Below are 144,179 nucleotides of genomic sequence, written 5' to 3' on the forward strand. Positions count from 1 at the left end.
GACTTGAATGTATTGTTCTGGAGGCTACAGATGAACTTACTACTAGTATATAATTACCTATTTATTAGAAAGCATAATTGTACGTGTGTGGGGGGGGTGGAGAGAGAGAGAGAGAGAGAGAGAGAGAGAATTTACAAGTTTTAAAGATGTATAGAAAAACATCCGCTTCCTCTTTGCTGCCAAACATTAATTTGCTAGCATTGTTTATTTTTTGTCTTCCTGAGATGCCCTAGAGGAAAGCAGAGTTTTCAGTAGTTACCCTGAAGTTTATGAATAAACACAGGAAACAAAGAATTTGCTCCCTGGTTCATGGCCTTGGAGATGTGTACAAGTTCTTTCAAGCTAGCACTAATTATTTAGTTTAAAGGCTGATAATTTATTTGCCAAAGAGCCAGAAAATAGCCAGAGATTAAAGAGCAGCTGTGGATGAATTAATTTTATCCCTGTCACATGAATGAGAGCTGGAAATTTACCAGGAACAAAGCAAGTAGAAGAGTTGAAAATCTTAAGCGTGTCCATTACCCTTAAGCTGATTATTTCTGTCTGTTTCCCACAGCAGCGAATACTAATAGCATAAAATACTGAGTATTCGCTTCCTGCTCACCGACAGTCACTGCTCGGAGCACTTTGGAGGAATCTTCTCATTTCATCCTCACAACAACCTGTGACAGTGACCATCCCTCATTACAGAAGAGGGCACTGGCACAACTCACAGAGTGTGGTCAAAAAGCCACTCTACGAAAAGCCTAGGTCTTAAAGTAAGGCAAGACACCAGAGTGCCTACTGCCAATGTCTGCTATTTTAAACGTTTTTTTTATTATTTAAAACTATGCAGACAGCAGAGATTTTGTCTCCTGCCTGCTAAAGGTCAAAGTATTGAGTAGAATCTTGCCTATCAAGCACCAACCCTATGTATAGCTTCCCTCTTCCTACCTTCAAATTGCTTGATGTGTTGATGCATCTTTCTCCAGAAGAAAAAGAGGTGAGAACATGCTTCTGAGAGTGGTGTCTTGACTTGCCTGTCCATCCAGCACTGGACTCTAGGCATTGCGGACAAAGCCTACATGAAAGATGCTGTGCTGGTTTGAGTGAGAATGAACCCCAGAGGCGATTACACTTAAATGTTTGCTTAGTTAGTGGAACTGTTTGGGAAGGATTAGGAGGTGTGGCCTTCTTGGAATAGATGTGGCCTTGATGGAGGAGGAATGTCACTAGGAGTGGGTTTTGTGATCTCATAAGCCCTCACCAGGATCTCTCTATTCTTCTCTTCCTCTCTTCCTCTCTTCCTCTCTTCCTCTCTTTCTCTCTCTCTCTCTCTCTCTCTCTCTCTCTCTCTCTCTCTCTCTCTCTCTCGGCTTATAGATCAGGATGTAAAGCTCTCAGCAACTGCTCTAGCATCATGTCTATTTTCCTTCTTCCCACTGTGATAATTGTGGATTTACCCTCTGAAACTGTAAGCAAGTCCCCAATTAAATGCTTTCTTTTATAAGTTGCCTTGGTTATGGTATTTCATCACAGCAATAGAATACTAGCTAAAACAGATTCTTTCCAATATCACATCCAAGAAAGTCCAGACTATGGATTGTATAAAAAAAATTTTTTAATGGTAACAAAAAGATCAATTATAAGGAAAAGAAAATTAATTGAATCATGGTGTTCAACCATGTGCACTAGGTAATAAAATTATTTTTAGAGACCCAAGAAAGTGATAGCTATGAAAGTGAGGAGAGTGGTTGCTTTTGACTAGGGAAGGACACATGGAGGGACTTCCAGAAGGATCTGCCAGCACTCTGTTTCTTGGTCTTCAATCACAGTGTCAGCCATTGACTTTGCGTGCTGTTTTGGATCTGCTTTACTTTACCCTAAATGCATTGAAAATTTTTGAATAACATTTTGGTTTTGAAATAATTTATATTACTTATAAATGCAGGAGCAATCACCATAATAAATGACCAAAATAGACAGAGGTGGTTCTTCTGGGCTACTGCATTTCTAAGAACAATGAATGCCTGTGTTTCACCACAAATTTTTTGGTGCTGTTTGAGATTTTTAAACTACACAGGTATAAGATATATATTTACAATTCAATTTTAACATAGAATAATCTAGAGATAGTAAAGATTTACTTGCAGAACTATCAAAATGATTTCTTGATGATCACAGACCACCTAACCTCGTGTTCAGCTTGCAGTAGATTCTTAATAAATGGTTGTAGTTCTATTTATTCTTCCACACAAAGCTGTAAGATGGGTTATCAATCCACAGATTCCCCAGCACTGCAAAGCATATGCCACACACTCAACAAATACACATTTATTAAACAAGTAAGTGAATAGTCTTTTTTCATCAAATCCAAAATATCTTCAACATAAATGAGTTTCCCAACATATCCTTTACCACTGTGAGCCATCTAGGACGTGTGACATCACATTAAGGCACTTGCTATCACTATTAGGAGATATTCAGGCTGGGGCTAATGTGATTCAAAAAATTGTAACCACTCTATCCCAAAATAATTGAAAATGAAGAAAGAAACTAAAGTTTAAAATCATAAAATAAATACATATACTAAAAACCACTAAGGCTATTGGTTTATCTCCACTCTTACTTATAGGCTAGACTTAATTATTTGTTTGCAAAAACTGAACATAAAATAAGAAATACAGAAACTTTTGTAGCATGTGATGGCACATGACTTTTATTCCAGCACTTGGGAGGCAGAGGCAGGCAGATCTCTGTGAGTTCAAGTCCAGCCTGGACTAGATAGCAAGTACCAGGCCAGCTAATGCTACAGACTCAATTAACTAGTCATCAATGATGTCATGCTGATAGCAAGCCCTCCTGATTGGATGCCGTGAGAAGAGTACCTTGCCTACGAGGAATTTCCAAAATTCACAACCCCGGTCTCATCAGGAAACGAAACAAAACTAAAAATAGACAAGCCCAAACTGAAGGACATTCCATAAAATCCCCAAATAATACTCAAAACTGTCAAAAGCGAGACAAAGGGAAGAAATGCAAAGCTGTCTCAGACTAGACAAGACGAGGAAGACATGACCGCTACGTGTAGTGATGTTTGCTGGATTGCATCAGCAGCAGAACGGGCTCATGAGTGGGAAATAAAGGATGCAGCTTAGTTAATAGTAAAAATACGGCAACATCGTTTCTCCGTGTTAACAAATGGACGTACTGACGCTATGGAGGATGTTGAAAGCTGAAACTGGGTGAAGAGCACAGGGACCTCTGTAATATCTTGCCAAGTTTCCTGCACTTCTTCTATTCTAAAATTCTCCTTTCTTCATGCCTTCCAACTGTGTGAGAACAGGTACACAGAACGTAGGAGCCACCCAGGACACTAGACACTCGCCTGCCAGCACACTGACTGTGGGCATCCTTGGATTCCAAAGCTGTGCCTTTGTGAACAGCTTCACCCTGAGACACCCCTGTACAGATCCATCTCCTGGAGCCTCAGGAACAGGGGTTCTTCTGTGAAGCATGTGTTCGATCCAGAGTAGGATTTTACAGCACATGTTACCAATAGAAGCTTATCATTTTACCAAGTACTCTAAGTGGAATTATTTAATCCATTTCTCCAGCTTTATAAATATTAGCACACTTGCTTTCTATGCCTAAGAGACCAAAAATGTTTCAAATAACAACAAAATACCTTAAAGTTTTTGAAAAGCTACATTTTTTTTAGAACCTCTTATTGCCAAAAACAGAAACAAAAACAAAAACCTGAAAACACAGGACAAGCACCTGCTGGAGTCATGTGGCAGTTAGTGTATTGTCTTAGTTAGGTTTCTACTGATGTTATAAAACACCACGACCAAAAGGAAGTAAGGAAGGAAAGGGTCTGTTTCACCTTACAGCTTAGAAGTCCGTCACTGAGGAAAGCCAGAGCAGGAACCTGGAGGCGGGAGCCGCAGCAGAAACCGCAGAGGAACAGTGTTCACTAACTCACTCCTCATGGCTTGCTCAGCCTGCTCTGATCCAACCTGGAAGAAGCAGCTGCCCAGGAGTGCCGCCTCCAGTGCCATCCCGCCTCAATCATTGGTCAAGACAACACCCCCCAGACTTGCCTACAGGACGATCTGACGGAGGAATTTTCTCAGCTGCCTTTCCCTCTTCTCAGATAACTCTAACTTTGTCAAGTTGTCATAAAACTAGGCTGTGGCTGGGCGGTGGTGGCACACGCCTTTAATCCCAGCACTCGGAAGGCAGAGTCAGGTAGATCTTTATGAGTTCGAGGCCAGCCTGGTCTACAGAGCAAGATTCAGGAAAGGCACAAAGCTACACAGAGACACCCTGTCTCAGAAAAAAAAAAAAAAGAAAGAAAGAAAAATATTTAAAACAAAAAACAAAACTAGGTTGTACATATGTCAAGTACTCACACTCTGCCTGTAATCATTTTGTTATTGTAGCTATGACGAATACCTGAGAGACACTATTTGGAAGGAGGAAATACATTTAGTTCCCAGCTTCAGAGGTTTCAACCCATGGTCATTTGCTTTCCAATATTTCTGGAGCAAGTGAAGCAGAACATTATGGTGGGAAGGGTTTGGTACAGCCAAGGAGCTTACTTCATGTGACCCTGAGGCAGAGAAAGAGAGTAGGTCTATGTTAATGGACTTCCATCCTCCTGCTTCTGATCCATGAAGGCCCAGCATATTGGATGGTGCTGCCCACAGTCAGAGTGGCTTCCCAAGTCTACTTAATGGATGTGTCCCTCAAGGACACACCAGAGGTGTGCTTTAGTAACCTAGGTGTTTCTTGACCCAATTCAATTGGCAATCCAGAGTAACCATCGCACTGCTTCTTGTCCAAAAGTCAAGAAGTTATGAGAAGCAGGAGCTAAAAGTTAAAAATGAAAGTCACCTACAGGCACTTCCCTACTCTCTCCATAGCTAAACTCTTGAGATGAACGGGCTAACTAATGGGAAGCAGAGCAGACTGGAGACACCTTTAGGGAAGATACTTGAGTTGGTTGAAGAACTGGACAAAGCCAGCAACAGCTAGAACATCGTGAAAGGGAAAAGGAGGCAGGACAGAAGCAGGGCCAATGTGTAAAAACCTCATTGAGGCTGGGTGGTAGTGGCGCACTCCTTTAAACCCAGCACTCGGGAGGCAGAGCCAGGCAGATCTCTGTGAGTTCGAGGCCAGCCTGGGCTACAGAGTGAGTTCCAGGAAAAGCACAAAGCTACACAGAGAAACCCTGTCTCGAAAAACAAAAAACAAAACAAAACAAAACAAAAACCTCATTGACCAAGGCACAGAACATTAACCCAGTGAGATGTCCCTGGAGCAGAAGATGCTTGGAGGAAGTACCATACCTGCCTCCCATTGTTCAAAGGACCCTCTGCCTTCTGACAGATGCTGGCAGAGAGTTCTGTCAATCAGCTGCTCCTGGGGAATCCTCCAGCAAACACCAGTGAAACAGCCATCTGTTACTGGTCTGCATGCTTCAAAAGTCCTGACCCAAAAGGCAAAGCAAGCCTGGGGTTAAAGAAATCGGAAGACACACAGCCAGATGTCCAGGGTCATGACGTAGAATGAGAGAAATTATCGTACATGCTATGTTTCTTAACAACTGATGAAATATGAATGTGGACTATTTGTTGGAGAATAGTTTTGAATCAATGTCCGATTTCTTGAACTTGATCGTAGTGTTGTGGGGTGACATAAGAAAACGCCCTCTGAGGAAATCACAAATTGAAGTGTTCAAGAGTTAGGGGCCATGCTGTCACCAGCATACTCTCCAGTGGGTCAACAGTTACAATACATTACACATATAAATATAAGGAGATATGACAAGGTTAGTAAAATCAGAAAATCTACACACAGGGTAAATATGCATATTGCTCTATTCTTGTGACTTTTGATATGGTTTATGATCTTTCAAAGTGAAATATGAAAGAAATCCCTTAAGCTGTTATTCTAGGGGTGTACTGAATGGAGCAAAAAACAAAAAGTCAGACCCAGAAAGAGCAAAAGACAGCTTGGGCTCAAAAGTTGGTAGCAGATATGGAGGGATGCTTCTGCTGTCGACAGATGTCTTGAAGATGATGAGTAGGCCTTGGGAATGAAAGAAAGACCATGTTTTATTCATACATGTCAACAAAATTGTACTAGTTTACTGCAATTGACCTGTTAACATACCACTGATTTCCAAGGTATCATAATAATTATTGAGATCTCCATCAACGTAAGTTATATGTCACATCATTGTTATGATTATTACTAACTCCATGGTAACTTGTTTCCATTATTATAATAAATTATCAAGAATGAGCATGCCAGAACTCCAACCAAATGCATCTGTGGTCCAGGAGATGTTGAGAGAGGCTGTGAGGTTGTGTTGTTGTTGGTTGTGGTGGTTGTAGTGGTGGTGCTGGTGAAGGTGGTAGTGGTATTAGCACTGTTTTTGGTATGAGTAGTACTGGTTATGTTGATATTGTTGTTAGTAATGATGATTTTTGGTAGTGGAGGTATTGGTGGTGATTTTTGGTGGTAGTATTAGCGTTGGTGCTGTTGCCTTTGGTGTTGGTGGTATTAACAGTGTTGGTGATATTGATATTGTTGGTGTTGGTGGTGTTGTAGATTGTGTTGGCATTGGTAGTGATTGTAGAGATGGTCATGGTATGTTTGCTGATGGTGATGGTGGTATTAGTGGAAAGCTCCCACTATTCTGAAGTACAGTCAGGTTAGTTACCTATTGCCTTGGGCATAGTCTGAACTCTAGACTCCTATAATCTCTCAGTGTTTCAGAGCAAATCTACCTTTAGGTTGCCATAGCACAAGGATTGTCCAACGAACAAAAGATTATGCAATAGACCTTGAGCCTAAAGTGAGATGAGAGGCCATCTCACATTGGGGGCTTGAAATGGTAGTCTACTGAGTCTTCTCTCCAAGACCTGTCCTTCAACTTTTAAAATTTATGCCTTTTATCTCAAAAACAGGCACACAAAAAAGTGAAAGTAAATTTTGTTTCATGTACAGTGTCTGTGGTGTGACTTTGGCAACGATCACAAAACAACTACAAATTGAAAAGAATATTTCATCAGGAAGACAAGTTTCACAACTGAACCCATTGGAAATCCTAGAGCCTGTTGAAAGGGCAACAGTGGAAAAATACACTATCGGCTTCCAAGCCTCTCCCAGCCTTAGGAAACCTGAGAAGAAAGAATTCCACACACCAGATGGGGACAGACGTTAAGCAAGTGATGCTGTCTTCTAGCAAACTTGAAAATGTGTCTCAGTTTACCATACTTGGATGACTGGTTATGTATATCAACAAACACGAACCTTGCACAAGACTCTCTTGGCATACTTAAATAAAACCAAATGGTGCTGGGGTTCCGCGGGTTAGCTCTTGGTCCGAAAGACTTAGTGAGGCCCTCCCGTTTCCCCAGTTACATTTTCTGGGCTAATTTAGCACTCACACATGGATACAATGTTCCCTTCCATGTCTGCTAGTGTAAATCCTTCATGCTTGGTGGGGAAAGTTGCACGTTTTAAAAAAATCCTGTTCATTCAAAGATATGTACAAAGATACTCACTGCAATGTTGCTTATAATAGCAAAAACAAACAAACAAACAAACAAACAAAAAGTCGCAAATAACCTTTAAATAAATGATGGCACATCCATATTTTGGGAATATATGCAGTGGTTTTTATTTTAATGAGATAGAAAGAGCTTCAAAACTACCAAGCTGGGGAGAAAAGCAAGTACCCTACATAATTTAATGGTGTTAGTTTTTAAAAGTCAGTAAGTTCTGACTTGTGTGGCGTGTACCCGGATACATGTGCTCAAGGAAGAAAGTTTGGAAGGGCCTTCTGCAACCTTTCATTTGGGGGAGAAATATAAGGGGATTGAGTAAAGGGAACTTTTTCTATTGAACTGGGTAGTCTGAATTTTTTAACTATAGTCATGATTGGTATTCATTTTTGTAATTTTACCAAAAAATAAACGTATTCAAGTCAATGGTAATAAAATGGCAAAAAATTTTAAGATATTGTATTTCTTAATTGTCAACTATTTATTTATTTATTTTGGTGTTTTCAAGACAGGGTTTCTCTGTGTAGTCCTGGCTATCCTGGAACTTGCTCTGCAGACCAGGCTGGCCTCTAACTCAGAGATCCACCCACCTCTGAAGCACTGGGATTGAAGGTGTGTGCCACCACCACCAGACTCCACTGTATTTTTAAAATACAGTGTCTTGTCTATGAGTAGTGGTGCTGCTTGGGAAGCTGAGGCAGGAGGATCCCTTGAACTCAAGAGATCAGCATAGTGAGATGCTGTCTCAAGAAAATAATAGACCAGCAACTCTAGCACTTAAGAGATTGAGACAGGAGGATTGTGAATTTGAGATCAAACTGCACAACATAGTGAATTCCAGGCCAGCCTGGGCTACATACAGAACAAGTGTTGACTAAAGTTCTTAGTTAAACATTGCACAAGGTAGATAGATCAGCTGCTTAGGAATTCACCGACTGTAGAGGGTTAAAATGACAGACCCAGAGGCTTGGGATCTTGAGCTGTCATAGGCCCTAAATAGGTGCTTACTGCCTGACTCTGCTTGACCAAACAACCTTGTGACTGCTAGGTAAATCATTTTGGAATGTCCAGACAGACCCACGCTTCCAGCAGCCCAAGCTAAGAATGCATGAGGTAGTATCTGAGGCCCACAGGTGAGAGTTCCCCACCTTATAGCCTGCTTACCCACAGTTACACACACACACACACACACACACACACACACACACACACACACACACACACGTCTTGATTTATGATTTTCTTTGTTTTATTACAATAAAAACTTGGTGAAACTGTTGCTGCTTGGAACATGGAATTTAAGGTAACTTAAATCCTTAAATCTGTGTTCTCAGGCCAGGGTCACTCACACTCCGGTCCAGAAAAAACTAACTCTTATCCTGTTTGAAGGAGAGCTGTGTTTTTCACATTGGCCCAAGATCATGTGTCTCAAAAAAAAAAAAGCAAAGCGTTTGGAAACAAAATGATTAATAATTTGCCTCACTGAGACTAGGGGACCCAAAGGCAGTTCCACAGAAGAGCTCAGGAGATCCCAGAGCAGCTCCAGGAACGTCTCTTGGTTCCTGGGTTTATGATACAGTGAGAGAGCCTAACCTTAGCTTCAGGGATGTTTCACCACAGAGGCATCCTGACCTTTGGAAGTTCCGAGACAGCAGTAACGCCATCCATCGGTTCCCTCTCTTCAAACAGCCGATCTAATCGGGGCACATCTGCCAAGATCCAACTCCAGTCTCGTGGCTTCCCTCCCATCTGCTCCTTCCCTACCCGGTCTCTCCAGGCCGTTAGGAGCACTGGTGAGCCAAGTCATGTTAGATCCTGTGACAGCTAATCATGACTGTCAACGTCACTGCATTGAGAGGCACCTCAGTAAGCCACATCTTCGTGGCTGTGAAGGTCCCAGAGACAATTACATCAGGAGGGTTCCAACTCCATCAATGATTTAAAATAGTTTTATTTTTATTTATTTTTAAATTCTATGTATGTGAATGCTTGCCTGTCTGTCTGTCTGTCTGTGTATGTATACCACGTGTGTACTTGGTGCCCACAGAGGCCAGAAGAAGGCATCAGATTTCTAGAACTGGACTTACAGATGGTTGTGAGTCACCATGTGGATGCTGGGAACTGAATCCAGGTCCTCTGCAAGAACAGCAAGCGCTCTTAACCACGGGGGCATTTCCCCAGCCCCTTAATCAATGGTTTAAACCACTGACGACAGGTAAATTTTGAATGAATTACTGGTAGGTGGTGGGACTGTGGAAGGCGGTGCTTCCTTCCAGGAAGTGGGTTGCTGGGGGAGGTCTTTGAAGGGTACATTTTGTCCCAGTCCCCTCCCTGTCAGGCCTTTCTTTTTCATGACTGCTTTATTTCATCACATCCTCTTTGCCGTGATGTTCTGCCTCCACAGAGGCCCCAAAACAACAGAGGCAGCTAGCATGAACTAAGACTTATAAAACCACAGCCAGAATAAATCCTTTATCAAGTGTTTATCACAATGTCCAACAGTCTGAGTAAGGAAATTGCTTAGCTTACCACCCAGCACAAAATAATTGCTTGATGAACATGTGATAGAAATCATACATGTTTGTAGAAGAGTACTAGTCAATGTATCAGCCAGATTAATTTATCAGTTCATCTGCCAACATTCAACCGAGGCACACTCTGGGTCATGGGGCACTAAATGAGGAAGTCTTGATGGAAGACAAGACAGAATACACACACACACACACACACACACACACACACACACACACACACACACGGCACAAATATGCAAATAAAAGCAAATAGAATTATAGAATTCCCGGCCAAGGCTCCTAATCCGGGGGGATGCCCGTAGTCCTTTTTTTTTTTTGGTTTTTCGAGACAGGGTTTCTCTTGTGTAGCTTTGCACCTTTCCTGGAACTCACTTGGTAGCCCAGGCTGGCCTCAAACTCACAGAGATCCGCCTGTCTCTGCCTCCCCAGTGCTGGGATTAAAGGCGTGTGCCACCACTGCCCGGCGCCCATAGTCCTCTTATGTGACAAATTTACTTGGGTCAGGCTCAGCCCTCACTTGTGATGTGTCCAGCAAGAGGGGACAGATGAGGATGAGATGTGAATGCAGGGACCCAGGGTCAACGTGCCGCTTCTTCGATCTCTTTCTGTCCTCGGTGACACTGAGTTAAAGTGAGTTCAACGCCACCTCTCTGGGGGGGAAATGAGGCGTGTGAGGGGAGAGCAAAAGCTGAAAGATGTCTCGGGTAAGAACAAAAGGTAAGCCTTGCCTTTTGGAATGTCAGATTGACGGCTTTCAAACCGTGTTTCATCAAACCCTGCTCTAGGAGTTCCACAAATCTCTTCATTAGAATTTCATTTTTACAGTGTATCTGGGCTCAATAACCTACCAACACCCTCAAATGCGCTATAAATGAAGTTTGAACTTTATGGAGACTTGAGGTTACTTGCGAGGTTAATTCCCTTCCAGAAAGAGCCCTAAAACTAAGGCTTTCCCACTGTTCTTGTTTCTTTGAGCAGATGTTGCAAAGCAAATGTTAAAAACAGAACAATAACCAAAATCATATTGAAAATAATACATCTGTGTACATTTGAATTATCATAATCCCATGTGAAACAAAACAAAATCCAGATATTAACTGGTTACAGTGTTCCTATCACCAATTATCCCTGACTTCAAATATTCATTGGAAAGCTATGTTGTTCTCATTAATTAACTCTGTAAAAATCATTTTTGAGGAGCATATCACAATTAACTCATGTAAAGTAGCACACATGTGCACACATGCATGCACACACATACACAGTTCTACATCATTTGGAAGATATGGGAGGTGAAACCCTACATACACAGCTCTAATTCTGTGTCCCCCTTCACTGCTAAGACCACATCCTCCCGCTTCATGCCCAGACCCTTCAGACCCACGTGCTTCCCTGAGGTGTTGTTTGCAGAATCCGGAAGAGAAGCTGGTGTGGAACTAAAAATGGAGCCTCCTAGGACAGAGGAATGGGCGGCTTAGCCAAACGCTTGCTGCCTGAGCTTGAGGCCCTGAGTTCAGATCCCAGAGCCTGTGTGGAAAGCCTAGTGTAGCAGAGTGCAACTGTAACAAAATTTGGTTACAATGTATCTATAAGCAAAGCACAGGGCGGGAGGCAGAGACCGGGGATCCCTGGTGTTTTCTGTCCATCCAGTCTAGCCAAACCCATGAGCTCCAAGCTCAGAGACCCTGTCTCAAAGTGTTGGGAGACTAGCATGAAGGTTCTTGGGCCCACAGATCTCCAGAGGAACCAGGAATGTTACACATATGGGATTGTCTTTCCAAGGGGAAAGATGAAAAACCTGTTCTATCCAGAAAGCTGAGAATGGCTAGTAATTAACACCCTGGTGATGTGTTATTGGTTGGGCCAGGCTATAGCTCTTATAACCAAGAATGGAGGTGGCTAGTAATCTAAAGGATCCTGATAGCCAGAGGCTCCCCCAAGCTCCCACAACCAGGACCAGAGGTGACTAACAGTCCAAATAACCTATACACTATCTGTATGACCAAGACCAGGCCAGACCCTTAGGCCCTTAAGCTAGTACATTTCTTGGAGGAAATGACCTGTACCCTGGATTCAGTTTCAATGTAATTATGCTTCTTTGTGCAGTGAGGATTGTATTATACCAGGAAACTTATTTCCCCAAAATTGTACTAGGCTTAAGTGCATTGGGAATAAACTGCCTGTTTTTAGATTCCCCGAAGTCTGATCCAGGCTGTCGAAGTCAATCTGCACCAGGTTTTCATTCTTATGTCTTTGTGTGGTGCACTTCCCTGTAGGACATCTGCAGGGACTCCACTCAAAAAAGGAAGACACCAAGCATTAACCTCTGGCCTCCGCTATGTGTGCACACAGACGCTTGCACACAAGTGCACATATACAAGCACAAGAGAGCTCACACCATTTCCTCCTGTGTAGATCACCAGTATAGGGGTGCTGCCTTGGTGGGGCATCTCCACCTGGCCCTCCTTGTTACTCTACGTGATACCAACTTGGAAAACCTTGAAAGCAAGTCTGGCTAAGATAAAGTCTGGCCCATTTTCAGGAACTCCCTCCTATTCTGGTGTTGGGGAATATTATTTTAAGGTGTATTACTTTTGTTTATGTTGCATTTGTTTAACTCTGTGAAGCTGTGTTACTGTGCCTGTCTAAAACACCTGATGGTCTAATAAAGAGCTGAATGGCCAATGGCAAGGCAGGAGAAAGGATAGGCAGGGCTGGCAGGCAGAGAGAATTAATAGAAGGAGAAATCTGGGAGGAGTAAGAAGAAGGAGTAGCCAGAGAAGGAGGAGGACATCAGGACCCAGTCACCCAGCTACACAGCAAGCCATGGAGTAAGAAATAATGAAAGGTATACAAAAATAGAGAAAGGTAAAAGCCCAAAGGCAGAAGCTAGATGGGATAATTTAAGTAAAGCTGGCTAGCAACAAGCCAAACTAATGCCAGACATTTATAATAAGAGTAAGCCTCTGTGTGTGGTTTCTTTGGGAGCTGAGTGGTGGGCCCCCCAAAAGAACAACAACAACAACATTCTGGAATTTTTTTAACATCATGCAGGGATCTATGAAATCTGTAGATGACATGCCATGAGGCAAAGCACCACAGGGAAAGGTTGGACGCCATCCTTTTTTTTAAATTGAAATAAAAATTTTATACACTATATTCTGATCACAGTTTCCCCAGACCTTCCTCACCTTCCCACCCACCTACACATCCCCCTCCTCTGGTAAACAAACAAGCAAAAGAAAGAAAAACCCACAAACAAACCAGAATAAATAAAAGGTAAACGAAACACAGATACACACAGATATGCATGAACACATACACACACACACACACACACACACACACACACACACAACCCATAAAACCACAAAATTGAAAACCATAATATGCATGATCCAGGATTAAAAAAAAGGTGAGGTTAAAAAGGAGAGAGAGAGAGAGAGAGAGAGAGAGAGAGAGAGAGAGAGAGAGAGAGAGAGAAGCACCCAAACAAAGCAATGTAAGACAGAAAAAAAATCTCCAAAAATACCACTGAGTTCATTTTGTTTGCTCATCATCTACTGCTGCCAGGAGGCATGGGGCCTGCCCTTAAGTGTGGTTTCTATCCCTAGACTCCATTAGAGAAAACTTCTTCTTTCTTTGTAAGCAGGTCCTGTGCATGCTGCCACGGTCTCTGAGTTCATATGTGCATCAGTCCTGTTTTGTCTGGAAGGCACTGTGTCCCCTGATGGCTCTTACAATCTTTCATCCTCCTCTTCCACAGGGTTCCCTGAGCTCTGAGGGGACAGGTTTTGTGGGGATATATTGTAGACCGTAATAAACTTGCCCGAGGATCAGAGGACAGAGCCAGCCACTAGATTAGACGTAGAGGCCAGACAGGGGTGGCACACACCCTTAATCCTATCACTTGGGAGGCAGAGATCTGTCTGGATCTCTGTGAGTTCAAGATCACATGGAAACAGAGCCAGGCAGTGGTGGCACACACCTTTAATCCCAGTACTGAGAAGCACACAAGCCTTTAATCACAGGAAGTGAGGACAGGGCAGAGAAAGGTATATAAGATAAGGCGTGAGGAAACAGGAACTAAAGCAGTTCAACTGAGACCCTTTTGGGTGAAGACTCGGAGGATTTCAGTCAGAGGATTCGTGGAGTTGGTGAGGTAATGGGTGGTGGCTGTGGCTTGCTCTGTTTCTCTGATCTTTCAGCTCTTACCCCAATATCCGGTACCAGGTTTTGTTTTTTTTTTTATTAAAAAACCATCTAAGATTTGAACAACAGGGTTTGATAGAGACATCTCATTTTAGACAGAGTGTTCAAAGGTCTCACTCTGCACATAGTCCAGGTGTGTGACCCCATCCTTTTGAAAACAAAGAAAATCAGAAAAGTAAGGGGGTAATTGGAAAGGTGAAAAGCCTAGACAGGGGCATGATTTATGTATAAGTTTCCACTTTTGCACAAAGGTATGTAAAACTATACTCGTAACTATTTTCATTTTAATTTTCCAGATAGAGGTAGCCCACCCACCGCAGAGCTCCACCCACCACAGAGCTCCACCCACCGCAAAGCTCCACCCACCGCAGCTGGGATTCAGAGGGGTGAGAGATAAGTGGTTAATCCTCCAGAGCTGGCTGTCATCTGGAGCACATTCACACCTCTTGCATTCACACTTGATATCCAGGTGACTTTACAGTCCTCCCTGACCATCTTCTCAGCCTGCAGGAAGGTTGGCCAGAGTTGGCTGCCTCCCCACCCCCCCCTACCCCCCCCCCCCCACACCCCTCCCCGGTGGTGCCGCCTCCTCGCAGGAGGGAAGATATTTTAAAGAAGAGACACTTGGGGGGTAAAAATGGACCAAGGCACTAAAATTCCACCCGGAAAACCCCTGCTGGGGAAAGGGAAGGGTTGAAGCCCCAGCTGCAAGAGGAACTTGCCTCCCGAGAAGAGATTTCACACAGCTCTGACCACTTGGCTGAGACAACAGCGGGCGGAACCACACCTGGGCCACAGCCGCTTGTCCATGCTTGCCTCCTGCCCTGTCTTCAAACCTACACATCAAGTCACCATGCTGGAGGAGAGACTTGGGGGTCACTGGGCCCCTTTATCTGTTCTTCTTCCCAATATGGCCACATTGCCTAGGTCTCTTTTCTTTCTCTCCTTTTCACTACTCACTCTTTAACTAGCATGATGGGGACTGGTACTTGAGCCCAGCTGGTTGAGCCTTCCAGGGCCTGGGCTCTGACCCTAGCGAGAACTTCAGTAACTGTGGGCTCAGCCTCATTCTGTATTCTATTCTACCTTTATGCATTTTTAATTCCCCATAATAAGAAAGTTTTCTTATACATAAAATATATCTGCCCTCCCTGAAGTCCGTTTTTAAAATAAATTCCACGAGGCAGCTCCTTCTAAATCTTAATGTGACAGAAGTCACTAACTAGTCATGCCTGGGAGGAATAGCGTGTTCTTCCTCCCCAGCCTTTCAGCTCGGCTTTGCAAGTCTTTGGTGGGTATACTCACACTTTCGCTATTCGCTTCTTCACGGCTCCTGTTCCCAGAATGTCACTGCAGACTTTGGGTCAGATGTCTCACTCCCCCAGCGTGTCTGCCCGCAGAGAAGAGACACGTCATGAGGCTCACAGAGTCAGGGCTCTAGTATATGGCCTAGAACTGGCAGACACGGTGACAAATAAATGTCCCTGGCAAAAACAATGTAGGGGTGTTCCAAAGTGCAAACCAGTTTGCCAGAAATTCCACAACAGTGAACGGGTTCTTCTGCACTACTCTATGGAAGGTCTTAGATACTTTGTGTGTGTGTGTGTGTGTGTGTGTCTGTCTGTCTGTGTGCATGCTCATGTGTAAATCTGCATATGTGCATGTACGCTGTGTATGCATACGTGTGTGTACGTTTTTGTCTGTGTGCATGCTTATGTGTGAATCTGTATGTGCATTATGCTGTGTATGCATACGTGTGTGTGTGTGTGTGTGTGTGTGTGTGTGTGTGTGTGTGTGCAGGTCAAAAGACAACTTGAAGCAGTAAGGTCTTTCCTTCTAGCTTGTGGGTCCCGGAGATCTGACTCCAGCTGACAGTCTCAGAGGCAAGCACTTCTACCCACTAAGCAATCTCATCGGCGCATCCTATAATTTTTGTTAGCAGAGTTCCCTGGGTTGGAAAGCATTGTATCAAAAGGCTGAAGAGTAGAAATCAGTTCTTGGCCCTGGGCAGGACACCAAGGATGGCAGTTGTGCTGTGTGTGTCCCCTTTACGGGCTTACTTTGAGCGGTCTCCCAACACTTCTTAAAACAAGAGAGAGGCCCCTAGGTCTTCCATCCATTTCTTATTTCCCCCCTTGCCTTCCTTCCTCCAACCGGAGGTTGTTTCTTTGTAACATTAACAAGTTAAATGAGAGTGTAATCATGGCCTCTCACTCTTCCATCTCAGCTCACTGAACTGAAGACCCCATCCATATCATGCATGTGTTTCACGCAACAGCCTCCTGAGACCCAAGTTTTGAGAGACAAGCAGGACACGGACTCCACAAGCCCACTGTCTCCTTCCCAGGAGTCTCCTGCTCCATGGTCTTGTTCTGCACAAAGATGAGAGCTGCCTGATTTCAGCCTTGGCTTGCTGTCACAGAAGCAGTCATTGATGTTTCCGTTTGGGGTTTTGTTTAGCAGAAAACCCAGAGGCAGTACCTATGAGACCACTCTTCTGAGAAAGCTCAGGGGTGTTTTAGGCCATTCTCACTAGAGGGCACCAGACCCTACACTTGTGTCCTGGGTCACCTCGACAGCTTGGGCTTGTACTCAGTCCAAGTCCAACTTTAGGGTTATGGAAATCTTTTGAGTGTACACAATAAGATCAGAGAGACTGGGATTCCTGAAATAGCCTTGCACGGGGAAGGCTCTCGAGTTCCCACTTCAGGGTTCAGATCCTCCAGTGGGGATTCTGGTGCCCCAGCAAATTCAAAGGTTCTGGAGACAGACACATCTGAGCCAAAGGGACCCCAGGAGGGTGTGGAGGCTCATGCCAATGCGCTTTCCAGAGACTTCTATGCATCATAACTCTGCTGTATTGATCTTCCTGCTATAGGGCAGGGAAGACTAACGTCATTATTTACTCAAAGTTGGAAGACCCGGGTCCGGACCAATACAACCAAGTCCTCAGACAAGAATCGCAGTATTTATGGTGTGTTCTGCAGTCGTTTTTCCTTCCTGCTCTTAGACCAGCAAGGTACCGGAAACAGCTTACCTCTCCTTCCAGCACATTCCTGGAACATCACCCTCCAGCCAGACTACACACACAATTATGGCGTTGTGATAAGTCCAGCGCTCACTGCCGCAGAGGCCATGTGTCAGGCAGAACCCTGGGCATCTACTAGGGGGGCTTTAGAGCTTTAGAGCCCGGGGCTTTGGCTGGGACCGTGGAGGAGGGCAACAATGGCTTTTCAGGATTGGGCACTGTCAGGAAGTAGGAATGATTCTTTGTGTATCTTGCTACTCTTATCTGGGTCAGATGCAGGAGGAGGTACAGTGGGAATCGGTAAAACAGCAGTGTCGTCCCCCCCCTCCTCCCCTTCACTCAGACTCGGGGAGCAATGGGCATTTTACCATTTACACCGTGACCTTGTTCTTGCCTGGGCTTAGAGAAAATTACGAAGTTGACACGTTTCTTGTCTGGCTTCATCATGGTCACAGCATGACCTTGTCTAAGGATGCTGTTCTGTGAATTGCTTATGGCAAGCAAGAAGACCCCATGGCCTAGCTCTGAGCTGCAGGCCAGCCCCTGAGAGCATCCGACATGCAGCTTTCTCAGGCTAGCTCTCGGCTGCCGTTAGGGATTTCCCCTCTCACCTCATTTTGGCGTTGTCTTTATGCCTAGGGGCTCTTGGAGGAAAAGAGAAAGCATCGTGGGTCTCCATGTTAGAGTTCATCTCCAGATGGAGAACTGATGCTTACCTACTCTGAAGTGTGTGTGTGTGTGTGTGTGTGTGTGTGTGTGTGTGTGTGTGTACGTGTGTCTACATGCCAATGGGCTTTGGGGCTTGACTTCTTTGAGCACCTAGCTATTAATAGTTTCATCACTTTACAGCTATGTTTTGTGCCCCTTAAGTGTCTGCGTCCTGAGTCCCATCTGACTCTCCAGGACAGGGATGGGATGAAGCTCAGGAGTACAGTAACTGCCTATGATCCGTAAGGCCCGAGTTCAATCCAAGTCCCTTAAAGGTAGGGCCATCAAATCCAAATTGTGGCAGGGTACCCCAAGGCTAGAAGCTAAGCAATGAGTCTTAACCTTGTTCCCCAACTCTTTGCCCAAACCCATGCCTTTATTCACCTGCAGTCTACACAGGCCCTCACCCAGACAGGCTCTTCAGGATGTTCCTACTTCATAAGCCATTATAGGCTCCTCAGATGACGTGCTACCTAAAGTCCCAGCTGCTAGTAAACATCCTGAGGGACAATCTGTCCTTTCCACGGGCTCCCCACAACTTCTGCTGAAGTCTTCTCTGTCCGACCTGGCACAGACATCCGATCCAGGTGACAATCAATACTGTTGTTGTCGTCCCCTGGGAATTAAGGGTGGTGGGCGGGGAAATATGTAGAAGCTATTTGTTTTTTAAGAAGTTTTCAAACAAAAAGTCTTTAAAGAATTCCTTACCTGAGGGAATGAGGACGGAAGGCAAGTTTCTCTTTACACGGGTTTCCTAACTCATTTTAAAAAGTACCCAGGGCTGAGAGATCAGGAGATGTGGAGTTAGATCCCAGAACCACATAGACACCAGGTGTGGTAGCACACACAGACTTGTGATCCCAGTACTGGGGAGGCAGAGACAGGCAGATCTGGGCAGATCTCACAGGCCAGTCAGCCTAGCATAACTCCCAGTGAGAGACCCTATCTCAAAAGGCAAGGTGGACAGCTCCTGAGGCGCAATGCCCGAGGATGACCTCTGACATATGTGTATATACACACACACACACACACACAGAGAGAGAGAGAGAGAGAGAGAGAGAGAGAGAGAGAGAGAGAGAGAGAGAGAGAGAGAGAGAGAGAGAGAGAGAGGATGTGCAGAAGTGCAAAATTCTCCACCTGGAGATGAATAAACTCTGATATGCATAGGCCTAGCTTTCGGCAGGTTTCAAGCCCGTCCTCCGGTTCTTTGGGTGGTGATTTTCACAGCACATGAATTCTCTCTGGCAAGGTCCTCTAAGATAGTCTCTAGAATGTGGATGCTGTCTAGTTGATTCACAGGGGGAAGACTCGGTTGAATATATAGGAATGGTGGTTTCAATCATGGAGTCATTTTGCTTCCAACTGAGTCAGATCCAAATCTCCATTTTCATCTCCAAATCCCCACTGTCACAAGGGGGTGAGACAAAATAGGACCAGAGCCCGTGTCACCGGCCTGCCTTGCTGCTTTACATACAGCACACGTGCTCACTCTTGAGAGATGGAAAGCAGAGGATGGACCTGTGTTATAACATGATGTCCCAAGGTTAACACATTACAACCACGTGGGAAATGAACACACGATCAGGCATCCTTTTTCTCTACATTTCTGACCCTGGACTTTCATCACCAAAACAAAGTTAATCTTCATTTGTCTTTAAGTCTCTCATGTGTAGTTCAAAGCAATTTTCTTCAGATGGGCACCGAAAAATACCAACACTGGTTAGAAAGCCAATATAAAGCTACTGCTCACATAGCTTCCAGACTCTCATGGCCTGATTCATTCTAAGTCTGGGTGGAGTCTAAAGCCTTGGTCATAATGTAAACAAGCTGTGAAGACAAGACAGATACTGGTGTTCACAAAAGCTACCATCCGGACTTTCAAAAGAATGACTTTTCCAAAAAGATTTCATTTTAATCATGTGTATGTGCACACATGTGGGTGAGGATGCCCATGGAGGCCGAAAGCACCAAATGGCCCTGAAGCTGGAGTTACGGACACATGTGAGCTGCCCGCCATGGCTGGGAACTGAACTCGGGTCCTCCGAGACAGCAGTACATGCTCCTCTCAGCCACTAAGCCTTCTCTCCAACCACCAGAAAGTTGATTCTTTTATCATAAGATTAAAAGGCAAAATAGTCCAATCCACTAGTGAAACATAATAGGTTTGCCCTTTGTTAAAAATGGTGTCAGCAAGAGAGCAGAAGAGAAAGCTAAGACTAAGAGCAGAGAGGAGAAAGCGGACCCCCAGGAGGGGAACAGGGCTGCTCGGGACCACCCCTGCATGGGGACCCCTGAGCCAAATGCCACTGCCGCCCCCATGTGTGGTATTTCTATAAAGCTTCATTTTTTTTTTCCCACAGACTTTTTCTGAGGCAAGAAATGGGGGGCAGGGGGAGGGCGGCATTTGGCTCATCTTTATCTCCCCAAGTGTTAAATAATGAATAAGAATCCCTCCACCTGGGGTATCATTAGGAAAAGTAAGCAGTCTGCTTGGAGTACTGTCCCTGAAATCAAAATTTACCCTCAAGAAAAGGGACTCCACAAGTGTCCTTCACACTCATCTAAGGAAGACGCCATGGGAATGGGATTCTCCGTTAAAGGTGCCAGCTGTTGGTTTGCTTAAGGTTTGTTTTATGTGCGTGAGTGTTTTGCCTGGATGTGTGCATTCGTGCCATGTGCATGTCACCCAGAGAAGGCAGTGGACTCCCCTGGAATAGAAGCTATGGAGGTTGTAAGACACCATGTGGGTGCTGGGAACCAAACCCGGGTCCTCTGCAAGAGCAGTCAGTGCTCCTAACAGAGCCATCTCTCCAGCCCTGTTAAAGCTGTTTTAAGCATCAATGAAAACAGAAGAATATTGAATGAAGAGGGTGGCTTCTCATTCTCTAGAAATAGTTATCTGAGTGGCTTGTAGCAACAGGTCTACGTTTAAACCCATTTGACGGAGGACAAAAACAAAGCCTAGGGGGAAAAAATCTTATTCCCAAGAAGGTCCTCTATTCCTCTGGTTATCCTGGAAGTCAACAGCCTGCTTGGCCCAGTCACGTTCAAGCTCATGAACCCAAATGAAGATGCAGGAACAGGGAGACTTACAGTTAGTTATCCACGGTCCTGGCCCACAGGGTCCCATACTGACACCGAGTCATGGACTCAGAGTCACAATTTCCAGTCTACACACAGACCCCCTGAAGTCACTAGCTGGGAAGAAAAGCCCAGATTCTGGCAACTGTGGGCTTTCCTCTTGACTACAGGGTAGGGCCTGAACTCATGTATGTGAGTAGGAAGTAGGCTGCATCCGGCTTAGAGTTTTGAGGGCAGGGTCCCCACAAATCAGGCTTGAAAGGCCAGACCTAGGAACACATTCCTACTCCTGGAAACCAGTGCTGATGGCAGCCCAGAGTTGGGAGCCACATCCTTATTTTAGGAATAGCAGGTCATAACTAAGAAGATGCCACACAAGGGGAAGTGGACTGCAAAGTCTAGCCAGCTGGTGCACACACTCTTGCCACTGATTTTCTCAGCGTGCAGTTTCCTCAACAGCAGTCTGTGGCTCCTGCTGCACAAAATGAAGTAGATTATGTCCAGGACATGGGTCTTACCAGACTCCACGGAGCTACTGCCTTTCCATAGGCTGACAAGCAGACTCTCCTTCACATTTTCAAAATTCAGTCCCGAATGATGCCCTGCACAGCGGCCTCACGCACTGGCTCGTGTGTGATGCCGAGGACTTGAAGGTCACATGTGTGACAGTACTCCGTTATGGTTCTCTATGGAGATAATTCCTGTTTTATTCATTTTTCTTGCAAACACTTCTAGAGGCAGAGTGTTAAAGCGAATAAAATCTCAGGACACTGACAGCGTTGCTTAAAGTGCTTGAGTTGGTTACATTAAAAAAACAAACAAAGATACAGATTATTTTAAATAGAAACTACAAGCTTTTTTTTTTTTAAGCAACAAAATCAAGTGAATGTCACACACATACAGTAACTATTTTGGTTACAGAAATAGGAGGCAAAAATAAGTTAATGTAATACTAGAAAACAGAAATTTAATTAGGCAGAAAAATAGGCAATAATTTTCTCTGGCCCATGCCATTTGCATGGGCTAATCACAATGGTGCTGGCCAATCCCTTGACCAGGTAACAGCAAACCAGGAGAGAACATTTAGTGCACGATATTTTAATACACATGAATATACAAAATTGATCAAAATGAAATGTTTAAAAGATAAAATCCATCCATAATAAAGCTACACTCCAGTATCTAAAATAAGCCTTAAGCGCCAGTTAGAACACACTTTCGAGTTAGACGTGCCCATGAGATTAAGGGTACCCATGAAAACAAACACACAGGGACCATTTCTGTCATGTTCCATTTTATGTTAAGTCCAAAATATAACCAGGACATTAAACCACATGGGAATGGCTTCCTATTCAGACTGACACCCTGATTGTATTATTTCTGGCTTTCTTCCAGCCAGTCTACCTGATGATGGCTTGGAATGGAAAAACACATCAATGTAACGGCTCTATACATGTCACCATTTCACTATATTTTGCCTTGAAACAAAAGATTTTAGCATACTGTACCATAATCTAGATGTTAAACTAGCAAGTAACCAATAAAACAAACATTTCATTTTTTAAAAAAAGTTTTAAAGTCTCTTCAAAGACACTATAATTTCTTTTTAAATACCCAGCAATTCGAGAATGCAGCAGGCTTCCTCACTCCTGCTGGAGAAAACACGCAAAGCCCCATCTGGGGGGCTGTTGCTGGGTCTTTGTGCTATCGCTGCCGTGACCTTGGAGGTGACCTTGGAGTGGTCTCACGTGTCCCACCGTCACTGTTGTTTCTGCTAGAACCAGGGACGGCAAGTGAGAACATGATTTCTCTAGGACAAGAAAAATGATGGGGGTGGAAGAGAGCTGCCTCAGGTTGTTTCCTTGACTGAAAAAGAGGTGAGTAGTTACCAGATGGTCCTATGTTTTAAAAACAGATGGCGTGTGGATGGAGATTTGTATTTGGTCTTCTGCGATCTTTTTCCCCTGCACCATAACCAGCTGAAGGTCAGTACAGTAGTCTCCATGCTTATCTCTTTCCGTTCCAAAAACTTCTTCATGAATACTGAATTTTAACTCGCTTTCTCTGTTAAAAGCAATGACTTTGTCCACACTACTGAGGAAAACTTTACACGCTCACCAAAGGAAAAAAAGAAAAGAAAAGAAAAGTGTGCTGAACTTTATAATAGCACTTTGGGCTTCCAATTGAAATAATTTTTTGTCTAATAAATTAGCTTCAAGAGTTGTTTCAAAGATAATTTTAATAATTTTTGTTCTATGATCAGTTCCAAATAGATTAGAAACCAGTAACCATTTTCTTAACCTTTGTAACCCACAGTCAAATATATGGGCCGTATGTGGTACAAACATTTCCTTCCATCAATCACTTTCATTTAGAAAGGGCCTCTCTTTAAAGAATAAAGGTTCACCTCCAAGGTAAGTGATTAATAAATATGCTTCATGGAGGGGGAAAAAAGACACAATATTTATAAATACGCATTTGCCTCTAACCAAAACAAGGTCCATTTTGCCACTTGCATAAGACAATAACATGAAATGACCCTGTTCCGTCTTCTCCAGTGAAGAGTGAGACATCCTCCTTCAAGCATGAACAAATGAAGTGTTGGCATGCTTAAGTTCTGAGCCACAAACAGTTCAAGATATTTCAAAAAATAAAAGGTCCAGTTTTCACCTAGATAAAGTGCTATCCTCTTCATTGTTGCAAAATGGCCACTGACGCTCTTCAATTACAGTTGTAGTTCACATTATGCCAAGAGTTTGCATGTTCATTCGCTGATGTACTGGGTCACAACATAACACGTTCACAGTATACTATAGTGTATGGAAGTCAACTGACGTCCCAAAGGAACCCAAGATCTGTGACTCATAGTATTTGTAGGAAAACTAAGATTAACTCAACAGTAAAACACCAAATCAACCCTTTTAAGAAAAGGTACCAATATTCAAATTCTCTAATAAATACACACATAACAAAAGGGAAAATAGTGAGATGAGGTTCTCCCAGGACACTGTCTTGTCAAGCATTCTAGAAATCTGAGCCAGAGAAATAGCAGCTGTCTTGTTCATCCTTTCGCCCACCCCTTAACACTTCCGGTGACCCATCTCACACTCCACTAACTCCAGCATTCCCTTCAGGGAGAGTTTTGTTTTAGCCCTGGAACTCACCAGTGTCCCCGTAAACAGACTGAATAGGATTTTGATTTTTAAATGAAGCTGTACAATCTGCTGATGGTCGTCAAGGCAAACAGAGTAGTTGATTCATCTTCCTGGTCTAGGAAGGATGTTGGTGTCCACTGGCTAGAGAGAGAGATGTGCCAGAGGCAGCCAACTGGTATCTCAGCCCTGATGCCACTGACTGCAAAACACCAGCAGGATTGGAAAGCCAGCTTGAAAAGCTTAGCAGTGCCAGATACGAGAAGAAGACAGCTACAGGACCCAACAGAAGAAAACGGTCACTGAAAAGGAACAGCCTCGCATCGTTTTCCTGAAACTCGGCTTTTGGTAGGAAGATAAGGAACTTTTCACTATCCACAAAAACATGTTCCTCCTGGCTTTGCCTGCCCTGAGCTCCCTAGTCTTAGCCCCTGGGATTCTACCAGCTAGGTAAGCACAGTTGGGTGCAAACACTGGCCATCATCAACAGCCTGGCTTCACCCGGTTCCAATGCGGAGGATGATTTCACCATGGACGTCGCTCACTTTTAGACATTTTCACTTGCACAGACTTAAAGCTATGGCTGCAGCCTTACTGGGAGAAGATCTATCTCCTGCCATCAGAAGAGGCAGGCACGCTAACAATGGGTAGCAACGCTTCCAGGGACATGTCAAAGGAATGCATGGAAAAGAGACCCCGGAAACCATTCAGGAAGCTTAACAAACACTCAAAATGGGCTGTGACATTTACAGGAAATGTCACTCTGACTTAGCCAGACATGACAAGCCGCATAACATTCACCCCAATCTTCAAATTAGCAACAGTTATTCATCTAAATCTGACTAGAATCTGACTGCAGTTAACTCCACCTCAGACCAGGACAAACCAGGAGTAGTGCTGCTTATAAAAACACAAAGGAAGGAAGTTGAACACTGCCAGACCAGTGGGCATCAGTGATAATGTCAGTGGGTTGTGGGGGGGAAAGGTCTGCAGAGAAACAAGGCTGTAGTGCTTTGAGTATTTCCCCGCTGGAATTAGTCCCACGCTCCGCTAAGTTATTCTCTTGATTGATAGAATAAAATATATCCAGATTCTGAATTTTTTGATATATCTGATGTCAGGCCATAGAATTCTTCAATAGCTTGAGCATCTATTTTCTGCAATGAAGGGGAAAAAAATAATGTAATTATTTCCTATGACTCCTGGAAACACAGAATCTAAAGCGAGTTGGTGTAAAAATGTAATTAGGAACCTTGAGGGCAAAGGGTTCATTCTACAGATGTGGCAGATGCAAACTCCTGCGGGAGAAAACCCAACCCTTTCATTTAACCATAACTGTACATAGATGTCCTTGGAAAAACTTAGGAAGTCTGTCTTCCAGACAGTAACCTGAGGGGTCTGTGAATAACCTCAGCTCTTCCAGTTCATCAGAGCTCCTTTCCTTTAGGGCCCAGTCCACCAACACAGCTACCCTGGAGGGCTAAAACAGATTCCACCTTTGAGGGTAGAGTTTATAATATTCCTTTACAAAAAAAAAAAACAATACATGAAGTGCATGGATGTAATCTAAATATGTCTTTACTACTGGAAGGCAGGTCTATTTTAGGTAGCATTAACAACAGTTGCCCACCCCAAATCCCTTCTCCACCCTAGGCCCATGGGAGAGCAACCTACATACCTACCTCTACAATGTCGTCATCGAACAACAGCCAGAAGCCATGACTTTTCACAATGGTGATGTAATGTCCACGGTTAGGACCACTGGAAAAGAACGAAGGAGCGAAAGTCACCAGGTAAACAAGTCCTTCTTTATAACCCTCCAGCTATCAATGCAAAAATCTAATGTCACCAAGTATAGTCAGCCCACTGGCAATTGGAGGCTGAGGCAGGAAGTCAAATCCAGGCTGGGCACCACAGAGATAGGCTGTTTCCAAGTTAAAAGAATGCGGGCTAGTTTTTGTCTAAGTGCACAATTTTGGCAGAGTACCTGGGTGCATGGGGAAGGGGTTGCGGTACAGAGGCCCAATGGGGAAAGCATACATTCAGATTCAGTTAACACTGGGAATTACTGTACACCTGCTACCTGTCAGAAAAACAGTGAGCAAGACAAAGTACCTCCCCCTTCTCTTGGGACTTGGTGTCACAGGTTGAGTGTGAATCCCAAAGTCTATGAGTTATTCATTTAATTCTCGGTCCTCCGCCCCCATGAGAGTGCACTTGTTATAGGGATCAGGCCCTTCCCCCTTTCTTGCACACTTTTCCCACATGCTGTCTTCCTCCATGCCCTGATGTAATAAGAAAGCCCAATCTAGATGTAGTTTGGGGACTTGAATTTACCCTCCTAAAAAAACAAAACAAAACAAAACAAACAAACAAAAAAACCGATGAGCCAAATGACCCATGTTATATAAAACTTACTCGGATGAGTACTTTGTTAGAATAGTACAAAAGAGAGAGGTGTCTGGGGAGGGGGTCTCACTGGCTATAAACAAACCAACACATCAGCACATGGGAGAGTCAAAGCAGGGTGCTGGGAAAGTCGTGTTGATAAACAGCGACAAAGGGAGAGCTCTTGAATGTGTGACGCCTGAAGGAAACGGGTCGGGGAGAGAAGTCATGTGACTGTATGAGGGATGTTTCAGCTGAGTAGAAAGCAAATATACACCAATCGATTCAGAAGTCGGAACAGCTGGGGCCAAGAAACCCCAGGGGAGGACAAAGGGGACAGAGGGTCAAAGGGACAGACCTTCCCTGCACCCCAGCACAGTAGCTAAGATCTCTGTCTTTTTCCTGAGCACACCTGGAAGATGCCAGGGAATTCTCAGCAGAGGTATGTTCTAAGCTAAGTTTCAGAATATGTTACGATGCATTATTCCATGCTCTGGGATGCACACCTCTATATACTATGCACTATGAAAAGCGATGGGGGGGGGAGAGAATAACTACATAGTTGCATTTAGATTTATATAAAATGGAGACGTCAATCCTAAATCTAGAATTGTTTCTTAATATACATGCTATTAAAATTGAAAAGCTGAATTCTTTTCCCCTCATCACTTACCATGTGTGTGGGTAGTTCATGCATGAATGTGGGTGCTCACATGTGCATGCATATGTGTGTGTAAGCCAGAGGTTGATATGGCGTCATCATCAGTTGGGTATTTTGGATAGCTCTCTTGCTTAGGGAATTCCCTGTTTCTAGCTCCCAAACCGTGGGTTGATGGGCAGGCTGTCACACTCACCCAGCTTTTTACCTTGTTTCCAGACATCTGGAAACTCTGGTCCTCAGGCTGGTGAGGTAAGCACCTTATGCATAAGCCACTTCCTCCCCACCCCCATCTACTTTCTTTATACACAGATGCTGCACACGCTCAGTCCCCATCTCTCCCACCCAACTATTTCTCTCTCCTGAGCTCCAGCCTGCCGAGTTCCTGTCTCCACCACCTGTCCACCTGTGCGTGGCCCCTGCATCACTCCTAACTCTGGATGAAAAGGGCCTCTTCTACATTAGTAACCATGGCCCATTCCACCCACTCAACCTCCACAGACAGCCCTGCCCTGGCCAGCATCCTGAAACCAGCATCCTTCATCCCCTTCTCTTCCCACTTCCTGCTTCCAACTCAGAGCACCGACCAGCATCCTACGTTACCAAGCAGAGGCTAATTTTGGTGTTGGGGAATATTATTTCAAGGTGTGTTACTTTTGTTTATGTTGCGTTTGTTTAACTCTGTGAAGCTGTGTTACTGTGCCTGTCTAAAACACCTGATGGTCTAATAAAGAACTGAACAGTCAATAGAAAGGCAGGAGAAAGAATAGGCGGAGCTGGCAGGCAGAGAGAATTAATAGAAGGAGAAATCTGGGAGAAGAGGTAGAAAGAAGTAGTCAGAGGAGGATTCCAGGGGCCAGCCACCCAGCTACACAGCAAGCCACAGAGTACGAGTAAGATTTACAGAAGTAAGAGAAAAGGAACAGACATAGAGGCAAAAGGTAGATGGGATAGTTTAGGTTAAGAAAATCTGGCAAGAAGAAAGCCAAGCTAAAGCCGGGCATTCATAATTAGGAATAAGCCTCCATGTATGATTATTTGGGAGCTGGGTGGCAGGCCCCCGAAAGAGTAAACAAGTAAAAACCAAAAACACAGGCCACTGTGTGGACTTGCCCATTTTCCATCTTTCCCACCAGACTCTAAACCCGGCAAGGGCAACAAGACCCATGCTGTGTGTTGTATTCACTCATCTGATTGGTTCATATGTTCAGATCCTGACACAGAACCCAGGAAATAAGAGTTCAAACCCCAAGAAGCCATCCACTCCCTACACACGTCAGCCCCATCCTATATAAAGGAATGGACTACCTCTACAGGGAAATGAAAACAGCCGTTCGTAACATGTGAGAATTGGTACTCACTGTCCCTTGTGGCCAGGGCTGCTGAGACCTTGTATCCCCATTAAAGAAACTGATGATCCCAGAGTCTGGCCTCCCCAGGGATCTGCTAAATGGGTTGATGCCTGTCCTCAATGGTCTTCCTGAGGATAGAATCGGTCCCCGACAGAAAGCCAAACTCTAAGTGTTCAGGTACCCTGCTCATCAGTACCTCTACTTCCTCCTTGCCCGACCTCCCTGGAACTCCTCACTTGTCCACTCCCTCATCCCCTCCCCCATGATTCCCACCCATCCCCAGGCCCTGCCTGCCCACGCTCTCTACTCCACCCCACTGTGGGGTCCCCGGTGTTCATGGCTGGGTGGTGATCATGGGAGTCCTATGTTCTTTAGACAAATAACCATTAGAACTGTTCAGTGGAGCACAAAGTTGAATCCCAACTATCCAATAAACAAAACCGACTGAGAAGAAAATATCTAGCAACCTGAAGTGGTATACTCAGGACAGAAATGGGGTGTGTCAGATGGGAAGTCACAGTCTGATGCGGTCCTCCCCCGGCTGGGTGAAAAAGTGAAGCAGCCAATTCCTGACATGGTGACAGTGTCGTCTTAGGAAAGGTGGGTTTGCAGTCTCCAAACCAGGCAGAGAGGAAGAGACATTTGCAATATGATGTCCCACAAGCTAAAAGTCATTCCCAAGGGGGACCCTGTGCCCGTCCCGAGAGAGGACGTGAACCCACTTATCCACCCTAGCCAGATGAAGAATGGATAGAAAACAGGTGAATTTTCAATGCACTTTCCCATGAATTATACCAAATATGATTTTTTTTTAAATGTGCCAAGAACATTCAGTGAAGCCCTTGGCTTCTTCATATTTAGGGCTTTCCTTTCTTTTTCTCATGTAAATCTTACTGTAGACTGTGGGGAAATGGAGCCAGGAAGGTGCTCAGCAGGTAAAGACATTTGCTGCCAAACCTGACGACCTGAGTTCAATTCCCCAGGATACACTTGGTAGAAGGAAAAACCAACTCCCACAGGCTGACCTCTGACCTCCACTCTCATGCTGAGGTGTGCGTGGATGCACCCGCACACTAAATATTGTGATCTTAAAAAAAAAGGGGGGTGGGCTGGAGAGATGGCTCAGAGGTTAAGAGCACTGGCTGTTCTTCCAGAGGTCTTGAGTTCAATTCCCAGCAACCACATGGTGGTTCACAACCATCTAGAATGAGATCTGGTGCCCTCTTCTGGCCTATAGTCATATGTGCAGGCAGAATACTGTATACATAATAAATAAATAAATAAATAAATAAATAAATAAATAAATAAATAAATAAATAAATCTTTTAAAAAAGTTGTGTTTTTTAAAAAAGAATTGGGGACATGCAGAAAGTTACATAAAAAATATTTTTAAGAACAGATTTTTTTGACTAGTCAAAATGCCACAAAATTATGACATCTGATCGATTGCTTCCAGGTTTGATTCAGACATAGTAAAATATTTTTCAGATCATGATTTTTATATATACACATGCATATATTATGTATGTATGGCTCTTTATATTTAATTTTTAATTATGTGTGTCTGTGTGCCTGGGGCTGAGGCCAGAAAAGTGTAAGACCTCCTGGAGCTGCAGTTACAGGGAGTTGTCAGCCATGGGACACTGGTGTTGAAATTAAACTCAGGTCTGGAAGAGCAATACACTCAGCCATCTTGCCAATGCCTATACATACCTTTTCCAAACATAAAATCTGGGGTTGTAGAGATGGCTCAGAAGTCAAGAGCACCCAAGTTTGGTTCCCAGCACCCACGTGAAGTGACTTACAAACATCTGTAGCTCCACCTCCAGAGGACCCATTTGGTCTTTGCAGGCACCTGCACTCACATGCATATACCCACATGCAGACACACACACCTATACATAATTAAAATAAAAATAAATCTTTAAAGTATATAAATAAAACCATAATCGCATAAGCATTTATTTTACTATGTTATTTTAGACTCACTGTCTGCATCATTTCCATCCAAAGGAGATGAAATTGCTTCCCTGAATGATAGAACATTTGGATTATCATTGTTCTCATGTTATTTCATGTGTATTTATAGGTATGATTATGAACAGGCATGTGCTACATACTGACATGTCTTTTTCTTAATGACATTGGACATGGGTCAGTAGTGCTGTATTATTATATCACCTAGTATTTGTTAAGTACCCTTGATGATGACCACATGATGAAGTCAGGCAACATTGTATTTCTAGGGTTCACCTCCACATTAAGCATTTCTGTATATTTGGAGGTGATCAGTAAGAATCTGAGTGGCACTTCCAGAAGTACTATTGTATGTAGTCCGGTAAGGGTATAGCTGGGTCTGTCTTGATGAAGAGATAAGCCCTCTGTTGATCACAGAAACTTGCCTCCCAGCCCACCTTTACCTTCCACAGTGAACAACGACAGCCACCAGGTCGTACATGCGGTCCAGGTTCACAGCATCGCTGGAGGTGTTGAAGAGCCGAAGCTCCAGAGGGAAGACCACCCGGTAAGACAGCTTGGTGTACCTGTGCAGCTGCTCCATGTACTTGAACCTCTTTAGGTGCAGGGCCAGAATCATGGGCAGCTTTTTTACCCTCATCCTAAGAAAGTGAGAAACGGAAAACCATTTGCGGCCAATGCCCATTAGAGGAAGAAAACACACCATTGCCTATACAAACAAGAACAGGAGGGGTCCAGCAAGTATCCAGACTTCTCACTAGCAGAAAGGTGTGCTCGTCTACGGAGACTAGTACATCCTGCATCCTTGGCTAACCCAAGTAGGAGAAAAGCACAACCATGTATCTCCATGTGGTCATCATGGCAGACATTCTCTCGCCGTGCCTCTCTGCCTACAGAATAGAAAGTATGTGGACAGTCCTACTCCCTAGTACGTGGACAGGAGGACTGAGAAATGAAGAAAAGGAAGCTGGGAAAAGGAGCAGGCAAAATGATCCAGACAGAACTTCAGGTGCTAAAGACCAGCAGAAGGAAGTTTCTGGTACATACCTGGGCATCAGACACCACGGGTGCCAGGCTCATGTCCACTCCTCACTCTATGATTTCATGCCACATGGGTCCCCTACTATGGTTCTCACTCTCAGTGTTTATAAAGTGCAAGCATTGCCTAAGGGCCATGTTCACAAACTAAACTCCCAGGTCCTGGCTACATTAGTAAATTGAGGGGTGGAGGGTATGGAGGTCAAGTTTGAACAAGGCTTCTTCCCATGTTGAAGCCTCCACATAGAACAGTGCGTTGAAGGTTTTGAGAAATACTGCCCTGGAGGAACTGTTCTGGTCCCAGCCTTACATAAACAGTTTTTCCCCCTACTACCTGACCATGAATTAACATTCCTGGGTAAACTGTCACACAGTCACAGCTTAGGTAGATAACATGGCTAGTGAGAAAAGCACCCAGTTCTTCTCCGGCAACCCACACCTCTACCCCCACTGATGAATGTGCTGAATTAGCCGTGACAAACGCCGCGGACCTGTGCACAGTTTAGTACGTATTGTTTGAAAGGAACCGAGTCTAAGAGGATATTTATTGAGGTATCTACTAAGGCAAAAAGCCCTCTTCACAAAAATAAAATAAAAACATCTCTAGAGACTGACATGATGGCACAGGCCTTATAGTCCCAATGCTTGGAGGGAGGTGGAGATAGGAAGCAGGCATGTTCTAGACCAGCCTGGGCCGCACAGCCAGACCCAGCCTGCCTCATAAAAACAAATCAGTAGAAAAACAATAATTATATGAAACCTGCATATTTCCCAGGAGCATATGTCATTTCAATACATGAAACCTCCAAGGTTGAACAGAAAATACCTTCACACCACACAGGTACCCAGGCTGCCTGAGGCAGAGTCAATGTCCACTAACGTAGAATACTGGCTGCCTGTTACAGGGGTTGGCCTTCTACTCTGAAGCCATGAGGAAAGATGTGCATGGGTAGTGTGGAGGGTGAGGGGCTAAGCACCATTGGGTATCTATGAGCCACCTTGAAATCTCTAAAACAAACAAGATAAAACTTATCCCAAGTAGGCGTTCACAGGAAGATTAAACTTTCAAGTTTCTTGGCTTCTGGGATAAGATAACGGGGACCAACTAATTAGTTCAGAATGTGCAAGAGCTGTAGCTGACCGGTACTGGTGAAAAAAAAAAAAGATTTTTGTTTTGGTTTTTTGTTTTTTTCGAGACAGTGTTTCTTTGTGTATCCCTGGCTTTCTGACTTTCTTAACACAGGTTCCTCCAATGGATGCGTCCTTGCCTCACACAACAGATTATTTTTAAATCTCTGGCTGTAAATAAGAGAGCCAAGGTCTAGCCCAAAGCAGCAACGCTGTGTATACTGTGTGTTATGCATGATGCAAAGTACCTTATATTGTTTATCTTTAACCCTAAGGGCGTAGTGAGTACATCGGAGGCCCTCTTGTTTGCCAGCATAGGATCTGGCACACAGTAACACTTGGTATTTGGTGAGGGTTGAAAGAACGTGCAAACAGACAAACGCCAACTTCCCCAGGACAGCACTCCTATCCAGGTTTCCCGGGTGAGGAAGGTTCCTGACTCCCAGGCTCTGTGAAACTGAGATCCCAGACCCACGGAGCCCTCCTGCCGGGAGCCACCCCCCTAACCCTCCCTACCCGACCCCCACTTAGCCCCTCCCCTTAACCCTCCCCACCCGCTCCCCTTAGCCTCTCCCCTTAACCCTCCCCACCCGCTCCCCTTAGCCCCTCCCCTTAACCCTCTCCACCCGACCCCCATTTAGCCCCTCCCCTTAACCCTCTCCACCCGACCCCCACTTAGCCCCTCACCTTCACCCTCCCCACCCGCCCCCCCTTAGCCCCTCACGCACCTCTTCTGAGCCTCCTGTTTGCTGCAGCACGTTTCACAATAATATTTTTGTTCACTACACAGTGTTTCTGTGTTGCTGAAGTCTCTGTGGAGAAAAATATTTTCACCTCTTAAAAAAAGCCCAGACATACTTAATACACCACATGTACACCCCTCCATTACCTGAAGGGTAATTTCCCAGTGAAAGTGGAGAAAACAGTAATCACAAAAAAGCCTTCTGAAGGCTGGGACCGGTCCGCCATTAGAACACGTCTATAGGACTATGGCTTCTCCATGAGCAGTCTGGAAACACAGCTTGCTCTAAGCCAGACGTGTTGGCACACACCTGTAATCCTAGCACTCAGGCGGCTAAGGCAGGAGGGTGGGGAGTTTAAAGCCAGCCTAAGCTACACTGTGAGTTCAAAAGCAGCCCCCATTCCCAAACAAAAACAAAACAAAGTTTTATTGAAGGACACCCAGACAGATACAAACTAGAGTTTCTAACAGACTCAGGAGGGGGGGAAGTCAGTATTTAATAATAATAACAATATCTGTAAGTTAGATAAATACCACCCATAGCAAAAGCCTACTCTTAGACCCTGGTGTCCCCAAAAAAGGCAATCATAAAATCCAAAGTGATATTTTTCTATGTTAACTTAAAAATGGCATCTCGGAGGTTCCATGTTTCAAAGATCAGAACGATACACAACTGTCCTAACTGTCAGCTAAGAGAACCCTAAGAAGGGTCCAGGGGTATATATAGCTCAGTGGTGGAGTTCTTGACTGGCACATGCCAAAGGCCCTGGGTTCTATCCGTAGAGCTGTACAAACTGCGTGGGGTGCACTCCTACAATCTTTACACTAGGGAGGTGGGAGCAGATGGGTCAGGGCTCCAGGTCACCCACCACCTAGTGAGTCTAAGGCCAGCCTGGGCTACATAAGACACACACACACACACACACACACACACACACACACACACACACACACACCACATACACATTCTTGCTCTCTCTCACACACAGACACACACACAGACACACATACACACACACACACACACATTCTTGCTCTCTCACACACACACTCTCTCTCACACACAGACACACACACACACCACATACACATTCTTGCTCTCTCTCACACACAGACACACATACACACATGCACACACATACACACACATTCTTGCTCTCTCTCTCTCTCTCACACACACACACACACACACATGCAGTGACAACCTTCCACCCAGCCCTGCTCTCCCACGCACCCCAGGATAAGCACTCCAGTCCACTGCCTTTTTAAAAGCAAGGCCGCTGTGGCTGCTGGCACAGTCATCAGAAGGTTCTGCCGGCTGCTTAGAGCTTCCACTTTCTCCATGTCACGGCCTCTCATTTTTTTTCTGTGGCCAGCTTCAAAAGGCTAAAAACAACATCTAGAATATACTGTCCTGCAGTTTTGAAAATGCCTGTTGACACTTCCTTCTTCACAGACACCCTCACCACCACCACCACCCCACCCGGGGAAGCAGCGGAATGATCAGGTTTTACTAAAGAGAAGATGGTGTTAATGATCTATCACTTATGAAGAGCGCATCAAAAGAAAGCCATTATCCATTTGCTAAATTCCCAGATAGGTGCTAGGTCCTGGGGATCTGAAGAATAACTATGCTCACACAGAGACAAGTGCAAATGAGCAAATAGATGTAGCTTAGTCACAACCACGAGAGGTGATTCGCCTGCCTAAGATCTCCTCTCCAAAAGTTTCCTCCTGCACTCAGGAGAAACAGTCCAGCTCCCACACCAAAGGCCCTGGGCACCAGACCCTACTAATCAGACCCTGCCTCCTCCTCTACTCTGCAGGCCCTGGGCACCAGACCCTACTAATCAGACCCTGCCTCCTCCTCTACTCTGCAGGCCCTGGGCACCAGACCCTACTAATCGGACCCTGCCTCCTCTACTCTGCAGGCCCTGGGCACCAGACCCTACTAATCGGACCCTGCCTCCTCCTCTACTCTGCCTCTTCCTGATCCAGCCATCTGGGCCTTGGGTAGCTCTCTACCCAAGGGACACAGGTAGGGGCTACTTCCTCAGCAATGAGGGTGCTTTCCAGAGGCCTCGTGGCTGGGAAGGCTAGCTATTCAGAACTCAGTGGATTTCTCTGACCACTTAAGGAACCCCAGCAGGCTCTGATGCCACTGTGGTTGGTTTCCTGTGTTTGCCTGTTTTGTTTTTAAAGGTGTGTGTGTGTGCACAGAGGCCAGAGAGGGCATTGGCTATCCTCCTTCATCACTTTCCTTATCTTCCTTTGAGGCAGGTTCTCTACCCAAACCTGAGGCTCATGTTTTCTCAGCTAGTCCTGAGATCCGACCATTATCCTGCCTCCAAACACCTCAGAACTGTGGTTACCGCCATGCACAAGATGCTGGACCCTGAACTCTGCGACTCTGTATCCACACAGTGAGTACTCTTAACAGGGCAGGGAGAGACCTTGTCTATTTTGCTCACTGGTAGATATCCAGCCTGACCCTGCTGAATGAATGAATGAATGAATGAATGAATGAATGAATGAATGAACAAACGAATGAAAAAAGACAGAAGAATGAAGCCCATGGGGAAAGCAGAGAGAAAAGAGAAAATAAACATGTACCGGAATAATCAAGGTATTTTTCTAAGAGGCAATGTCCTCATCAGGTTCTCACAGAAGGAAGTGTGTCAGGGAGACACAGATGTAAGGCACAGCATGGGGGTGTGCGGGAGGGTCACAGCTGCAGGGAGCAAGCAGCTCCTCCTCAGGTATTACTAAGAAGCCCGCGTGGCCCCTACAGCTCAGTGGCTCCTGAACACAGGAAAGACAGAGGCAGACAGCGTTTCTGAGAGCTGCTGCTGCTTTCAACAGCTCTACAGAGAAAGGCTTGGAAGAGGTCGGGCGATAAGGAGGCCCTTGACAGGCAATCATGTCGACCCTGCAGATTTCAAGTCCTTAGTGAGCAATCAGACTCAAACGCCGCTGAATGAAGACCTCACCGAGTAACTGCTGTGGAATTTTGTGTGCGATCGTTTCCTTGATCAGAACAATCAAGGGAAGCACAGCAAAGAGCAAGCAACCAAACACATCTACATCTTAAAAACTAAACATTCTTTGTAGGCGGAGACAGGATAAAAATACAGCCAGAAGCTCTCCCTGATTGAGCAACCCTGGTCTCAACATCCCAAACACATCTAGTCCCGTGCATTTAGATAATGGTTACTCAACTTGGATTGATTTAAAGGCCCAGTTTAAAAAGGCCACCATCCTCCCCAGGCTCAGCTGGTCAGAAGCACAATGCCACAATAAGAATCACGACTGCTGTCTTGACAGTGAACTTGGAAAAATGGACAGGGAAGGTAGGCCATGAGGGGCCGGCCCAGCAGTAATGGAAGCAGAGCAGCTCTGTGAGCTCAGACTGGTGGTTAGAACTTGGTGCTGTCCGCCTGTCAGTGCAGCGCCCGGGCACTTAGGCATGGAGGCTCAAGAGTTCAAGGCCAGCCTGGAATGCATAAGAGATTCTCTCTCTCACATCAAGATCAAAATAATAATAAAGCGAGCAAGAAAGGTTGGGGAAGTTTCCGAAGGCCACGTTAAAATAGGCGGGAGGCAACCGAGAGATCTCTCTAGAACTCAGGATAAAATTTCTGATGCACAGAGAAGGCTGGGGCAGGACAGAGTGCTCTGTGTTGCTTTAAAAAGGGTCGTAATAGCAATCAAACATTATTTTAAGATTCACCATGGGAACAAATCTAATAAGAAATGCATGCCTTTATAAAGAAACTTGAAAGCTGCATGGAGACATACCCAGCCTGAGTTAAGTGGAGAAAAACTGTTCTTGGGTGGGAAGGTGTTCCCACGTCGTAGAGAGCTAGTATGCCCAACTAATGTACAGACTTTTTATAGTTTCGATTAAAATGGTTTTTTTTAATAAAGTTTTTATTACGTTTCTTTTCCATTATGTATGTATATATGTATGTGGGCATGCACATGGGGAGGTCAGAGGACAACTTTGGGGAACTGGCTTTCTCCTTCCATCACCTGGGAGCTGGGGCTTGAACTCAGGTCTCGAGGCTTGGCAGCAAGCACCTTTACCCACTGAGCCATCTTGGCGGCCCTCAATTAAAATCTTAATCTAGTCAATAAAATAGAACCAACTCATCTATAAGAGAAAATTCTTTTTTTTAATTGAAAATTCATGTTATAATTCTAATCATAATGTTCCCTCCCCCGTCTCCTCCTAGACCAAACCAACACCACCTTCTTTCTCTCTTTAGAAAACGGGCAGCTAAGCGTTAGAAAATGTGACGTCTGGGGCTGTTAAACTGCCTGTTCCACAAGCGTGGGGACCTGGGTTTGTCCCCAGCACCTATGTTAAGAGCCAGCTGGTGAGACAGCACCCATCTGGGACAGCAGTGCCTGGGAGAGAGGTTAGAAGGAAGCTCTCCCTACAAGCCAGCAGAGCTGAATCAGTAAGTTCCGGGGTCAGAGAGAAATCTCACAAACAAAAGCCAACACCAAAGAAAAGAAATAGGAAGTCGTTGCACATTGAGTGCCTTGTCCTGCCCTCTGGCTCCTTCACAGAACCTCAGCTTTGTCTTTTAAGTACTTTGGGTTTCCACTTTTTGAAGATTTGTTTTGTTTTTAAATTGTCTGTATGTTGCTTATGGTGCTGGGTGGGTGTGTGAAGGGGAGTACAGGTGTGCCCACTGAGGCCAGGAGGCTTCAGATCCCCTAGAACTGGAGTAAAAGGTGGCTATGAGCTGCCCAATATAGGTGCTGTGAACTGAACTCAGGTCCTCTGTAAGGGCAGCTAGTGTTCTTGACCACTGAGCCATCTCTCCAAACCAAGTGCTCTATATTTTAAAGATTTATTTATTTAGTATGTAATATCTGTATGTATGTTGTGAGCTGCCATGTGGTTGCTGGGAATTGAACTCAGGACCTCTGGAAGAGCAGTCAGTGCTCTTAGCCTCTGAGCCATCTCTCCAGCCCCAAGGGCTCCATAATTTTAAAAGCAATCTCAATCAACACTCGGCTCCACCTTCCACTCCTACATCAGTCAAGTCCATCAGATCCCTCCAGGTAAAATCCAGGCACAAATGCATTCTACTAGACCAGAAATCCCACTGAGCTGCCGGAGTGGAGACCAGCAGTTCCAGTCCACCCAGATGTTAGCATGCAAAAGAAACACTTGGGGAATCTGGTCAAAATACAGATTCTGATTCTAAAGACTACATTTCTAGTGACATCCCAAGCAGTGTCAGTGGCGTTGGTGGTCCCCATGAGTTAGAACTGAGCTTGGTGTTTGGTGTACCAGAATCACCAGAAGCCCAGCATCACCAAGGTTCGGAACGTGCTCTATGCCTCTGGTTTTGCTAATATCTCAGGTGATTCTGCTACTTGCACCAAAGTGTGAGAACCACTAACTTGAATGTTAAAGAAACAAGAGAGAAGGAGGGGAATGGAGAGACAGACAGAGGGATGGAAGAAGGACAGACACTATGGAAATTAGTATAGAGGGTCCTCAAAGACAAATAAACAAACAAATAAAATATGACCCAGCTTACCACCACTGGATTCCCACTTGGAGGCCTTCTAAGTCAGCATACCTCAGACATAACACATGCATCCATGCCAACCAATACCTTATTCACAATGCACAGAACCAGCCCAACACCACAGAGACACTTGGACATCCGTGCTGATTGCTACCCGATTCACAAGAGGTAGAACCATCCTAGATGTCTATCGACAGATGAACAAATTTAAAGAAAAAATGTGGTACATATATACAATAGACTTCTATTCCGACATAAACAAGAATGAAATCATGATGTACAGGAAAATGGATGGAACTGGACATCACTATGTTAAGTGAAATAAGCCAGATTCAGAAAGGTAATTTTTCCATATATGGAATCTGTGTGTGTGTGTGTGTGTGTGTGTGTGTGTGTGTGTGTGTGTGTGTGTGAGAGAGAGAGAGAGAGAGAGAGAGAGAGAGAGAGACTGACTTGAAAGGAGCACTAACAGAAGGGGGGCAGGAGGGAGGTGACAGAAGAGATGAGATAGATGTGACGCAGAAGGGCCATGTGAAGAAAGAAGGGAACCAAGAAGAGAGAGCAGGAGAGGCAACAAGGGTCGTTGGGATGAATAAATAAGAATAAATTATGTCTGAAAATGCAACAATGAAACACATTACTTTGGAACCTAACCAAAAAAAAAAAAAATCAATTGAAAAAAGAAAGAAATCTGTGAGCGCCACATCCCAGGAAATTCCATAATGACCCTAATGACCAAACCTAAAACAAAGGTCATCTACATAAAAGAGCACATGACAAGCAGGAAGAGTAACAGTGTGTAAACTCAGGACATAAATTAGTTTCTCAAAGCAGGTAGGAACAGGATTCCTACAGATCAGCTTTCACTGGGAGAGAGCGCAGAGAGATTCAAAGGGCGCTCGGACACCTGGTCGACCTCCTGGCCCAGAGGATTTCAGGTGAGAGGAAGAGCGGAGAAAGTCCTTTTAAACCTGAGCTCTTAGAGGCGAAGTCTGGGTTCTGTGAAGAGCCGCAGGGAAAGGCAAGGGCACTCAAGGGGAAGAGCAAAACCACCAGAAAGGCTTTGGAATGACAGCCAGGACAAATGGAACGCAGGCTAAGCCTTTGCCTGAGGGCATCGCCGAGCTTTTCAAGGGGGGGTGGGGGGGGCGGTTCACCCTCTTTCTTTGAGTCCCCAGTCACAGGCTGCTCACCCTGCCTAGACGCTGAGGTCTGAAGTCTGAGCCTTTGGCTCAGATGACAGTGTGGATCTGTGGCTTCTCTCTGGATTTTTACTGATATTTATACCACGTCTCTGGGACAAAAGTTCAGTAAGGCTACTCTGGAGTCTGTCACCCAAAGCCCTTCTGGAAAGAGAGGGCTGGGCACGTCCTTCAGATCCCAAGATTTCAGCTTGAGTCCTGAACAGTCATTAAAATAAATGAAAGACGGGAACAGCACAGCATAAAACGGTAATGCAGGGGATATCAAAGAGCTAATTGACACACAGATAAAAGGAATACAATCCAAACTGAGTCCTGGAGGTCCATGCCTTTGTCCTTCCTTCTCCCAACTCAAAGACTTCAATTACTATTTAACATTTATTCATTTACCTATTTGAGTCCTGGTTATTATGGAACTCACTATGTATACCAGGCTGGCCTTGAATTTATGAAAGCTGGCCTGCCTCTACTTCCCAAGTGCTGGAATTAAAGGTGTGCAACACTACAACCTTCTTAATCCAAAGATTTACCTGACAACAACAACAACAACAACAAAACCAGCTAATGGGTCTCCTGGTGTTATCTACCCCTAGGTCTCCTGTACTTCTGACAGAAGGGGTGGAAGCTGGGGCACCGTCACCAGAGCCCTCGATGATGAAGGATGTAGGTGAGCCGGCCAAGATCTAATTTGGGGGTGTTATAAAGTGCTGGAGTACTTATCAGGAATGCTGGGCTGAAGCGTCCATTCAGTTAGGAATAGGAATGATTGAAAAGGCCAGTTTGGGAGCTATGATGGTTCATCACCCTTGTCAACTTGAATGGCATTAGGGGGACTTAGGAAACATGTTTCTAGGGGTAGCTGTGGGGGTGTTTCCAGAGAGGAGAACTGGGAACAAATGGTCCACACTGATGTAGACAGCATCATCGCATGCACTGGGGTCTAGGACTGAATAAAAACAGGAAGAAGCAGGGTGGGGGGGAGATGAGCTGAACGTGAGGATTCACCTGTTTCCTAACTGTGGACGCGGTGTGACCGGCTGCCCCGTGATCCTGCCACCACGCCCTCCCCACTGTGATTGACTGAACCCTCAAACTGCGAGCCAAAAATCAACTCTTCTCCCCTTCAGTTCCCATTTGCCAAACATCTTATCACAGTAATGAGAAAAGTAACTGACTTAAGAGATACTGCATGCTCCCCCATCCCAGCATGCTCCCCCATCCCAGCTTTGCCATTTCCAACAGCCTCAACCTTGCCTTGACTGGGGAAACTGGACCGACACTCATTCCTCCACGGAAACAGAAACCTGTGTTTCAGGTCTCCATCTCAGGTCAGATCTAACCACTCAGCACTTAATCTGCCGGGTTCCAATGCTACATCTACTATGGCTACCTGCCTTCAAACGGCCCAGGAACTCCCCCACAAGGTACACAAAGCAGCAGTACCTCTTCAAATCCAAATTTCTACCAAGCAAGGGAATGGGCAATGTCCTCCTCCCACCCCAAAGGATCAATGTTGGGACAACTTTCTCTTTTTCCAGCCAGGTACATCGGGCATCCACTCGCTATAGTCATCAAGCTCTGGGGGACTACCAAGATGGTCTGTTTTTACAGGAATGTTGAGAACCCAGCCTCTTCACAGAACCAAGCTGGAGGAAGGCCAGCCTACAGAGCAGAGTGCAAACTCTCCTTGCTTGCTCCTGGCTGAGAGTGAATAGGAGAGACGTGGGTCGTGGGCAGTGCTCAGGCCCCTGGGCAATACAAAAGCTATCTGCTCCCAAGTCAAACAACCTACCACACTCCAGATGAACCAAGAACCCCCTCCCAGCAAGCTCCTGTCTCCTGATTCTTACTTATGCAAACCAACAAAGCCTTGTTATAATACTATAAGACGTCCACACCCTGTGGCATCTCTACATTGTGGAAGCCTGCCCCTACCACTCAGTCTACATTAGCACCTTCACCCGCAGCCACTCTAGAGGGCAGTCTTCTTCCCTCAAATGCACTGAGGGTCATCTGTATAGTCCCACTTGACTGGAAGTGGACAGGTCTTTAGGCCTTAGAGCTTGGTCATTTCTGACATTCATTCCTGTAGCCTGTGCCTAGGAAAATTATAAACACCTATTTCCTTATTTAAAGGGAGTGGGGGTCTTTGTAACAATTCTAAGCACAGTTTCTTTCCTTTAAAAAGATTTATTTAATAAGCAATAAGAATAACAGTGTGTGTGAACTCAGAACATAAATTGAGTTTCTCAAAACAGGTAGAAACAGGATTCCTAAAGATCAACTTTCACATGGAGAAAGCACAGTGAGATTCAAAGGGTGCTCGGACACCTGGCTAACCTCCTGGCCAGGAGAGGATTTCAAGTGAGAAATGGATGTAGCTATGGAGGCCACAAGCACTGAATCCCCCTAAAGCTGGAATTACATGCAGTTGGGCATTGCCTGACATGGGGGCTGAGAACTGAATTCAGGTCCTCTGGGAGAACAGTGTGAACACAGAACTACTTAGCCGTCTCTCCAGCCTCTCTGAACACATTTTCAATGCACAAGTGAATACGTTCTATCTACAGCAATCCTAGGCACATTACTGCCTCTCAACACTAAGGAGAGATCTCTAAAGAACATTAAAACAATGCAGAATTTCATCCTAGTTCTCAAAACACACAAAATTAACCTGAGGTTACCTTAGAGAACAAGTAATGATTTGTATCTGTATCATTTATTAACTAATTATGTGAATATGTGTTAACTAATTATCTGTCAGACAAATGCACACATGCACATAGATCCATGCACACATACACAGAGAGCCAAAACATAGATCTGTATTAAAGATTCCAGTTTTAGTTTTAACTACAGTGACTAATTACTTCCACCTGATCCTCTCTCTGCTCCATAAGACCCTTCTCCAGACTCTATGTGTTTACTTTTAATCTCTTGGAGAAGAAATATCAAGTAATAAGAACATATTGGTTTAAAAGCAAGATTACATCTTGAAGAAATGTGAGATTTGATTTCCCATATGTGTTCACTGGCCAGGTCAAAAGCTCAAACCCCAGCCAGAATGTAAGCGGTTACCTCAAACAGTGAGTGATGGAGGTGTTCTGCTCCACATCAACAGAGAGGTCCAGAAAATCTTCATCTTTGCTACTCACCTGAAGCAAAAAACAAAAAGGGGAGGGGTTAGGTACACAGCGGACATGGCCCTTAAAACTTTGAGCATTTACGGGTGACCTGACATGTGCCAGCACTAAAGGTCACATGTGGTTCCGACTGCTCAGCAAACCAGTGACTTCAGAACATCCCAACCAATCCCAGATTCCCAATTCAACCTCATCCCTTTCCTAACTCTGATTCAAAACCTAGTAACTGAAACTCAACCAGGTTTCTCTTCCTCTCCAGCCATGTTCCTCATTGTTCTGACAAGCATCTATGGAGCCCATGCTGACAGAAGATGGAGACAGAAAAAGGACAAGCAATAAGAAGCCTCCATCCAGATGGTGGCCCTTCACCAAGTCCAGTCCATTGATGTCACTCCCTTCCTCCAGCGCCCTGTCAAGCCCTGTGGGACCAGGGAACTAGACTGTCATGCTAATTCCCATCAAGCTGTCCTTTGAAAGTGGTCACCGTGTGCAGAATCCTGTGCTGTCATCCCTGAGCTGGTCACACAGCCCATCATGACAAGGGCCACTCTCAGGCAAACCAGCTCACTGGTCCCGGTTGCTCCTTAGGACGTCACATGTCTGTCAAAGCTCACCAAGTGACTACTTAGACTCCACTCAACAACAACCCTGAGGTTTTACAGTTTTGCTGGTGGCGTGGGAGGAATGAGCTGACCCAGCCACAAACTTGAAATGTTCAGTCAACTATGGCAAAATGAAGATCACATTCGTGTAAAAGAGCAACTACTCCGTAACCACAGATTCTAGGAAAGGAAATGACCTAGAGAAGTACTCAAAGTCGCAGACATGCTCTCTGATACTATTATGGGTAAACATAAAAATGGGACTGCTCCTGCTGCCTATGAAGTGGATGAATTGAGGCCATTACTTAGACTCTCTATACCTCAGTTTCTTCGGTGGGCTAGGAAGGACACCATCTAAGACTATATTGTAAGATATAATATATGCAAGAGCTCTAACAAGTAACTGTTTAGGGCTGGTTTGTGGAACATTCTTATCCCAGGACTTGGCAGACAGAGGCAGGTGGATCTCTGTGATTCTGAATCTACATAGCAAGTTCCAGACTGGCCAGGGTTGCGTAGAATCCTAATCTCTAGCAACAACAAAAAGCTGGATGTAGTGGTGCATGCCTTTAATCCCACCATTTAGGGAGCAGAGACAGGCAGAGTTTGAGGCCAGGCTGGTCTACATAGAGAGTTCCAGGGCAGCCAAAGCATTCAGTAAATGGAGGAGAGGTAATATGTTTAATGGCTTAAAATGTTCACAGAGCTAGAAATGGTTTGCTACATGGTAGTTACATTAAATGAAAAAAGTAGGCTACACAATTCTGTTCACTAACTCTCAGTCTGTTTAAAAGGTATGGACAGCCTTTCTGGCTCCCTGTCACCTGCTTTAACTGTGAAGAGCATTTACCCCTGCTGTGGTGGAAGCCATCCGCGCGCGCGCGCGTGTGTGTGTGTGTGTGTGTGTGTGTGTGTGTGTGTGTGTGTGTGTGTGTGTGTGTATGAGAGAGAGAGATTTTGAGACAGTGATTCACTATGCAGTCAAGCCTGGCCTTGAACTGAATTCTTGATCCTCATGCCTCAGCCCCGTGAGTGCTGGGATTCTCGAGGATTGTAGACAGGTAGCCATGCACCAGAGCACCCAGCTGTTTGCCCTTTCTTGAATCCCAGTGCAGCCCTGTAACTCGGCTTGGCCAGGGGAGACTTTAGAAGGCACATTATAAGCAGAGGCTTGGACAAACATTGCTAAAACTGCTTTCCCTTTTTTAAAAATTCATTTTATTTCATGTGTATGAGTGTTTTGCCTACATGTTTTTCTGTTCATTCCATGTGTTTCTGGTGCCTGCACAGACTAACAGAAGGGGTCGGGTACCGGGAACTAGAGTCATAGACAGTTGTAACCCACCATGTGGGTTCTGGGAATCGAACCTGGGTCCTCTGAAAAAAAGTAGCCAATGCTCTTAACTGCTGACTTGTCTCTCCAGCACCATGAAACTGCTTTCTTATACTTCTGCCATCACCATAAGAATGCTAAATCCAGGAGCTGGGTGTTGGCGGCACACGCCTTTAATCCCAGTATTTGGAGGCAGAGGCAGGCAGATTTCTGTGAGTTCAAGGACAGCATAGTCAGGGTGAATTCTAGGACAGCCAGGGCTACATAGAGAAACTCTTTCTTTCTTCCTTTCTTTTTTTTATTTAGTTTTTCGAGACAGGGTTTCTCTGTGTAGCTTTGCGCCTTTCCTGGGACTCACTTGGTAGCCCAGGTTGGCCTTGAACTCACAGAGATCCGCCTGGCTCTGCTTCCCAAGTACTGGGATTAAAGGCGTGCGCCACCACCGCCCAGTGAAACTCTTGAAGGAAAAAAAAAAGCCCAGGCTGACCCTGCATTCAGGAAGAAAGCAGAAGACCCCAGGAACTGGGTCTCAACTCTGACACTCATCTGAAGCAAAGCCCCCAGCCAACTTATGACACAGGAATAAGCCAGCCTCAGCCAAGTCCAACCAAATGAGCTGACCCTAAGCCAACACGTACTACAGGAGTTACAGTAACACGTGACTGCTGCACTCCAGCCTCAGAGCTATGAGGGTACTAACGGCAAACAGAGGATTGATAGTACGACAAAACATTACGTATTTTCTACGTATTTTCTATTTTCCTTACTAAAGCTCGGGAAGGTTGGCTTTGATGGTAACTAAGATCCTAGTTTATTAACAAGCTTCCAAAAAGCTATAAATCCCTGCAGGTAATTATATACTCAGGTAACCATCCATGAGAAGAGGCCTCAAAAGGTGTTAGAGAATGAATATAGACAATACCTTCCTGAAGGAAGAGTTGTACAGAATGACAGATAGAAAGGGATCATGGGTCGCTATCTTTGCCTGGGTGTCTATTGGGCAAAATGCAGTCTTTCTGGTCTGAGGGTGAGGAGACTCGAATCTGAGAAATTATGTTCACCAGGAAGGAGCAAGTCTGAGATCGTTCTTCAGATTTGCCCACACCTGACTGACTACTGAGCTCCGCATGCACAGAGCACCCTCAATGCACTCAGCAGACCCAATATTCACACTGCCACCCAACAGGCAGAATTTCTGGTTTCAGTCCAAGATAAACAAAATACAAAAACTAAGGAAAACTAGTATTCATTGAAGAAGAATAACAGAATCCAGAATCTCTGCAACTTAACATCTCAGGGTCCTTGACAAGACCCAAGCTTACAGCACACAAAGAAATGGGAAAATGGAAGACATTCTAAGACAAGGAAAAACCGACTGAGACCAACCCTGGGATGACCCAATGTTAGGATTAGCAGCCCAGGATTTTAAAGAGAAACCCCTCTAAACTCAATCCAATACCATGGAAAGAAAGAGGAAAAGGAGAACAAGCAAACAAAGACACTTATATCCATCTTCAGCAAAATAAAAGAAAACACACTTGTGGCAGGGCATGGTGGCACAGGCCTTTAACTCAGCACTTGGAAGGCAGAGGCAGGAGGTCCTCTATGAATTCAAGGACAGCCTGGTCTACACATCTTTCTAGGTCAACCAGGGTTATATAGTGAGACCTTGTCTTGAAAACAAAAACAAAGTGAGTTCCAGGGCAGCCAGGACTACACAGAGAAATCCTGTCTCAAAAATAAAGAAAGAGAGAAAGAGAGGAAGAAAGAAAGATGCTTGTAATAAGTTAAAAAATGAGTCAGGTGGCGGTGTACACCTTTAACCCCAGGACTCAGGAGGCAGAGGCAGACAGATCTCTGTGGGTTTGAAGTCAGCCTGGACTACAGAAAGAGTTCCAAGATGGCCAGAACTACATAATAAAAGAGATCCTGTCTAAAATAAAAAAATAAAAAATAAAAAAACAAGGGGGGGGGTGAGGCAGACTAGAGGAAAAACAAAAACAATAAAATAGAAATCACAGAAATTTATAGAACTGAAAAATAAATGGGATGAATCTCCAGCAAACTGGAGATTGAGGGGAAGGGGTTACATGAACTTGACCTATCAATGGGAATTATACAGTCATAGATAAAGGAGAAGGATTAACAAATGTTCAGGGGCCTTTGGAACACGACTATACAGACAGCCAGAGCCCTGGAAGAGGGCAGAGAGAGAACTAAGTATAAAAAACTATCTGAGAAATAATGACTGAACAGTGCCTTGGTTTGATGAAATGTATACATATAAATAAATTCAAGAAACTCAACAATCACCAAGCGAGACCAGAAACAAAGAATGCCTGTCAAGAAATATCAAAGACCAATTGTCAGGATCCAAAGACAAAGAGCAAGTTATAAGTATACAGAAGGAAAAAAGAAGCATTACATCCAGGACAATGATTCAAGCAGTAGTTGAGGTATCACCCACGGAGGTCAGAAGACAGTGAAACACCATCTTTAACATGCCCAAAGAAACCTTATCAATGCAGAATCTTTACATGTCACAAATAAACCCTTCAAGAGCAGAGGCAAAAGGAAGAGAATTCTTTGTTGTTGTTGTTGTTGTTGTGTTGTTTTGTTTGTTTGTTGAGACAGGGTTTCTGTGTAGCCCTGGCTTTCCTCGTACTTGCTCTGTAGACCAGACCACAGACTCAGAGTTTGGCCAGCCTGAAACTAGTGGTGATGGTGGCAACAGTCATCATGATGGTATTGGTAGTGGTGGTGATGATGACGGTGGTGGTGGTGATGATGGTGGTGGTGGTGGTGATGATGATGGTAGTGATGGTGGTGGTAATGGTAGTGATGGTGATGATGATGGTAGTGATGGTGGTGGTAATGGTAGTGATGGTGATGATGGTGGTGGTGGTGGTGGTAGTGATGATGATGGTGCCGCTTATAGTTAAAGGCAGATTCGCAGTTTAAACATGCATATTCATAGACAGAAGAGCAGTGCTGTTGTTAAGTGCTCTTCTTAGTACCTGACATCATTTCCAGTGTGCAACAGGTACCCAATAAATATATACTACATGAATTACTCGACTGAAGAAATAGAAAGAGAGCTAAATCAGTGGCCTCTCAGAGGCAGAGATATGGATCTTTTCCTTTTGTTTCATATTTCCCTTTTTACATTAGCCCACAAATATTATATATTTAAATTGGTAAAGCACTCTCTTAACTGAAACAGCCCTTCCTTGGGAGAAGATAAAAGGATTATGGCCAAGTGGAATCACACCCAAATTCTGCAGGATGGGGTACAGAGAGGCAGGGAAAGACAATATCCTGTGGGACTGGATGCAAACCTTTTCTGTTTGAGAGCTGGGGGAGAAAGGTGGAATCTCATTAAGAAACTGAAGAAAGTTGCTGACCGTTCTCAGTTCTGCATGCAGAGAGCTCCCAGGATGAGAGTGATAATGTTCTGCTTAGTAAATCAGCCCTGGGGGAAGCAGGGGTGGGAGGATGGGGGGGGGGGTACCAAAGCCTGACACACCTTCCCATCTGGACTTTTTTCTCTGTCCCAGCCCCAGGAAGTCCCAGTCTAAGTGAGGCACGGTAAAAAATAAATAAATAAATACACTGTGGAGGTGTTTAAAATTTTGACAAGGAGGGGCTGTTCAGCTTTATTGGTCGGGTGTGGTTGGAGAGTTTTTTGGTTTTTTTTTTTTTTTCTTTTTCTTTTTGAGGGGAGGAAGGGTTCTCTTCTTCAAGCAAGCTGCCAGGAAAGCATATTCTTCCCCCACAAGGAACTGGTCTAAGGGAAAATACAGCTTGTCTCCAAGGAAACACATCACTAAGAAATTCCAACACTCTCAGCATGAACAGCTGACAGCCAGCCGCTCCTCCTTTCTTCCCTTAAGTCTGAGCCTGGTGTCCTCCCCCCCCCCCATCACACCGCCCCTCCCCCCCCCAAAAAAAACCCTCACCTTTAAAAAGAGGAGAAAGGGACCCTATTTGTTCAGTTTTAAATATTTGTAATTCAATAAATAGAAGCAATCAGCCTACTGGCCATACACATACATCATGAACGAGTGAGGTCATCTTTAAATGTGCTTCTAGCTCCCCTGATTCCGGGGTTAGTGGGAAAGGGGACAGCTCATTAGGTCTCTGCCACGATGATGACATTGCCCTGGCTGGTACCCAAGGTTGGACAGGGAAAGCAGCTCCTGCTCCCGTCTGAAGGCTTGACCTCCCTCCTGCCTCAGAAGCAATCTGTGGAGCTCTCGGAAGCTCTGCCGGAGTAATATGGACCTCTGCAAAGTAGGCAGGAAGAGCTGTAGACTTGATACCGTTAATAAAACAGTTCTTTGCACATGAGTTTGGCTCCAGCAGCAAATATAAACATGTCGTAATGCCACTGAGAAGCTCTGAAAAGCCATGGATGTGCAAGGCAAAAACTCAGCCCGACATAAAAAGAGGAAGAATTCAAATAAACAACAGCAAGATTAAGCTCCAACCGGCCTAATAAATCTTAGGAGGCAAACAAAGGGACAACCAAGGGAATGGTTAGTGGAAAAATCCTGAAATCTCAAATCCAGAAGTGCCTTTGTCAAGGTTATGTGGACAAGGGAGCCCTGATTCCCCCGTGAAATGGCCCCTCCACAGCAGAGGAGAGCGTTTGTCTCCATAAGTCCTTCATTTGACTTCTGCACTGTGATCCCAGGAAACGCTTTGCCAAGAGAGACCTGGCAGAAAACCAGCCATTGTTTTGGAACTTGAAGACCGACACAGAGGTTTCCCACAACTGGAGGGACAAAGGGCTGGGGTGGGGGCACAGGTCCCTCCAGGCTAATTTGATACTCGGGATCTAGGTTCGTTTAACCCACTGTGAGATTTCACAATGAGGGCTTTGGCAATTCTGATTTTAGTGAGTGCACAGCCTGCCCTAGGACAGTCCTCAAAGGGGGTTCCCAAAGGAAAGTTAGATCCTTAGGGCTCACGAGATGCTCTATGAAACCTAGTCCTGCACCTCGACAGCAGGAAAAGCCCACAGGCCATGCACTTTCTTAGAAAGTCCAAGGCTTTCTAACAAGTAGGGCTGTCTAAAAATGGAATGCATCCTTGGGAGATTGGCTTCCCTGCCTCTGGCCAGGGTCCAGTGGATGATGGTGACCAACTGGCTGGGACATCACAGAAGACACTCGGCACTGGTAAAACAAGGATTAGATGTTTCCTAAGAGTCTGTCCAGTTCCAGGATCTAAGAAAATAGAGGGGACGATCCAAGTAACCAGAGAAAGAAAAATAAATAAACCTATATATACTCTTGTCTCAAATGATTTATCAATGGGGGGGGATGTCTTTTTTAAAGTTGGTTCTATCTGGATTTTGAATGTTGTGCCACAACAAAATGATAAGCATTTGAAACAGTGGATACACTGATTATTCAGATTTGCTTTATACAATGTACACAGTTTCAAAGCATCATGTTGTAGTGCAATTTATATAGCATTATATATCACTTTAAAATAATAATAAATAAACATGTAGGTTTTTAATTTTGTTTCCACTTTTATTATTATTTTATGCTGTGCAGGTGTTTTGCAAGCATGTCTGGCTGTGCATCACGTTCATACTTGGTGCCCACCAGAAAGCTTGGTCCCAAGCCAGAAAGGGGCTTCAGATCCACTAGAACTGGAGTTAGAGACAGTTGTGAGTCACCATGTAGGTGTTTAGATTCAAACCCAGGTCCTTGGCAAGAGCAGTAAGTACACTTAATCTCTAAGCCATCCAGCCCTTGTTTATTTTTATTTTGAGTGTGCTGCCTACATGGATGTAAGTATACCGTGTGCATACAGTGCCAAACGAGGACAGAAGAGGGCGTTAGATTCCCCTAGAACTGGAGCTACAGATGATTGTGAGCAGCCATGTGGGTGCTGGAACCAAACCTGGGTCTTCTGCCAGAGCAGCTGGTGTTCTTAGCTGCTGAACATCTCTCTCGCCCCAGTAGGAATGTTCAAAATCGATTTTTAAAAGACTGTTTCTATCCTCCAGAAAGACACACTTGTAGACTATAAAATATAAACATTTAGAATACTATTATACAAATACTTCCATATAATTAAAGAATTGGGGTGGAATCTTTGTATACAGGTTCCTGTCTGGGCCTTTGGGAAATAAGGCTATGTAGTAACCTCTACAGCATGAGCAATATTTGTTCTGTTCGTAGATTTTTTTTTTTAAGCTATAAATATGATGGAGCCTATTATCAGAGTCATCCTGAAAATCCACACTGAAAACTGCCAGGGTCGGGTTACGCACAGTGTTAAATTACAACCTCAGAGGAGGAGCCAGGTTGCAGATGAGGTGCAGGCTTCCCAGAGACAACCACACAGCACAATGCCACACTGCTCTGCTTTCTGCCTCTTAAGCACATAGAATAGTCTGTGCTTCCTTCACAGGGTTTTGTGATCACAGTTATATAACCGATTATTCATCTCGGCCTTTGGATCTGGTTCTATGGCAGAAACACAGAGCAAGCACTGTATCCCGGATCTTAGCTTACAAAGCAGTGTGTGCCGGAAAGACATTCTCTGGCTATAAGAACACTTAGCCAGCCACTGGGCAGCAAAGGTGATGTTAGAGGAGGCGCTGAAGGACTCAGAGTGCTCTCACACATGCTGAGGAGGCGGCTCACTGGGTAACAGCACTTTCTCGCAAGCATGAAGACCCCTGTTCAGAACTCTAGCGGTCGTACAAGAAGCAGGCACAGGCAGCCATGCGTGCCTTCAATGCCATACTAAGTGATCACTTCAGCTTGCTAGCCACCAGCCTAGGGGAGAACCAACAAGCTCTTGGCTCAGTAAGAGACTCTGTCTCCAGGAACCAAGACACAATGCAATAGAGGAAGACATCTGATCCTCCTCTGGTCTCCATACATGCCCATACACACCTGGCTGCGCACACATGTGTACACACATGTATACACTAATACAAAAAACAAAACCAAAGAAAAATAGAATGCTCATAAAAGGTGGAAACTGGTATAACATCTTGGGGACTGGACACATTCTAATGATATCAATGATAAACATATCATAATCTGCCATCTCATAAATCTATTTTTACGAGACAGAGTATAAATTCATAGGGAATTTTGGACTCTATGGCTAGATTTTATGTATCATAAGATCCATGGCAGCATTGTCCACAGTTGCCCCAAAGTAAAAATAACCACATAGCCATCAACCATAAGGTAGGTTAATAAACCATGACATTCATGCACTAAGTCACCACATGGCAGCGATAAAGAATGAAGTGTCATGCGGTGATACAGTGAATCTCACCAGGGATCCTAACCAAAGGAACCAAGACACAAAAGGCCACGTGGCCATTCAAATAAACAACAAAAACAGGCCAAACTGGACCAGGAATCTGAATCCTGCCGAGAGAAGTCCTGGCGGACATGCAGAGGAGAGAGACGTCAGAATGATTGCAAACTCTTCCATAGAAAAGCGATTTTGCAGATAATGCCGATTCCCAAAACACACAAGCACACTACGAGAAAGGAAAAGTCCAAGTCAATTTCACTAAAAACTAGTGGCAAAACGTTAAACAAACCGTTATCTCAAAATCCGAGATGTACGTAAGAGACAACGAGCAGGCTCAGTTACTATGAGAACACGAAGCAGGGTTCTACTGAGTAAATCTACTAAGCTCACTCCCATCACGTTAGAAACCATCAACTTTTTACCTAGTACACCTGAAGAAGGGCATGTCCTATGACCAGCAATTCCGTGCCTGAGGGGATACCCTAAAGAGACGTTCACACACACACACACACACACACACCAGATGTGGATGAGAAGGCTTCCAGCAATGTTGGTCTCAAAAAAACCCAAACACCAGACATATCATCAAAGAATGGAAAAATAAGCTGTGGTACACTCCAAAATAAAATGCTACAAAATAGTAAAAAACAATGGACAAACAAATACTGAATCACAAAAGCATGAGAAAAACAAACCAGAAGACTATATATATATGACTTCACACACACACACACACACACACACACACACACACACACACACACACACACACACAAGCATGTGCAGAATTAAGTACAGGTCTAGGAATAAACATGCAGAAATATTATATCTAAAACTTCAAAGTGGGGGCGGGGGGGGGGGGGGGCTGGAAAGATGGCTCTCAGTGAAGGGCACTCCTGCTTTTTTCAGAGGACCCAAGTTCGGTTCCACAGCACCCACGTCAGGCAGCTCACCATCTCTAACTCCAGCTCCACGGGCTCAGATGCCTCAGGCCTCCATGGGCACTTGCACCCACATGCAGACACACACACCTACATATAACTAAAAATAATAAAAACAAACACTCTTAAAAACTGCAAAGCGAGTACTGGTAATCTATAAAACAGAAAATAAGGACGAACTCAAAGGTATCGGTGAGAATAGGAGAAAAATGAAGTTTCACAGCAGCTGAGGGTGACGGGGTATGGGCAACATTCTATTTCTAACTCTACGTGTTGGTGACATGGGCAAGTTTTTGTTTTAAAAATGCTGCTCCAATGTGTGTGTGTGTGTGTGTGTGTGTGTGTGTGTGTGAAGTCATATATATAGTCTTCTGGTTTGTTTTTCTCATGCTTTTGTGACTCAGTATTTGTTTGTGTATAGTGTGGTCCATTGTTTTTTTACTACTTTGTAGCATTTTATTTTGGAGTGTATACCAGCTTTCTCCAGCGGAGTGTCACTGTGTATATCAGCCACACTCTAGCGTAGGTTCCACACCCAGGAGTGGCTGGCTGGCCAACACAAATCGGACCCCATGGGGTTTTATGGGCTTTTTGTTTCCTCTTGGTTTTATTTTGTTTTCTTTTCTTTTTTTTTTTTTTTCTTATTGGCTTCTTGCTTGTTTCAATTTTCAGTTTTTGGTTAGTTTTGTTTGTTTCAGGAGAGAGCAAGAAAGAACATGAAGCTGGGTGAATAGAGAGATGGGAATGGTCTGGGAGAAGTTGGGGGAGGGGGAAATGATCAAAATATATTGTGTGGGAAAAGAATTAGATTTAAAAAAAAAATGCTGCTCCAAGCCTTCCTTTGCAAGTGAGTCTTTTGGTACGCATGGGCAAAAGTCTTTTCAGAAACAGATCTCCTAGGTAATTGCTGGCATTTTATTGTAAAAGTTAGGTAAATGAGGAGCCAGCGAGATGGCTTGGGAGAGGGATGTAGTAAAGGCTTTTGCTACCAAACCTGATGACCCCCATGGTAGAAGGAGATGACTGACATCTGAAAGCTGTCCTCTGACCTCCCACCACCACCTTGGCACCTGCATGCACACACACACACACACACACACACACACACACACACACACGCACACGCACACGCACACGCACACACAAATGTAATTTAAAGTTTTTCAATTAGGTAAATAACACCACAAAGATGTTTTCAAAATGTAGGAAATACTACAGGACAAACAACCTGATTTCTCAAAACAAATTAATCACAATAGAGGAAGGAGGGTGGGGGATAAATTATAGATTAACACACATGCTGCTATATGGATCGTAAATTAACCAACTTTTGCCCTGGGAAGATGGTTCAGTGGTTATTCACTTGCTGTGTAAGCAGGAGGACTCGGAACTGGGATTCCCAGAACCCACTGAAAGGCTGAGTGGTCATGGTAACCCACTTGAAAACAAGAGAAAGGGGATCCCCAAAGCAAGCTGGTTCCAGAGATGAGCTGGATCAGTGAGCTCTGGGTTTGACTAAGAGACCCTTCCTGAAGGAATGAGGTGGAAACGAAATGGAAGGTGATTCTAACATTGTTTAGGCTTCCACATGCATGTGCACTCACACGCACTGACCCCTCCAACACACACACCCACATCAGAACCCAATCCAGCTGGCCTCCTGACCTCAGTCCTCCTGCCTCCAGAACTGTGAGGAGTAAACCTTTACTATTCGGGGGCTCGATTCTTAAACTGTGGATGGTGAGCCCACATGAGTTCACCTAACTAAATGTGAGAGCTGCAGAAAATATAGCAATGAAAAGTTTCTGAACATACAATGGGCCAGAATTAAGCAAAATCAAACACACAGTGAACCTGAGGTGTTTCTGATGGCCCTCGCCTATGTTGCCCTGAGATTCCACTGCAGTTTGGGTCCTGAACAAACAGCATGCTCATTTAGCACTGTGCAGGCCACCTCACCGCTGCCAATGAACACTGCCCAAAACATGTGGTCTCAGATCTGAGACTACTGCATTTTACCAACGGCAGTGTTTGTACTGCACAAAGTCTCTGCTCTCATAAACACAGTGGTTGAATTATAGAAAACAAAGGTTTGTTTTTTTTTTCACTTTTCTGCAACCATTCCTCAGCATGTAAGTATTAAATTAGTATATGTTTGGATTGTGTTAGAATGTTTGATTTTAAAAATCAAACTTTTTTTTTTAAAGTTGCTGACTTGAGCTTCTTTTAAATATTGTTAATTGGGGACTGGAGAGGTGGCTCGGTGGCTATGAATGGTGTGTGTTCTGAACACAACACTGCTCTTGTCCAGGACCTGGATTTGTGTCCCAACACCTACACAGGGCAGCTCACAACCACTGATAACTCCAGTACCTGAGGCTCCAACACCCCATTCTGTCCTCCAAGGGCATCTACATGAATGTGGTACACATAAACTCATACAGGCATATACAACATACACATAAAAAATATATACATAGCTTTCAAAAGCAAAAATAAAAAATTGACAAAATAATTTTTTCTTAGGATTAGGATAGAATTTCCAACACGATATGAAATGGTCCTAAACATATTTCTTTTCCTTTGTATTATGTGAAGCAGTGTTCTCTGCACTGCTGATTATAAAATCAAAATATTGATCACCTCTGAAAAACACTGAAGACGTTCTGAATCCCACAGCATCACAGAGTCAGCCACTACCAAATTCTTTGTGTGAAAAATGAACAAGTAAATCCATCTCATTAGAATGCAAATATGCTTTCACCTTTAATAAACGGTAAAAGTATATGGCCCCCAAAGAACTGTTGTAAAATAAATTTATGATTATTATAAATGTTTAGTTTATATGCCTACTTTATAAACCAGTCACATAAAAATTGCTTGGGCTAAAAGAGGTTACAAGTGGAAAAAGTAAAGCCCTGGTTTAAATCACCCATGATGGATAGCACCGTTAACAGCAGCTGGGCAGACCATGACGAGGGGCCCTTAGCGGATTCTGTTAAAAGCCACTTATCTCTCCTCCCCAGAAAAGTGCATATTCAGGCAGATCTGTCCAAATCAAGAAACTCTGGGGGCTCTAAAGAGCCACAGACTTTCTGTGGGGTTAGCAGTTAGAATAAAGGACAGAGGACATTCATTACATACTCTGCCGTGTGTCAAGTCGGCCTGGCGTTTAACAGACATCACCAAATCCTCCCCAGACACGAATGGGATAATGTGTGCGCATCATCCCCGTTTTACAGATGAGGACAGCAAAGACAGAGAAGAAACAATTCAATGGCAAGGTTGGAAAACTCTGTGAGAATCAGGGCCAGCCTGGAAACTCAGGCAGCTGGGATCTCCCCTCGCAAAAAAAAATGAAGGCACTCTTAAAGTTAAATATAAGAAGTAAATATGTCACTCTGAGTCACTCTCTAGTAAGGATGTCCTTAAATCCAGCTAACTTTAAGGGCCTTCCATGTGTCAGATGCAGCCAAGCACACATGATACCCAACTCCCAAAAAACCCTGTGACAGGCCTCTCACCTGGCCAGTTGACTGGGTACAGCCGGAGTCAATCATCCTGTGCCTCCAGCTGTACCACAGCAGACTCCCAGAAGTCAGGTCAATGGTCCCTACGTCACCCCTGACCTCTTCGTGATGAGAACCTTACTAAGTGGGTCATAGTCTAGTTCAATACTTCAATGTCCAGCCCTAAAATCTGTTCATGGAGTAAAATAACCCAACATCTAAGGACACTGTCCTCCTCACTCCAATCCTCCCACCTGAGATGACATCATGATGAGCCCATACTTCCAAAAGTTTGTACTTCAGTTTCAGAGGCATGCTAGACAGGATGGCCCACATGTAAGTGTGTGATATCTCAACACACATATACGAGAAAGACGAACATCATCATCACCCCGCCCCCCCCCCCCCGCCCTTGCCCCCCAGGACTCACGGTTTCACAGTTCAAGCATCGGGTTTCATTGGTGAGTGTTCCCTGAAAGATCTCATGGACCCAGGTGAGTTCTGGTTTATTATTCTCTGCAGGTTCATTCATGTTGCCATTTTTTAATTTCCCGTTTTGTTTTTCCTGTTTCTTCTCTTCCTGCAGGATGTCCGCAATAGTGTTTAGCAAATAATTTAAAAATTCGTGAGCATCCTGCTGCATGTAGTTGTCAAAGAGATCTGGAAAGGAGAAGGCCATGATTTCACACTCTGCATCCTGGAGTGGACAGACAGGGTTTAACTCTCCAAGCCACGCTCCAGTATTTAGATCGAGAGTGGACAGGGGTGGCATTAAATACATTTCATCTCTACTATACAATTACGATGAGTGACTTTCCAAAGACTCATTCCTTTCTATTTCCTACCACCCACCAAACACTAATATCTCCTTACAGTCCCCTATAATAGTGAACTAACGTTTAATTATTCTAGAAAAGAACCAAAATTACTAGACAAAAACCCTGATAAAACATCCATTTGGTTTTTGTGTGTATGCATGCTGGGGGATGGGGGCACGCATGTGAGCAGGTGCACACTCGTGTGTGCGTGAGTATGAAGCGGGAGGAGGCTGACACCAGTGTCCTCCTCAGTCACGCTCCACTTTATTAGGAAAAGGTCTCTGTGGCTAACTCTGGCACTCACTCATTTGGCTGGACCAGCTAGCCAGCTTGCTCTAGCCATCCGCTGTCTCCACCCTCCACCTCCCATCTATTGGGATTACAGGCTGCCTACCACACCTGCCCAGCTCTTCATGTGAGTGCTGGGGATCTGAAATCTAGTCCTCTCTTTTGCTTGACAAGGACTTTATCTACTGATATTTATCCCTGAATATCCATTCTTAATATGACGTGACCACCAGTGACTAATTAGCCATGGAGTCATTTTTGCTATAGCAACTAGATTCTCTTCCTGAGAGTCATATTAAACCTAAGACCAGCCTGAAAGAATCTTATATGAAAGATGAAAGAGGAATGTGGAGCATACGTGAATAGAGCCTCTGTGAACCAGCTCCAACACCCCAAACCTACTGCTGCCCCTGCTCTCAGGACAAGCAAGCAGCTGGAAGCCCCTAGTACTAGTCACGCTCCCAACTACACTGGGAGGGTTGGCTTCCTTCTCTAGTCAGGTCACTTTTATTTTAGCATACATAAAATATTACAACTTCTAAAGATAGCTATCACATTTAACAAGACTTTATAAGACAAACACAGGGCTAACTGTGTAAGTGTACTGGAGTAAGGTGACCTCTGGGGCGGATACAAGTTCCCACATCAAATAGTCCCATAGTCAGAAAAATTAACAACGCAAAACTTCCGGAATACGAAACATATTTCAATCACCACTTCCCTTCCAAAAACAAGAGCTTGGGAACCTCATTACCGACTTTCGTATGACTCAGCTCATGACTGGGACAAACTCCTAACCAAGTACACTCAAAGAAGGATGGGTTTATCTGGTCTCACAGTTTCAGAGGGCTCTGCCCTTGGTTGCTCAGCCCCAGACAATGGGCAGAGCATCCATCACCCCAGCAACGGAGCATGGCAGAAGCCGGCTCCTTCACAGTGTACAAGAAGCACAGAACGAGGGGACTAGGAACCAGGTGTCACCTTTAAAGGCACACCCCTGTGATCTGCTTCATAGCTAAGTCCCAGCTCCTAAAGTTTCTATGACCTCCCCAAATAATACCATCAGCCGAGAATCAGCAACCCCAGACTGAACACACAGGAGCCTACAGGGGCACATGTCATTCAGCCTCTAACACTCATGTTATTTTTAACACACCAGAGCCACTGATTAGGTAACCTGTGTGTGCTTGCTTTAATCATCGTTCATAAAACAGTACTGCTCTGCTCAGTGATTACATCAACATATTTAACCCTAGGAGTGTAGTGCTCAAAAATCTGCCTTGGTCATTTTTTTTTTCTGTCTTACAATGATCCTTTCCAGAATGCAGCATGCTAAAAAAGAAAAAGAAAAAAAAAAAAGGAAGGGAGAAAGAAATCGTTCTAAATGGGATGTCAAATCTCAATTTTTAAATTTCTATTATGTTTCCTGTTTCTTGTAAAATGGGAAAAGAAGAAATGTCTTCTCATGGCTGGTGGTGCAGGCCTTTAGTCCCAGCACTAAGGAGGCAGAGGCAGGAGGATCTCTGTGAGTTCAAGGCCAGCCTAGTCTACAAAATGAGTTCCAGGACAGCTAGGGCTATAAAGAGAGACCCTGTCTTTCTTTTCTTTCTCCTCTCCCTTTTTTAATTTAATTAATTAATTAATTTTAATTCTTTTTTTTTTTTTTTGCAACAGGCCCTAATCATGTAGTTCTAGGTGGCCTGGAACTCATGGTTAGCTGCCTCTTTCTGTCTCCTGGGTGTTAGGATTAAAGTTCAACACCTGCTCTTGCGTTTTCTCTCTCTCTTTCAGATTTTTTCCCACTGTTATTTATGTGTGCATGTGTGTTGGGGGGGGGTGTCTATGTAAGTGTATGTAATATGTAGGGTATCTGTTCCCCTGGCACTGGAGTTACAGGTGGCTGTGAGCCACCCAGCATGGGCCCTGGGAACCAAACCCAAGCCCTCTGAAAGCGGAGCATGCACTTGGAAAGCGCTCGCTCCTAACCACTGAGCCACCTCCCCAGGCCCTGAAAGCACTATGGTTATCCATCCTCACTTTCCCTTTCGAGAACTAGAACAAGCTTTCCCATTTGGAGGGCTACCCAGAACCGCGGCTTTTTCCTTCCTCCGGAGCCTGAACCCCACGACGGCCACATCACTCACCGTTCTCCTTCCTCAGCCTCGAAATGAACTTCTTTGGTGGGATGACGCCAACCTTCTTCTTCTGCGTGGCGATGCTGTGGAAAAGGTCGGCCAGGCACGTCAACAGGTTTTCCTTCTTTTTTTGCTGGGCCTTGTATGCCAACACATTCTCCCGGAACGGCCGGCAAAAGTACAACGCCTGGAGCACGGAGTTGCAGTAGCACGTGTTTCCAAACTGCCAGAGCACAAGAGGGTTGGCTGCAGTCACTGTCCGGGGATGAGCCTCCTCCGAGCAGGGGAGGGGAGGGCGATAGATACCAGGATCCAGGGACCTGCCAGTCCCTACGCTCCCGTATCAGAGCCCAGCACGCCAACTTTGAGAACAGTGGATCTGATCAGCAGGGATCGGAACAAAAAGGTAGAGCAGTGGTTCTCAACCTTCCTAACACTGCGACCCTCTAATACGGTTCCTCACGTTGTGGTGACCCCCCCCCCCAACCATGAAACTATTTTCGTTGCTACTTCATAAGTGTAAGTTTGCTACTGTTACGACTCTGTGCTTTCCGATGGTCTTGGGCGACCCCTGGGAAAGGGTTGTTCGACCCCCAGAGGGGTGGCGACTCAGGCTGAGAACCACTGCGGTACAAAGTCACCCCCTCCCCGCAGCTGCAGGTTTGGTCGCCATGCTTTCAGTTATGGGGAGTCAAGCACTGTCTGTGAACATTACATAGAAAATGGCAGAAATAAATCATCTCTATTCTATTGTGTCCCGTTCTGAGCAGTGTGATGGGATCTCACACCATCCTGCATCATCCTGCCCGGGATGTCAATCATCTAGTGTAGCCACAATGTATGTGGTACCCGCCCACCAGTCACTTAGTAGCCACTTGGGCCTCACATGTAACCTTTGTATTACTCAACTATGGCCCCAACCTAGTATTAAGAGACAAACTAATACTGATGACTTACCGTAACTGTTCTATTTTATTAGAACATTATTTAATCTCTTGTGCCTAGCATATAAACTAAACTTAATCACCAGTATATACATATAGGGAAAACATAGTCTATATAGAGTTTGGTACTATCCAGTTTTAGGTATGCATTGGGGGTCCTGGAATGCATCCCCCACAGATGCGACTACCAGTTCTAGTGCTTTTCTGATCCATCAAAGTCTGACTTTTAATAAGCACTCTGACTAGGAATCTAATGAGATCAGGTACTTAGGAAAGAAGCTGGACGGTGGGGGTGCATGCCTTTGATCCCAGCACTGGGGAGGCAGAGCCAGGCAGGTCTCTGCAAGGCCAGTCTGGTCTACACAGCAAGTTCCTGGACAGCCAGGACTTTTACACAGCAAAACCCTGTCTTGAAAAAAGACAAAAGAAAAGGAGACAAAAAAAAAAAAAAGCTAGCATGGGTACTCAGAAAAGCAGCTGGTAAAGCCGAGGCACAAAGCTGTAAAAAAAAGCTCCCGTGGCAGCAGACACAGTGATGCGCGTTCATGAAACAGCTCTTGGGAAGCTGAGGCAAGTGGATCATTGCAGGTCGGAAGCCAGCCCGTACTACACAATGAGTTTGAGGCCAGCTTGAGCTATAGAGGGAGATCCTGTCTCAAAAAAAAAAAAAAAAAAAAACCTTCTATGTCTATGAAAATTTAAAAAAAAAAAAAAACCTGAGAGGACTGGGGATGTAGCTCAATGGGAGATGTGTGTGTGTGTGTGTGTGTGTGTGTGTGTGTGTGTGTGTGTGTGATATGTGTATACATATGCATATATGTACACATGTACATGTACAGCACACACACACACACACATACAGTGGTGGGAAGGATTATTTAAGGAGTTAAGAGCCACCTGCCCAACAGAAACCTTTAGGGAACGGAGCTTGTTTTCCTTTGTCGGATTGCAGTGGCCGCTGCCCCCGGGTGCAAAGTCTCACTTGCTCCAATGCAGTAGAGCAAAAAGTGTCTCCGTAGGCCACCCTCCCGTCTTCCTAGCTCTTACCTTCTAAATTACCCTGCCTCGTGTTTCTTCCAAGGTGGCAATTGTCCCAGTACAGTATCGCACAAGTTCCTGGTCCCCCTATAATCAGATTAGGGCCCACACGGCAGACGTCTACCCCTCTCCAGGTCACAGACACTGAGATTTGGACTGCAGAGGCAAAGTCGTTATCTCACTGGTTCCTAAGTGGCTGGAAACCTAACTCCGTGGGAGGACCCAGCTGAGACCTGTACTTTACCACTATTCCCACTCAGCAAATGAGCAGGAAGCAATTCCAGAGAAATAACAAGATTCATAGCCCAGACTTCGAAGGTCAAAGGGAGCGTGGGCACCTTCTCTGAATGGCTTCTTGGTGCATACATCTTCGGTTCCTATGTATTTTAACATTCCCTGACACAACCATATAATGGGTGACAAACCCCTTCACACAGGGGCTGGCACCTCCATAAATTACCAGTCAAGGAATATAAATGAAGCTATTAATAGATGCAGCTTTTGTAATTCTTCTACTATCTAGGCAATAGCCATAATTCTCCACTGTCTGCATTTGTATTTTCCTTGGGAAACATTCCCATGGATTAAATAACTTTCTTCAGAGAGTTCAGTGGAGGCCCCTGCGCAGTGGCTAAAACAAACTGTATTAAAATTAGAAGACTGGGTTTGGCCAATATGACACCCTGTATTCCCAGGGCTGTGCTTACACCTTCCTCTGCCCAGGCTTCACTCTGCTTCTCGGTGTCTTTTACCCAGACACTCTTCAGTCACGACTGGCCTAAACTAGTGATCAACTCTGGGGGAATAAAAGGGGTATTTTCCAAGTGTCTACAACATGCCCAAGCCTCCACCAGAGCCTCACATAGGGGCTCTCGTCCACCCTTCACTGTGGCTCAAGAGGGAGAAACGACTGTAACCACTATTAACGTGGAAATGGAGGGCCAGAAAGGCCACGTTCCTTGCCACAGTTCACACCACAAATTAACAGTACATGGAGAATAAAAATATAGTTCTTTCCTTTATATCCAAGGCAGCATTTACTTGCAAAGAATGTGTCCAGCGTCTCCAAGCACACTTCACAGGAGGAAACTGGCAGACTGGCAGAGCAGCGCTCCAGAAATCCATGTGTCTGTGAGCTAACACCCTTATCACTTAAAACTTCTATTCTGTAAAGAGGGTACAGAGAAGTATAAAGCCCACAGGGGTGATGGGCAATACCACCTTAACATCTGGGCAATACCACCTTAACACCCGACTCACCACCTTACCAAGGAAGCACAGCATAGGTAGAGCCAGGTACTAGGGGGCTCCTGCCCAGCACAAAGGAAACGGTGTTGTGAAACAGTTTCCTCCAAGACTGAAACACCACATCCTACAGGGGAGCTCCTTAGGTAGGAAAGTAACCAACTCAAAATAGTTTCAGGAAGTCCCTGAAACTGACTGGATCCACTGGGCCCCCGCCCTGCTGGAGTGAGTAGACCTAAACAACACAGGAGACTCTCAGAAGAACAAAAGCTGAAAAGAGGACTCTGAGACTAGACGGCTGCCTGGAAGGAGCAGAAACCAGCCAGGCTGCCTGGAGGAGGTTCAGACCAGTCACCTGGAAAGGACACTGTCCACCCTGCTGGACGGCCTACAGGCTGTGCCGTGTGCTCCAGTTTTCCCAACTTTAGTGAACTGTCTGTCACCCATGCTGGGGTGGGCCTTGGTGATGCAGCTGTCTTTGACTCATTTCTGCTCCTCTAAGTAACCTTTCACCTATATTCTTGTAAGTAACCCTGATAAAACTCATTGGTTCACCACACTGGACTTGGATGGTATCTGTAGTTTGGTCTGTTGTGAGCTCCCCATTCTGGGTGAGGAGATGTGTGTGTTGCATCTCCTAGGAAACGTTTTTGTCAGATGACAACGGGGACAACAAGTAATTCTGGGATAAGGGACTCTTGGTCTTTGACTGACAGCTCACCTCTACCTCAAGTGGAGATCCTAATTGTATTATTCTATAGCTCTAATATAAGCTATATTATTAGCCAAATACAGGTCAAGTTGCATTGGCCCATGCCAAAACAAAGACTGAAAAGTTCATACTGTGAGAAACAGAGGACAAACCCAAGCAGGTTTGCCCATGAATGCTAATGAAACCACTGCGAAAGCAACATGTAAAAAAGGGAACCCCTCAGGGCATGCAGGAAAGGGGTTGTGGATTCAATCAATAATGTAGTAATTAAGTCCTTTGCTGGGGACGATTAGTACATTTTAAGTAGTAGATTAAAATACCCCTCTCTAGTACTTGCCTCTACTACTCACTAAAGCACAGTTATTTAAAAATGAATAATGATGATGATGGCTGCAGAGAGTGGGCGTGGTACATAAGCTTGTAATCCCAGTGCTCAGGCAGAGGCAAGAGGATCGCTGAAAGTTCAAGGCCAGCCCGGTCAACACAAGGAGTTGGGGACCAACAGAGCTACATTGCTAGATTTTTGTCTCACAAAGCAAAAACAAAAAAAGTCAGCAGAGTTACCTCAAATACTCTAAAACAGTGGAAACAATAGATACTTACATTGACCAACCCGAAGTAGTGTTCATTAATCGGAAACTGCTCTGGACCAATGTCTTTTTCCAGAGCAGAGGCATTGGTGCCCTACAAGAAAACATAAGGAAAGTTTTGTGAGATGAAAATAGACGAGGAGATAAGGGGGTGTGCCCTGGTCCACTCCCGACACCAGCATCCCTTGTCGACAACATATGAGGGGGGAGGATATGCAATGCTAAAACTCAGCCAGGAGACTTGCTAGCAATGCATGCCATCACGGTACTTCTCACCCAACGTATATGTTGCCCTAGCCCTGCACTGTGTGGTTTCAGGCGCCTCCCGTTAGATGATATCTGAGATAGATACGTAAATGAGAACGTGATCTTCTGAATAAAACATTCATGACAGCTGCAGCAACTTTCAGAAACAGAGTGCCTAGAAGATAGGACCACTTTCAAAGTCAATTTCTTTATTCTGATAAGGTTACGCCACACATCTGTTGAGCCAGGCACTCGTCTCGAGGGCCAAGCATTCATGAGCACGGTGACGGAACAGGCTTACATGCCTCTCATGGAGTTCCCATTTTCGTACATGAAGATAGCCTGGACCATGAAGCAATAAGACAATCCACTTGGAGATGATGAGTATAATGAAGAAAAAAGAGCCATGAGATGGGCTGGGGATGATGGGGATGCTGTGGCTGAGGGGCATGAGAGCTGTTAAAGCTGCATAACTGTATCTTGTAGAGTCATCAGGGAAGGTCTTACTGAGAAGGCACTATGCCCAGAGAGGGTTGCAGATAATGAAAGGATCCAATGTAACACCTGACAGCTGTCAGAGGCATCAGATTGCTAAGCCTGGTGATAGGCCAGCATGGCAAGTGTATCATCATCTCCTGAGACCTCTGTGCCAGGGACTGTACAGTTTATCCTCATGAAGCGTCTAACAACTAAGAACTATTGGTGATGACTCTTCTTAGTTGTCTACGTCTAGAATTAATTCAAAACCCAAGAGCGTGGATACACCTGTGAGGGACTTCTTTCTTAACTAAGTCATTTGCAGTAGGAAAACCCACTTGGAATCTGGATCTTTTGAGGTGGGAAAATCCACCTTTAACCTGGTCCACCCCTTCTCCCGGCAGCCTGTACAAAGGACATGAAAGAAGGAAGCTTGCTCTCTTTGCCTGCTTGCTCTTTTTCTTCACTGGCATTAGAGCCTACTTCCTTGGGATGCTAGCATATACTAAAGTCAGGCTGAGACATCCAGCCCTGTGGACTGAGCAACTACACGATGGGCCTTCCATTGGTACAGTCATTGTTAGACTAGCTGGACCTGGAAGGCATTCTGATAAATTTCCAAAGGCTGAACTGAGGAGTCAGGCTCAATCTTATCCAAATGTTGTCAGAGCCTATCTATCAAAACAACGATGAAGGCCCCCTACCTGGAGCCAGCCGCTGGTGATGGATGGTCATTTCTCCCTAAGATCTGAGCAGATTGGCTGTAAGTAAGAGAAGCTCACTCCAGTCAGGTACAATCATCATTGGCCACGGGAGCAGGCTCCAGGCCCCCTGGAAAGTTACTCAGTTCCTTTTCAAAATGGTACAGTCAGTGGTTCTCAACCTGACTAATGCTGCGACCCTTTAATACAGTTCCTCATGCTGTGGTGAAACCCTAACCATAAAATTATTTTGTTGCTACTTCATACCTATAATTTTGCCACTGTTGTGAATCGTAATATAAACACCAGATATGGGACCCCTGAGGAAGGGGTTGCGACCCACAGGTTGAGAACCAGTGGTATAGTGGTTGCTTATAACCTACGCACATCCTCCCGTGTGTCTTTCTTTTCTACATTACTTATAATACTTGGGATAATATAAAGGCTATATTAACTGTTAGAACACATGCTTGAATGCCTCTGATCTGCACTTAACTGGTCTGATGCTGTTCCCTCGCCATCTGCAGCCTTCTACTTCTCAGGCTGTCATGGAGGACCCGGAGCTCACAGGGACACAAGCATTTGGGAAACAGAGACCAGAAAGCTGAGTGTTTCATTCTTAAAAAGTAATGCTACTGGGCCCCGGAGGGATGGTTCATTAATGAAGAGTGGGTACTGCTCTTGTAGAGGATCTGAGTTTGGGATCCCACACCTAAGTCAGGTGGCTCACAAGCACCTGTAACTCCAGCTCCAGGGGATCTGAGGCCCTCTGCTGGATTCCATAGACATCTGCACACACATATACAGATAGACACACACATACACATATGCTTAAATAAATAACAATACATCCTAAACGATTTCTAACACTGTATGTTCCTTTATTTTTTATGTGTATGAATGTTTTGCCTGCATGTGTGCAAGCGCACTCTGTGTGTGCCTGGTACCAGAAGACAGAGTCAGATCCCCTAGGACTGGAGTTAAAGGTGGTTGTGAGCAACCATGTTGGTGCTGGGCCCAACCCAGGTCCTCTACAAGAGCAACAAGTACTCGTAGTAACCATTAGGCTATCTCTTTAGCCCCCTACTGCTGTATGCTCTTAACTCATACAATTATCGTCTCCTCCTCCAGGAAGACATGACCATGAAGCAGACCGAGAACCAGTCAAAATCGTCGCTTGCCCCAAAGCACACTTTAAATAGAAAACTCGAACCCGAGCTGTGGTGGTATTCTAATTGTACTGAAATGTGATTTTGATTGTATGTTAATAAATAAAGTTGCCCGGAACCAGGCAGTGTGGCGCACACCTTTAATCCTAGCACTCGGGAGGCAGAAGGAGGCGTATCTCTGTGAGTTCGAGGCCATCCTGGTCTCCAAAGCGAGTTCCAGGAACGGCACAAAGCTACACAGAGAAACCCTGTCTTGAAAAAACCAAAAATAAAATAAAATAAAAAATAAAGTTGCCCGGGAGTCAGAGCTATTAGAGCCATAGAAAGAGGGTGGCGGTGGTGGCGCACACCTTTAATCCCATAGATCTCTGTGTGTTCAGGGATACAGCCAGCATTGGAGACATACGCCTTTAAGACCTGGGGGGCTGTACATACAGACAGTGATGAGGCAGTCACGTGTTTGGGTTTACAACCAATGAGAAGGCAGAACAAAAAGACTATGAAAAGACATACACACAGGAAGTAGCTCTCTTTCGGAGAGCTAGGACCACTGCAGGAGGAAGGGTGAGATTTTAGCTCTGAGCTCTGACCTCTTGGCTTTCTCTTTTACATTGGTTCTATATTTCTTATTTAATAAGATGGTTGGTTACATCTACACTGAGCCAACTGAGTAGAAGAATGGCAGGTTCATACTCCCCATTCTTGTTTTCCATGTGATCTCTCTCTCTCTCTCTCTCTCTCTCTCTCTCTCTCTCTCTCTCTCTCTCTCTCTCTCTCTCTTTCTCGACTCCTTTACCTCCATCTGAGAGGGGACTCAATGCTCAAGCACAAGCCACTTTCAGTACATTTTCTTCAGGGTTATGAGTGAAAGAGCCATTGTCTCCACAACGACATGGCTTCGGTCTACAGATGAACTTTTGAAATACCAGATCAAATTATGGCAGGATTTCACCATACAGACAAAACAAAATAAAACAACAACAAAAAAAACTACTAACATTTTTAATAAAGTTACTTCTAAATCACAAATTAATGTAAATGGTGGGTATTAAATAGACCTACATCTATCTTCTTTTCAAAAAAAAAATTAGAACATAGGACAGGGAGATCAGGAGATCAGGACAGATGTAAGATATGAAACACAGCAGTTAAAACAAGATCTTATTAGTTCTTTGCTTCTAAAAAAAAAAAAGACAACATAGAGACGTTAATACATGATTTTTGCTAGATAAGTCTTGCCTGTCTTAGCACCAATTTTGCCATTTGTGGAAATGGAGCCTGGAAGTGAGGATGAAGATTTCTACAGAGAACAGAGAGACCCAGAGGTGACATAGTATCCACTCGCACAGATGGAAGGGTTATTATACTCTACCCATTGAACTTCCCACCCAGCAAAGTAGGAACCCATTGTGAACCAAATTCTCCATCTTCTTCAGAATGTACACTCAGACGAACATGCAGTACTGGGGGAAAGAAAGGTCCAACAACCACACTGACCAGATTCACCCAAATCCACCCAGTTCTGGAGGCCTTATGAACATACTGCATTCAAGCTGGGTGTGGTGACACAAGCCTTTAGTCCCAGCACTCAGGAGGCAGAGGCAGATGGATTGCTGAGTTCAAGGCCAGCCTGGTCTATAAAGCAAGTTCCAGGACAACTGGGGCTACACAGAGAAACTCTGCCAGAGAGAGAGAAAGAGAGAGAGAGAGAGAGAGAGAGAGAGAGGGAGGAAGGGAGGGAGGGAGGGAGGGAGGGAGGGAGGGAGGGAGGGAGGGAGGGAGGGAGGGACTGCATCCCAACATCATAGAGTGCAATTGCTCCTCACTCTACAATGACTATTTCCAACTTTTCTTGAGCATCCCCTTTACCTCTCTCTAGCTAAATAGGAAAAAATAAAATTTATACCAGCAGTCAAGGACTCCCTTCCCATCGGCTGCCGCTCACAATCCTCTGTGCCTCTATGATCTAAGCATCTCTCCTTCTCAGTCCATCGCATCATAAGCTCAACATCCTTCAGCATCTCTCATACCTCGCATACTCCATCCTATTTCCCCACCGCCGCCACCCCAATCTTACGTCTCCTTCAGAGCTTAACATCTTCTAACTGTTTCTACTGAAATGCATACAAATCAGAGGATTCCTAAGGTTGGTGAAGCAAGGAAAGGTACAGGAGGTGATAAGGCCATGTGGTCGAAGCTGAGTGACAGGTGTGGGTGGGTTCACTGGACTATCCTGTTTATATTTTTACACCTACAGTCATGGATCTTCTAACCATGAGGACACGTTCTGAGAAATGTGTTAGAAATGTGTTATTTGGGCCATTTTATCATTGATGGACATAGAAAGCACACACAAGCAGACTGAAAAGTACAACCTACCACCTACCTACACTATATGTAGTGTGTACTGCATACATGCACATAGGGATGGAACAGCTTATGCTTCTTGGGACATGACAAAGGAAGCAGAAGCTCAAGTCAAGCGCAAGGGAAAAGGGTGAGATCAAGAAGGCACATTGGAGAGCTGCATCACTGGTTATGAGCACCCATTGCTCATGCAGAGGACCCAGGTTCAGTTCCCAGCACCCACACAGCAGCTCACAATCATCTACAACTCCCAGTTCCAGGCATCTGATGCCTTCTGCTGACCTCCACGGACTCCTGCACCCACGTGGAGCACATAAACCCACTCAAGCACATGTGCCTGCACATAAACAAATAAAATTAAGGAGACACACAAGCAGGAGCCATATGAGGGCGCTTCTGACATTACATTGCACACCACAGGAAGCTTTTTACAAATGGAGTGCACTCGAAAATAGCCCAGAGCACAGTAAAGTAGGTACATAATGCAACTACTTAGCTGTTTGTGATCATTACCAAGTGTTTTGTGCTCTGCATAATAGTATGTGCTATTCTTTCATACAAGGAGCAATAGGTTTGTTTCTACATGTCACCGCAAAGATGCAGAGCATGTCACACTGAGGAATAGGTCACTCTGTCCTGTTACATTGATGGCATTGCTTCGGACAGTGTAATAATGTAACAGCGCCCTCAAGTTAAAATGTTCTTTCCAGAAGACAGTGAAGAGGTTCAGGAAACTCGAGGGTAAACAATATCACATGCCTGGGACAGCTGAAATGTGCAGAATTCATGGAGGCCCCTCTTGATGCTATAGATGCTGTAAGCTGCTGGGGGAAGGGACTGAGACCAGTCACACTGCAGAGAGAACATTCTCTGATCTGAGCTGCCTGCAGGTCAGGCAGAGAGCTCCAGGGTTTCAGCTTCCATGAGTGCTCAGCCTTTTCTCAGATGCAGCTGTTTTTGAGTCCCTCACCCAGCCGGGCGTTGGTGGCGCACGCCTTTAATCCCAGCACTCGGGAGGCAGAGGCAGGCGGATCTCTGTGAGTTGGAGGCCAGCCTGGGCTACCAAGTGAGCTCCAGGAAAGGTGCAAAGCTACACAGAGAAACCCTGTCTCAAAAAACAAAAAACAAAGTAACCCCTCACCCAAACTCTAATTAAGAGCCCAATAAAAATCCATTGGTTCACCAAATTAGACTTCTGTACAATCATAACTTTGGTCTGTCCTGGTTTCCTTTCTAGGGAAAAAAGAAATGCATATCCATACACACACATGTATATGAGAGAGAGAGAGAGAGAGAGAGAGAGAGAGAGAGAGAGAGAGAGAGAGAGAATTATGCCTCCCCAGGGGAAAAAAATCTCTCACATACTACACTAGGCAGTAAGAATTTTTTAGCTCCACTATAGTCTTATGGAATCAATGTGATAAATGTGACCCAGCATTTACCAAAACATGATTCAGCAGCACATGGATGTATATATAGGTAGAATAACAGTCCACCAAGGACACCTTTGTCTAATCCCCCAAAGTGGTGAATACATTGGCTCACATGGCAAAGGAAAACTGAGATGGTATTAATTTACACATCTCGGGGGCTGGAAAGATGGCTCAACAGTTAAGAGCACTGGCTACTCTTCCAAAGGTGGAGCCCACATAGGTTTCCTAGTGAGTTCTGAGTTTGATTTACCAGCAGGGCTGCATAAGAGGACGATTGGACCATGGGCCTGAGTGCCAGGTGTTTGGAAGGGTCTATGCTTGGTTGTATCTGGCAGGGGGAGGTCTTTTGCCTTGCCCCTTGGCATTGTTATAAAAAAGCCCTTTGAATAAAGTTCTGGACCAGTAGATAAGGATCCAAGCCCTCCCAAGGCTATCCTGTGTTTCTTTCTCTCTCCCCTCTGTATTTCTATCTAAATCTCTATCCCTCACTCCTCAAGAGTACCTTGGGGTAAAAAGTGGGAGCCAGTCTCCGACCCAAAGATCCTGAGTTTGATTTCCAGCAACCACATAGTGGCTCACAACCATCTAGAGTGGAGTCTGATACCCTCTTCCACCATAAAGGCTTACATGCAGATAGAACACTCATATACACAAAATAAATCTTTAAAAAAATATTTGAATGGGGCTTGCTCTGAACTACTAATTTAAAGAGTGTGTGTAGGTGTGTGTGTGTGTGTGTGTGTGTGTGTGTGTGTGTGTGGTCTATGCATGTGTGTGCAGGTGCACATAGTTCTGTGCAAGCATATGAAAGCCAGAGCAGCAGGGCATTGGGTGTCATACCCTGTCACCCTCTACCTTATTCCCTTGAAGTAGGGTCTCTCACTGAACCTAGATCTGGCAGCTAGTAAACCCTAATGGTACGCCTCTCTCCACCCCACCCCCCAGCATTGGAAGGATAGACAAGCTGCCACACTTGCCCTTTTACTCAGATGCTAGGATGGGAAAGCAGGTCTTCACACTTGCACAGCTTGCCTACTAAGCCATCTCTCGAGCCACTAGGGAATTTTTTTTTTTGTTTGTTTGTTTTTCTTTTTTTTTTTTTTTTCTTGGTTTTTCGAGACAGGGTTTCTCTGTGTAGCTTTGCGCCTTTCCTGGGACTCACTTGGTAGCCCAGGCTGGCCTCGAACTCACAGAGATCCGCCTGGCTCTGCCTCCCGAGTGCTGGGATTAAAGGCGTGCGCCACCACCACCCGGCTGGGAATTTTTTTTTTATAGCAGGAAGAAGAAAGAAACTAATACACCTCCTCCACATCTCTCCATGCACACTATCTCCCACATACGTGACAATTACTATTTATACAATCATTAGCATTTGGCCCCTAAAATCTATACGATGTGGCAGCAAAGACCATATGACCTTCCCAATACCACATTCTCAGTGATGAGCACATAGTAGGCCCACAGTACCTGTAGGCTAAATGGATGGTCGAATGGATGAGCACAGACAGGGGTGGTTAGGGGTGTCTGTGATGCAACTGCGTGCATGATAATTTGGACACAGGTCTGGCGCCCAACGTGGGGCAAGAGTTTCCACCTAAAACTTGAGAAAAAAGATTCTAAAATGGAACTAAAAACAGCTTCTTAAATTGTCTCTCTCAAATGAGCAGCAGCTGCCGGTTTGAGTTACTGGCGGGTTCCTGGCGTGTGCGCTTGACCTGCAGTATGGCGGGAATGAGGCCTCTGCAAATGGAACATTAAGCTGCGTGGCGGATTTAGCCTTTGCTAGTACAAAACAAAAAAAAGAGGTTTCTGGGCTACACGCTGCTAGGATAAAAGTGTAGACCCACTATTTCTGAGACTTGATGGCTCCCAGAGCTGGTGGAAAACGTACCACCGCCAAATTGGGAAATTGAAAGGGGCGGAGCCAGCAGCCACAGAGCCGTTTCAGGCTTAGAAGACTACAGTTTAAAGCAATAAGTTCGCAATAAGACAGATTCAGATGGAACAAGACTTTAAATGCTTTACAATGTGTGTAAAAATGTACATAGGCTTGGAAGAGAGAGGAAAAGGAACATAGACAGTTATATAAAGAAATAGAAAGTTTAAAAAAATAAAGTCTTTAAAGAGAAAGTAAAAGTAATATAAAAAATAAGCCACATAAAGATGGCTATCACACAGAGAATCTGGATTATGTTCTCTTTGATATTTGTAGCTGAAGAAAAACATTTGATTGCAAAAGCTGTTGAGTTATGCCAAAATGTATATTTTAAAGGTACCTTGACTTCAAAATTTAGATGTAAGGATATGTTGCTTTGGAAAAGAGGCTCTGTTTTTGTCTCTACAGAAAGCCAGAGGCTATGGATTTGTTCCAGATTAAGATACATCAGGTTTGACCAGCCAAGACCCCCTGAAAGGTCTCTGATGACACCATGGCCCAGATGATCCAACATCCAGAATCGTTTCAAGGCAACTGGCTCAGACGATACAGTCTCACGGACTACTCCATGAACCTAAAATTTTCTTTGTATCCCCATAAGATACTGCGCCCCCCTCCAGCAGGAAGTAGTAAGAGAAGCTACGCCCAAATTCCCAAATATACCAAGCTGGCTTTAAAGATGTGTAAAAGTTAAAACCTTCCTTTTTAAAAAAAAGAAAAGGGGAAGTGCTGTGGGATGTTCTGTATGTCCTGTGGGAGCCCTTCTTGGGTTCTTTGTGGCATTACCCAGCAGGTCCGCATAGAGGATGATTAGGACCATGGGCCTGAGTGCAGGTGTCTGAGATGGTCTGCACTTGGCTGTGCTGGGGGATGGTCTGTATGTCAAGTTGTTCTGATTGATCAATAAATAAAACCTGATCGGCTGTGGCTAGGCAGGAAGGATAGGCGGGACTAACAGAGAGGAGAAATAAAAGGACAGGAAGGCAGAAGGACTGCCTGCCAGATGCCGCCATGACCAGCAGCATGTGAAGATGCCGGTGGGCCACCAGCCACGTGGCAAGGTATAGATTTATGGAAATGGACTAATTTAAGCTATAAGCACAGTTAGCAAGAAGCCTGCCACGGCCATACAGTTTGTAAGCAATATAAGTCTCTGTGTTTACTTGGTTGGGTCTGAGCGGCTGTGGGACTGGCGGGTGACAAAGATTTGTCCTGACTGTGGGCAAGGCGGAAAACTCTAGCAACACAGGTCTGTATATTCTCTCAATGTACTGTTCAATGAAGTAGGAGTAGTCCCCTCTACCACTTCCCCATTCTCCCATTCCCTTTATAGACACTCAGGAATTGGTTTCCATGGATACAGAATATAACAGATATTGACATTTGGAAATAAGCTCTTGCTTTTACATACTAGCATTTTCCTTTGGTAATATGAATCTTTGTATATCTTCAATAGATTTGGGGATTGTATCCATTAAATGTAAATACATCCACGATACGGTGATATAGACATGATGGCGACTACCTCACCACACAATGATTGTAATGATGATGAGTGCTTAAAGGCTAATTAGGGTATCAACTGAGAATTTAAGTGACCATGTCCCTCAATCCTGCAATTCTACTTTAATTTATTATATGGATATATTGATACAGGTAGGTACAGAGAATGTGACAAAGACCAAGCTCACATTGTGGCACAATGAGTTTTCACAAAATGAAAATCCATTTGTCTCATTCACATAAATGTTCAAGAAGATGCAGGGCAGGTCTGGTGCAGCAGCCCTGCAGTGCTGTGGAAACAGGATCCTCATATATTGTGTAGCTTTGTTGTGAGTAAGAGTCCGTTTGCAGCTTTGGAACCAAGATGACTATTCTAGCTCCTGCCACCAAATAACTTCTGTCCCAGCAAAGGGGGGAAATGGAGGAATGTCTCCTCTTGCGAGAAGGCTTTTAAGTGTGACAACAGATACTTTTGCTTATAAACCCTCTAACTGAGAATCTCAGTCTTAGTCCATATAGCTGCAAGGGAGCCTGGCATAAGAGGTCATTACCTAAGCATTTGGGACCAGTTAATTTCTCCTACACTAGACATAGAAAGTAGATATTGAAGGGACAATCAGAAGGCAGTGTCTCAAATAGTCCCTGCAGCAAGGGTTGGTTGCAACAGGAAAAATTAGAAGTACTACAAAGTGATTCAATAATTATGGTCATCTATATAACAGAATACCATTTTTATTTTTGTGGTACAGGAACTAAACTCATGACCTCCTGCATGTAAGGCAAATGCTTTACCAACCAAACAATAACTCACTCCTTCTCTGTAGGTAATTTTTAAAGTAAAATTTCTTTTTAGGTATTGCTATGCAAAACTGAACAAGACAAATGGTAAGTAAAGTGCAGTAGAGTGGCACTGTACACAGGACAACCCTGGAAATGTCACATATTCGGGCCACATACAACTGCCCCTGTCTGTGCCTGCTATGTGCCCCACACTCTTCTGTATCTGAAGCACACGGTGAACAAAGTCAGCCAAGCCACTGGATTCAACGTCTGCATTTTAGTGAAAATTCCCAGAATACTCAAAAAATTACTTGCTTTTGGCTTGAGGGTTTGTTTTCATTTTGCTTGTGGGGTTTTTGTTTTGTTTGTTTGTTTGTTTGTTTTTTGGGGGGGTTGTTTGTTTGTTTGTTTGTGTGTTTGTGAGATAGGCTCTCCCTACATTGTCCCAGGTAAAGCTCAACTCCTGGGTTCAAGTCATCCTCCTGCCTCAGCTTCCACAGCAGCTGGGGTTACAGGTGCATACCACTACACCGGGCTAACACTCAAGAAAATATCAATAATACTGCCAAGGGCAGGGCTAAGGAATGAGAAGATCACAGGGAATTTTTCTTTTTTAAAGATTTGTTTATTTTATGTATATGTGGGTTTTATCTGCATGTATGTATATACACTACTTGTGTGCCTAATGCCCCCAAAGGTCAGAAGAAGATATCCAATCCCTTAGGGCTGAAGTTACAGGTGGTTATAAAGCACCATATCAGTGCTGAAAATCGAACGTGGGTCCACTGAGCCAACTCTCTAGTCCCAAGAGCTTTCCTTTTTATCCTTTTAACTATGAACATTTTGCTATGAAGATACATTATGTTGGAATTCACATTTAATAAGTTTAATAAAAGTTTAGCAAGCTAATCCTCTACACTATCGAGCTAAGTGTACACACCCCTCACTGCTGCCTGCCCTCTCTTGCCAGTATTTATTTGTCTTTGAGTTCTGACCCTTCACTTTGGAGCTCAGAGGTCCTGGTGCTGATGTCCAACATGCCTACTCCAAAGGACAGCAGAGAGGCGAAACACACAGTGCAGGTTATCAGTACTATAGCAGCCATGAAGGGCATTATTTACACAAAGCTTGCCCTCCTATTTCAAGAGCCCAGTGAACAGCACAAACAGCAAGTGGAGGCCCTGAAAACATAAATGCTGTATGACCAGATGCTGAACCAGGAACCAGTCCTTGTGGGAAAATCACAGGATGCGAAGCATAAGAAACAAAGTTCTTACTTCAGTCGGTGAAAGAAAGTGGGAACCTTTTGAAAAACAATACAAAGAATTTTATTAAAAATAGAATCTGAGCTGGGACGAGTTCCAACAAGACTGTAATGTTAGCTTTTCAAAGCACCTCCACAGACTACCAAGGGAGCTTCCAACACACACAACAAACAACTCTGGAAAGATGAATCATGAATGCACAGGATGGCACAGAAAGGAACTTCTTTTTTGAAACAATTTTTCGAGGCAATTTATAAGGAAAACAAGTTAGAATTCCTCCAGGGGAGGGAGGTTGCCTGAGAGAAAGAAATAATTAGAACAACATCATGATAAGGTCAAGGTCTATAAGCAACAGTGAGCACATTGCTGTAATATTTGAGAGCCAAAAAAAACAGAAACGCTGAGGCCAGAAGGGTCCTTGGAAGAGAACTAGACTACCCCACAGGTATAAAGATCAAGGCCAGAGAAATAAATGCCCATGCCCTAGATCTCCCCAAGGCAACTCATTTATCTGCATCCAGGACATGTCCCCTCTCTTTCCATTTTGTCCAAAATAGAAAGGGGACCCAGGGAGAGCCAAAGAGTGCATCTAAATTCATACAGAAGAAGGCATTGATTATAGAGAGTGAATTAAAACAGACAACAGGGCTGGTGACTGTTGCTGGTAGAACTCTAGATTTATGTTCAAAAAGCTACTCATCAATTAGCTGTCCATAGCACAATGGAACCTTCAAAGGGACTGTATTCCTGGACTTCCGATGACAAAGGTCATCACACAGCCCAGGGACAGGATGCAGCCCAAGTTTGTGAGATGAGTCAAGAGCCACCAATAAGGCTCAGGAGGAATAATGGACCTGGTGCTTCATGTGTACTCAATAATAACAACAGATAAGTGGGAAGCAGCATCGACTGCTTAGCCACTTCTCGGAGGGCTTTATGCACATTTTACTCATTTTAATCCTTACAACAATCCAGTGAGGTGAGTACAATTATTCTTCCCAGTAGGAGAGGAAAAGGGAGAGGGAGGGGAAAAGGGAGGGAGCGAGGGAGAGAAAGAGGGAGAGGGAGAGGGAGAAGAAGAGGGAGAGAGAGGGAGAGAGAGAGAGAGAGAGAGAGAGAGAGAGAGAGAGAGAGCGAGCTCTTGTGTGCCCATTCATGTGCATGCCCAGTGTGTGCCAGAATATGGAAGTAAGAATGACGCTCAGAGTCTATCTCAATCCACTCTCCACCATATTTTTAGAGATCATTCCTCTCACTGAATCTGAGCTCATCCATTAGGCTAGACATTAGTGAGGTACAGGAGCACCCCTATGTCAGAGGCATCCCCTGAAATAGGAAACATCCCAGTCCTCTTAAACAAAATCTTCATCGGGGGAATGGAGAGATGGCTTAGTGATTGAGAGCACTGGTTGTTCTTTCCGGGGACCAGGGTTTGATTCCCAGCACCCACAGGGAGGCTCACAACTTTCTGTCACTCCAACCCCAGGGGATCCAACTCCCTGCTCGGGCTTCCTCGGGAGCCAGGCACAAACATGGTGCAGACATACATGTCAGAACATAACCATACAGAAGAGTAAAACCAAATCAACCAGACCTTTACAGGAGACTACAACCTGCTTGAAGGAAAAAACCATAGGGGCTGGCAGAAACGGGACATGAGATGTTGTCAAGGGAAAAAGCCTTTTCAAACATCACTGTTTCAAGGCCTTTACCCAAGGAAACCACTAACCATCAAATAATAAAATAAGGTGCAATCTTACCCCTCCAACTTCTAGATTCCTGCATAGATACTGCAGACAATGGAACAAAGCAAGGGAACACAGCGAGAGGATGTATGTAATTACAAAGAGTACACAGAACAAAAAATGTCTTAGTCTATCCGTACAGCTCATCTCTCGGTAATAGGGCTGTGGGGGGAAGAGAAAGGAGAAAACTGGAGTTGGATTAGATAGATAAAAAATGTCTATTTTATCCAAAGCAAACAAGCTGAAGCGCATCTACCACACCTTCAAAACCTACAAAAGCAGAATGGGATGTGAGACCCTTAGCTGAACTATCTAGGCCATGGCTCCATCTCTCAGATGCCCTGCCTGGCATACACTCCCTTTCCACTTGTCTGTGCTCCACCATGTGGTTTCAATGTCACTTATTCCCTGACCTTTCCTCCTCACAGACCTTCTGCTGTCTATTTCCTTTCAGCACTTATCCTAGTTTGAAACAGTAACTTCTTAGTTGCCATGTCTTCCTGCTAGGTGCATGTGTACCAATTACAGCTCACAGACCTACTTACTCTAAGCTATCAACTGTTTATATTTATAAAGTTTTACTGGAACACAGTCATGACCACTCATATATTCATCGCAACTATGTTCATGAGAGAACAGTGGGATCATGGGGTTGTGGCAGAGATATTATGACCCACAAAAATCTAAACTATTTACTACCTAACCCTTTACAGAAAAGCCCACCAGCCCTACACTAGACCTATCAATCCAGATTCTCCTCAGGAAGTGATCACGCCTGGTTCATGTGCCGACACCTACCAGTGTTGGCCATAGAAAGAACCTGACACATCTGCCCTTTGAACACACTTGGGAAAATGAGGAAGGCTGGTGAATGGCATGCACTCAGTTACTCCAAGAACTGCGCATCTGCACACTCATGTAATCTTACCCACAAACCCACGGCAGAGTCCTCCAATCCTACACATGGAAATGTTGTGGGGGAGCTGCCAGGTTCACGGAGCCAGTAAGGGCAGAGCCAGGGACCTAAACCCACAGCATCTGTCTCCAGAGTCAGCTGCTGACTTGAATCAGGCCAGAGAATCCTTCCTTCCCAGGTTTAGTAAGTCCTTAGCTTCGAGGGGAGGGGGCAGGCAGATAGCCAGAAGTCTTTCCTGGCTGCTGACTGGGCACATCCCTGAGTGTTATGAATGGCCGTCCTGGGTACAAGCTAGCAAACATCGCCACAGAGCTGCGGTACCAATAAGCGACACGGAACCTAACTCTCCCTGCCAATAACTCTCCAATGGGCATGCCCCACCCCCACCTCACAGGCAAAGGAGAAGTGTGGAGAACCTGAAGTAACTTGCCAAGATCAGGTCTCAGCTGAGGCGGAAGTCAGTGGCAGCCAAACTCTACAACCCCGGCTCCAAGTTGGAGAATCTTTTCCTAGCACTTCTTGGAGCTTCAACAAGGGAGCCAGCTATTCAAGAAGGCAGAGCATTTCATCAGGTACATGACAGCATGGGTTCCTGTTACTTATATGATCCTGAAAGGGGTCATGTGATTCAGAAGGGGGGGTGGTTTGAATGAAAGTGGTCCCCATAGGCTCATAGAGAGCGTCACTATTAGGAGGTGTGACCTTGTTGGAGGAAGTGTGTCACTGGGGGTGGGCTTTGAGGTCTCAGATGCTCAAGCCAGGCCCACTGTCACTCTCTCTTCCTGCTGTCTGCGGATCTGGATGTAGAACTCTCAGCTACCTCTCCAGCACCATATCTGCCGGTGCACTTCCATGCTTCCTACCATGATGATGATGGACTAAACCTCTGAATTGTAAGTTGGCCCAGATTATGTTTTCTTGATGAGAGTTGCTGTGGTCATGGTGTCTCATCACAGCAATAGAAACCCTAACTAAGACAGAAGACTGGCATGATCTCGTATAACGACTGTTACATGGAAGCCCAGTGTCCACTCCTGAGGAAGCGAACCCCAGGACATCTGACTTCACAGTGGCAGGAAGTCATCCTACCAAGGAATGAATATCTGCTAGAGGCTTTGGCTGCTAAACCGATACAATGAAGTCCTCACACAGAAGTTAATTTCAATCAAGAGCATAAGAGAAATGCCAGGGTCCATGGCTGCTTTGCAGCTGAGGGAGAGAAGAACAGCACAGTCCCCCAGCCACTGATCGCAGTGAACTAGAGATAAGAATGTCACTCTCAGTCCAATGCCCCGAGATCCCTCCTCTGGGATGATGTCCCTTTGATTCTGACTTGCCTTTATGTTCTCTGCTTATCACTTTCCAAAGAGGTGTTGGTAGGGGTGGCATCCTGGCAAGGCTCCAGGCTAAAAGCCAGCCCTGGAAATTTTTACAATACAGGTATTTCATCCTTTCATTTCCCAGTCTGCCATCCCTCTGTCTCTGTGCTGGAGGTCTTCAGTGAAAACCATGATCCAGGCAACCTCCTCCCAGCATGGGTAGAACAGAGTCACCATACCTAGGTATTAGCTGCCTCACCACCTGCAGAGACCCACAGAGGCTTCCTAGTGAGACCTTACTCAGGGTCAGAGAATCTGGGCTTGCTTTATCCAGCAGGGCTGCATCATGGGATGATTTGACCACGGCATGGTTGCCAGGTGTTTGGAAGGGTCTACACTTGGCTGTGCAGTGTGCTTTGATCTAGCAAGAGGGAAGGTCTTTTGCCCCACCCCTTGGCATTGTTATAAAAAGCCCTTTTGAAGAGCCAGAAGGGACTGTTGGGTTTTTGACCCAGGTCCTCTCGAAGCTATCCTGTGTTTCTGTCTTTCTCCTCTTTGCTATCACTCTATCTAAAAGTTTCTTACCCCTCTCTCCTCCTCATGGGAACCCTTTTAAAAGGTGGGAGCTAGCTTCCCACAACCACCTTTAGGAACCACATCCTTCCAGATCAGCGTGGCAACATTAGAGACGTTCTAAGATAATGAAGTCATTGGCCATGGCCATTGTGAAAGCAGAAATATAAAACTCTGCATTGCCTTCTCTCACACCAAAGAGCACGACGTTGGGAGAAGGAAGATACAAAGTGAGCAGTACTTCAAAATAATATTACTTGAAAGCATCAGCTCCAGCCTCCAGCCAGGCTCAGAAAGGGCAAGTTCAGAGCCACAACAAGCAGCCGGAACAGTTTTGTATCCGTCAGGCTGAGTCATTAAATGAATGAATGAATGAATGAATGAATGAATGAATGAATGGATAGATAGATAGATAAATAAATAAATAAATAAATAAATAAATAAATAAATAAATAAATAAAATCGAGGCTTGTGTTTTATCTATTCTTGGGTTTTTATTCCATTCTGCTAGTGATCCTTTTTTTTTAGCCCAAAAAATATGGGCCTGAGACAGGTTGAAAAAAAAAAATACAGCACACGCTTCCCTACAAACTCTGAAAATAATTGCCAGAAACAAACACTGAAATGAAATCAAATTATTCTTTTACATGTGCAAACAGCTCCTCATGTGCACCTCTAGTAAAAAAGATGCAAAGAAAGAAAAAGAAAGAAAGAAAGAAAGAAAGAAAGAAAGGAAGGAAGGAAGGAAGGAAGGAAGGAAGGAAGGAAGGAAGGAAGGAAGGAAGGAAGGAAGGAAGGAAGAAAGAAAGGAAGAAAGAAAGGAAGAAAGAAAGGAAGAAAGACACCAAGATGCCATTTGCCCCTGTCCGGCCAAGTGCAGATTTTTCTGGATGATACCAGCTAAGGCAAGACTGCGGGCAACCCAGGCTGCACATGTGACTAGGGGAAGGCAGTTTGGCAAAATCTCTCAGTTACCAAGACAAACCCATTTCTAAGAAGTCAGTGCACAGATATGCCCTCCCACTGACAATGTGATATGTGAACAAGTTGGTCCTTACAGTGTTGTTGGTAAAAACCAAAGATGAAAAAACTGCTCATTGGTGGAGGCCTGGTGAAGGGAATCCAATACACCTCAAGCAACTGAATATTCCGCAGCAATGAGAAAAGGATGAGGATGCTCTTTACAGAGTCCAGGACGAAAAAACCAGAGGCAGATCAGGGCAATCCGTTTGTATTAAATAGACTGTGTTTTTAAAAACCAGGAAGCTGAGGCTGGAGAGATGGCTCAGCAGTTAAGAACACCTGTTGCTCTTGCAGAGGACCTGGGTTCAGTTCCCAGCACCCACATGGTGGTTCACAACCACCCTTAACTCTGGTTCCAGGGGAGGTGATACCCTCTTCTGACCTCCAAAGGCACCAGGCATGCACATAGTTCACACACACACACATGTGCAGGCAAAATACTTGCATAAAATAAAATGAGACAAAATACATGGATTCAAAGCAAAAATTTTAAATATTTATTTTAATAAAAATCTTAATAAAAATTGACACTAGGAGTATGAACATATTTGCCTGAACCTACATAAGATGCTTCATGAAAACACAAAAGCTATGACATCAGTAGACGCCAAGGGCAGGAATGGGAGGGTACCTGTATTCTTTAACATTTTCCTTTCACACATCTTGAAATTTTTGCCACACGAATGCAAATCAAAGGTTTGATTTAAAAACTTAAAGGGACTGTACTTAGTAGGCATGTATTTCCCAGTTCAGAACACCTCACTGCACACCAAATAACTCAAAAGAGGGGGCATAACACTCATGGGATGACTAAATAGATCATGTGCCCTCATTATCAGAGAAGGGAAAAATCATCCTAACTGATGATTCCAACGCTTGGCTACACACTACAGCCTGGGTATCCTGAGGACATTTCAGTCTTAAGTCACAGACCCTTCCTGCTTCTGCCTTTTTTGACGAAAGCCAATGTTAGGTTCCAACAAGCCATTCCACAGCAAAGGTGCTTACTGTGTAGGCCCCGATGAGTCAGAGACCTGCCCGACATCGCTGAACTAGAAAGAGGCGGGGCCCTGCGATCTGGGATGCCTAGCTCAAGGCTCTGCCACCTCCACTGTCTGGACTCCTCTGCTAATAAGAAAAGGAGAGGCACTCAGAATGTACGTCACAAAATGGACGGCACCACATAAAGCCCTAACATAACTGATTCCTTCTGAGCCCAACAGTAGACCAGGGAGGTAAATTCATTCCTCACCCATGTGATATGGATGGGAGTGGAGTCTGGGAGAGATGGGCACACTGAGCTCTCACACTTGCCCAACAGCATGGAGAAACTCAAACCAGATCTCAGGCACAGCTGTCTGCCCTCAGGAAGCTCTCTGAGGTTCAACTGAAATGAAATCTACAGACTTAAGGAAAACTATTAGATAAGTTTAGGTGAAAATCAGCATTAAGAGTCACTGACCAGGGCTGGAGAGATGGCTCAGTGATTAAGAGCACTGGTTGCTCTTCCAGAGGACCCAGGTTCAATTCCTAGAAGCCACATGGCAGCTCACAACCATCTATAACTCCTGTAACTCCAGTTCCAGGGAACCTGAAACCCTCTTCTGGCTTCCACAGGCCACAAGTTGTACACAGACATCCATGCAGTCAAAGTACCCATTCATATAAGATAAAAATTAAAATCTACTCCATCATGTTTTTCTAGAGGAAGAGGAATTGGGAATAGAAGTTACTCACCCCTGGTGTACACACACACACACACACACACACACACACACACACACACACACACACACACGGTTCTGAATGTGACTATACTTAAACTTTTTAATTGCCCTCATTTCTCTGGGCCCGTGCCTTCTCCTAGACCAAGGAGACAGAGTCCCCTCCACATATCAAAGTGCCCTGAAGCCTGGCATTTAAATGATAGTGTCCCGTGGTGGCTCACTCTCAGGGTGGCTCCCTGAATAGCTCAGATTCCAGGCACAGTGGAGTGACCAATGCCTTATAGTCATCTTCAGCATCACTTTCCCTTTCAGAAGTCGGATCTGGGGAATCATCACACAGTCTCCTATTACAGTGCAAAGCTGATTGGGAGATAGCTGTAGGCTTCTCTCTAGCTGTGGGCTTCTCTCCAGCTGTGGGCTTCTCTCCAGCTGTGGGCTTCTCTCTAGCTGTCTCTCTGACAACACAGAAGCAGAGAGACAGGGCCCCTCTCATCTCTGAAGCACCCATAGTTAGGATGATGGCAAGAGATGGATTTGTTTTGTTTATTTGTTGTTTTAGAATTTCATACAACACACACACACACACACACACACACACACACACACTCCTCTTTAATTACTGTTGCACACACCACACACACACACAACTTAGTCCATTTAGTGTTAATCTAATGTACATGTGCATAGGGCTGACTGCTTGGGATGGGATAACCTTTCAAGGAGCCAAGACTAATTCTCCTCTCTCAGCAGCCATTGATGGCCGGTAGCTCTGCATTTAGGGGGTGAGGCACCATGACATTTCCACCATCCACACTAGCATGTCAACTGGCGCTGTCAATAACCAGGACACTTACTGCTAGCTAGTGTCTTACAGACGTGATGGGGATGCTACACCCATGAAATTTCAACAAGGCATAGGTTGGGCCTCTGTACCCCCAATGTCACTATTCCCAGGCCAGATGAAGCGCCCCACTAACCACAAGTGGCAAGTCAAACAGAAAGCAAGTCTCCTTGGGCCTTGAGAAATTAAGGGCTTTGTACTTTCAACCAACTGAAAGGAAGATACTAACTCACTTCCAGAGGGAGATAACGATAAAAAAGCAACATGCACAAGGCCAGCACAGCTTGCTGAGTGTTTCCGCAGGGGAGTCCCTTTGATGCTCAAGAAAGCAGGGAGAGGGTACTCGGCTGTTGGCTTTTCTTATTAAGGCATGAGGAGACGGGCTCTGAGTTTACCAAGCAGGATTCCAATCCCAAGCCCATCACCTTACAACCGCACACTAGGGAAGCCATCCTTCTGTGTTCCTCCTTAGATCTTGCTGCTCTCACGGGGCTCCCACCAGAAGCACCCGCTTCCCCAGGAAAGGGGGCTGCATGGGCAAAATCTCCATCTCATTCCACACCTGCCAATCAGAATCAACGTCTTCACAAGCTCTTTGCATTCTGTACCCAGAGGCACACCGACTGGTGGGAAAGTTCTGGGGTTTGGGTTGGGTTTTTGTTGTTGTTGTTTTGTTTTTAGTCCAAGCTGGCTTTGAACTCTCAACCCCATAATCTTCTATTCTCCACCTCACAAGTGCTAGGATTACAAGTGTATACACCGCTACACCTGGCTACAAAGTAATTCTTCCATGCTACCACGCTAGATCTCTTTACTCATTCATCGAGAATTATCCATTGAACATCCACCCCCCCGACTGTGCTAGGCACCACACTGACAGTGACACACACTGATTTTGGGAAATCACCAAAAGATCAGCCTAGCTCCTGCCCTGGGGGATTACCAAACCCATGGTTTAGGGCCACTTTGGTGGCTCAGGGGGTAAAGCGCTCGCTGCATGAGACTGATGATACGAGTTCCATCCCTGGATCCCACATCAGGAGAGAATCAAGATCTGAAAGGTGTTCCCACATATGCACACAAATCCCTGAAAGAGTAACATTTCCATTTTGGTTTAACAAATATGGTCGTTGAACAACCTCAGCAGCTCATCAGAATTAACCATGACACTTAACACACACACACACACACACACACACACACACACACACACACACACGCGCGCGAGTCAACCAACCCAGACTACATACAGTCTGAAACTGAGTGTAAGGCCCTTTAGCAGCTGAGTATCAAATTCCCACTGGCAGGACCACTTTGTAGAACACTCTGACAATACTTAACATATTTGCTCCATCTTCCAGTGCTATCACAAAATATCCCAAGACTGGGTCTCATAAAGAAACAGGAGCCAGACATGGTGGTGCACATCTATAGTTTCAGCATTCAAGAGGCAGAAGCAGGTGGATCTCTACGTTCTAGGCCAGTCTGGTCTACAAAGTAAGTTCCAGACAGCCAGGACTGTTACACAGAGAAACCCTGTTTCAAAAAACAAAAACAAAGAAAGGAAGGGAGGGAAGGAGCTTATTTAGCTTTTACTTTTAAATTTATATCTTATGTATTACATTATATGACAAATCCACACACGTGAATGCTGTGGGATGTTAATGTATGTCCTGTGGGAGCCCTTCTTGGGTTCCTTGTGGCGTTACCCAGCAGGTTTGCATAGAGGATGATTAGGACCATGGGCCTGAGTGCAGGTGTATGAGATGGTCTGCACTTGTCTGTACTGGGGGATGGTCTGTATGTCAAGTTGCTCTGATTGGTCAATAAATAAAACCTGATTGGTCGTGGCTAGGCAGGAAGTATAGGCGGGACTAACAGAGGAGAAATAAAAGAACAGGAAGGCAGAAGGAGACGCTGCCAGCCACTGCCAGGACAAGCAGTATGTGAAGATGCTGGTAAGCCACGAGCCACGTGGCAAGGTATAGATTTGTAGAAATGCGTTACTTTAGGATATAAGAAAAGTTAACAAGAAGCCTGCCACGGCCATACAGTTTGTAAGCAATATAAGTCTCTGTGTTTACTTGGTTGGGTCTGAGCGGCTGTGGGACTGGCGGGTGACAGAGATTTGTCCTGACTGTGGGCAAGGCCGAGAAACTCTAGCTACACGTGAACATGCATGTGTACAGCAGGCAGGCCAAGAGCTACAGGAAGCTTGTGGAATCATAGGACAATTTGTGAGAATTGGTTTTTGTCTCTCCACCATACGGGTCCTGGGGATCCAACTCAAGCCATCAAGCTTGGCAGCAAACGCCTTGACCTGCTGAGCCATCTCTCTGGCCCCAAGCTAACAGTGTCAGAGGCGGAAAGTCAAAAGAGCGTACGGTGAGGGCTCTGGTAAGAGCCTCACATGCATGGCTGACCAAGACAGGAGCACATGTGGCCAGGCGTGGTCATACGCTGAGGCAAGGAGCCACAGGGGAGGGCTTGCTCCGTCAAGGCCCCTCTCATGACAGTCCATCAAAGAGCGCAGCAGAATCTCAGAAATCTCAGAAGAACAATATCAGTCTCTCCCTAGGGCATGCCTGATGACCTAACATCTCCCTTTAGGCTCCACCTCTTTTTTTTGCGGGGGGGGGGGGGGGGGGGGGGGGGATGTACAGTGAACTTTATTGATGGTATTCAAGAGAGTAGGGCTCCCTAAACCCCTCCTGTTATTCTGGGGGTCTGGGATGGAAACTGGGGGAGATGCTCAGTGCCAGGGACTAAGTCCCCACGGTCGTACTGGGGAACCAAGCATGCAGCACGTGAACCCTTGAGAGACACACTAGACTCATACCGAAAACCTAGCACCTCACAAAGCTGCAGATGGTATATCCTAAGACAGGCACATCTACTGCAGGGATCCAGGACAAAGAAATGACGACAGGCACAAAGACAGGACGGGGACATCCACGGCAGCCCTGTTGTCAGAACAGAGTGCTTTAGAAGTTATCCAACCTGCCCCTGAAGAAGAGAACGAATAATGGAACCGCAGCCACGCTGAAGAGCGCTGTCACAGAGCCACTGGAATGAGTCAACTGGATTTCTGAGTCAACATATTCTCAGCCATAATTGGTGAGCAAAGCCGGAGAGCTGCAAAAGGCCGCCCGGCACATCTTCACACACAAACATTGACGGACTGCCTAGAGAATCACAAATAAAAGGCATGCATGGGGAATGCGCTATCAACTCCAGAAACCATCTGTTCTAGGAGGAGAAGTAAAGGGAAAAGACAGAGAGTTGAATGTTGGTTTCTGAGCATTATATCTGAAAAAGAACGTAACCCAATAGGGCTACATTTTGATACCTATTAGCCCTGAAAAGTAGATATTTAGGTATATGACATTTTTTCATATTTGTGTTGATGTTTTATGATTTAAATTTTTTAAAGTTTTTTTTTAAAGGCTTCACAGGTGACACACGGCCAGCACTCCGAATCTCTGTTGTAAAAAGGAGAAAGTAATCAAAACCTAGTTGTTTAATGTCAAGAAATACAACTAGAGAACAGCAACAATCTCTGGCTTTTGAGTTAAATCACTACCTTAAATAATTTTACATTGATTTTTGAAATCCTCTCACATGGCAGGTAATTTCTCTAAACAATATTTTTAAGAGATTGGGGCTATTACCCAAGAACTCTGTATTTCTCAAATCTTGATCCTCAGAGTGTGCGGGGAGTGAACTAAGAAGGAATGGGCATTTAAAATGCAGGTTCCCAGGCTCCACCTGAGCCCTGCTTACTCAAAGTCTCTGAGGGCAGACTCCTTGAGTCTGGCTTTGTTTGTTTGCTTGTTTGACAGGATTTCTCTGTGTAACAGCCATGGCTGTTCTGGAACTCGCTTTGTAGACCAGACTGGACTCACATTCATTGAGATCCACCTGCCTCTGCTTCCTGAGTGCTGGGATTAAATTCTTATTAAGAGAACACACAGGTATGCTCCATTCTTGCTACACAGAGAGCCACTAAATCATAAGGCATTTTAGCATCTATTGTGTTCAGTGTGGTGACATTCATATCGCACCAGAGTTGGGGTGAATGGTGTCTCGTATTGAACACAGCACTCGCACCAGGACATTCAAGCCAAACCTGATGAACACCGGACTTCCTGCACACAGAATCTACCCCAAAAGACAAAGAAACGCGCTTGAATAAGATCAGCTTCTAAAAGATCTTCAAACAGCAACTGGGTCGACAGGAAACTCCCCAAGTCCGGCCCTGCAGCTGTGAGTGCCAGAAGAGGCCTGACATGATTTTCACCAGAGCCAATTTCCTTCAAACAAAGCATGGACTTGAGCTGGAACACAAGGGGCTAACACAAGAACAGATCCGGAATGCACTTGCCACACTCAGGACGTCCCCAGAGGTGTGCATCACCTCCATGCTGCCAATCTCCACCCCACCCCGAGAACATGTTGGCATGTTCTTCCACTGTATCTTTGGATGTCTCCCCACGTTCCCTGACTTTTGCTTTGGTCTCCCTGATTTTCCGCTTCATCATTCCACTCCCTGTTTTCAGCCAAAACCAACACTGATCCTGAGTTAGAAACAGCGAGGCATGATGTACACATGAGAAGATGTTCAACCTCACTAGTAAAGAATAAAGTGCAAGTTTAAACCACAGAGATGCAATTTCACACCCATCAGATTGGCAAAATGCCACATCTAACAATATCAAATGTCAGCAAGCGTGTGGAACCACTAGACCCCCTCCCCCAACCATGCTGGCTGAAATGCAAATTGGTGCAACTGCTTCAGAGAGCAATCTGTCGATATATTACAATAAAGGATGCCCATTTCCTTTGACCCAGCAATTTCCTTCTGGACATCTACCACAGAGAAACTATAAACATTTACACAGGAAGACAAGTTTAAACTGTTTATAACAGGCGGGTGGTAGTGGCGGTGGCAGTGGCGGCAGCGGCGGTGGCGCACGCCTTCAATCCCAGCACTTGGGAGGAAGAGGCAGGCAGATCTCAGTGAGTTCGAGGCCAGCCTGGTCTACAGAGCGAGTTCCCGGACAGCCAGGGGTATTATACAGAGAAACCCTGTCTTGAAAACACAAAACAAGACAACAACAAAATAACTGTTTATAGCATTGAAATATACTAACAAAAAAATTGTAAGCCCCCATGATTATTAATATATTGACTATATAGTAGCACATTCATTTGAGGAAATATTATACAGCAGATAAAATAAACTAGAATTATGAATATCTTGATGAATAAACCTCATGATTATTGAGTTAATATTAGAGAACTGATATAAGCTCAGATTTAGAGTTTGTTTAAAACACAAGGATCAGTACTATACCTACCTGGTTTGTCAATGTACACCAACCAAGTAAAAGTATGAAACGCATGATAAATGCCAAATTTGGAATAATGGCCGCTGTGTCTATGGAGAGGAGGGGTGAGGTGGGGATGCTCACGGGAGGTTTTAACTGTGTTTGTCATAGATCATTTCTTCCCTGGGTGGGGAGTGCTGGCTGTCGGCTCTATTATTCCACATACCTTTCTGGATTCCTAAAGTTCACCTCCACCCTAAGAAGGAATTCCAGGTTCTGAGTTTATTTACTCTGTGAATTCTGAAAGTAGCTGGAGGGACCAATGAATGGCAAGGAAAGCATTGAGAACCACCGGTCCCCTGCCCATGATCTTTATAAGGGATCCACAGTAAATAATCACACTCAACGCCATGGTGAACATGGGATTAATTACCATGTCCCTGAATTAACCCATAATCCCAGAACAGCAACAGTGCAAAATCGCCTATAACACCAGCGACAGACCGCAAACAATACAGGACATAACTATCTGAAGAAAGTCTGTGCAGGCTCATTTGGGGGCATTTTCTCTCCAAAGACCTTTTAAACCCGTAGACAAGCACTGATGCCACCACAAACGACTGTCCTTGTTAGCAAGAAATACTTGCAAGAAAGTATTTAGAGCATACAAGTTAGCCGGATTAAGAAACGCCCGCTTCTATAACTCTTCCAGTCGGCTTGCTTTGGAATGGCTTCATGAGGACACTAGGGCTCAAACCAGCAAGAGGTATCTTTCTGATGATGCCACCAAGCTTAATGCCACCAGAAAATTTCAACAACCTGCAAAGACCAGGCTCAGATCTGGTGGTCAGGGACCCCACATCTAACTAGAGAAGGCCTTCTTGCTTCGAAGGCAATGGAGTTCAAAATTATTTTCAATTTTAATACGAACACCTGAAGATGCCACACTAGTGAACATGAATAAGCAGGACCTCGTGTACAGTTAAATAGAATACTGGGCTTCTAACTCAGAAAACATATCCCAGTCTTCAATCCTAGCCAAATATTGGTGTTCAAATTTGTCTTCCCCCAGGAGTCCAAGGAAAAGAGACAATTCTGCAGACTTAATTGTCAGGTTTTGACCTAGAATAAACTCTAACATATTTGACAAGGAAGGTCAAGAGAGCAGTTTCTTTCTTTCTTTTTTTTTTCTTTAAACATTAACCCACCTCACCTCAGGCTGCATTTGTTAAACACCTAACAAATACCAGAAGGGACCCCTTTTCGTAACTGTAACTTCTTCCAGCTGATACGGTAAACTCCACGTCCAGTGGCCAGTTATCTTTGCAAACAGAACTCATGAGTCATGGGAATAAGTTATCTCTTCATACAGATTGTGAGACTTTTTTTTAAAATTATTAAAATAAAATTCTAGAGCTGGGTAGAGGTGATGCATATTTTTAATCCCAGCACGTAGAAGGTAGAAGCAGGCAGTTCTGTGAGTTTGAGGCCAGTCTGGTCTACGGAATGAGTTCCAGGACAGCCAGGGCTACACAGAGAAACCCTGTCTTAAAAAAACAAGAAAAGAAAGGAAGGGAGGAAGGGAGGAAGGAAGGAAGGAAGGAAGGAAGGAAGGAAGGAAGGAAGGAAGGAAGGAAGGAAGGAAGAAAGAAAGAAAGAAAGAAAGAAAGAAAGAAAGAAAGAAAGAAAGAAAGAAAGAAAGAAAGAAAGAAAGAAAGAAAGAAAGAAAGAAGCCAGGTGGTGGTGCCATGTGCCTTTAATCCCAGCACTCAGGAGGCAGAGGCAGGCGAATCTCTGTGAGTTCGAGGCCAGCCTGGTCTACAGAGTGAGTTCCAGGAAAGGTGCAAAGCTACACTGAGAAACCCTGTTTTGCAAAACCAAAACAAAAAAAAAAGAAAGAAAGAAAGAAAGAAAGAAAGAAAGAAAGAAAGAAAGAAAGAAAGAAAGAAAGAAAGAAAGGGGGGCGGATTCTGATCATTCTCAAACTATTTGCTTTAAAAACGTTGATTTATTAAGATAAAACCTTTTTATATAAAAATCCTCAGTTTAGGGACTGAAAAGATGGCTCAGCAGTTGCTCTTACAGACGGCCTAGGTTCAGTTCCCAGCACCACAGGGCAGCTCACAGCTGCATGGATCTATGCTTCCCGGCTCCTACACCCTCTTCTGGCCTCTGTGGGCATCAGGCACATGGCGCACAGACATATAAGCAGGTGAACATATACGTAAAATTAAATTCTTGGCTTTGCTGCGAATGTTTACTGGTCTTACTTTTCCTTCATTTGAAGATGACTTCATCTACATAAAAGGACTCATCAAATGGGTCTCAGAAAACATCCCACGGGAGGCGCATTTAAACCGCCAATATCTGGTGTGAGTTCAAGAAGGTTTGAAACAAGGCAGGTAGGAAGCAAAGTGACTGAGTCAATTAAGAGAGGAAAGGCTTTAAGAAATACGCGTCACTATGAAACATCTCATAACCAAAAATATATTAAACAGTTTTACAAGATGAGAAAAACTATGGACCCCCAGAAGTATAATTCACCAAAGGCCACCAACACTGTACTGGTTCTGTAACACATCAATGTTGAACTGGAATGACTCCCAAGCACACAGCTTCAGTTCTGACTGGTGTTGACTACGATCATGGCCTCATGAAAAGTAAAAACCTGACCACTTCCCTACTCCTAAGATTCTGTTCACCCCATCCCTGTGGCTATTACACTGCATTGAAATTGTCTCACCTTTGCCGACATCAGGCCACAAGCTAAGGGACGGACGCCTGAGCTCCTTGGAGCTATGGCCTCACATCGTCATTTGTTAAGAACCTGCACACAGTGTGGGCCAACACTAACACTGCTGGTCCTTGACAGATGTCATTCCCAGGTACAAAATGTGTGTTACACATACACACCCCCACACTGCTGGAGACAAAACCCAAGACTCACACAGGCTAAGCAAGGCACTCCACCCCTAAACTACATGCACCACCACCTCCACCCACACACTCACACTGCTGGAGACAAAACCCAAGACTCACTCAGGCTAAGCAAGACACTCCACCCCCAAACTACATGTTCCACGGCCCCCCCTCCCCCAAATCTACTGCTTGATACAGGCATCCCCTGCAAAACACATCTTAACAACGACACTCCTAACAAATGAAAGGGAGAAGAGCTGGTTCCGGCCATTTGACACCGGTACAAGTCACATTTGGACCCCTTTTTAGAAAATTCCTCAATTCAAACAGGAAACAAAACATAACCACAAATAATCTCTTCCATTGGAAGGACCAGGAAACACACAGGGAGCGAAATCCATAGCTCCGAACAACAGAGGATTGTCATCTGGGGACATTTCCTTGTGCTTGGAGCAGCTGAAGCATTCTTGAAATGACAACATACACCAGCCAAACAAGCTTTACTATCTCCAACCACACCTGCCATGTGGTCAGGCTGACTTGCCCTAAGAGAGCTGATCAAGCATTACTATGGGAGGCCTTCACAAGAAGTAAATGGGAACCAGTGCCAGACAAGGAAACCTCGGTGGGATGGGGAGGAGGAAGGGAGGGGATGCCGCTCAGCTCTCCATCACAGGAAGGACTTGCTGCCAGGCTTACTTAAGCTCTGCTGGGCTCCCCTCCGATGGAGGAAAGGAGTCAGCCTTTCAGAGCTGGATCTTCGTCTGTGTATCTTCCCCCAAGAAGATAGCATCTTTAAACACTCTTTCAGAACACACAACAGAGAATGTCTGAAATATACCAAGTGCCTTCTCTTTTATAATGCAGCCTGAATGTGTTGCTCTATGGGAGAGTACTTCCCTAGCATGTGCAAGGCCCTGTTTTGAGCCACTCAGTACCAAGTAAATACAAATTAAAACAAAAACAAGCAATCCCTGCTTGCTCTCCAACTCCTTCAACAAGCTGAGATCAAAAGGAGAAAGTAGGCAGGATCTATTAAGAGCCCCAGCGAGAAGCGCTGTCACAAGTGAGACCGGGAACAGACCTACCTGGAAACAATTCATCATCCAGTGAGGTCTCTACACGGAGGTACAGGGAGCCTTTATCTCACTGTGGGGACAGAGACAGCCGCAGTCCAGCAGTCTCCTCATCACCACCCTTTTCCTCTGGGAAATGAGAAAGGGAGGAGGAGCAGAAGCGACCTGAGCAGCTTTTTATAAGGGGTGGGGCTTCCAGTTCCCACCCCAGCCTCGCTAAGGTGTTGTTCAGCCTGCTTTGTATAAGTGACCCTACGGTTGTTTCTGTTCAGGGAAGGAGAAGACACGATTTCCATGGCCCCGTCAACGACTGGAAGGCAGCCTGGTAACAAGAGAGAAGGTGCTGAGCGAGCGGAGTAGCTGGAAGTCTCTGAGAACTTACTATGTCCTAGGCCCTGAGCCCCAGGGACTCACTCAACGTAACCAGCGTCAGCCCATTTCCACAAGTATACACCAAGGTACAAAAAGTAGCATGCCCAAGGACACAAAGCTGGTGTGTGCTCAAAGCAGGACCTACTTGCGAGCTGGATGAAGAGGAACACACCCGTCATCCAGTGCTTAAGGCGATCTCAAGCGGGAGGTTTACCTGGGCTTGAGAGACTGCCTCAAAAACACAAGCCACAGATAAATACATAAGCAGGATTGAAGCTGGAGTCTCTCACCTTAGAATGCAAACATCTCTCCACAGAACAGGAAAATAGTAGGTTTACTTCACTAGGGGAAGGGGTTGGGGGACTGAGTAAGGGCCTTAACTCAGTACCTTTTAGGTCACCAGAGGAAGTGTTGATTCTATGCACACAATATCGCCCATTCCTCTCATGCCCTCCCAGAAGCTTGCCTCTCTGGCTGAGTTTCACTGAAAACAGGTTGTGACATTCTCTCCAGGTGTGCCAAGAAGTCCTAGCTACAGCAAGGGCAAGAACAAGCCGGAGGCAGATGTCCTCTGGGGACACGCTCGCTCTTGAGTTTCCACTCTGCTTCAATACTGAGAAAGTGTCCCTGAATACAAACTGGACAAGACCCGCACACAAGCAGCCACGGAGTCTCAGGAGCCTGTGGGCCTGAGGGCCACCCCCACAGGCGGGAAAACCAGCCTTCAAGCCACTGTGGTTTCACAGTTCGCCCCAGGAGCTGGGTCACAGCAAAGACTCTGAGAAGAGAAACGCATTGTCTTCCGGAGGCATCCAGCGACATTAAAGCCACTGGACAGGAAGAAGCAGGAAAACCTGTGTCTTCAAGCAGAAAGGGGAAATGTCAAGGCTGCAGGGGCCACTGCCATCATCTAAGGAGCCCCGTTCCACCAAGCAGACAGCCATCTCTCGGGGAGCTCCTGCCTTTGCCCTGCTGGCAAGGCCTTGGCTGCCAGTGCTGAAAGCTGGAGCCAGCCACAGCAGGTCTCGACTCCACCTGAGCTAACACATGGCTCCTTAATGCTCTGTGCCATGTGTTGATCTTGCAACAGAATGTGGGACAGAAGATTTAAAAGTCTGTGAGGGGGGAAGGGCAGCCAGATCACCTTACCTAAAGCCTTCTTAATCAGGCCTCCTCAGATTCCCTTTAGGGGCTAGTATTACTATCTTGGGGGGGGGGGAGGATTCCCCAAAATGGCAAAAACACCAGTGTTCCAGCTTGAAGGGGCTCAGAGTGGGGAGAGGTTAGAGTATAAGCAGAGCACATACCCTCAAGCCCCACACCAGCAGGGAATGCCTTACTCCAAACTGACCTCCCTAAGGATCTCACAAGTGGGGGTGCCTGCTGGATGCATATCCAGGGGACCCAAAGGCTGGAAATGGGTCCCAAGAAAACTAAACAGGACAGGAAAGTAGTGGGGGAAAAATCCAAATTGAAGTGCCCGCTGGGCCATGCCCCACCCCCGAGCCCATCAGCCCAGTGACATGCCAGGCAGTGCCCAAGCTAAGTGGAGAGGAGGCAGGGAAGGATGGCCCCTGCCGACTTCCTCACACCCACAGCCGCCTCACTCCCAGGGCCTGCAAATGTTACTGCCATACACTCTCTCCTGCAGGTGGGGGAAACTGAGGCCTCCAGAACAAATCGCTGTGCTTCCCAATACCCGGCTTTACTTCACCTCTCTAACCAGATTCTGCACTTGGATTTTTTTTTCCCCCCACAGCTTGTATGTCTATCCAATTTCTCCTGATAAGCGAGAGCACTGCTGTTGCAAAGTGAATCTTAAATACAATCGAGGCTGAACTCCAAAAGGAGACGAGGACAGTCAGGGAGTCCAACGAGGGCTTATTTACTGCACCAGGAGGATGTCCCTCTCCGGACTCGTACCCTCCCGGTCCTTCCCCGGGACATCGGTGCGCGCGGCCACCTCGAGCCCTTCACCCCCACCCACCGCCCCGCACCGCAGCTAGAGGGCGGGGGCATGGGGCCGCCCTGGGGATCCCCAGGATCTACTCGGTCCCCAGCCGGGACAGAGGCGGGAGGGGGACTGCGGTCAGCCGGCCCAGCTCCGGGGGCCGGGAACTTCTGGCCGCGCGGCCCCTCCGGCCACGGCGCGCGTGCAGCTCCAGCCCGGGGTTCCCTTTCTTTGCCTGGCTCGCCGCGGGCGCGACCCCCGGAGGCTCGGCGGCCACTCACCATATTACAGATGGAGGCGATGTTTCGGACAGTCATTAGTCTAAAGGTTGCAGCGATCGCGCACCGCCATCTTTACCAGGGGAAAACGGGACTGTCCATGGTGGCGCGCAGCGAGGCCGGGCGGCGGCGAGGCGGCCTGGGGCCGGCTTGCAGTGGGGTTGGGCGAGAGAGGCCGGGCGGCGGCGAGGGCGGGGCGGCGGCGCGGGGCGGGGAGTGGCGGAGCGACGCAGCCGGGGCCGCGGCCGGCGGGAGGAGGAGCCCGGAGCCGGGAGGCGCTGAACCGGGGGACCTTACGCTCACAGATGCCCGCCCGGACTCTCTCGCCTGACCCCGCTGGAAGCCGTTCTTGCTCCGCTGGCCCCAGGGTCCCCGCTCTGCGCCGGCTGCACCGCGAGGCCGGCCCCGGACCAAACCCAGCACCACGGCCTTCCAGCCTGACCCAAGACGGCACCGGGGCACTGGACACTGGCCGATCGCCGGCCCGGGACCCACACACACCGCGGGAACACTGGAGCTCTCTCTCGGTCCCGATTTCTTTCTCTCTGCCTGTTCCTGCGGGTCTCCAACAAGCCTTGGGCTTTAGGGGTTGGGTAGAGGAGGGTATGCGGAGTAGGGGGTGACTGTAGTCTAACTTTAAAGTTTCTCGCCAGGGTTCTAGCCAGATGGCATCCGCCGGAACCCAAAAAGTAAAATATGACCAGGACATGGGCGTGGCCAGAAAGCCCTTGCCAGCAGTAACCCAGCTGCCTGGGAAAAGGTCTCTCAGAAAGGAAGGAATTCCGGATCTAGGCAGAAGCACTCGGGCAATTTTGTGACATTAGCCTGCACAGAGGTCTGGGCGGTACTGAAGGCTGTCCAGGAATGGTCAAGACAAAACTTCCGTATCCCCCACCCGCAGAGCTCCTGATCTCAGTTTTGTGAGATGGACGCTGTTTGAGCTTTTTACACGTTCCTGCAGAGACTTCAGGTTCAGGGTGCAAATGTGTACCCCGCTTGAAGGATACGTTCATGAGAATGCAAAGACTCCATTTCAAACGCGGGGAACAATTGTGCAGACAAGGTTGCAATTCCGTGCTTCCCACGGGGAAGCTGTGCATGTGGAACGTGATATATTCCTGAACCAATGTGTTTTGTGACAAATTAAATTAGGAGATAAATTAATATAATTGAAGACAGCTTTATCTAGCCGAGAGTAACAAACTAGGGGGCGAATAGGGTTATCCACATAACATGCGAAAGCTGTCCATTGGTGATTCTTCTAGGACCTGGGGTGGAAATAGAAGACAGATACTACTGACTGAAGGTTTGGGGGGACCAAGTGGATACTGTCTTTTTCAGTGTGTAGAAGGCTTAATATTCCCCCTCACGCTGAGTCATCCTACCTCACTTTTATTTTCAATTTTTTTGCTACTCTGTTATGATATACTTTATGATTCCTTCGACTTCTACCATGACTATGAGGTAATAGACACGATAGCTCCATATGGCTTAGAGATCATGTATCTTACCCCAGGTTCTGAGCTACCCACACGGTACAGATGAAGGTGTACTAACCTCAGTTGGGCACCATTTGGGGAGAAGACATTGGTAAAACACCCAACTAGAACTGGCCAGAGCATTGAGGCCCAGAGAAGCTTAAAGATTTGAAAAATGTCAGAAGCTAGAGGCCTCAGTTACACAGATGGTTGGTCCAAAGCTTTAAAAATGGATGTTTTTCTGGTGATAAAGTCCATGATTTCTTCCAATAGGGATGCCCTGATGGCAAAGCCTCCAGGATTTAAAACACGTTTGAGGGCTGGAGAGGTGGCTCAGTCAGGAAAGTGCTCACTGCACAAGCATGGGTCCTTAAGTTCAATCCCCCAGCACCCACCCACAAAAAAAAAAGAAAGAAAGAAAGAAAGAAAGAAAGAAAGAAAGAAAGAAAGAAAGAAAGAAAGAAAGAAAGAAAGAAAGAAAGAAAAGAAAGAAAGAGAAAAGAAACATCATCACAGTGTAGAGACGGAATACCCAGGGCTTGTGTTTGCTGGCTGGTGAGTCTAGCCAAATTGCAAGCTACAGGTTCAGGGACAGATCCTCTCTGTCTCAAAGAGTAAAGTGGATGGGCTAGAGAGATGGCTGGATGGTGAAGAGTGCAAACTGCCCTTCCAGAGGACCTGAGTTCAGTTCCCATCACTCACTGGGGTGGCTCACAAACATCTGTAACGGCACACTTGCAACTTCAGCTCCAAGGGGTCCCACAGTTTCTGGTATCCATGGAACCTGCATCATGTGGGCATACCACCTACACACACACACACACACACACACACACACACACACACACACACACACACATATCCATAGTTAAAACTATAACTCTTCAAGCAAAAAATAAGGTGGAAAGGGCTTGAGAAAGACACTCAACACCTACCCCAGGGCTTGGCACACACATGTACTCACACAGGGACATATATACATGTTTACACACAAAAACACCGTTGACACAGTGAAAATTGATCAGCACCTGACTCCCAGGTGCTGTGCCAAGAAGAAAAAATATTATTTCTGTGCCCTCTGACCTCCTAAAACTAAGGACACAATGTAAGCATCCAAGTTGAAATCTGAGTGTGGTGTCCTATAATCCAGCACTGGAGAGGCTGAGTCAGTCCTACACATTCAAAGCCCACCTGGTCTACATAGTGAGTACCAGACCAGCCAAGGCTACGTAGCCAGACCCTGTCTCAACCTCTGACTCTGGAGAGAAAAAAAAAAAAGTTGAAACTCAGGCTGTGGGTTTGTCAGCAAATCAATTGAACATAGCAGAGTTTATCCAACTCATGAATGATTAAATGTGTTTTACAATTCGACCAGGTTGATATTCACAAGTCTCAGTTACAGAAAGAAGGCTTGGGCTGAAGAAGAAGAATTGTAACCTTAGCTTCATCCAGTGAGGAAATATTACTCACAGGTGGAAGGAGATAAAAATCTTGAAAATGGTGGTTAGATGATGAGGGAATTTTGAGGGAAAATATTCTACATAGAGAGGACAGCTGGTATGAGATCTACAGTGAGTAAAAGACTAGCCACTGGAAAGAGCCTGTAGGCCAGCATCAGCCTAAGTGACTCTGAGGGAGGCGGCCACTCCAGGTAGTGTGCTCCTGATGGAAAGGGTAGTCCATGGACCAGCCCTGGCATCAGCTAGGATGCTGTGAGTTGTATCCATCTCCAAACAGGTCAAACCCTGCCTCAGCCAACCATTGTGCTGGGATTCACGACGTGCCTGCCCTGGAATCATTCCGATTCTTCCAGTAGCTGCTCCTGGACCCACTTTGGGAACTTTGCCTCTCCCATGTTTAGATCCTAGGGTTCAGGTGCATCTTACCTTGCATGTAGAGTCAGAGGGAAACCTCATGGCCCAGCTTCAGAGACTGATTTGTTCAGTAGAGTCAGCCCTGGGACCTCATGTGCAGTGAGTGTGAATACTGATACATATGTGTAGTGTGTGTGTGTGTGTGTGTGTGTGTGTGTGTGTGTGTGTGTGTGAAACAAGGTTAGTATTGTGTGTCTTCTTCCATCATTCTCCACCTTATTTTTTGAGACAGGATCTCTCACTCAAACTGGAGTTCACTAATTTGGCTAGGCTGGTTGGCCAGTGAGGGTCCTCCTGTCTGTTTCCCTAGTGCTGGTGTTATAGATGTGTGCTAACATGCTTATCTTTGCACATGGGTGCTCAGGTCCTCAGGTCTCCATTGCAAGTACTTTACCTCCTGGACAATGTCCCCGAGATGCATTTGTCTTGTTTTGGAAGACAGGGTCTCATTATCAGCCCAGGCTGGTCTCAAACTTGGGTCAGTTCTACCCCTAACCTTCAAAGTGCTGGGATTACAGGTGTGAGCCACCACCATACACAGCTTTCAGCCCTGAGACTTTGGCGGGAAAAAACAGGTCCTGCCCCCATTCCTGATTCTGCAGAGCTGATGAGACGTGAAGCCAACACAGGAAAATGGTCGGGAGACATGGAGGAGAGATCTCCTCCATCTCATCCTTTGTTCTACTACAACCAGATCAAAAGCCCAGACTTTTCAGTAACCCAAACCAGTGAAATCCCTCTTTTCCCTGACCGCCTGCCACTGAAGGCTGAAGGAATCCTAATTTCATGAGTGTCTCCCGGCTCTGGGAACTCCAGAAGCAAGCTCACTCGGAAGCCATGTTTCTGCCTCTTCTGTGCTCTGCCCTCTAAGCAGACAGCTCAAGGTCTGCCTCCCAGGTTGCTCCTCCCCCAGCCACGGCTCTCCTAGCCCTCATTAGACAGGAAGGGACGGTCTGCTTGGCCCCCATGTTACCCTGGAGGAACCAGGGCACTGTCCACTGGCACCATTATCTCTGAATCACCGTGCATCCAACAAGCACTGGACACCCTCTGCACTACAGCCTGTGAGCGGTACTGGTGGCTTGGGATAAACCAAGACGATGGGTGCTGGAGCTGTTCTGGTTCTGGCAGCATTTGTGGGCACTGTTTAGGAAAGTCTCTGCTACTTTGGGGGTACTGTTAGGATAAGGTAAGGCCAGGTTGGAATGAACATTGTATCAGAAGGCCTCTAATGCAGTGGTTCTCAACCTGTGGGTCAACACCCCTTTGAAGGTTGAGTGACCCTTTCACATGGGGTCACCTAAGCCAATCTGAAAACACAGATATTTACATTTACAGTAGCAAAACTACAATTATTAAGTAGCAACGAAAATAATTTTGTGGTTGGGGGTGTCACCACAGCATGAAGAACTGTATTATTAAAGGGCGCAGCATTAGGAAGGTTGAGAACGTTCTAATGGAATAACTGCATCTAACGTCATGTTGCAGTTCCACTCGTATATTTCCTGGTGCTGCAGTTCTCGTAAGCCCTCAGAATAATCAGCCTATTTCGATGGCCACTGAAGGACCTTTTGAGCTAGATTGGAGCATGATTAGATTTTTATTTGATAACACATTGTAACTGAAAAAGCATTGCTCTGGCGGCTGCCCTTGGTGAAGGAAAGCGGAAGGGCAGGGGAGATGCTCCAGGTGAAGCCAGTTAGGAATCTGAGCGGGCTGGGGAGACGGCTCAGAGTTCGGATCCCCAGAATCCACACAAATTCCATGTGAGCACAGCAGCCTGTCTGTAACGAGCACCCGAAAAAACAGGGACAGGAGAAGGCTAGACTGACCAAGCTGGTGAGCTCTGGGTTCAACTGGGATACCCTGCCTCAAAAAATAGGCAATCAAGGAAGACTTTTGATGTCAACTTTGGGCCTACACACACCATACATATGCATATATGTATACACATGTATGTGCCCACACACGTTCAAACACACACACACAAAATAAATAAATAAATAAATAAATAAATAAATAAATAAATAGGCATCTGAGAGGGTCCCAGAGTTGATGGTAGCTTGCATTTGGAGGAGTGGCCTTGGGGGGAGGTCGGGGTAGACAGAATAAAAACCGGCTTTTGCGGTCGACTGGGGTGGAAGACAGGGACCAGCCCCAAGTTTCTGACTAGACTAAAGTGTGTGCCACTTTTTATTTTTACCGTGTGTATGGGTATCTGGCTTGCATATATGTCTGTCCTCCATGTGCATGCCTGGTGCCCACGGTAGCCAGAAGAGGCATTAAATTCCCTGGAACTAAAGTTCCCGACAGTTGTGAGCTGTCATGTGGGTGCTGGGAATTGAACCCAGCTCCTCTAGAAGAGCAGCCAGTGCTCTTAACAGCTGAAACTTCTATTGCGCTCCTCCCCCCCCCCGCCCCCCCCCACACTTTTATTTTTTAATGGGAAATGCTGAAGGCTAAGAATCAGGTGAGGGTGATCAGGAGCCTGGCTCAGGGTGTGGAGTTTGCGGACAAGCACTAAGTGCTTGAATCATTCCTCCAATGAGCCCTTAACTATGAGATCTGAGGCTAAGAAAAAACTTCACCGGAGAGATCAGTCTAAGAGTGATTAGTGTAGAGTTGATGGAGGACATGAACTCTGGAGGAATTTGACCCAGGGAAGGTGGAACAGAAGACAAAGGGATGATGATCAGAACTCCATCCTGCAAGGCAGCCGTGAGAGAAGAGGAGCCAATGGAAACCAGGAGAACTTTTGAATTAGAGAGGACAAAGGCTGGGGGTGTGATAGGAACAGAGTATTCAAAGAGAGAGGGACTGTAAACTATCAAATATAATTCTAAGATCAGCAGATCCTACCACCCGGCACATGCCACCACAACCAGCAGGTATCAAATCAACATATCTCACCACCCCGGCATGCGTCACCACAACCAGCAGCTGCATAATGATGCCAGAGAAATAATGACGGCAACTGGACCTCTTTCTAAGATACGTGTCATCCTCACAGTTCTCTGAGGAAGGTGGTACTAGATTCTGTGTTCAGGGGGAAAGAGAGCCGAGGCTCAGGGAATTTAAGAAAGGTGCCCAGAGCCGGTGTGTGGTGGCACACACCTTTAATGACACACACCTTTAATCCCAGCACTTCTGAGGCTGGGACCGGTGGATCTCTCTGAGTTCGAGGTCAACCTGGTCTACACAGTGATTTCCAGTTCAGCCAAGTCTACATGCATAGTGAGATCTTGGGAAGAAGAAAGGAAAAGAACCCCAGAGTCAGGTGGGGGTGACTCAGTGGGTAAAGGGGCCTGCTGCCCAGCCTGACCGCCTGAGTTCTACCCCACCTGAGTTCCACCCCGCCTGAGTTCCACCCCCAAACTCCACACGGGTGAAGAGAAACTGACTCTGTGAGTTGTCCTCTGACACGCAAACATATACAGAAAAAAAAAAAAAAAAAAAAAAGATGAGAAGGGGATGGGAAGAGAGAGAGAGAGAGAGAGAGAGAGAGAGAGAGAGAGAGAGAGAGAGAGAGAGAGAGAGAGAGAGAGAACGAGCTCTCCAGAACCATGCAAGCATCAACTCTAAAGGGTGCTCTGTCACTCTCTAGGGTAGTTTGGGTGGGAGGTTGAGACACAGTGTGGGAAATGGTTATATGGTAGAAGGAGAGGAGACGATAAACTCTGAAGGAGTTTGGCTGTGAGGGGAAGGAGGGTCGTGAAGTGAACAATGGAAGAGCTCAAAAACACCTTCCGTGAGGGTTTCTCCCTGAGCCCGTCACCCCCACTCCATGCTTCCAGGCCTGCAGCCCACACTTGCCCTACCATCTTCCTTCTCCCTCAGGTCCACGGATCCCTCAAAGCTTGCTTCTCACAGGACGTCTTCCTGGTTAAGCGGCCAGCGCCATCACGGGACGACCTCAGATGCTTCCTTTCCCGGGCCCTTATTTTACCAGAAACAGTCAGCTCACTCAGTCTTAACCATAGCACTCACCATCTTGCTCTCCTGAAAAGGGTCTCTCTGCTCCCGTCCTGGTCTGATTTGAGTAGAACTGGAGGCTCTGGTAGATGTGGGAGGGCGGGGTCTGCCGGACGAGTCGGCCAGCGGAAGTTGAAACAGACTGGCTTCGGTAGAAGTCAGGCATCCTGAAGAAGTCTGGCTGTAAAATTAGGATGACTCTTCAGCAAAAACTTGAGGGAGGCGAGGGCCTCAGTGGACTTTCCTATTTATTAGTTTCTTTTGTTGAGATGCTCAGTGTGGGAAACGGTAAATGTGTTTCTCACCCGAAAGGGAAGGGCCTTAGGCCTGGCAGCAGGGGTTTATAACCCTGGAAATTTAGGCGGCTGAGGCCGAAAGATTACAAGTCCAAGGCTTCCCCGGGCTGCAGAGTAAATTCAAGGTCAACCTGGGCGACTTAGCAAGAGCCCTGAATCAAAAGAAGAAGAAGAAAGGGACAGGGTGTGGGGTACAGTTGAGTGCTGGGGTGCTGTGCTAGCCTGGGTTCACTCCCAAGCAGTACACGAGGAAAAACCAGTGATGCGCTAGTGACCAGTGACGCGTTGTGTCAGCTGTTCCCACGAGGGGTGAGCATCGGGGCACATCAAAGGTCCCAAGATGGAGGAAAGGAGGAAGCCCTTCCATTAGGGTGAGGAAAATCTTGTTAAATGGCACCTATCTTCTTCATGAAGCAAGAAGATATATATTCTCCAGGGGGGTCTGATCTCTGTTCACAGCTGGATCCTTCAGACTTGTAGGCACATAGTAGGTGCTCAGAGAATGTTCCTTCAATGAGCGCCTGCTGAGAGATGGTAAAACTGGAGGGAGGCTAAAGTAGCTGCTAGGGCCAGGTGCGTGATCCTGTAGCCAGATTAGAATGAGACCGTCATGTGCTTTCCAGCCCATACAATGAAAGAAAAATGGCCTCTTCCTGTGTCACGCCCCAGTCTTCCCCTAGCTCATACGGGCTCATTTCCATTTTAACAACTCCCTACCCACTCTGGCTGCTTGGAGGCCAGGCTCACAGAACCGGTCCCTGAGACACTGTCCCACAAAGGCCATTCCCTACAATTCTCTTTGTCCCTGTCCTAGGAAGTCACAACTAAACCACGTGGCCCACAGAAAGCAAAACAAGACTGTCCTGAATTCTCACATTAGATTTTATTTTATTTAGTATTAGTGTGTGTGTGTGTGTGTGCGTGCTCACACGTGCATGCGTGTGTGCAAGTGCACACGCAACTGTGTGGAGTCGGTTCTCCCTTTCTGCCTTCACTTGGGTTCTGTGCATCTTTATCTTTGTACTGCAAGCACATTTACTTTTACTGAGCCATCTCGCGGGCCCTTCCACGGCCCCTTTGTCAAGTCTGAGAGTCCCAGCTCTTCATCTCTTCTCAGGAAACAGGGCAAACAGACAAGAGTGAAGTCTGCCCTTTCAGGTCATGCGAGTCTCATCCTCCTAGGAACAGCTCTGCTACTCCGTGCCCTGTGAACATCTACACAAATGCTGGTCACCGGTCACTGTCCCAGTGGCCGAAAAAGATAGTCACGGAGGACCTGACAGGCTCTGAGGGCTGCATTCGGTTAACGAGCCTTTTCAGGATCGTGAGAGCTGGTAAGTGGGTTCAAGGGTCTCGAGAGAACTAGTTGATGCAATAGTTTTATATTCTTTTAAATAAGATTCTCTTTCAGTTGCAACCTTGTGTGGGGGAAGACACTGGGCAGTGTAGAGGTCTCCATCTCAGGCACTCACCCCTGTGGGAGCTTGTTAAATGAATGACCATGAGGACTGCATGCCAGAAATCTTAGTACTGAGGACATGGAGGCAAGAGGATCAGGAGATCAAGGTCATCTTTGGTTATACAGTGAGTTCCAGGTCAGTCTGGGCTGCATGAGATCTTGTCTTAAAGAAACAAAACAAACAAACAAAATTTCCAGAAAGAGTGTAGATGGCTGGACAGGTGGTTCAGTGGTTAGAGGCACTAGCCTCAAAGCCTGAAGGCCTGAGTTCAAACCTCCCACACACACCACCCACATGGTAAAATCAGACAACTGACTCCGACAAGTTGTTCTCTGCCCTCCACATGTGTGCAGTGGGGATATGCGCAAGATCACCCACACATACATACATACATACATACATACATACATAAAAAATAAGATTTTTTTAAAAAAAGAGTGTAGACGCTTGCAGCGGCTTCCATCGCCCACTTTTCTGAGAATTTGAGTTAGGACTCAGAGAAGTATAAGCTTCTCTCTATGCAGTCCTGGCTGTAGGGTTTTCTTTTCTTTTTCTTTTCTTTCTTTTTTTTTTTCTATTTTGAGACAGGGTTTCTCTGTGTAGTTTTAGTGCCTGTCCTGGATCTTGCTTTGTAGACCAGGCTGGCCTCGAACTCACAGAGATCCGCCTGCCTCTGCCTCCTGAGTGCTGGGATTAAAGGCGTGTGCCACCGCCACCCGAGGGGTTTCTTTCATTATCTTTTTTTCAGGTTTTGGCCAAAGGCTAAGCATGCACCATGGGCTCTCTGTTCTCTGCATTCAGTTAGTGAGCCTTTTTGTGCCCCCACCTTTGCCATGGCTGCTCGCTGACCTCCATTGTAAACAGCATGGCTCACCTTCTTCCTCTTCTCCATGTCCCTCACGGAAGCTGCCAGGACTCAGCCTGTCTGCCCTGTTGCTTCTCTCTTATATGCTAATGAAAGTATTCTTGAGCTTCAAAGTGTATAATAATAATAATAAATAGTGTGTAGACTGGAGGTGTGCTGGCTGGTAAAGTACTTGTCTTACCTGGCACCTGGCACTGATAAAATCCATCAATAAATACAAAGGTAGTATAATTATGTTTTAGGACATTGGTTCTCAACCGGTAGGTTGCAACCCTCCTTGACAAATTTCTATCTCCAAAAAAATATTTACAGTAGCAAAATTACAGTTATGAAGTAGCAACAAAAATAATCTTCTGGCTGGGGGTCACCACAACATGAGGAGCTGTATTAAAGGGTCGCGGCATTAGGAAGGTTGAGAACCACTGGGCTAGAGGATAGTAATTATGAGTCATTTGATAGAAGTCACTGCAAAAACAATGAGCTTCAGCTCCCAAATAGAAGGATTCTTCCAGGTTTTTACAACATTGAAAGACTTCTCATATCTAAATAAAAAGATTGTAACTCTTGTGCTTTTAATGTTTATTTAAGACATAACATACAGGAAAGCACTTAATACATGAGTGCTGATAAAAACAGACACACCTGTGCAATGGCTGCCCAGGTGAAGGCATAGAACAGTGCCCATCACCAGGACACCCATCCCCCCCTCTCCAGCACCCTTCCCGTCCCTGATCATTCTTCCACTTCCCCAGGAAACCCCTTCCTCTTTTCCAACACCATAGTTTGGCTTTGTGTGTTTTTTGTTTGTTTGTTTGTGTACATTTGCATAAAAACATGTAGTTTGTGCTTTTCCTAAATATATTTATGAGATTGGTCCATGTTGCTCAGAAAAGCCGTGGTTCTGGGCTGAGCCACAGAGGTAGAATGCTTGCCTACCGTATTGCAAGGCCTAGAGTTTCATCCCTAGTGTGTAAAAAAGGGGGGGGGGGAGCAGTAATTAATTGGTTTCCAATGCTGCATAGTATTTAGTCTATTATCCAAAAATCTCTTAATGCACGTACAATAGATTTGAGTGTTGTTGTTTTTTCTACTTGGATCTCATCACCAAACATGTTGCTGGAACTTTGTATGCCCTCCAGTGCACATGTACTTATTTCTGCTTGCTATCAACCTCATGAGTACGAACTTTGGGAGACAATGTTAAACTGGTGTGGAGGTGATCCCATTAACTTACCACCAACAGAATGTCAGAGTTCTCTGTCCCACAGTCTCCAAGGACTTGGATAATGGGCTTGGTAATGAATTCTAGTGAATTACAATACAGTTATAATCACTGCATAATTTGTTTTAAGCACTGTGTTTTAATAAAGCAATTGTGGTTTTGTTTTTAGCACAATAGGGTGAACCATAGATAACTTCATACTGCTCCCAAATATATTTTTGCTCAGCACATAGAAGACCAAAGCAGAGAATTTTGAGTTCCAGGCCAGCTTGGACCATTGGCAAAGACCCCATAGCATCCTATTTCGTCCCTTTCTGGTCTCAATACAAAGACACCAAGACAGACATGAAACCGCCGGTGAGCCAAAGGACTCATCTGACATCTCTTTGGAAGTAAATGAGACGGACAAGGAGGGCTGTGCCTGAGTGGCAGAGAGCTGCCTGGAGGCTGTGGGTTCAATTCCCAGCCCTGAAACCTGGAAAAATAAAATAGAAGTCAGGCAAATTAAGTCAGCAACTATAAACAGCAACAGAGAAACAATGTTAAAAAAAAATCAAATACAGAGGACTAGATGGGTCAGTGGTTAAGAGCACCGGCTTGCTCTTCCGGAGGAGCTGGATTTGATTCCCAGCACCCACATGATGGTCCACAACATCTATAACTCCAGTCCTGGGAGACCTAACACCCTCCTCTGGCATTTAGAGGTACCAGACACACAAGTGGTACACACACATACATGCAGGCCAAATACCCATGCACATAAAATAAAAATAATTTTAAATTTAAAAATAAATAAAGAATAAACTAGAATAATTAAGCATGATGTTGAGATTCCTCTAATTCAACCAAATTAGAACCCAAAGCAGTTCAGTACCTACAACCTCAGCAGCAACAGGTGAGCCAGAGTTAGAAGTTTGGTTCATACAATACAGCCTCCCAGAATTGCCCTCCGACATGACCTCTCTTAAGTCTGATGTTTCTCCTGAAACTCAATTTAACTTCTCAAAGTTTGGATTCCATTTAAAACTGTACTCAGTTACAGGTCGGTCTGTGGTCTGTAACTGTATAGCCATGCTTTCTCTCCCTAGTTAATTAGCAGACAACGCTCTGCTGAAATCCAATCCCAGCAGAACATTACTATCTGCCCATCACTCTTCAGAAAGGCAAGTGCGGGCTGTCTAAATTCCCGCTGCTTTCCCTGACAGCAAATCAAGGCTTAGAGCAGTGGTTCTCAACCTTCCTAATGCTGTGGCCCTTTAATACAGTTCCTCATGCTGTGCTGACCCCCAACCATAAGAATATTTTGTTGCTACTTTGTAACTGTAACTTTGCTACTGTCATAAATTGTAAATATCTGTTATACAAGATATCTGAATGTAACCCCCGTGAAAGGGCCGTCTGACTGCCCGCCAAGGGGTCACAACGCACAGGTTGAGAAATACAGGCTTAGCGTCTTACAAAGCAGTCTCTGTAAATATGCTGCTCTCTTTCCATTTGATGAGTATTAACCTTGTAACAGGACAGCCTTCACACAGAAGGGCCGTAACACTGGCTCACAGTCCTCAGCATGTGAGCTTTGATTGACTGGGCTTGAATGATCCATTTCATCCTGAGCTGCCGGTGACAATGGCTCCCATCCACAGAAGCCTGGCCTCTGGTTCTTAACCATAGCACATTTGTCCCTACAAGGGCCATGGTTTGAGTCTCCAATAATGGCTTTGACAAAATTGCTGTAACGTAATTTTCACTCACCTCTAATCTGATTCTCTTCTATTAGTTTCTGGTATTAATGTAAAGTATTTATGTCCCCTAAATCCAGAGTTCTAAAGCTGATGACCCCTAGACAGATCTAGTTTAACTATTGCTGTGTTTAAGATCCATTTGAAGCAATGCCAATAATCTAAAATATAATGAGTTCACATGAAACTTCAAATTATCACAGCCAAGCATGATGGTGTACACCTGTGGTGCCAGCGCCTGAGAAGTGGAAGCAAGAGGATCCGATAGTTTACTGCCAGCCTTGACTACATAATGAGTTTGAGGCTAGCCTGGGCAACATGATACATTATCTCAGGAGAAAATTTAAAAAGAAAAGAAAAGAAACCATCATAAACTCAGATTATTGGGACCAAGGAGAATAGTTCAGTCAGTAAAGTGTTTATCCTGTGTCTTAGTTACGGTTTCTTTTTTTTTTTTCTTTTTCTTTTTTTTTTTTTTTGAGACAGGGTTTCTCTGTGTAGCTTTGCGCCTTTCCACTTGGTAGCCCAGGCTGGCCTCGAACTCACAGAGATCCGCCTGGCTCTGCCTCTCGAGTGCTGGGATTAAAGGCGTGCACCACCACCGCCCGGCTCTTAGTTAGGGTTTCTATTGCTGTGAGGAGACACCACGACCACAGCAACTATTATAAATGTAAACATGTAACTGGGGTGGCTCCCTTACAGTTTCAGAGGTTCAGTCCATTACCATCATGGTGGGGAACATGGTAACGTGCAGGCAGACATGGTGCTGGAAAGGTAGTGGAGAGCCATACATCTCGCAGGCAACAGGAAGTCAACTGAAACACTGGGCGGTATCCTGAGCATAGGAAACCTCAAAACCCACTCCCACAGTGACACACTTCCTCTAACAAGGCCACACCCACCCCAACAAAGCCACACCTCCTAATAGTGCCACTCCCTATGAGCTTATGGGGGCCAATTACATTCAAAATACCACATCCTGCAAGCATGAGGTTCTGAGTTCAATCCCCAGAACACACTTCAACAAAGCCTGGCATGGTGACAAGCCCCTTGAATTCTAGTACTAGAGAATCAGAGACAGGAAGATCCTTGGGATGCCCTAGCAGCTGGCCTAGCCTGCTCAGTGAGCTACAGGCCAAAGACAAGACTGTCTCAAAATACAAGGTGGGCAGTGCCTAAGGGATGACACCAGAAGTTGCCTTATGTCTCCCACATGTACCTGCTCACAGGCATCGACACAAATGTGTGCATACACACACAAACACACATATACACAATAAAGAAACAACAACAACAAAAAACCCCACATTATCAGTGTCTTTGAGCTATCAAAAGCTTTAGCCATTCAGGGTCCCACATTCCTGGTTGTGGCCAGAAGTAGCTGAGTGGAGTGGCCTCCTTCAAGGGTGACATGTCTCCCTGACTCACCACAATCTTTTATCCAGGCCTCCTCACCTTTTGTGTGACCTTCTTGGCAACACTAGGCATTTGAGTTTCCAAACCCTGACCTCAGCCAGTTCTCCTGAGGCCGGGTGTCTGCCTGAACACAACAGTGTCAAGGTATTGGCAGCAACCGAGGACTCTCAAATGGGACGGTGGTAATTGTGCCCCCTGCAAGGTCCTGGTGGAGTGCCCAGTCCTTTGTTGCTGCCCTTTCTGTGTGCTGGGTATTAGCAGGACTCCTCTGGCACACACAGGAACGGTGCCCATTGGAGAGTATCAGGATTTCTTCATCCCTCAGAACCTTTTCCACATCCTTCTTCCGAAGCACATGCTGAGAAAATTGCTGGGTGATGTGCTCTAGCTTTCTCTGATGAGCAGGAAACACAAGTGACAAGGAGATCTGTACATCCGAAGCTTTTTTTTTTTTTTTTTTTAAAGCATCACATTTTTCCCTCTGTGAGTCAACACATTCAACAATGCTATTTAAAATTCAATAACTAAAGACAAATGAAACGATAAAAATGGAACATCTTTTGTGGAGAACCAACTAAATACATGTTTTGTTCAAAATGTCAAGCATTAGAAGACTTAAATAAAATATGGAAAGTGTGTTCCCTAGGGGAGATGAGCAATTCAGAACTCGAGGGGCTGACAACAGTGCCACTTCATATTTCAGATAAAAATGCAAGAAGGAGATGTGTATCACCTGCTGAGATGACATAAACCAAGAAAGGTGGGGGGACCTCTGGGGCCAGGGAGAGGGAGAACAATGCGGGATGTGAGGAGGTAGGTGTTGCCACACTGTGTCCCTGATGATCCACAACGGAAATTAGTTCTTTGTCAGGAGAAATGCATTATACCGGATCTGATGTTGGGGGAAATGTCCCCAGGGTTCTGAGAAGGCTGAGCAGTTGAAGCCTGATCAAGACCCAGCCCTTCAAGGAATCCAGGACTAATGGCCCTGCTCATGTCTGCTGGGCCTTGCCAGAGGAGCTAAGCTGCCCTCCCTGCCTTCTTGAATGTCTTGTGAACCTATCAAGAATAACTGCAGAGGGTTCCCCTCAACCCCTTGTCCTTTATTCCCAGTGTCTGATGGATTGTCCCATGAAGCTGCGCATGCTACAGCCATTTTAGGAACCCCTTTCCAGAAACCATCATTTCCTTTTCCTGGAAACCGTCTTTTTTTTTTTTTTTCTCACAGCCCTCGCCATAGTTACTTTTCTATTGCTGTAACAAAATACCATGGCCAAGGCAACCTGTAAAAGAAAGCATTTAATTTGGGGGCTCAAGGTTCCAGAGGGTTAGCATTCATGACCATCATGGAGAGCAGCTTGGCAGCAGGCAGGCGGGTGGGCATGGCACTGGAGAAGTGCCCGGATGCGTAGATGTTGACACAGCAATCAAAAGGGCTAAGAGTCGTTCTGTGGGCTTCTGGAACCTCAAAGCCTCAAAGCCCTCGGTGACACACCTCCTCTAACAAAGCCACACCTCCTAATCCTTTTCAAGCAGTTCCACCAACTGGGGACCAAGTACTCAAACATATGAGTCTATGGGGGCCATTCTCATTCAAATCACCACAGCCCCCCAAAAGTATCAATAGTCTCCCTCTGCTGTTTTACCCTTCCTTCCTTCCTTCCTTCCTTCCTTCCTTCCTTCCTTCCTTCCTTCCTTCCTTCCTTCCTTGGTTTTTTGAGACAAGGTTTCTCTGGGTAGCCCTGGCTGTCCTGGAACTCACTCTGTAGACCGGCTGTCCTGGAACTCACTCTGTAGACCAGGCTGGCCTCAAACTCACAGAGATCTGCCTGCCTCTGTCTCCCGAGTGCTGGGATTAAAAGTATGTGCCACCACTGCCCCGTGTGTCTTGCCATTTCTTTAATAGATCATGAGATCAAAGTAAATGGAACTCCGTATGCAGCTTGGAGGTCAGGCGTTAAAACACCCTTAACAGCACTATTTTTCTATTAAGGGATCATAAACACGTTTCCAGGGACATGAGAGAAAACAATTCTTCATATTCGGGAGCTTCTCTGTTGTAAAATGCATTGTTTACACAGTGACAATATGAGAGCAGTAATGGCTGCCCTTGGTTATGGCCTACTTCTAGGGTAAAATGATAGCCACCTTACAACAGTCACAACTTGAGCTGTTCTGGGTCAAATTAAAGAAAGTGGTATCGGATTCATTTCCCTACATTTGGGCTGGAGAGAAGGCTCAGCAGGTAGAAGCTCTTTTTGCCAAGCCTGGTGACCTGAGTTGGATCCCTGGATCGCAAAGTGGAAGAGAACCAACTCCCAAGAGTTGACCCCTCTAACCTCCACGAGAACACTGTAGCATTCTCTCTCTCTCTCTCTCTCTCTCTCTCTCTCTCTCTCTCTCTCTCTCTCTCTCTCTCTCTCTCCCTCTCCCTCTCTCTCCCCCCCATAAAATCAATTTCCCCTATCTAATTAATTAATTGGAGTGCATTTGCAAATCTGGAGGTCAATACTGTAAAGACCTGTACAATAAATTAGTTATTAGAGGCACCTGGATTTCATCACCTATAAAGCTAAACTTGGCTCAGGGTGGGGAGGTTAATAAACACCACACATAATTCTCCATATAATGGCCATCATTCTGTCAATTCTGTCCAGCTTCACCCCAGAGTTAAGGCCCTTTTTAGTAATTCTAAAAGTGATGTTTGAAAATTTATGATTTAAACGTATTAGGGAACCTGACAGCTGTTTTTACGGCATTTCCTGTGTAATGCCAAGTGTTGCTAAAGTCAAGCTTTAGGGACACTGAGGATTTTTTTATATAGTATTCTTACATATATGTGTCTAAATTATGCTCAGTATCTGAGAACAGAGCAATTGATGTGTTAAACATAGAGTCCCAGCCTCCACCAGAGAGCATTTAGAATCATTCTCTAGGACTGAGAACTGGCTCAGCACTGAAGAGCACTGACTGCTCTTCCAGAAAACTCAAAGCGCCATGCAGCACCCATACGGTAATCTGATACCCTCTCTGATCTCCTCGGCCACCAGGCAAACTCATGGTACACAGACATCCATGCAGACAAAATGCTCACATATGTAAAATAAAATAAATCTATTTTTTAAATGATTCTCGTGTAATATGGCCTAATACTCTGTATCTCTAGCAGGCAGACCAGTGGATTTATTTCATGCACTAAAGTTTGACCGTCAAACCTTTAGAAACATGAAATTTCTCTTAAGTGTACGAGAAAAACAGAAATAATAATGCCAGAAATAAACAATTCATCAAACCCTACAAGCAGAAAACCTCAGGACAGTGGCCTGGTCTCTAAAGGTAGAAAACAGTAGAGTGTGGTGGTCCATGCCTGTCTGTAATCCCTGAAAGAAAGATCAGGAGGTCAAGGCTAGCTGTGGCTACACACAAGGAATTCAAGGTCTGTCAAGACTGCAGGGTGCAGGAAACAGACTACACAGAACCTGATGGATGGCTAAACAAAATGTTGTTCCTCACACGGCAATTATTGTTCAACCATAAACTAAACTGATGTGTGATTCACGATATAACATGGAGAAAGCTTGAAAACAAGTATAAATGAAGAAAGTCTAGTTTGAAAAAAGGTCACATGTGTGATTCCATTTCTATGAAAAATATAGAAAAGAAAAATCCATAGAGAATGTTTTCTAAGGACTAGGGAAGTTTGGGGGGGGGGTTGAAATTTTATTGATTATTTATTTTTATGTGTGTACATGTGAATCTGTGTGTGAACTTGTGGGTGTCCAGAGAAGCCAGAGGAGGACCTCAGATCCTCTGCAGCTGGAGTTACAGGCAGCAGCCGCAAGCCATCTGAAGCGGGTGCTGGGAACTGAACTCAGGTCCCCCGCAAGAGGAGCAAGTGTGCTTATCTGCTGAGCCATCTCTCCAGCCGCCATGGGGCTTCTTTTTCCAATAAAACTCTGACTGTGCAAATGATCTGGGAGTAGACGATGGTGATGATTACAAAACTTAGAGGAATATCAAAAATACTGATTTGTTCACTTAAAAGGGTGACTTAGAACACTTGCATTCAACCTCAAAAAGTTATCTAAAAAGTCAGAGACATTACAAAGTAGCTCATTGTTTCTTCTAAACTAAAAGAGCCTTAAAAGAACACGAATAAGCATAATGGAGAGACCTTGTTTAGGTCCTTATTGAAAGGAACACACTGTAAAGTAACGTTGTATGACAATAGAGCCATTGTTTGTTCGAGCAATTATACTGGCATTGTACTCAATCATAATTCCGGCTTTTCTTTCAAAATAAATACCGAAGTTTTTATTTAGAGGAAGAATAATGAGGCTTAAGTTTTTTTTTAAATACTTGGATTTAAAAAAAATGATAGCTAGAATGGGTATGCAAAGCAAGTGGTCTGGGGTGAACAGTTGTTTGCTGGGAGAAGAATGCACAGGTGTGGCTCCTTGAACTTTTTTTTGTGCATGTTTGGAAATTTTCTCTCTTCCAAAATTTCTAAAAATGCATTTTATTATTAATAGAAAACTTGCAAATAAAAGTCATCTCACACCCTGGAAATTTAAATAGGTTAAGCACACAGCCAGGCATGGTAGTGCAAGGGTGTAGTCCTTTCTATTCAGGAGGCTGAGGCAAGAGGATGGAAAGTTCCAGCCTTGCCTGGGCTATAGTGAGTTCAAGGTCAGACTGGGTAACTTAGTGAGACACTGTTTCAAAGTAATAGAGGTTTTGGAAGGTGTAGAGCATGAGGGAGACCAGGCCCAAAACTACCCCCCCCCAAAAAAAAAAAAGAGAAAGAAAGAAAGAAAGAAAGAAAGAAAGAAAGAAAGAAAGAAAGAAAGAAAGAAAGAAAGAAAGAAAGAAAGAAAGAAAAGGATACCTGGGTATAGAGTGGTACACATACCTGTAATCCCAGCACTCAAAGCTAAAAAAGATAATAAGTTGGAAGCATACCTGAGCTACACAAGCTATTGGCTATTCAGCTCTTTATTAAACCAGAGACAGAAATATATCTTCACACAGTGTACAAATGTCCCACAACATTTCCCCCTTTTTGTTTAAATAAAGAGAAAAACTTTTAACTCTAACATAGTAAAACTATATACAGTAAGGAAAACTATCAGGTGTCATCTAAATAAAAAGGATGGGTTTTAACTCTAACATAATAAAACTATACACAATAAGAACTATTATCAGGCCAGGTGGTGGTGGTGGTGGTGGTGGTAGTGGTGGTGGTGGTGGTGGTGGTGGTGGTGGTGGTGGTGGTGGTGGTGGTGGTGGTGGTGCACGCCTTTAATCCCAGCACTCAGGAGGCAGAGGCAGGCAGATCTCTGTGAGTTTGAGGACAGCCTGGTCTACACAGCAAGTTCCAGGACAGGCTTAAAAAACCACACAGAGAACCCTGTCTCAAACAAACAAACAAACAAATGAAGAAGAAGGAGAAGAAGAATTATCAGGTAAGAATTACATTTACAATATCCAGTCCATTTGTATTTGGCAAATTCAGAGCAAGTTCTGTATTATCTTTCTTATCTTGATGAATCTAAAGTTTTATACCTAAACTACTTTTTATTGTAACTTGTATTACCATTCTAAAAATATCTTTTTAGATCTTAAAACATCCCTTTAGATAAACTGCTTAAGCTTTAATGTTTCTCAACCGTATAAACTTTACATCTCTTATCTAAGGTTCTTTTCTGAATCTGGTAACAAGGAAAACTGTAACTATAACTATCTGGTCTTCAATCCCATAAAAGACCTGAGAAGGATATAATATTACCTGAGTAAACAGGAAGTGCAGAACAAGCAAGTTACAAATCTATAGAAATAACAGAAACAGCTGGCTTCCTGGACAGTCACCCAAGGTTCCTCTGCAACATTGGGCATTCATATTCAGCTTACAGGCCTAGCATATCTGACTGACTTTTTTTGTGAAGCAGGAATTTTGAAGGACTGTCCTACCTTGTCTTGGCAAAGTTCAGCAGTCACTTTCTTTTGTGTCCTGCATGTCCAATTTGGACAGCATACTGTCAGCAGTGGAGGCAAAGGCAGTTTCTTGCCCAAATGGCTAGCTTTGCCACATTGAAAGCAAACTTCACATGGAGCTTCTTTGATGCCCATCATCCTTTTTTAAAGTAAATTGGTGCTGCCAGGACCAGACATGTCTCACTGTCATGAAAAGCCTTATGTTATTAAAAAAATTTAAATGCCATATTCTGTAGGTCTTTGAAGTGATTGAAGACCATCTGTCTCTTTAAAATATATCTGTTTGATCTTGAAAACATACCTAACATGACTATAAGTTTATTATAGATAACTAACTACTAACTTGTACTTTTTAACTATACATTTTAAATGAGCTGCATGGGTACAATATCTTAAACAAGAGTAGAAACATATATACAGTATAGCAAAAATAAATTTGTATCAACATACAAAAATCCATACCAATGTAAAATATTTGAGATTAATAGTTGTTTTTTAGTTTAAAAGTAGACTCAACAATCCACCCTTTTATCCCATCATTTCTATACACTATTCCTCTTTTTTCCTTTCAGAAAGAGATCCCTAAATCTAATCTCCTTTGATCAGCTTTCTTCCTGACCATGACCAATGCCAACTTGTAACCAACCCCCACTAAATGATGACAAACATCCATAACCCGCCAGATGACCAAAACCACCCAACCCACCTTTTGGGAATGTGGGCATCATGTTCTCTAGACTGCTTCCTGTTGTCTGGGGATGGTGGTATCTTTAGGGGACCCTGAGAAAAGTGGGATAATGGTTAAATCCTGCGAGAACTAGCTGCTGTCCAGTGTGGTGTGGTGGGAAAGTGCAAGGCTTATCTGAAGTTCTGGCTGAATAGTCTGTGAGGCTGGACCATCTCAGCTAGCAGCTTTGAAGTTGTTCTGAATGCAGAATTTTGAGGAACTGCAACTGAGGCATTCTGAAAGGCTGGATCATCTGGGATACTCATCTTTATTGGTGTCTGGTCCTTTTTTTTTTTTTTTCCTGAAAACACACAAACTTTTAAAAGTAACATATGTATCTGCATTAACACAAGTATGGGATGTGCATTATGCACAAGTCAGTTAAAGATGATTTTTTTGTTCTGTATTTGAGCAGGTAAAAGGCATCTGTCAATTTTATAAGCCCATTTTGACTGCATAACCAAACCTGCATCCATGTCCTATGAAAGAATGGCATGTAATAATAAGTCATGAGGATTCTGTAGCCAATAAGATTAATCATGTCTCATTCGGTCTCAGAACTGTTCCCATAGTAGAGGGATCAGCATATTCATCACCTGTCCTGTAGTCTTTCTGGGTTTCTTTTTTCATGTCTGTAGCCACGATTTTCAGGAGGTCTCCCCCAATCAAATCTGATCTTCATTAATTTTGAAGAGAACCATAACTTTTTGTTTCCCATGGAAACAAAGGCATAACCTCTCCCCCAACACAACACACTTCCCAACTTCCATTTTGAAGCCAATAACATTTCTAAAGTATATAGGCTGGTTTAATTCAGCAGTCCCTTCCATAATCAAATATCTCTCACAAGCTTCTATTCACTCATCAGCATTCAAAAAAAATTCCAAAACCAACAAAGCACCATACAGGATCCAGATGCCCTGTGTTCTTCCCATGTCTTAATTTTTTTATATTACTTTACATTTTCTTTAAAGACTATTGTGGTGGTATTCTAATTGTACTGAAATGTGATTTTGATTGTATGTTAATAAATAAAGTTGCCGGGGGGTCAGAGCTATTAGAGCCATAGACAGAGTGTGGCGGTGGTGGCACACGCCTTTAATCCCATAGATCTCTGTGTGTTCAGGGATACAGCCAGCATTGGAGACATATGCCTTTAAGACCTAGGGGGCTGTACATTCAGACAGTGACGAGGCAGTCACGTGTTTGGGTTTACAACCAATGAGAAGGCAGAATGACTGGAAAATCGACTTACACACAGGAAATAGCTCTCTTTCGGGAAGCTGGCACAGCAGGAGGAAGAGTGAGATTTTAGCTCTGAGCTCTGACCTCTCAGCTTTCTCTTTTACATTGTTTCTGTGTTTCTTATTTAATAAGACGGTTGGTTACATCTACAGACTATTATTTTTAAACCATTTTTCTGTGACTGCCTATACCCATTTTCTTTTCTTTCTTTAGCATCTAAGTGCATTTGAAAGCATATTATATCTGTTCAGAGACTTTTTTCAGTCTGGATCTGACTTTTTGCATGTCTGCAGCCTCCTCTGACCACGTGAGCCAAATCTTAAACTGTTAGGCTCTGCTTAGCACATGGCACTTGCACATGGCGCTGGTAGCTAGCTGGGTCTAACCCAATGGCAGCAGCGGGTAGCAGTGTCTCTGGACATGGAGCACCAGCCTGCCTAAGAGACTGCAGAACCAGAAAGCCTCCTCATTCAGCTCCTCGTCCAGAACTTTTCTTAGCTTCCTCAGGCCCTATGTTTGGATAGTTGGGCCTCCACATTGGACGCCATATATAATCAAATTTTTCTTTGGCCTGCCAGCTCACAAATAATAACATGGAGACTTATTATGAAAGCTCAGCCTGTAGCTTAGGCTCGTTCCTAACTAGCTCTTATAACTTAAATGAACCCATTTTTATCCATCTGTGTTTTACCATGTGGCTTTTTGCCTTTCTTCCATTCTGTATGTCTGACTCCCTCCATGTCTCTTTGGCATCCCTCTGTCTCTTGATTATCTCCTTCTACTTCCTCTCTCTGCCTGGAAGTCCCACCTATACCTCCTGCCTAGCTAGTGGCTATTCAGCTCTTTATTACACCAATCACAGCAATATATCTTCACATAGCGTACAAATATCCCACAACAACAGAGCAAGTTAAAAAGCAACCAGAACACCTAAGAGAGACCCTGTCTCAAAATAAAATGAAAGGCTAAGGAGGTAGCTCTGTGGTAGAGCATGTTGAGAACATGAGATCTTGGGTGTGTTCTCATCATCTTTGTGGTAGTGTGAATGAAAATAGCTCCTATAGGCTCATATGTTTGAATACTTGGTCCCCAGTTGGTGGAACTGTTTGGAAAGGATTAGGAGGTGTGGCCTTGTTAGAGGCGATGTGTCACTAGGGGTGAGCTTTGAAGTTTCCAAGGACTGGCCATTCCCAGTAGGCTCTCTCTGCCACCTGCTTATGAATCAAGATGTAAGTTCAGGCCACCATGAGTTTGCACTGCCATCGTGGACTCTAACCCTCTGAAACTGTAAGTCCAATTAGACACTTTATTTTGTAAGTTCCCTTCGTTGTGCTGTTTTGTCACAGCAACAGAAAAGTAACTAAGATGGCCTTCTTTTGTCTTGATTCCAGAAATTCTTGTTGTACAACTGAATGTCAGCAGTGGTAAAGAGGACGGGAGGAAACCATCAGATGTGGGTTGTTGCCTTCGAGTTTTTCAGAAGAAAAATGCTAGAGGAAAGAAGATGGGATCCAATACCTGCATTAAGAAGAGAAAATGAATAGAAAGGATAGGAAAGGCTCAAAGTAGCTTGGTCATTTAAAGAGAAAGAACATTCAATCTCTCTGCTCAAACACTACTTGAAATTCTGCAAAGATGGAATCCATTGCAGGTTAAATACTCAGCAGATCTTCACTCTGAGATTAGTTAACTTTATACCAAGTTAAAACATGTCCTGTATTTTCTGTGTTAAACGTTTTTTCTTGTGGGAGATTTTCTATGGTGATATGTTGCTTTTAGAACATAATTTTACTTTATATTCCTTTTAGATTGATTTGCCTTAAAGTTCTTCTGAATACACATACACACACATACACACATATATACATACACACATACATACACTAATTTATTTTTCATCTTTCCCCTTTTTACTTATTTTTTTTAATGTGCATTGGTGTCTTGCCTGCATGTATGTCTTTGTGAGGGTGTCAGATCTTAGAGTGACAGACAGTTGTGAGCTGCCATATTGGTGCTGGGAATTGAACCAGGGTCCTTTAGAAGATCAGTCAGTGCTCTTAACCACTGAGCCATCTCTCCAGCCCTCTTTTCTCTTTTTTTTAAAAAAAAATTTATTCATTTAATTATTTTAATGTGTATGGGTGTGTGTCTGGGTACCACCTGTGTGTCTGGTGTCCTCACAGGCCCGAGAAGAGCACTGGATCCCCTGGAACTGGAGTTATAGATGGTTATGAACTACCATGTGGGTGTTGGGATCAGAATCTGGGTCCTCTGGAAGAAGAGTCAATGCTCTTAACCATTGAACCAGCTTCTCCCTCCATCTCTTCTCTCTCCTTCTTAAACACTAGTCAAATCTGAATCTGTTCTTATTGTCCCTTTGGACAGCTATAGATCCACCTAGTATTGAAAACGCATTTAGCACATCTACGATCCTAGCTTAGCCAATGAAATGTGCTCAGAGCACTGAGGTCAGGCTACAGTTGGGCAGCATCACCCTACCATGCATCCTTCCAGGTTACCACCAAATGACTGAATTAGTGTCCTAAGAATTATTTACCAGTTCCGAGAGTCTTCGTTTGTAGCTGGGCTACAATTGCCACAGTTAAACAAAAGTAATAGTTCCCAGTTGTCCAAATACACTGGTGTTCTGTCGTTTCAACAGGGTAGTGGCTGGCTGCTAATGTTCCTAAAATTGGTTCAGTTTCTTCTTCTACCCAAGTCACCTTAGTCGAACCTTAATCACGCCCAACACCAGATCCTACCATTCTCCTGGGCAGAAACACTGGTGCCGCTTTTTAATTATTCTTGGTATAAAACAGAAGCCAACAGGGCCCTCCAAATGCTTTCACCACAGGCACTCACTCACCTCAAGCTGCACTGCTCCTGTATCTTTCAGTTCCCTTTACCCTTTGGGGCCCTCAAGTTGATAAGCACTTTCCCTTTCTACCTGAGTTAAGAGCAAGCTGTTCTTTCAACCTCTATATCTTCATCTCTATAGAAGCGCCTATCTCCAATCAAAGAGACTCATTCTGCGTTCAGATGATCTGAGTTCAAATCCCAGAATCACCCTTACTAGGCTGCTCTCTGGCCCAAGTAAGTCGCTCAACACGTCCCCGAGTCCATCTACAGCTTGAGGATGATTAAAAAGAGATTTGTGAGATTTTTCACTTGCAAACAGATTGGGAAGCAGGTGGAAAACGACTTATCATTTTAGCAATACTCCTGTTTTACTCGGTTCATCGACTGTTTGCCGAGTTCAAGTCCGTCACCTTGAGTACACTGAGGGTGGCCCACCTCACCTCCCCCCACCCCCGAATCCTACTTCTGGATGATTATTCTCCACGAACCTAGAAAATGAACACGGAAAAAGGCTGGTCCTTCCAGGAAAAAGGAAGAGGCCCTGGGAGTGAACTAGCCGAACAAGACTAGTTCTAAGTCGGAACACATCGAGCATCCTTAAGGAAAGGAATGTTCTTGACCTGGAGCAGCCTGGAAGAACTTGGGATCACCAGAGGCCCCGCGAGGAGGACGATGCTTAAGTACAGGGTCGCCAGCAGCATGACAATGGGTGGATGACCTGCCGCCGGCAGCCAATGGCCCCGCGGTTCCGGCGATGGACCGCCCTACCGTCCCCGCCCACAGTCTTTCTGAGGGTTGGCTGCTCTCTTTCCTGTCCTGCCCCCTCCGACAGGCCCGCTGATTGGCTGCGGCTTGCTGGCCAGCCCCGCCCCACTCCCCGGCGCTTGTATCAGCGCAGAGTGCCGGAGCTCGGTCTTTCTGTCCCCGGCTCGGTGGTGAGTGTCCTCCGGGAGGGTGTCCGGCGGGAGGGTCGGCACGTGTCCCCTCGAGCTTTGCCCGCCCCGAGCTCAGCTGCTCCCGGCGGCCAGAACGAAGGGGTAGAGCAGTCCTCGGTGGCCCGGGGGGCGGGCGGCCGTGCCCAGCCCGGGGCCGCGCGAGACACAATGTCCCCTGCGCTGTCCTGCCCGGGCGCCCTCACCACCGCCCTTCTTTTTCTCCGCAGCCCGACCTTCCGGAGCCGATCCCCAGGGCTCAGTCGTGCGGCCGCCTCGGACCCAGGCGCAGGTACGTCCCGGCATCGGTCGAAAGAAGGCCCAGGCCACGTGGCCCAGGCGACCGAGTGTCCCCGGCCTGTGTTTGTTGAACTGATTAGGTCCTTCCGAATCGCCCTTTCCTGTGCCCTTTTAAGGTTGACGCGGTACTTTAAGAGGCTAACACAGAAGGGTAAAGGAACTCTCCATAAAACCCATGGAGGAGATTGTACGCCTTCTCTTTGGATCCTGTCTGGAGTCACAGATGAATCAGAAGAATTAACGTAGCTTCTGGGGATTATGAAGTAGTGAATTAGAATTAAAAAGAGAACTGGGCTACTTAGTTTAATATGATCGAGAGAAAAGTCCAGAAGAGTACATTTACTTGCCTAGAAATGAAGTTTGAGATCAGCCGAGAAGAATATATTTTAGTATTTTCCACTTATCTGAAACATTTTCATTCATTTTTACAGGCTGAAAACTACAAGAAAGAAACCAGTGAGCAGAATGCCTTGAAGCCGGCTCCAAGGGGGTAATGCCTCCAAGGTGAAGTAGGCTGGCCCGCGTCCCACCTTGGTATTAGGGCGTGGTAGCAGATTCATTCTCACTTTGTTGCTGAGATAGGTGCTGAAGTCCCATTTTACAGATAGAGAATGAGGGCCCTGTGAGAGTATCCCTAAGTAGTCTTGTAGTAATTGATTGCACTGAAGGTAGTCTTCCCCCAAATTATCAGTATGTTAGGTGGTGGTTCGATTGATGTTTCTCTATGCCTGGCTGCCCAGTCAGATTGTCCCACTTCTGCTAAGGTGCGACCAAAAGGAAGATTTGCTAGATCATTAGAATGTGTTGGTATAGGGGTGGTTCTTGTAGCCCCCTTGCATGCTAGGATAAGTTCTTAGCTAGGGCCTAGTCATGAGCCTGCAGTCAAGTCTTATTAACCTGTATATTGCTGCATATCACTCATTTTCCAGAATCTTAAATAAAGCTTTTCCTGTGTCAATCCCATAATGGTCTTTTCCTTTTTTTAAATAATCATATGTGTCTGTGTGCTTACACTGGGGCACATGGGTGTCAGGACAACTTGGGATAGTCTGTTCTACCATGTGGATTCCTAGGATCAAATCTGGGGTGTCAGGCTTGGTGCCGGGTACCTTTAGCTGTGGGGTTGTTTTGGCCTTTCCAAACATAATTTATATATTGAATGAAAAAGAAATAAAAAGGTACGTTGGAGGAGACTGTTGTAGATAAAATGGAAACCATGGGTAGAGCAGAGTCATCTGCCTGAGCCCAAAGGACATAACCAAACTGAGGTGGAGGGAGAGGGGAACTGGGTCCAGCACTCAAGAGGCCAAAGGGTGGGTAACAACTTCTGGAGGAAGGGCAGCCCAGCGCCTGGGCTAGAGAGTTCAGGTTAGAGGGTGAGGGATGCTGGAAGAATTTGGTAGTCAGGTCCTCTTTGATAAGTAGGTACCACAACCTTTTGTTGCAGGTTTGAAACTTGAACCCTTGATTTCCAATCTGCTGGGCAGGGTCTGTGTGTGTGAGACCAGACATGTCCCAACACATGCAACTTTTGACATGTTTCTAGGGATCTAACTTGTCATTAGGCTGCATGTCAGGCTCTTTTACCTGCCTTTTATTTTTCAAGTAAGGTCTTGTAGAGGAAGCTGGCATCAAGATACAATGTATAAAATTATCAGTTATAGTTTGTGTTTTAAATGTCAATTGTTTCTGTTTACACAATAGCTTTAATGTTAAATAAAAGCACTTCCGTGACCCAACTAGATAAAACTCAGCAGTTAGCTACAGTCACACTGGCCACATTGTCGAGTGCTCAGTAGCCACATCTAAGAATTTTACTGAAAATAGAACATTTTTGCCCTCTATATACAGGCTACGTAGTTTTGACCGTCTCAGAAGCAAAATTAGGTCATTTGGTAGACTTTGTCTTGAACACCGGTGTAAAGTGGAATCCTGGGAAGTTCTGAAAATAGTTTTGAAAGTAGCAAGGCAGGCTGGAGAGCTGGCTCACCAGTTAAGACAACTAACTTGTTGCTATTGCAGAGCATCTGGGTTTGGTTCCCATCAACCATGTGGAGGCTCACAACCAACTCCAGTTCTAGTGGGTGTGACACTAATGACCTCCGGGTACCAGGCAAGCTCCAGACTCAAACTCTAAAAATTAAAAAAAATATATACCCAAAGTACCTCTGAGTATGTACTTGTTGAGTCCATTTAAAATAGAAATTTAAGATATATACAGAATACAAAATAGAGTCAAGTTATAAATTTTTACAGGGATTGAGGATAAAGGAAGAAAGCGATTTTTAACTGCCCAACACTCCTCGTTCTCCTCCCTCCCCTCTCCTTTTTTTTTTTTTTTTTTTTTTTTTTTTGAGACAGACTCTCTAGTCCTGATTGACCTAGAACTCAATGTAGACCAGGCTGGCCTCAAACTCAAGAGACCCGATGACCTGACTGCCTTGGATTAAAGGCGTGCACCTGGCATTCCTGGTGCTTCTCTTTCCTGCAGATAAGACTCCAAAACAAGCCGGGCGGTGGTGGCATACACCCTTGCAGATCTGGTGTGGGTTCAAGGACAGCCTGGTCTACAGAGAGTTCCAGGACAGCCAAGGCTACACTGAGAAACCCTGTCTGTCTCTAAAAACCAAAAATAGCCGGGTGGTGGTGGCTCATGCCTGTAATCCCAGCACTTGGGAGACAGAGGCAGGCAGCTCTCTGTGAGTTCGAGGCCAGCCTGGTCTACAGAGCTAGTCCAGGACAGGCTCCAAAGCTACAGAGAAAACCTGTCTTAAAAAACCAAAAAATTAAAAATAAATAAATAAATAAATAAAAACCAAAAATAAAAAGACTCCCAAATTAAAAAAAAAAATTTTTTTTGAGACAGGATTTCTCTGGCCTTGAACTCAGATCCACCTGCCCTCTGCCTCTCAAGTGCTGGGATTAAAGGCGTGCGCCACCACCTCCCGGCTATGAAATTTCTTTATTGCAGTCTTAGTTTTTCTGCCTGTTAGGACCAGACATTCTTCCTTCAGAGACATTTCCATAGAGAATCACGCAGGCCTCTAGCTTTGCATTGACGGTTTACAGTTTGCAGGTATCTGAGAGTTTGCGCTCACCTTGAACCCTGTGAGTCCTGTGTGCTCTCACTTAGTTCTTCACTCTGAGCTGGCTTGCTGGGCTCTGGATCAACAACTCCATGTATTACCACTCCAGTTTCACAGGCTGCATGACGCACCCATGAAGCCAGTGGAAGATGTTTAGAGACGGTCAGCCTGTATCACATGCTGACATTTCCCCAAGACCAAGGGGAACACCTTTGTACCCTGAATATATACCCAAGCTACAGGTTCTTGTTCTATTTGCTTTGGCCTCTGCAAGATCCACAAAGGTAGCACTGAGGTCTGCAGGAGTTTTGTGTGCAAGTTCTCTTTCAGAGTGAGTTAACTTTGCCGCTCCGTTTCTCATAATTGGCTGTTGGTGCACCTCAGATTTCTGGCCCTCAGTCATTTCACGGATTCTGTGGCTGACTGGATGAGGTCTCTTCAGATGTAACAGTTATCGGACAACTTAGCACTGTCAGTGGTTCTCAGCCTTCCTAACACTATGACCCTTAAATACAGTTCCTCATGCTGTGGTGACCCCCAATCATAAAATTACTTTTGTTGCTACCTCATAGCTATGATTTTGATACTGTTATGAATCATAATATGAGTATCTGATATGTGGCATCCCCCCCTCACACATACACACACAAAAGGGTCGAGACGAACCAAGTTACAACCAACACCAGCAATAGCTACTATGGTTAATTTCACAAGCTACTCATGAAGTACTAAAGAAGAAAAGTGCCAGTTGCCCGTGGAGAATTGAAGGTTTAGCCACTAAACCACCTCAGCCTTCATTTTTTCCACCTATTCAAGGATAAGTTTATGTTTCCCCAATTGTTGAGTAAATGGGGGTGATATTTGAAAGTGCCACATTATGGCAGACAGCACCACACACCTCCACACAGGATCTAAAGTAAGAAATGTGTCCTGAAAACTGCCCGTGGGCCGTATATTTTAGTTAGTTTGAGCCGGGTGTGGTAGCTCACAACTTTAATCTTTGCATGTGGGGGGCGGAGGCAGAGGCAGGCAGAGCTCTTGAGTTTGAGGCCAGCCTGGTCTACAAGGCTAGTTCCAGGGCAGCTAGAGCTGTTACATGAGAAACTCTGTCTCGGAAAAAGAAAGAAAGAAAGAAAGAAAGAAAGAAAGAAAGAAAGAAAGGAAGGAAGGAAGGAAGGAAGGAAGGAAGGAAGGAAGGAAGGAAGGAAGGAAGGAAGGAAGGAAGAAAGAAAGAAAGAAAGAAAGAAAGAAAGAAAGAAAACAAAAGAAGGAGCTAGTTTGAAGCTAACAGTTTTTCTGTGGGTATGGGGGGACAATCAATATGATCAATTTTCAAGTACCTGACAAAGTGGAGTCTGAATAATACACTGTGTGGGGCTGGGTATCTAGAATTCTCGTTCTTTGGAACCCACGCTGCAAATACTGCATACATTTATTTGGAGTTGAATGTAACACTTTTGAAAAAGAGCGTTTTGTAAGCTCTGAACGTTTTTACTTCCTTTTCCAGGTCAAAGTCTGGAGAGTTATTTTTATTGTATGAAGGATTTCTCTGCACGTACTTCATGCTTGCCCGAGGGCACTGGGTCTCCTGGAACCAGACAGTTGGAGGCTGCCATGTGGGTGCTGAAACCAAACCGGCAACTACCCCACTTTCTCACCAGGAATGCATAAGCACTTCGAAACACTTTTCATGTTTTATGAACCTTCTCACTCAAGGCTTGCAATATTAAATATAAGATAATTTGAAGTTACTTGCTAAGTGAAGGAATGTGATCTGCGCTGATAGTCCTTCACTGGAGGGGTCGCATTACCTTTGAGGGAGGGGATAAGGACTGCGATAAGTGTTTGCACGGGGAAAGGCACTTCAAACTATAAATGTCGCCTTATTCCACTTAAGCAAAAAAAAAAAAAAAAAAAAAAAAGAATCGTGAGCTAGAGAATGAGTGGGAACATCGGGAGCAGTTAACTCCCTTACCCAGGGTACCAAGCCCTGCCTCAGGCACTAAAGAATACTCCAATGGGACCAAGAAGCTCCCTTTTCATGGCAGGGGTAGATGGCAGTACTCTTAGGTCCCCTAGCTGGGAGCGGTTAGTTAATTAACCCCAGTGACTCAAAGGGAAACACCCCGGGGACCTGACAACAGCAGCTAGGTTCGCGGGACGCGAAAACACTGGTAGACACGCCTGCCAATCACCGGTGGGGAGGCTCTGGGTGCATGTAATAGGTTAAGCTCAAGCCCCAACTCCACCCCTTCTGCCTGAATCCCCGCCTCGCCAGAGTTCGGGCCCTCTGTGGACATCCGGAGAAGGAAATAACCGTGGCCTGAGCTTGCTGTTGGAATTCAGGGTACAGAGGCGTCCCGTTTCCCCGGACCCATTTCACGCCGATCTGACGGGTCCTGTTGTCTCTTTCCTACCGTCGGCCTAACGTCCTGTGTCCTACCATCACCCAGTCCCAAGCAGGTGGTGGTTTTGCCTGTGCTTGGAGGAAGATGGGCCGCCTAGACCTTGTCAACTCATTTCTCTTGAAGTCTTCTGAGCTCTCTACTTGCATCTCGTTCTGTATAGTTGTACAAGAGGCATTGATCTCGCGGGCGGGAGGAATATGGCAATTACAACTAAACATTAGATCATTAAAGTAGCACCCAGCCGACAGTTATAAACATTGTTCAAGAAAGAACTCGGAGACAAGAAGGCAAGTCCCATCATGCCTGCTGTCTCCCCATCCACGGTAATCTTTTCTTCCGGGTCGTGCTTGCTTTACATCCAGCCAGGCTTACTTACTCCTGCAAGCAGTCTGGTGAGGCCTCTCTCCTGCAGATCTTGTACTTATCTCTTCCTAATGCAAATCTGATCATGTCTCTCAAATCCGACCTGAGTCTCTCAAATGTCAAATCCTGTGATCCCTTGTTTCTTAGAGGTTCTGGCAGACACTTTTTATTCCACTATAACAGACGACAGGTAAATACACGGAAAATTAATGCAGTTTGTCGAAATTTCACTAACAAATCACACTCAGGCATAAACATAACCAGCATCCTGGAATGTTTCCCCTCAGACACTTAATCACTCTCCTCCACCCAGGGGGACCATAGCCTATCTTCTGGTAAAGAATTAGCTTTGTGTTTACACAGGCCCAGACATGTCAACATGCATTTTGTTTCTGGTTTCTTTAACTTGCTGTCGTGAGGTTCGCCCATATTTTTCATAGTTTGTTTATGAGGATGTGTTGCATTCCATTGTGTGAATGCAATAAAAATGTATCCAGACAAATGTTGATGACCACTGGAGTCATCTACGTTTTGAAACTATTAAAATAAAATATTGCTTCTGTGGCCATAACAATGACATCTTTTGAGTATGATACATGGTAAGTGTATCTCTTGGTCATATGCAAAAAATAGAAGTCTTGGGTCAAGGATATGGCCATGTTCAGATTTACTGGATTTTTTTTTAAGTTTTCTGAAGTGTTTGCGTTAATTTACACTCCCATCAGCAACATATAGGAGTTGAAGTTCAACGTTCCCATCAACACTTTTTTTTTTCCATTTTGGTGGGTGATAATTGAATTGCCTATGTTTTTTTTTTTTTTTTGATTTGCATCTCTGTGATAATTAAGTAGAGTGATTTCATTTTGTTTGTTTTTATTCTGAGACAATATAGCCCAGACTGGCCTGGAATGCATCATGTAACTGAGGATAACTTAAAAAAAAAAAAAAACAAGACACAACATTTTCTTGGGGGGAGGGGGAAGGAAAAGTTGTCCCATGGTGCACATGTAGAGGTCAGAGGACAACCCCATGGGGTTGGCTCTATCCTCCTATCCTATGGGTTGTGGGGATGGAATTCAGGTCATCAGGCTTGGCAGCAAGGGTCTTTCTGCTGTGCCATCTACCCACATGCTGGGAATGATCTTGGCCTTGAAGACTGTGGATCCTTCTCTGTACAGACATTCACTACCATGCTAGCCCATTGAGCACTTTTTCCATCTGCTTATTAGCTACTCAGAAATAACTTTGTGAAGCATCTGCTATGTTTTTTTTTTTTTGTGCCTCCTCTATTTTTTCCTGAATGTTTTGTATCTTCCTGGAATTTGACTACAAAGCATCTTCAATATTCAACAATTTTTAAATAATTTTATAAAATTAAATGCCTTAAATTTACCATATAGATTCTGTTGCTAATAGTTTATGACACTGGCTTTATGAGATTTCCAACCTTTTCTCTATCCAACTTAACACGTGCATTTTGTTGTTGGTGGTGGTTGTTTCTCTGTGCAGGAGTGGCTGTCCTGGAACTCACTATGTAGACCAGGCTGGCCTTGAACTCAGAGATCTGCCTCCTGAGTGCTGGAATGACAAGTGTGGACTGTCTTGCCTGGCTCTGCAATGCTTTTATAAGATGGATGTGGTATAAGCTTGGAACCTTGGGGCTGGGTGGTTAAAGAAGGAGGATCTCAAATCTGAAGCCATAAGGGGGTGCGGTGAGGACTTTGGACTGAGAACCCATCTGAAAACACCGAAGAGGGCCCACAAGTGGGCTCAGTGGGTGCCAAGCCCGACAATCGGAGTTTGATCCCAGGGACCCACAGGGTAAAAGGAGAGAGCCAACTCCTGGAAGGTGTCCTCAGACCTTCACATTCATGCTATGGCACACATGCATGTACAAGTACACGTATGCACAGGCATGCATGTGCACATGAACTAAATAAATGAATAAACAAATGCAATTAAAATAATATTGAAAACAAAGGTGCTAAGACAGGCATAGTAGAGCACGCCTTTAATCCCAGCACTCAGGAGGCAGAGCCAGGCGGATCTCTGTGAGTTCGAGGTCAGCCTGGGCTACAGAGTGAGATCCAGAACAGCTGGAGATACATAGTGAGACCCTGCTTCAAAAAAGTAAAAAAGTGTTACATTTTGTTACATTTAATATCTTGAATATTTGTCTACATTTATTGAAAATATTCTTCCCCTTCCAATTTCCTTTTGATTCTTTTAATGCTGTCCTTTGAGGAAAAATATTCTTGCCATTAAAACAGTCTAATTTTATTGTTAGGGCTTCTTTTTTTTTGTTTTAGCTTGCTCATAATCTGCCATCCACAGTTGGAATGGTGGGTGTCCTGGCTAGATTTATCTTAATTTTACACAAACTGAAGTCATCTGAGTGGAGAAAACCTCAAGTGGGGGAAAAAATGCCTCCATAAGATCAGGTTGTAGACAAGCCTGGAGGTCATAGGTTCTCAACCTGTGGGGTCATGACCCCCTGTGGGGGAGGGGGTAGAATGCTCATTTCACAGGGATCGCCTGAGAACATTGGAAAGCACAGATATTCATATTTCAATTCGTAACAGTAGCAAAATTACAGGTATGAAGTAGCAACAAAATTTTATGGTTGGGGGTCACCACAACATGAGGAACTGTATTTAAAGGGTCACAGCATTAGGAAGGTTGGGAACCACTGGTGTAGGGCATTTTCTTAATTAGTGACTGATGGATGAATATCCAGCCTATTACGGTTGGGAACAACCCTGGGCTAATGGTCCTGGGTTCTATAAGAGAATGGGCTGAGCAAGCCATGAGGAGCAAGCTAGTAAGCAGCACCCCTTTATGGCCTCTGCATTAGCTCCTGCCTCCAGGTTCCTGCCTCGTTTGAGTTCTTATCTTGACTTTGCTCAGTAGAATGTGATTTGGGATATGTAAGCCAAATAAACCCTTTCCTCCTTGTGGTAGTCTGAATGTAATTGGCCCCCATAAGCTCATAGGGAGTGGCACTATTAGGAGGTGTGGCCTTGTTGGAATAGGTGTGGCCTTGTTGGAGGAAGTGTGTCACTGTGGGGGTGGGTTTTGAGGTCTCATATATGCTCAAGCTGTTAGGGAATGTTAGCATTCTGGCACACCCCTTGGGGACCTGCCCAGCATCCTGATATCATCTTACGTAAAGGCCCCTTTAAGAGAAAGCCTCTCCCTTCCTCTCTCCTTCCATGAAGCTGCATTAACTCCTCTTCCTCTCTTTTTCTCTCTCTCCCTCTTTCTCTCTCTTCCTTCTCCTCTTCTCTTTAATAATAAAACTTTCCATGTGGATGCCATGTCTGCATGATGTGAGTAACATTGTCCCACGCCACTCAGATGCCACCATGTCTGCATGGTGTGTCTCCCTCACCCACCTCGGGGTACCTTGGCTCAAACCCACCAAGGCCACAGTGTGCCATTTTACAACACAAGCCAAGCCCAGTATCTCAGACCACCTCCTGTTGCCTGCAGGTCAAGATGTAAGAATACTCAGCTCCTTTTCCAGCACCATGTCTGCCTAAATGCTGCTGTGTCCTCCCATGACGATAATAGACTACACCTCTGAACTGTAAGTGAACCACCCCAATTAAATGTTTTTCTTTATAAGAATTGCCATGGTGTAGGTGGAAGTTTCTATCCCACCGGCAGCTCCCAAATGAACACAATGAAGCTTATATTAATTACAAATGTTCGGACAATAGCTCAGGCTTATTACTAACTAGCTCTTACATTTAAATTAACCCATTTCTATTAATCTATGTATTGCCACGTGGCTCACGGCTTTACCTGTCATCTAGCTTGTCTTGCTCCTTCTGTATTTCCACTGACTCCACCCTTCTTCCCTCACAGCAGTCTCAGTTTGGCTGTCCCACCTATACTTCCTGCCTGGCTAATGGCCAGTCAGTATTTTATTAACCAATGAGAGTAATATATATTCACAGTGTACAGAAGGACACCATGGCCATGGTGTCTCTTCACAGTAGTAGAAATCCTAAGATACTCCTCAAGCTGCTTTTGGTCATGGTGTTTCATCACAGCCATCAAAACCCGGTTAAGATAGTGGGAGGTGGAGGTGCCCACATACCATTTCTTTGTGTGGGTAGCCAACTGTTCTGGTGCGTTTCATTTAAAAGATCACATCCTCACTTGGAGTTTCCACAAGGCAAGTGGTCATATCTAAATGGACTAATTTCTGAACTCTATTTCATTCTGTCAGTTGGACTGTGTATCTTTGTATCAATACCAAATGTCTCTACTACTATTGCTCTTATGACAAGCCTTGATGGTCTATCAGGAAATTTGATTATAAGTTCATTTAAATGTCTTGTGCGATCTTTGGATACACGGTAGACAGTACAGATACAGTACATTTCAATTCTCACTGAAAACTTTCTGGAGTAGCCCTGCTCTGGAAGGCATCTAGAAGCCAATTTAGGGACCTTTGTTTCATAGCCACATCCTCCTGAGTTTAGTGATGGGGTAGCCTTCAAAATATTTGTCTATGCAGGGCCTGGAGATGGCTGAGCAGCTAAGAGCTCCTGATGCTCTTCCAGAGGACTCAGGTTTGGTTCCCAGAACCCACACGGTGATCCACAACCATCTGTAACTCCAGTTCTAGGAGATCCAACACCCTCTTCTGACTTCCATGGGCACCACACATGTATGTAGTACTGCGGTGATGTATTGTGTTCCCCAATATACTGTGTCTCCCAATAAAATTTACCTGAAGATCGGAGGAAAAAGCCAGCCACTATAGAAGTCAGGCAATGGTAGCACACACATTTAATCCTATCACTTGCCAGGCAGGGATCTGTCTGGATCTCTGTGAGTTCAAGGCCACACTGCAAACAGGGCCAGGTGTGGTGGTACATGCCTTAAATTCCAACACGAGTTAACCAAGGAGGTCTGGAGGTCTGTAGAGACAGGCAGGAAGTGACAGAGCTGGACAGGAAGAGGAAGTGATGTAGCTGGACAGAGAGAGCAAATCGGATGGCAGAACAGCAAGGCGTATGTGTGTGGGCAGACAGGAAGTCTTGACTTTGGAAGCTGAGGAGTTGGTGAGGTGAGGTTAGCTGTGGCTCTCCCTATTTCCCTGATCTCTCAGGTTTTCACCCCTATATCTGGCTCTGTGTTTTTTGCTTAATAAGACCATTTAGAAATTCATTTACATAGTACACATATATACTTGTAGGCAAAACAGTCATATCATGAAATAAAATAAGCAAATTTTTAAATATCAAAATATTTATGTTATGCCTTTTTACAAGAAACTCAGAACACAGTTTCTTGGCAAGCAGAAGACTCTAGAACTGCACGGATTGGAGGTGTGCCATGCCAACATGGCTCCTGCCACAAACAGTACTAATTCTACACGTCTCATGTAGTCTGTGTATGCCTGGAAGCAGTGTGTATGTATTATTTTACAGTTTTGGAGAGATAAATAAGATACCAAGTTCTTTTGCACTTGTGCTTTTAGAAATGAAAATGTAAAATGGGTTTCTTTGATCAGACAGGATGAAATCTGTAGCTTCAAAACATAAAAAGATTCCCATTGAAATACAGTGGCTACTAGGCAAGGGCTAACTGTTCATTTTGTTCAAGTGGGAGGCTGAATAATGGCGTGTAAATAGGTCTACACTCTAATCCTGGAGCCTTATACGGCAAAAAAGGGCTTTGCAGATACAGTTCCACTCAGGAGCTCGAGATGGGACAATTGTCTTGGGTTACCTATCAGGAGGCTGAAGGAGATCTGACCACAGGACAGAAGGAAAGAAGATCTGACCACAGGACAGAAAGTAGCATAATGCAGTGACAAAATGTGTCTGCGGGTACCATGGGCTACGCTGCTGGCTTTGAAACCGGAAGAAGGGGACCCTCACCAAGAAATGCAAAGACCACAGCTTTTGACGCTGGCGCAGGTAAAGAAACATTGTCCCCTAGTGCCTCCAGGGGGTGTGGCCCAGTTGACACTCTGATGTTGGCTCAGTGAAACTGATTTCCGATTCCTGGTCTCCAGGCCTCCAGAACCGTATAATGATACACGCATACTGCTTCAAGGCACATACATGTTACAGCAGCCATGGGAGTTGATACAGTCTGTGACAGCAGCCGCACTGGTATGGAACACCTCAAATCAGTGAGGGTCTAATCTTACTCTTGCCAAGGAAGCATATGTGGCAGATCTCATGAACTCTGTTTTCTGGTGCAGACGCACCTACATGTGTCCAACATCAACTTATCACAGAGTGCTTTGTGAAGGACACTCATGCCTGAAAAGGTTGCTAACAACATCCGCTATGGCGGAACTCCAGGACCGCAGTCCCTGAGGGGTTCCCTTGACAATGTCATCCGTTGCTTTTCATCAGCCAAGACCACACATAAATTGCCTCATTTTTTTTTCCCTCACAAAACCTAATACCAAAGAGAGATGCTTTAGTTCAATTCATCTTTCTCTTTGGAACACTAGAAACATCAAGTCAGATGCAGCTCACACTTCTCTCTTGATAACTTTCGTCACTTAAGAAGTAGTGACTGGGGGATAATGACAAGCCATTCTTCTTCCTGACCTCCCCTCAGTGGAGAATCCAAACAGCTGCAGCTGCTGCTCATGAAATCTACTGGACATTCAAAACAGGGAAGAAACAGTGGAGGGATGTCTCAGTCTTGTTTATGTCCATGTGCATTCCAGGCAGACCTGCATCAAAGGTGTGAGGAGGGTTGAAACACCTTTAATCTTGACTTCAAAAGGCTCCACACACAATGGTCTTTACAGCAGAGCTGTGCAGATTTCAGCTCCAGGCCCTACTTGTCTACACATGTGTGAGGGTGTAAGAGCAGCTAACAGTTTTTTTAGCAAGGTGTAATGGTATGAGGAACTGGGTGTGGTGGTGTGCACTTTTTAATACCAGTATATTTACAATCCCAGCACTCTGATGGTTGAGAAGGAATGATTGCTGTAGATCTGAGGCCAGCCTGGGCTACACAATGAATTCAAGACCAGTTTGGGATACAAAGTGAGATCTTACTCTAAAAGACCCAAACAAACAAATATACAAATAAATTAATTTTTAAAGTCCAAGTAGGGGCTGGAGAAATGGCTAAACAGTTGAGACCATGAGAAATGGCTGTTCTGCCATAGGACCTCAGTCTACTTCCTGTCTTTGAGAATTTGACTATGCTCATTTTTATAAGCGGGATCATATATTTTCTTCTGGTTTGCCTTATTTCACTCAGCCAAGGTTTGTGCATATTGTGGCACGGGTCAGAATTCTCTTCCTTTTTAAGGCTAGACAACCTCTCCCTATATTGTACACACCACATTTTGTCTACCCACTTATTTATTGCTGGGTCCTGGGACTTCCTCCTTTGGGCTATCGAATGGTGTGGTGATGAATGTTGTTTAAATACACGTACACAACACATACTTGTTTACTGTAGGTTTCACAAACCTCTAATCTGGAATTTGTATAATAAAGGCAGTAAGTTGAATTTTGTGTTTGTGTTTATTTCCTCCTTTTTCTTTGAGACAGGGTCTTACGATGTTGCTCTGGCTGTCACGGAACACTGTGTAGACTAGACTGGCCTTGAACTCACTAAGATCTGCCCTGCTTATGCCTCATAAGTGCTAGGATTAAAGGTGTGCACCATCACGCCTGGAAAGGAAATAGCTTTAAGAGTCCTTTGAGTTCCTGGTTGGGATCATTAAGTCAGAGTCCTTGGAGGTGAGACTCAGGTATTCATGTTAGTTGTAAACCTTACCACGTGATTCAGTTGTGCAGCCATGTTTGAGCAATATGGCCCTGAAAATTAATCAGTGAACACTCGTTATGGTTGAGATGAAACTGTTCCCCACAGGCTCATTGCTGACTGTTGAATCTTCAGCTGTTGGTACTATTCTAGAGAGTTCCGAATACATTAGGTGGTGGGAGCTAGACAAAGCGCGTCACTGGGGTGCGCCCTGCGGGGAACCTTATCCATGTCTCTCCCTCTCTCCCCTCTCCCTCCTTCCCTTCCTGGGTCTCTCCTTCCCCTCCCCTCCCTTTCTGCTTCCTGTCAGCCAAGAGGTAAAGATGGTCTTCCGTCCGGAGCTCCAGTTGCCAGAATGTTTTGTCCAAGTGCATGGAACTAACTGAGCAAGTGTAGACTGAACCCTCTGTATCTGTGAGCTAATTAAGCCTTCCTTAAGGTTGTCCTCTTACATTTTGGTCACTGAGATGCAGAAGTGACGTGATACAGCTTCTTCACCTAATGCTCATGTTCTCCTTAGCTACACATTCCATAGGATATCGATGACTCTCAGACCTTCCAGTCCAATGTAGTCAAACTGAATTCACTTCCATACTTTTAAGACCTTCAAGCCAAAGTATTAAACACCTATAACTAAAGATAAGGAAAGTTGACATGGTGGTACACCCTGCAATCCCAGCACAGGGGAGGCTGAGGCAGGATGGCCATGAGTCCAAGATCGGCCTGGGAGACACAATAAGACAATGTCTGGCAAAAGCCACAACAAAGAAGAGCCAAGGAGCAAGTCTCTGAACAGCCAGCCTAGCTGGTGCTCATGATGAGGGGAAGAGAAGCCCTGCCAGAGGCATGAGGGACCCTGTATGCTGAAACGTGTAGAACAAACTTCAGTAACGAGACTCTAGACGTGTTCACTTCAGGACTGAAAAAAAAAAAAAAACTAATTTGAACACAATTGGTCCTCACTCCCACTTTAGAATATGTGAAAATTTCAGAACAGTTCTACAGAATACAGCAAATGCCATTTCAGTGCTAGCCTTTAGCTTCATCAATGGGAGTCTCGGGGGAGGGGGGGGACTGCATATATGTGACACTGCGTCCTGGCTTTTGGCTAACATCTAGTGTGACGATGCAAAGAGCGTGTTCTTCAGCACAGTGAGATGGCTGCCCAAAAGATGAAGGGAGAGAGAGAGAGAGAGAGGCATGGAATGGCTGGATGCATACCAAGTTCGGGAGCCCGAGACTAAGTATTCTATATGCCTGTTTAACTCATAATTACACTAATGCACAGAGAGTCAGTGTGTTAGCACAACAACTGCTAAATATAAAATATCAGGGAAGACGTTTATAAAAATCCACAGGAAGGGGTAGGATATGGAGTTTGGCTAGAGGCTTGCATAGGGTATTGTAGGCCCTGGGTCTGCATTACAGCACCATGGAGGAAAAATGTCCCCACATAAAAATAAATGAAGTTGAATATAAAAGAGTATGTGAAAAGAAAGGCTATTATTAACTTTTAGAGTCAATTGTGCAACAATTAGAGAATTTCAGTGATTTCATAAAATTTTACTACAGGGAATTAAAATATAGAAACACACACTGCTATGCTGTTCCAAGCTTTAAAAGAGAATAAAACAAAACTTAAATTGGTGGAAATTGCTAGGGAATGATCGTTTTGAGGTTGTTTACTTGCTTGCTGGTTTGTTTGTTTGTTTGTTTGTCTTGAGTCAGGTTCCTGGCTGGCCTGGAACTCACAGAGATCTGCCTGTCCTGCCTCAAGTGATGGGATTAAAGGTGTGTGTGTGTCTTTAATTCCTAGCAGAAACAATACTTATAACACAGTTGGAAGAAAGTTTTCTCTCCACTTGGAGGGATTCAATAGAAGGATACTGGAGGATCTGAGTAAGCACCTTATGACTTTAAATATCTGTAAATGGAAACAAAATAACCAGGAGGAGCATATAGGGGTGGCTCAGCTGGCGAAGGCACCTGCCTTCAAGCCTGAAGACTTGAGTTCGACCCCCAGTATTCACATGGTAAAAGGAGAAAACTGACCCCATCGTTTGTCCCCTGATCTCTGCACATGCATGAAGCACACAAGCACATAAATGTAATAAAAAAACAATTCTTCAAGAGCACATGGTGTTTGAAAAATCAAGATAAGGTCTAGGAGATGACATGGTCGGTGTGAGGACCTGAGTTCTAATCTCCACCACCCCAGTCCAGGAACAGCTGTATGCTTCCATAACCCCAGTGCTGGGAGGGGGGTGGGAACAGAAGGGTGTCGGGGCTTGCTGGTGGCCAGCCTCACCAAACCACAACACAAAATGGTGCGTGCCAGCTGCAGTGAGAGCCTCCTGTTTGAAGGGACTAGGAGCAGGTCATCTGAAGGCTTCCTCTTAGGTTCACCACACCCAACACCCCACACCCCACACACCATATACCACGCACACACAGGCAAGCACACTCACATACACCAATCCAAAACCCCAAACCATGGCCCCCATAAAACAAATAAACGAAGAAAACCCCCAAATATCCCGGCAGAGTCCTCAAACTTCCTAACTGGTCCGCTTGCTAACCAGGTCTCGCTCTCTTGCTTACCTGGAAACCCATCCTCCAGCTTGCGATGGTGAGATCCTTTTAGAGATCTGAACAAGACTGGTCCAACTCTCATCATGTCACACTCCAAATGACCTTCGTGCCCCACTTGAATAAAATCCAAATCCCTAGGCAGGTCTACGAGGTCCCACGTGACCACTCACCTCCCCAGAGGTAGCACCACTTTTTGGGCCATCCTCTGCTTGCAAATATTCATCCTCAACCCACTGCACAAGACTGGATCCTTTTCATCTTTTAGATCTCAGCTGAATCGGTTCTTTCTTGTAGAAGCCATATGCCAGCTCTGCATTTAAATAGGAAAAAGGTACTCAGTGTTCTTCTGTATGGCAGCCACCGACACTTAATATTCAGTACACATTCTCAGAACCCAAGGAGACAAGGTTCTATTATTATCATAGGCATCTTTAGCAAGTGAACCGAATCCCAAGAACTAGGTAAAAATTCCAGCAGGCGGCAAGAAAGTGGCTTAACAGAGCTGTCACTGGATTTTTCTGTCCTGCTGTCTGCAAGACAGCTTGCTAGCAACCCCAATCACATGATCTGCTGATTTTCACGCGAGCACATTGCAAGGTGCTATTTCTTTGAGAATTGTCCCTTCTTGACAGACTAAAAGACGATGTTTTGTCTGCTGTCTTGTCTCGCCCCTGGAATATGTGTAGCATATGCTAAGGACTCCGGGAATGCCTTTGTTCCATTCAGGCCCTCGGTGAATTGGCTGAGGTCTACCCACACCAGAGAGAAACCTGCTTTAACTATAGTGTTATCTACAGATTTAAATGTTAATCACAGCTAAAAACTGTCTTTATAGGAACAGTCAAAATGTTTGAACCATTTCCTAGGTACCCCCAAACCCAGTCAAAGGACACATAAAATACCCTTAGTATGACTCGGGAAGGCAACTGGGAAGAGTGGGCAAGTGTGCAAAGTGGAGCTATGGGTTCAGCTGAGGACTTAGGGGGCTGAACGATCCAGTGCCCAAGAGCACTTGCTTCTCTTGCAGAGATCCTGAGTTCACATCCCAGCTCCTACGTCCGGTGACTAACAACTGCCTTAACTCCAGCCCAGGAGATCTGAAACCCCCTCCTGGCCTCTGTGGGCCTATGTGGCACACAGATACATACACATAAATAAGAATAAATCTGAAAAAAAAATTTTAGTAAGATTATTGGCAAGATGGCGGCCAGGAAAGTTTTGATGAGCATTTCCATTAACAGACACTTCAATGAAGGCGTTGAGGGTGAATAGGAGGTGAGGATACTGATATATGCAAGGGTGCTTCATGGAAAGAGAGGTGACTGTGGATACTGACGAGGGCAGGTTGACGGGAAGAGGATAATCTAATTGCTTCTGTTCCCAGTGAAACACGAGGCAAGCTCATCTGACGAGAATGTAAAGGAGGTGGCCTAAGAATATTCTGAGAAAAAACACAAAGCATGATGGTGATTGGGGGTTCTGTTTGCCTACTTCCTTTGAGATTTTGAGACCAGGTCTCCTGGAGCCTGGGCTGGCCTCAAAGTTGTTTTATAACTGAGAATGACCTTCTACCCCTGACCCCTTTGCCTCCACCTTGGAAGTGTTGAGTTTATATATGCCACCACACTTGGCTATGACCATGACTTCGAAGAACACAAACTGGAATGGTGAAGCAGGCAGCAGAAATCTATCTTGGATTTATGGTCCTGAACTTGGAAAGGAGCCGGATTCTACATTTCAGCATTAAATGCCAGCCACGCTCAGGTGCAGGCCGAGAGCAGACAGCTGCTGAAGGCCAACCAGAGCTGCCCTTGGCCAGGTAAATGCAGGGGAAGAAGGCAGGAGATAGGAAATAGTTAGCAATATAGTTTTTATAAGTATAAGCTCAGAGTCTTTGAATATCCTTGTAGAGATTCTACACTGGGAAGACAAATGGGCAAGACACTTCTCTATTATTAGGAAGGGATGAGAGGGCGGAAATTTTCCTTAAGATGTTCTCTCAGTAAAATTTTCAGCCAAAGAGAATGGGGTTCTAAATATCCCATTACACATGCAACAGCTAATTTGATCTCACTTGAGGATTTACTATGACCATAGTACAAGAAAAAGTTAAGACAATTTTGTTTTAGTGTATATGCATTTAATTTTAATTGGAAGCTTTAAATATCACTTTAAAAACGTTTTATTTGTGAATTGTGGTTTCTCGGAAACTTGGAAAAACAGTAGAGAGGTTCCATGTAACCCTCACCCAGATTCCGTACACTGTAGGTCACCAAAGAGTGACTTCAAAAGCAGGAAGCTGACGCTGGGACATGACACGAATGTCCAGTGGTTTTCAAGCCCTTTTGTCACATGTGGACACACATAATTGGTGAATTGATACAGAATCAGGTCATCACAAAGATCTCAAAAGTACACCTCACGGGCATTTGGTTTGGAAGATACAAAATATCACCTCTGGTTTCCTGAGACAATTACTTTAGTATGCCTTTCTTCGGTTGTAACAATGTATACCACGATTGTTTTTGTGGACCAGCTCACTTCCTTCACCTTTTATTTTCCAGACCTCAGGGTATTAATAGAAAATCAGGGGTTACAAAGTTGTTACAAGAGAAGAATGAAACTGCTCTTCCCTGACAGTTGGTAAAGATTGCTACATTCAAGTACTATTTTATAAAATTGCAAGACAGAAACCAGAAAAATCAAACTTACCTAGTCTGCAGTAGTCCACCATCTAAGTAACATTAAAGTTGAGCAAGGAGAGGGGCTGGAGAAAAAGTCCTGCTGCTTTCCAGAGGACCCAGGCTTCATTCCCAGGTCTCACATGACAGTTAGTCTCAGCAGATTTGACATCCTCTTCTAGCCGTCCTGGGCACCAGGCACACACGCGGTATACAGACATACATGCAGGCTAAACAGTTATATACGGAAAAATAAATTTTAAAAAATGAAAGGAGGAAAGTATCTCAACAAAGCAGACTTTTTGTTTCTTTGCTTCTGCTGTGTATCTAGATCATCCAAATTCCAATAATAATGAACCAACTTTAAAAGATGTGACTACGTATGCGCATCTGTAAATCTGAGAGCAGACTTAACTTTTATTCTTTTGTGGTGTTAGGGACAGACTCCAGACATGCGAGCTCGTTCTCCAGCCCTCTTCTTACTTTTTGAAGACAAGTCTGACCAAGTTGCACAGGCTGCCCTTGAGCTGATTCTTCACAGGCAGGCTTTGAACTTGGTGTCCTTCTGCCTTGGCCTCTCAAGCAGCACAGATTACAGGCTCACACTGCCACACGAGGGTTTCAGCCTTGATCTAACTTTTGTTCTTGCGTTTTGAGACCCAGTCTCACTGTGTAGGCCAGATGGGCCTAGAAGTCATAACAGTCCTCCCTCAGTGTCTTAACCTTTGAGAACAGTGCTTAGACTGGATACCGGTAAGCTGATGAGAAAGGCAGATTCTGTATTGATGCCGGGAATTCATTTCTCATGGGGATACTGCTTAGCAGTCTGCACCTCATAGAATTCTAAGCACAGCAGAATTGAAGTTAATAGATCTCAAGTGATAGGAAACAGGGCTGGCTGTCACAGAAATGAAGCTACAAACCATAAAGGGCTAAGAATGAAGGGTGCTGTGCTGACTTGAGCATTAGGGAAATCAGTATGAGCATCCTAACTTAGAGCATTCTAGATATGCAGTATCTGTGTATACAAGGATTAATGTATGTACATCTGTGGCCAAGCTATGTCCCCAAGGGAGGCAATGCATGGATGCATGGATACCCAACTAGTGCAAATGCTGAGTGCATCTCATGCCCAGATCTTGGTTTTTAAAACCATTTTTTTCCTTAGGGCAAGGACTATGGTTTCCCTGTGTGTGTTTGGTGGTGGTTTGATGGGCAGTAAGACTAAAGATGAGTCTGGAAGTACTAGAAAATGTATGCTGAACCCCCAAAACAACCCAAGAAGGTCAAAGGCTCATGATGTCATAAGCACCAAGGAATCAACTTTAAAGAATTCTGAAAGGCCAAAGTTGGAACACACGCATGCACGCACACACACACAATCTCCGGGAGTCTATCCTGATAGAAACTGAATAACAGATCTTCCTTATGTAGACAGAAACAGAAAGCTAAAGTGTCTGTGATCTGTGACCTGTGAGCTGGCTAACAAACGTTTGTTAACCAGCTTGAATTTCTTCTCAAGTGTGGGTTTTTTTTTTTTTTTTTTTTTTTTTTTAAGATTTACTTATTATGTATACGGTGTTCTGTCTGCACATATGCCCACAGGTCAGAAGAGGGCACCAGATCTCATTACAGATGGTTGTGAGCCACCATGTGGTTGCTGGGAATTGAACTCAGGACCTTTGGAAGAGCAGTCAGTGATCTTAACCTCTGAGCCATCTCTCCAGCCCTCAAGTGTGGGTTTTAAAAGAGCCCCCCACCCCATCATGAAAGCTGAGTGCTGGGGCTGGAGAGGTGGCTCAGTGGTCAAGAGCACTGGCTGCTCTTGCAGAGGACCTGAGTTTTGTTCCTGGCACCCACATGGCAATTCACAGTGGTCTGTCACTCCCATTCCAGGAATCCAATGCCTTCTTCTGACCTCTGTGGACACTGCATGCATGTGGGGCACTTAAATACACATAAAAATAGAAGCTCTTTTTTTACAAGTTAAAATATTTTCAAAGGTTGAGTTTTAAATATTAACAATGACTTTATGTCCTTTTTTA

At 45.0% G+C, this 144,179-nt stretch overlaps 1 protein-coding gene, 1 long non-coding RNA gene and 1 other non-coding gene across 5 annotated transcripts; 2 read left to right on the plus strand and 1 right to left on the minus strand.

Moving 5' to 3' along the window:
- Window positions 1-21,798: 21,798 nt before the first annotated feature.
- Window positions 21,799-97,051, minus strand: Usp46 (ubiquitin specific peptidase 46). 2 transcript variants are annotated; one of them, XM_006979704.4, is made up of 9 exons: window positions 96,862-97,051; window positions 64,925-65,005; window positions 60,392-60,605; window positions 57,572-57,801; window positions 43,390-43,466; window positions 33,544-33,627; window positions 31,093-31,290; window positions 25,957-26,035; window positions 21,799-25,431 (listed from the first exon to the last, which is right to left on the minus strand). In XM_006979704.4, exons 1-9 carry the CDS (start codon window positions 96,895-96,897, stop codon window positions 25,330-25,332), a joined length of 1,101 nt encoding a protein of 366 aa, XP_006979766.1. In that variant the 5' UTR covers window positions 96,898-97,051; the 3' UTR covers window positions 21,799-25,329. The 2 variants fall into 2 exon arrangements, with proteins under 2 accessions (XP_006979766.1, XP_076402563.1); XM_076546448.1 differs by lacking the exon at window positions 96,862-97,051 and adding an exon at window positions 94,270-94,388.
- Window positions 97,052-123,340: 26,289 nt separating this feature from the next.
- LOC121821043 (small nucleolar RNA SNORA26) lies at window positions 123,341-123,462 on the plus strand. The gene has a single exon (XR_006061745.1). It is a non-coding gene; the product is annotated as a small nucleolar RNA SNORA26 (small nucleolar RNA).
- Window positions 123,463-128,380: 4,918 nt separating this feature from the next.
- On the plus strand, window positions 128,381-134,232 carry LOC143267623 (uncharacterized). 2 transcript variants are annotated; one of them, XR_013042955.1, is made up of 3 exons: window positions 128,381-129,054; window positions 132,587-132,683; window positions 133,623-134,232. It is a non-coding gene; the product is annotated as an uncharacterized LOC143267623 (long non-coding RNA). The 2 variants fall into 2 exon arrangements; XR_013042954.1 differs by having other exon boundaries at window positions 128,589-128,670.
- Window positions 134,233-144,179: the final 9,947 nt, after the last annotated feature.

The sequence above is a fragment of the Peromyscus maniculatus genome, chromosome 10, assembly GCF_049852395.1.
Source record: "Peromyscus maniculatus bairdii isolate BWxNUB_F1_BW_parent chromosome 10, HU_Pman_BW_mat_3.1, whole genome shotgun sequence".
Lineage (NCBI taxonomy): Eukaryota > Metazoa > Chordata > Mammalia > Rodentia > Cricetidae > Peromyscus > Peromyscus maniculatus.

Coding starts and splice junctions, on each gene's coding strand:
- Usp46 (XM_006979704.4), bottom strand. CDS start 96,897: ATGACTGTCCGAAACATCGCCTCCATCTGTAATATG. Junction 65,006..96,861: donor TCGCCTCCATCTGTAATATG/GTGAGTGGCCGC, acceptor GTTTTCTTGTAG/GGCACCAATGCCTCTGCTCT. Junction 57,802..60,391: donor GAGGCTGAGGAAGGAGAACG/GTGAGTGATGTG, acceptor TCTCCTTTCCAG/ATCTCTTTGACAACTACATG.